Below are 138,202 nucleotides of genomic sequence, written 5' to 3' on the forward strand. Positions count from 1 at the left end.
AGGCTCTTAAAACTTGGACATAGGCCTATAAAGTGGTCATGACTGGAACAATACACACAAGAATGCTTTGATTTTTCTTCTTTATCCTGTCTCGAGACATATTGCTTTTGGACACAGATGAATTGTTCACTCCATGCAGAATCGTAGCAGTACTAGAGTTGCTCCTTAACTGACGGCGGTCTACTGCTTGTTGCCTTGATGGATCACTGACTTGAATAGCTAATGCTTGGCATTCGGCTTCCTCCTGTAACCAGGATGAAAAGTCAAAGAGATTATAACTTTGGTTAGGATGGTTAGCACGGGCATAACGAGCATAACTAGTAACATGTTCTGAAGGGAGTTTGGAAAGCAATTGTTGTACATGTGATGCACAAGAAAGTTCAGCCTTGCCTTGATCTTGGCCTAAAGATTGAAGCATACCTACTAAAGCTCTCACACGTAAAGCAAAATTACTGAAAGCCTCAGAATCACCAGAAGGAATTTGAGGGAAAAAAAAAAGCTAACAAGGTTGTCCATATTTCTGCTGCAAGGCCAACAAGGCCCTAGAGTATGGACAAGGATCATTAGCGTAAGCTAAGGCTAAAGATTGTGCTGGTGGAAACTGCAAATGATCTAAGAGAATATGATATTTATAATGCTCTGATTCAAACTGAGGCATCAGGTTATTCAAAGCCAGTTGCAACATTGCAAATTCTTGAGGATCACCTTTACTAAAGGAGGGAAAAGAAGGACCTTCCACTCGTGCAGTGGCGTGCACAGGACTGAAGGTGGGGACATATGGATTACAATAAGGTCTAGGCTAAGGATTAAAATCAAAATTAGGAGGTTGTACAAAGTGAGGTAAAGCTGATGCTGTTGGTTGAAACTGGTTAGCATTCTGTTGGAATTCAGCATGAGCACCACTCTACCCAAATTGGATTGGACCAAGAGGCTGTTGAACTTGAGGCTGAAGAGAATGCTGGGACTGATACTGAACAGGAGGTATTTGAGGCTGAATACTAGACTGTCGGAACTGAGATTGAACAGGAGGTAGTTGGAACTGTTGAGCCTGAGAAAAAGGTTGTTGTAACTGAGAATGAGTAGCTGGCTGAGACTGGAACTTAGAAGCGGGCAGCAGAGATTTAGACTGAAGCTGTTGGGAATCAGAGCATGATAATTCAGTCATAGGTGGATGAGAATAATTTATGGATTGAACCGGGGCTGTATGGACATTAAGGTTTGCCACACTCAGGTCTTGCAATGATGCAGCAGGAACAGAAGGCACACATTGTAATGGAGGGATAACAGCACAATTCAACTGATTAGTATGATGGAATTCAGATAGTACAGGGTGAACAGAATGTGATGGATTCTCCAAACGGGACAGCTGAGCAGTATTTGAAACTGAGAAGTTATGAGTAGGAATCAAAGGACTTCATTGAATCATTGAAGGTGGAGGTAAAGATTCAAGTCGACTAGTTGGAGGGGGTATGGAGATAGGTGATCATTAACTTGGATTGCTTGATCCCGAGCTTCTTTACCTTTTACTTCATTAATACATTTACATAATTCACAAACTATAGGAATAGCTTCATCAGTATTAGAGCTGCCATATTCAGATGAACACTGACCATCGAGATCCAGCTTGGTGCTGAGACAGTTGAGACATATTGTCAAGTAATTGCATCATCATTCCTTTTAATGTTCTCATCCCTTCTTTCAGATCCACATCTGGAGAACTGATATGCTGACTTTGTTGGACATGAGTTTGAAACCATTGTTAAATGCTCTTCAGGCTGATTCACTTGAGATGGACCAGGCTGTGGAGGTCGTCTTTGATGGCGAGGACGTTCATTTCTTGATTGTGAATCCATATCCACAGTTTTTACTCATCCGGCTCGAAGAACCATGTACAGTGTATCACAAAAGTGAGTACACCCCTCACATTTCTGCAAATATTTTATTATATCTTTTCATGGGACAACACTATAGAACTAAAACTTGGATATAACTTAGAGTAGTCAGTGTACAACTTGTATAGCAGTGTAGATTTACTGTCTTCTGAAAATAACTCAACACACAGCCATTAATGTCTAAATGGCTGGCAACATAAGTGAGTACACCCCACAGTGAACATGTCCAAATTGTGCCCAAAGTGTCAATATTTTGTGTGACCACCATTATTATCCAGCACTGCCTTAACCCTCCTGGGCATGGAATTCACCAGAGCTGCACAGGTTGCTACTGGAATCCTCTTCCACTCCTCCATGATGACATCACGGAGCTGGTGGATGTTAGACATCTTGCGCTCCTCCACCTTCCACTTGAGGATGCGCCACAGGTGCTCAATTGGGTTTAGTCCATCACCTTTACCTTCAGCTTCCTCAGCAAGGCAGTTGTCATCTTGGAGGTTGTGTTTGGGGTCGTTATCCTGTTGGAAAACTGCCATGAGGCCCAGTTTTCAAAGGGAGGGGATCATGCTCTGTTTCAGAATGTCACAGTACATGTTGGAATTCATGTTTCCCTCAATGAACTGCAGCTCCCCAGTGCCAGCAACACTCATGCAGCCCAAGACCATGATGCTACCACCACCATGCTTGACTGTAGGCAAGATACAGTTGTCTTGGTACTTCTCACCAGGGCGCCGCCACACATGCTGGACACCATCTGAGCCAAACAAGTTTATCATGGTCTCGTCAGACCACAGGGCATTCCAGTAATCCATGTTCTTGGACTGCTTGTCTTCAGCAAACTGTTTGCGGGCTTTCTTGTGTGTCAGCTTCCTTCTGGGATGACGACCATGCAGACCGAGTTGATGCAGTGTGCGGCGTATGGTCTGAGCACTGACAGGCTGACCTCCCACGTCTTCAACCTCTGCAGCAATGCTGGCAGCACTCATGTGTCTATTTTTTAAAGCCAACCTCTGGATATGACGCCGAACACGTGGACTCAACTTCTTTGGTCGACCCTGGCGAAGCCTGTTCCGAGTGGAACCTGTCCTGGAAAACCGCTGTATGACCTTGGCCACCATGCTGTAGCTCAGTTTCAGGGTGTTAGCAATCTTCTTATAGCCTAGGCCATCTTTGTGGAGAGCAACAATTCTATTTCTCACATCCTCAGAGAGTTCTTTGCCATGAGGTGCCATGTTGAATATCCAGTGGCCAGTATGAGAGAATTGTACCCAAAACACCAAATTTAACAGCCCTGCTCCCCATTTACACCTGGGACCTTGACACATGACACCAGGGAGGGACAACGACACATTTGGGCACAATTTGGACATGTTCACTGTGGGGTGTACTCACTTATGTTGCCAGCAATTTAGACATTAATGGCTGTGTGTTGAGTTATTTTCAGAAGACAGTAAATCTACACTGCTATACAAGCTGTACACTGACTACTCTAAGTTATATCCAAGTTTCATGTCTATAGTGTTGTCCCATGAAAAGATATAATGAAATATTTGCAGAAATGTGAGGGGTGTACTCACTTTTGTGATACACTGTAATAGCTCAGGAGGATATTTAATGTGAGGTGAAGTAAACACTGTGGGGTGTTTGATAAAAACACAGGACACAGAAGAATTTGCAAAGGTTCCTTCTTTTACTAAGGATTGCAGCCTGTACTTGAAATGGTTCAATGTCCACAAAGCTTGATTACATAGACAGTTCACACATCGTAGTCACAAATCTCATAATGTGGATTACATGCAATCACTCATCCACACAGATATCATGCTGCCATGCTGCTAAACAGAACAAAGAGCTCTTGCATGGGCTTACATAAGGACAAAATCAAGGGAATGGGTGGGACCAGGTGATAACAATTAAGCAAGTGAACAGAAAAATCTGTTCAGTGAAAAGGTAAACCATTAAATAACTTGGGAGTTCTTTACACATTGCCTGTCCCAGCTTCTGCAATACTTCTTTATAATATGTAGTCCATCATAGAAGACATTTTGCATAATCACAGTTGCAATAGAAAATATTCAACCACTTTAAAAGGTATTATGGTGATGTGTATAGAAAGAAATGGAAACATGTAACAAGAAGTATCAGTAAACAGAAAGTAATTTGATAACATAAGATGATATGTTTTAATTTAAATAAAAAATGTAGATCTCTTGAAATGTAGATCTCTTAAAATGTAGATCTCTTGATAAATGTCAATGTGCATCATTCAACCACCAGCCTCAGTACTTGGTGAAACATCATTTTGCTTTAATAACCTCTAATAAGTGATTTCAATAAGTGCTAACATGTCTTTTGTAAAAATCTTCGACCATTCTTCTTGTGCAAAAGCCTTCCAGCTGCTTTCTTTAAAACCCAGTAAAGATTTTAAGAAGAAGAAGAATGCCTTTATTTGTCATATATATACATGTACAGTATACAAAATGCTTTCTTCGCATATCCCAGCTTGTTTGGGGTCAGCCATTATACGGTGCCCCTGGAGCAGAGAGGGTTAACAGTGGCTGCATGGTGGAGCTGGAATTTGAACTCTCAACTTTTCAGTTGATACCCTAAAGCGCTGTCCCTAATAGTGGGATATAAATGTATAGGGATTTAAATCTGGAGACTGAGAAGGTAACTCCTTTGTGTGATTTGAAAGTGTGCTTTGGATTATCGTCTTGCTGGAAAGTCCAATTTTCACCAACTTAGTTTTACCATGGAGGCATAACATTTCTGCTTAAAATTCTTTAATACTTGGCATCAATAATGTCAGTCACATGTCAACATTGCCACTTTCTGCAGCAGAAAAACATCTCCACATCACAGACACACCTTTATGCTTGAACGTGTTGACAGAATTCTTCTGATCATAAGCCATTTTTCTTTCCAGACAAACTACTGACTCATATGGCCAAATAGTTCCAGTTTTAATTTGTCCCTCCAAAGAACCGTATCAAAACTTTAGGTTTACAAAAAGTTGGCCTTTTTCTCCATTTGCTGTTGGCTTTTTCTTCATTTGCTAATAACAGTGGGTGGTCTTTTCTGTTTCTATAGCAAGCTTAAACATAAACTTATCTGATCACAGCAGATATTTCCACTGTCACTGTCATTTTTACTGTCCTTTGGCACATATTTCCACTGTCCTTTGACACATATTTCCACTGTCTTTTTGGCTCTGAGATGACCTTGGGCCCAAATAACGCCGCAATTTCTGCATAAAATTGATGTATTGCTTTTTTGGAGTATGAATAATTTCTGAATCCTCTGTAAATAAAACAAAAAGTAAAATCTTATGAATTAAAAAATAAGAAACGTTTAAATAAAGAAAATAAAAAACTATTAAAAACTTGCAAATAGTAAAAGCATGGATAGCTTTTCTTTTAGGTTACAAAGTTAGATCCCACAATTATATGATTTTTTGTGTATACAATTAGCAGATTAAGTGTACAGTGGGGCCAAAAAGTATTTAGTCAGCCACTGATTGTGCAAGTTCTGCTACTTAGAAAGATGAGAGAGGTCTTTTCATCATAGGTACACTTCAACTATGAGAGACAAAATGAGAAAAAAAATCCAGGAAATCACATTGTAGGATTTTTAAATAATTTATTTGTAAATTATGGTGGAAAATAAGTATTTGGTCAATAACAAAAGTTCAACTCAATACTTTGTAACATAACCTTTGTTGGCAATGACAGAGGTCAAACGTTTCCTGTAAGTCTTCACCAGGTTTGCACACACTGTAGCTGGTATTTTGGCCCATTCCTCCATGCAGATCTCCTCTAGAGCAGTGATGTTTTGGGGCTGTCGCTGGGCATCACGGACTTTCAACTCCCTCCACAAATTTTCTATGGGGTTGAGGTCTGGAGACTGGCTAGGCCACTCCAGGACCTTGAAATGCTTTGTACGGAGCCACTCCTTCGTTGCCCGAGCGGTGTGTTTGGGATCATTGTCATCCTGGAAGACCTATCCACGTTCCATCTTCAATGCTCTCACTGATGGAAGGAGGTTTTGGCTTAAAATCTCACGATACATGGCCCCGTTCATTCTTCCCTTAACACAGATCAGTCGTCCTGTCCCCTTTGCAGAAAAACAGCCCCAAAGCATGATGTTTCCACCCCCATGCTTCACAGTAGGTATGGTGTTCTCTGGATGCAACTCAGCATTCTTCTTCCTCCAAACACGACGAGTTGAGTTTTTACCAAAAAGTTCCATTTTGGTTTCATCTGACCACATGATATTTTCCCAATCCTTTTCTGGATCATCCATATGCTCTTTGGCAAACTTCAGACAGGCCTGGACATGTACTGGCTTAAGCAGGGGGACACGCCTGGCACTGCAGGATTTGAGCCTTTGCTACTTTGGTCCCAGCTCTCTGCAGGTCATTCATCAGGTCCCTTCGTGTAGTTCTGGGATTTTTGCTCACCGTTCTCATGATCATTTTGACCCCACGGGATGAGATCTTGCGTGGGGCCCCAGATCAAGGGAGATTATCAATGGTCTTATATGTCTTCCATTTTCTTACAATTGCTCCCACAGTTGATTTATTCACACAAACCTGCTTCCCTATTGTAGATTCACTCTTCCCAGCCTGGTGCAGGTCTACAATTTTCTTCCTGGTGTCCTTCGACAGCTCTTTGGTCTTGGCCATGGTTGAGTTTGGAGTCTGACTGTTTGAGGCTGTGGACAGGTGTCTTTTATACAGATAACGAGGTCAAACAGGTGTCATTAATACAGGTAACGAGTGGAGGACAGAAGAGCTTCTTAAAGAGGAAGTTACAGGTCTGTGAGAGTGTGAAATCTTGCTTGTTTGTGGGTGACCAAATACTTATTTTCCACCATAATTTACAAATAAATTATTTAAAAATCCTACAATGTGATTTCCTGTATTTTTTTTTCTCATTTTGTCTCTCATAGTTGAAGTGTACCTATGATGAAAATTACAGACCTCTCTCATCTTTCTAAGTAGGAGAACTTGCACAATCAGTGGCTGACTAAATACTTTTTGGCCCCACTGTATATCGGTCTGTGATATGAAATGCGATGTCATCTGCTTTATGAGCCAAATCCTGAAATGCTAACTAATCCTACTATGAAAGGTTACGTGAAGATTTATTCATTCACAATCTGTACTGGTTATTCCAAAGAATACAGGACTGAGGTCGAAGTAAATTGTAGGACTTTCAAAATGTAAAAACTATCTGCAATTTGCTGCTTTTACCGCTGCATGTCAGTATTGTATCGTACTCAGCTTTTAGGGTAGGGTTTGGTTTGGTTATCTGATTTCGGTAACTAGGATTTTATTTACTTATAACTTGTTATAACTTGTACGTGTAATGTTAATCAAAAAAAGTTATTCTTTTTTAAGAATTCAATTTTATAAATTGCTGAATTATTTAGGCTAATTTAGTGATTTTTTTAATAGTTAATGTAAAAAAGGACTAAATGTAAATGAGTAAGCTTTTTGTTTCTACTCGTATTGATCAATAAAGCTACTGTGACAGTTTATCTCCCCGTTTAAAGGAAATATTTCACTGACCGAGTATTTTGGTTTTATACACAAATTTTTTAATTTGATTCCACAAACTCAATATAGTTGCGACAGAGACATGTTTACCATGTTAAACACGTCTCTGTTACATGTGTAAATGTTTCTAACATTTTTTGATCATTTGGGAACTGAAGATTTTTTTTCCTTTTTTTGTTTGCTTGATACAAGACTTCAGCTGCTTCATGATGCGCCATACACTTTTAATAGGACGCTTGGGAGTCAAACACAACCACTCTACTAATCCAGGCTGTTGAATAAACTCTTCTGCAGCTGATAACGGTCAGGATTGTTCTTCGTCTTTGGAAAGCTCAACATCGTTTTTTCCAAAAACTAGCTGAAATGTTGACTTGTATGACCACGTGTCACCACTGTTTTTAGTTCATCTAAGATGTGCTTGGGCCCAGAGAACTCAGCAGCATAAAAACTGATGCATGGCCTTCTTTTTGCATAAAGACAGTGGCAATAATAAAGACAAACAACAATGGGCAGTGGTAAGCCAGTGGTTAAATAAATTGGAAAATAACATATTTTAAAATGCTGCTTTTCAGGGTTGATTTAAGTGTTGAGTTGGTGACATTGCATACTTACTACATTAAAATGTATGACACAAAAAATTATCAGAAGCAACTTAGAATTGTGACTGAATACAACACATGCAATTGAGGGCTAATGGCCTTAATAAGGGTGGTAACTTGGCAGTAGGGTTTGAACCAGCAACACTAATCCAGAGCCTTAACCACTGAGCTACCACTTCCTAACCAAATATGCCTCATCTTGAAATATATGATAAAGATCTGTCTCTTTTGAGTGTTTCTAAACTACTTATACTGGTGTTCACACAAAATTGCTAAAATGAAATAAATTTTATAGAAAAGTGGGCATTACTCAGCCATGGATGATAAATAATGAACAAATTAATACTAAAGACATTTTTTTAATCACAGTGCTGTGAAAAGGTATTTGTTTCTTTCCTATTTCTTTTATTTTTGCAAATTTCTTACATTTATTTATTTAAAATCATCAAACTAATGTTACTAATATTACAGACAAAGACCCAAGTAAGCAAAAAATGCTTTTTAATGATTTTATTTGTTGAAAAAAGAAAAATGCTGTTACTTATTTTGTTTTTGAGGCCATTTTGCTGAGCTGATTTTTAGACCTGCCCAATTATTTTGCTGTCAATCATTTTCTGTTTCTGAGAACAGTATTTTTTTTTATTTTGCTGTCATGAAGAAACCTCTCTGAATGTGAGAATGTGATCCCTTTTATGTGGCTGTGAGAAAAGGTCCAGCCTGGACACAGGTGGCATCCAGGTGTTTTTCATTTTTAGCTCCTGCTAAAAAATTCCCTATATTTGTTCTTTTTGTATTTCCTATGACACAGGTGATGGGCTTCACCTGGCACCTCAGTGGCGAGGGGCTCCCTACCCTGTTACACCTATTGGGAATATGGAGGATAATACAATTGACACACACCCTGATGTTAATCTCATGATAGACTTACCCCTTTAAAGAAAAGTGTATTCCTGTGTACATACAGACCTACTGTGTGTGTGTGTGTGTGTGCTGTACCGTAGGTTGTATTTAAAGGTTTAATGGTGTACCTGATCAAAAACGTTTATCAGAAAACTGATGGTTTTATTGGCCTGCAATGGTGTATTGTTGTTGAAGGGTGTATTTGTATGCAAATATGTGTGTGAATCTGGGTGTGCTATACTGTAGGTTGTATTTAAAGGTTTGATGTGGTACCTTATTAAAAAAGTTTAACATAAATGTAATGGCCTTATTGGCCTGCAATGGTGTAGTTGTTGAAAGGTGTATATGTATGCAAATGTGAGTGTGTGTGTTTGTTAGATTAAAGCATGTATTTAGTAATTTATTTCTTTTCACAGTTGTTTTAAAACAGTGAAATGTCAATATTTATTTATATGCCCTGTTCCCGTCATCCAAGGCCTGTGACTTAAAGTCATCTGGAGCCTGACGTGTGATTGTGACAGTGTTGTGCCAGTTCACAGCTTTTCTGAACTAGTTCAAGTTCAGTTCATACATGCTCAAAGTGAACAGTTCACGTTCAAAGTTCACAATTTTAATTCTGAACTAGTTCAAAGTTCAGTTCATTTTACTTTTTTCGTGAGATATTCAAATAAATACTTTTTTTCACACTACAAGCTAGAAATCACTATACGTTCTTTGAAACTGCTCATTGTAGACATTTGCTCATGACACTGCAATTGTGGGTTTCTTACCAGGTGATGAAACTTGCAGCAGTACAGACAAGGTAGACCAGTTCTATACTTAGTGCAATGAAATCTACCAGCATTTAATTAAAAAAAGAATATATAATATGAAATATGTATATATTATTTGATATATATGATATTATATATACATATGTGTGCGTATGAAATGAAACTCTTGAATGAAGGTAATGAAGGCAAAACTCAAAGGCACAAAAAACTTTATTTTTAAGGAAACTGCGATGCATTGCGCACACAATGTCAAAACCATTTCTGTCTGGTGATACATGATTTAAGCGGCACCAGCGAGAATACAGGAGGGAGGAACTTTCTCTCGTTGCGTTTCAAAAGAGAAAACAGATGTCACTCAGTTTTCAATGGAAAACAAATTCCAACGTTCATTTACAGTGATGTCTGCCGTTCATGACACATAATGTGAACTAATTCACGTTCAAGTTCTTTATTAAAAATGTGTTGCGTTCAGTTCAACGTTCACGAAAAAATGAGCGTGTTCAATGAACGCGTTCTTTTGAACTCGTTCACGCACAACACTGGATTGTGACTCACTTCCTCTGTCATGTGAGTTTTGGAGAGAGAGTATATGGGTCAAGATGGGGCCACTTGCCATGAGTAAATAAATGATGCACGCTAGAGTAAAGGGCATTAAAGTGCATAATGGGTCTTACTATAATTACATTTTATTACATTTTATACTACCTGCTAGCAATATGTGTGGCTAAAACACCTACTGTACATTTAAAACTTAGGAGAAGCACTTGCATAGTTTTGGCAATAAAATTTATGCTGACGAACACAGGTAATTTTGTACACATTCTCATAAAAGTATGTATACAGTTAACTCTAATTAATAACAAACTAAAGTATTTTGTATACTCTCTGGGTTAAACTTTTAGTATAATGGAATAAAAACACCTGAAATCTTGATGTCACATAAAATGTTCTGGAATCCTCATACAAAATTCAATATAAACAAGGAAAAGGACACCACAAAACACGTTTTAAAATAATCAGTATATAAAACACCTACAGTAAGAAAAGTATTTCCCTCTAAACTTAACGAAACTAAATATCTAACTAAATATCTTTATAATACTGCGGAGGAGTTTAGGCCACATTTTTTTTGCTCTAATGTAACCACATTTATGCATGAACTACTGATTAAGGTCCCACCACAACATGTAAGGCCAGCTTAAATCATCAATTTAGGTTATTTTTAATTACTAATTACTATAAAAAATTGTATCATCATACCAACATCTTGTTTCACTGTTGGTATAATGCTCTTATTGTACAATGCTGTGATAGCTTTGAAACCTTCAACTCTCCAAGACTGTATTGATGAATAATATTTGGCATTTTATAAAAAATATTTTAATATAAATAAGCTCATTTATTTTTTAGGTCACTCATCAACACTGTTCTGTTCTATTAGTTTTGAGATAGATTTTCTTGCTAACTTGAAAGGTTCTGGGTTCGATCCCCAGGTTGGGCGGTCCTGGTCCTTTCTGTGTGGCGTTTGCATGTTTCCCCCGTGTCCCTGTGTGTTGCAGGGTTTCCTCTGGGAGCTCCGGTTTCCTCCCACAGTCCAAAAACATGCAAGTGAGGTGAATTGGAGATACTAATTTGTCCATGACTGTGTTTGACATTAAACTTGTGAACTGATGAATCTTGTGTAACGAGTAACTACCGTTTCTGTCATGAATGTAACCAAAGTGTGTAAAACATGATGTTAAAATCCTAATAAATAAACAAACATTTTGCTAACTTGTCTGCACAAATGCTATTTTTCGCTTATTCTTCCCTGCAGATCAAATTGTGTGATGTGGCACACAGCATTTACAGTCTTGTCAAGTTAAGTTGTCTTAGAGAAAAAAAAAACAATTATTATCCACATTATGATACCTAATCATGAATTTAAATTAGATTATTGTGGTATGAGCTGTCATTTTCTAAATGGTTTACAATCATAAGAGATGTCTTATGATAGATGCAGCCCTAAAAACCCTCATCAATCATCAATTGGAACCGCTGGATTATTGGACTACTATTAATTTTGATGAGATCTTATTCTGGTGGTGGACCATTCTTAGCACTGCAACCTCCCTTGCATGATAAGTGGGAGTTGTGTACAAGTGTATTAGGTATAGCAGCATAGCATGAAGTTAAAGCATTTTTACACTTTATTAAATAGTCACTTTATTAACAAGGAAAGCTAAGACTATCATGTGCCCCCACTAATACGTGCATTCACCTGCCTCATCTTTTTACCTGCCAGTGCCAGAGTCTCACAGCAATCCAAACCACACATGAAGAGTCATGCTATAAACTTTGCACCACTAGTGCAGGTGCATCGGCCAAAAAGCAGAGTTTGCATTTGCACAACAGCTCTAAAACCCGTTTAATCTAATAGTTAGTCATTACGACTTACTATCTTCGGTGACTTTCTGTGACTATAAAAATAAAATTCAAACTGTAACCCTTTGCTCAGAGAAAGCAATTCAAGAACCACAATACAGGTATACCATTACTTAGATTCAGCTAGAAAAACAATCCTCTACTCCAAAATCCTCACCTTAAAGCTGACTGAAGTTTGTTTGTTTGTTTTATTTGGATTTTAACGTCATGTTTTACACTCTTTTGGTTCCATTCATGACAGACACGGTAGTTACTCGTTATACAAGATCCATCAATTCACAAGGTTATATTGGACACAGTCATGGACAATGACTAAAATTTGTTGCTGATTACATAAACAAACAAAAATCTGAGGGACTTCCTTTTTGCTGTGCATGAATTTAATGGAAATGTAAAGCTTTTTTGACTGTGGACTGTGTCACCCATATTAAATCTGTTTATAACATAATGTTTTTTTTTTTTTTATTAATAGGATGTGTGCTTTTTAATGGATGCTGTTAAACTATCCCTATATACAAACCCCAATTTCTAAAGTCAGGACAATTTTAATTAAAAACAAGAATCTGTTATTTGTTAATGATCTTGAACATTTATTTGGTCATTTCTTGCTTGAAACAAGACTCCGCCTCAAAAATCTGTGGTTGTTTCTGTCTGTTTCTCTACTTTTTCTTGTGCCATGCATTTTCATCTGAAGACAGATCTGGAGCCAGATGAGCATAAATACTCTGTTGTCTACAAAGCCAAACTGTTGTGGCTTGTGTAGAATAAGGCCTGGCATTGTCTTTCTGAGATAACTATGGACTTCTCAGAAAAAGACCTTGCCTCAGGGGCAGCATGTGTCTCTAAAATCCCAATATATGCCTTAATGTCAATGGTACCTTGACACATATGCAAGTCACACATGTCGTGCATCCTCATACCATGCCAGAGGTTGGCTCTTGTACCTTTCTGTGATATCAGTCTGAATGATGATTTTTGTCTTTGGCACAGAGAACTTGACTTCCATTTATACTAAAAAGAAGCGTGGACTCATCTGACCACAGCTCGTTTCCATTGTCTTTTGTTCCATCTGAAAAAAGCAGTGCATCCATATTTTAGTTGATTACAGTTTATAGCATAATTGGGGGTTTTGAAATCACTGTGATCAGAAGGTTCTGTGAGTTTTAAATAGGTGCAGTTAACTATTCCTTCTCAGGTTCAGAGAGTGTACAATTGATGTTTGGTGTTCTTCTAGCACAACAGAGTTACTGCCTCCCTCATTTCACAAAACTGTGTATAGCAGTTGACAAAAGATCTAAATTATTTGCGATATTTTCTTTTTAAACTGACTGACAAGTCTCTCACAAAGTTTGGCACAAAGTGGTGAGCCGCACCACTTCACTTTGGTGAACCTTCCTTTAATACCCAATTATGATACCTCGTTTATACCCAATTTTGATATCCTTACCTCTTAAAACTGCTTATTGTGTAATGGTTGAAAATGGTTCCTTTATACTCTTATTTTGCCCCGTACCAACAATTTTGAGTGTGTTGCAAGCATCAAATTTAAAATGTTTCTGTTGGCAAAATACAATCAAGTTGATCAGCCCTAACATTAAAACTCATTTCCTTTACAAAAAACCAAGAAGTATCTGTTCCAGTCATTTCATAAAGAAAAATTCATAATAATATTAATAATAATAATGCTTATTTTACTATACTGCCAGTTTGTATGACCTAAAGTTAGTTTACATAATGAATAAACCTCAATAACAACTCTTTGCCTCAGCTGTGATTTGTAAACACCACTCAGAGATGTAGTTAAGGTGTGTTGCAACCATGGTAAAAACTAAAGACTCTGGACCTGTCCAAACTTAAGACACATTATCAAACCTGGCTGTGGGTGAAAGCCCAAAATTTCATCCAGAACCTTAGCAATCTTATCAGAATGGAAACTCCTGTGTTATTGCAAAAGACTTAGAGGATGACCTGCTGAAGACTGAAACAAATGTGTCAGTGTCAACCATAAGAACATTACATAACAACTAAGTATTTCATGGTGGGACTCTGTGACACACAAGACATCTGACCAAGAACCACAGAAAGTCTTGAAAAGAATATGCCAAAATAAATTTGGATAGGCCTGCAGAGTTCTGAGACACTGTTTTATGAAGTGACAAATTAAAACTTAAACTGTCTGGCCATATGAATCAGCGGTTTGTCTGGCACCTATGCTTAAGACCAGAAAAATACTATTCCCACTGTCAAGTATGGAGGTGCAGGAAGTGGCAATTCTGACCATGGGACAGGCATCATGGATTCACAAAAATGCCACAGCATTTTGAAGATGATTGTTACTTCTTTGGTAAAGTTGAACTTTGGAAATTTTGGATTTGCTAACAAGACAATGATCCCAAGCACATTTCCAAGCCAAGCAAAGCTTGTTTAAGGAATCAGTCCTGGAATATCCTGGAGTGGCCTTCTTGGTGTTCAGGTTTAAATTCTATTGCAAAAAGCACTTGTTATAGGTAGGGCCCTAAATTCATGGGGAAATGTGCTTATTTCATGGACCTCGTTTTTTAGATTTCACAGAGCATTGTAAATAAATTCTCATTGATGTTCCATTTGTATAAAGGTGTATGAGTGTAATTTATTTGCAAATTCGGGCTTGTCAGTTTAATTATTAGGGCAATTTAACTATTTTCGATACACGAAGGGAGATGTTAGCTTGCATGCTAGTGGGTTATGCTGCCTAGACCATTGGTTTAAACCACTGTTTTAGCTTAGTAAGCGAAAACTTTTCTGTGGCACACTACACCACAGAGAAGTCTGTTACACTTAATTATGATGCAGTATGATACGCTACGCAAATTTTATGCTACCACTAATTTCTGATATCTGTGGAAAGACAGAGAAGTAGAAGTCTTTAATTTAAAATGGTCAAATTTTGTAATCAAAATTGCTTGTATCAATATTATTGTGTTTACTGGGACTTGTATATTTTCATTCAATTCTGTACAAATCAACATAATACCTTATTTGTATAATGAAATACATGCCTTTGTAAGCAGCTGGGCTTCACTCATTTCTTCATCTAAAACTGCACGCAGATCAGGTGCTATGAAAGCAGTCATAACCTTTACTGTTCATTTTACATTACATTGTCATATGCTTACATGTTTACATTTGCAGCTGAATCGACTTAATCAGCTAAACATGAAGATGTAGTTTAACTTCAGCAGTAACGGCAGTTGGAGAGAGCGAGAGCTTGTGGTGCTTCAGGATTTCCCCGTTGCAACCCACGGAGTTTACAGAGCGGAAATGTTGTATCGCCTGCCTCACCGCCGTTTCCTCCTGTTTCCAGCAGTTAGGGGTTTTCTCAAACACTGCGTCTCTATAGAGCGACCTCATACAGATGGGAAAAAATAACAAGAGCATATTTGTTGTTTAATCAGCGCGTCCTCATCAGGTTATTCCAAACACGAGTTAAAACATTGTGCTGCTGAATGACGCGGGTCCTTTATTATCATTACAACTCACCGCTCGCACAGAAAGGCGGGAATTTCCACTAGCGCGCGTGCGCAGGGCCAGAAATGATATGCAAATGAGCGCGCGGCCCGCTTTAAATAGGCAGAACGAACCCGAATCAGTAGGGTAGGCGGCATAGTGCACGCCTTTTCTATGATTTTCATCAAGCGCACATATGATTCAGCACCCTGAGCCACGCTGTTACCGAAATGACTCACCGGAGCGCTTCTAAGGGGAAAAAAGCAAAATAAAAGGTAAGCTTGTGAGGAGAGAAATAAATGACGTTTAAAATGTTAGGTGTCTGGCTGCTCATCTTTAGTAAAGCCCCTGCACCTGTTTGCGTTAAGAACAGTGTGTTCGATACACCAGCGTGTGTTTGACTGTGGTCTTACAATACTAAACACACAAGCTATTGCATTTTTTCCCAATTTATTGTATCCTACCTACTTTTATTATTTCCATATGATTTATTATTATAAAGAGGGTTTATTTCTGTTTATATATCTACAAATGGGGGCAAAAATGGGAGCCGAAAGGAGACTTCTAGTGAAAACGCTACTATTTTTAATTACTATTTTAATATAGGATTTAATTTTATTAAAATCATATAATCAGCATAATTTAAATAAGAATTTCTTAGTATTGTATAACCACATTATAATTATATAGTTGTATTTAATTCAATAATATATATATATATATATATATATATATATATATATATATATATATATATATATATATATATATATATATATAACTGTGTTTACTAGTAATCTCAGACTTCTGGGCTTTATCAACCTAGGTTTGATCATCACCTTCAGTACTGTCCCAGTTCTCAATCCATGATTGCTTGGGTTTTTCTTCCAGCTGTGAAAAATATGTAGACGGTAAAACTGGCCATAGGTCTGGCTCAAGGATTGTGTGACTTTGTGTTTTTGCCTTGATTTATTTATATCATGCACCTAGAGTTTACAGGTGGCATATGACTCTGACCAGGATTATGCAGTTATTAAATATTACATTAGTTCCTAAATTTAACCCCAGTTATTGTTAAGAAGACTTTGACATAGTTGACTTCTGTGATCCATTTTCCCTTTTTTTTTTATCAAAGGCCCAAACCTGACCTGGGTTTTTTGTATCTGTTGGTCCTGGATTTTGTAAAGTTGCTTTGAGACAATGTCTATTGTAAAAAGCGCTATATAAATAAAGTTGACTTGACTTGACTTGAATGTGAATTTAAAGTTTTTAAATATTGTTGTTTTTAATTAATATGATTAAACAGTCCACCTTATTTGGGGTGTGTTTGGCCTCTTGTCAATTGAATATGTCTCTACAACATACGTTTTATAGCATGCATAACAGTATATATGCCAACATTAATTTTAGCAAATGATTAATAATGTAAGCTACATTATTACCTATTACATATACATAATTCTAGCATTTACCTGCAATAGACTAGCATTAGGGTGTTTTTTTCTTTCATACATGTTAAAGTATAAATATATTTCCACAATACATCAGCGTTTAACAATACATTTTTTAAATAAATGTTTTTTCTGTCACTATTGCTAAGACAAAATCAGCTTTATATTTTTTACATTTATTTATGTGTTTACAATGTACAATGTATCACTACTTATTCTTTTACATTTTTTTAGTAAGTATTTTCTCCGGCTTAGACTGTTTGGAAAAAGGGCATACCTGATTATGGTGCTCATTTTCTCAGCATATGATTACAGCAAAAAAAAAAAAAACTTATTTCATTCAGTTTATATTCCTTAATGTTTAAATGTTTTTGCCTTTTTAGCATGAGAAAATGAGTTGTTAGAATTATAATCACATCGGCTTTTTTTCTCATGTGCCTACTGTATTGTGAATTGTTATTAAATCTTTATATTCTTAAATGCCTCTGATTAAAGTGTTAGCTTTTTACATGCAGCATTTGTGAATACAATGATTTTGACATAAATTTAATTTTGCTCCCTAGAACTGTTTTCAAAAGGCTGTTGTTGTTACTTATTGAAGAATGTTTTGACATGCAGGAAGTGTAAGGTAAATGAGGAACAAGGAAATAAAAATAAATTTCCAAACATTGTTCACCACAAAACATTTCTTACTCGACACGTAATGTCAATAAATGACACATACAATACAAATTCAATTCATATTATTTATTTCTATAATTACATTTTTCATTTTAGGATGAAGGTATGTCTTACACTGACTTAACTGAGGTCTTGGCTTTGAGAACTGAATTCCAAGGGTCTTCGATTTGCATTCAGCCTAAGGAGTTCAGTTCTTAAGCTTGGATCTTCTAACATCCGCCTTTTATCTGCAACAAGTGGAGAACTACCCCGAAATCACCAGTATACTAGAACTAATAAACACACAAGTGTTGTTTTTAGTGATTTAAAGACTGTTATTCATGGATGTGTGACCTTGGCTTGTGTATATACCAAATAAGAAGCAGTCACCTTTCAACAAAATGTTGCTGTATTAAATCCAGACTGATTTCTGGGTTGAATGTATTCACTGATGCAGTATCATATTGTTACATACAAATCTGTATGTTTTAGTAGTTTTTTTTTTTTTTCAATTCATAGCACTTAAAAATTTCCAACATTGAATCTGATCCTGAGTTTTTAGTATTTGTCAATACCAAAACGAGTTCAGTAACATGATTTTTACAATAAATGTAATGTAAAGTAATGTAAAATTTCAAAGATGTAATAGGGATAAGCTTAAACTCAGTGCCAAAGCTAAATATTTGTGTTATAATAAAGGTGTATTATAACATTGTATTTATATGCAGAAAAAATACCTTCCTTAAATGTTACTTTAGAACTTTTTAAAAATAGTTCCAGATATGTTTACACAAATTTAAGTCAATTGTATTAGTCCATTTAAGATTAACTATAATTATTTCTGTCCATCTGAGATGAGTTTTCATCTTTCAACTTATAATTATATAAGTATTTTGCTTTAGATTCTGTAAAAGCCTAACAAATGTTTTCTTTTGCACAGTTACTTATGTGCTTGTATACAATACCAAATACTATATCCTGTGAATGATGTGATGGTGGCACAGAAGGAGAAACAGCGGGATGCTGATCCTCACTCAGATGCCCTTTACTTTACTTTAATCATAATTACATAAGTTACTTATTACTGAACAAAAAAGAAAACCCAACCAGCTTCACCTTGTTAAGCCAAATCTCTGATAAACCCAAATGAGACTTACATGTGAAGGCTTTCTGCAAGATTTACTGCAGCTATGGGTTGTGGGTTGTTCGAGAGGGCACTACCTTTAAGCAATGGCTATAGGTCTCCTACATTATATTCTTTAGAGAGAGGAAATAAGATAGACTTGAATTGCTGTACTTAATTAATGACCTCATTAGACTCTTGCATGCTAATATCAATGTTGTTTGGCAAACAAATAGTCCTGGTTGCTTTATAAATAAAGTATGCAGGAATTGCCTACATCTTTTATAATAAACAGTGCTGTATAGTTGAAATGGATTTTTCAAGGGTTTAAAAGGTTTTAACATCTGGATATACCATGTACAAATGGCATTGATCTTTTTGAATCGTATCCTTTTTAAGGGCAGCACATGCATTTAGATTAATAAATAAATTATTGTAAATATAAATAAATTATATATAAATATAATATTTATGGTTCCTGTTTGAACATCTTTTGCAGCTGACAAAGACCAAAAGTCTGTCATTTATTGGAGATGTAGTTAAGCCTAACATGGTGGCGCATGCTGTGCCACTGAGGTGGGAGGTATAACCTTATAAAGAACCACACACAAAAATGGAACTACAAAATAAAGCATTGCAAAAATAAACGAAATGTGTGACGTCACATTTTCAGAAAAGAATTTAAGAAAAGGGAACTCAGTGTAGATTTATCAATGGGGCTCTGCTTAAAAGGGTGCTGTTATGACAGCTCGCCCGACTGGTCAGCACCACAATACCAACTGGCATATTAGTTGGCGAAAACAAAAGATACAGGCCTTGCAGAGCATGCAGGTATCATTGAGGGACAGAGACCCTAAAATGCAAATCCAATGAGCTAGCAAGCACAAGCCCAACAAATACAGTATTTTAAAGGGCTTTCCCAGTTGCCGCACAGTACTGCTAATTAGATGCAGAAATTGATTGAGAGTCTTTTCAGAAAGGTGAGAGCTGTTTCCAACAAGCTTTTGGTCAGATGTACACATACTTTTGACCATATAATTTATTTTTTGTTTTAGCAATGTTCAGTTTCCAGTTACTGTCTAACTGCAGTGTGATATCAAATTTCAGAAATTGTTTAGGTGTAATCATGGGTGATATGGCTGCCTGTTATTATGCATGCTGACTAATAGGCCTATATGCTAAAAGTATCACAGTGACATAACCATACATATCCTATGTACTATTATTAACAGCCAGGCTCCTTGACCAAGATGACCATGGCTTGGGTCATGGTAGATAAATAGAGGAAGGTAAAATGAATTGTTTTACAATATGGCCAATATACAACCCCAAATCAGAAAAAGTTGGGACAGTATGGGAAATGCAAATAAAAGAAAAATGCAGTGTTCCTTACATTTACTTTGACTTTAGTTGGAACCCCAGATATTTCATGTTTTGTCTGCTCAGCTTCATTTAATTTATTAATAAACCTTCATTCCTGCATTTCAGGCCTGCAACACATTTCAAAAAAAGTTGGGATGGGGGCAATTTAGGGCTAGTAATGAGGTGAAAAAACTAAATAATGATGTGATTACAAACAGGTGATGTCAACAGGTGATTGTAATCATGGTTTGGTACAAAAGCAGCATCCAGAAAAGAGTCTTTGATGAGCAAAGATGGCCAGAGGATCTCCAGTTTGTCAACAGATGTGTGAGAAAATTATTGAAATGTTTAAAAACAATGTACCTCAAAGAAAGATTGGAAGGGATTTGCATATTTTTCCCTCTACAGTGCATAATATCATTAAACGTTAACCATGTCCAGAAGTGGCGTTGACTTCTCTGGGCCCTAAGGCATCTGCATTAATGCAGAAAAGTACATTGGGATCTTAGCGCAACATATGCTGTCATCTTTTCCAGGGATGTCCATGCATTTTTCAACAAGACAAGTGAAAAACCAAATGCTGCACACATTACAAAGGCATGGCTGCGGAAGAAGAGGGTACATGTACTGGACTGGCCTGCCTGCAGTCCTGCCCTGTCCCCAATAGAGAATTTTGAAATGAAAAATGCGACAACGACGACCCCGTACTGTTGCACATCTTAAGACATGTTTGCAGGAAGAATGGGACAAAATAAAACCTGAAACACTAAATCACTTGGTATCCTCGGTGCCAAAACGTCTTTAAGTGTGGTGAAAAGGAATGGCAACATTACTAAGTCGTAAATGCTTTACTGTCCCAACTTTTTTTGGATTGTATTGCAGGGCTGAAATGCAGGAATGAATGTGTATTAATAAATGAAATAAAGTTGAGCAGATAAAACATGAAATATCTATAATAATAATATTATTATTAGCATTTTCCATGCTGTCCCAACTTTTTTCTGATTGGGGTTGTAGTAACTATATGTTTTTGAAATTGGAGATCCAACAAACTTATGGTCAGGTGTCCAAATACATTTAGCCTTACAGTGTATGTGGATACCACAGTTGAAGTGTAAAAATTGTTGCTAAGCTGTGCACAAAGCTTGGTGTATAGGCATGCACAAAGTCTTGACATAAACCCACCTCTAATGTGACATTTAATCAGTGCAAATAAAATTGTATAATTTGAACAATTTTAATAAAAATGTATATAATGTGGTTGCACAAGTGTGCCCTCTTACAATTAGGGATGTGGCTGTGTTTAAAATAAACATTCAAACTTATGTTAAATAGTAGTCCTATACCTGTTATCATTTAAAGTGACTCTGAATAACCCCATGTAAAGTTCAGCTCTTCTAGTAGGATTTTCCATCCATTTACTAGTTGCATCTTACAGCAAATGCCATTGGTCTGCAAATAGCTTCCAAAGTATCAAAGGGATCTCATTGTTGAAGGGTATAAGTCAGGAGAATGGTACAAAGAATTTTTAGAACATTTCATATTCCATGAAACACAAAAGACTGTTATTAACAAGCTAATAAAATATGGAACAACAGTGACATTACCAAGAATTGGACATCCCTCCAAAACCGATGGACAAAAAAACTGGTCCAGGAGGCTGTCAAGAGACTTACAGCAAGATTAAAAAAGCTGCCGGAATTTTAGCAAGTACTTGCTGTGTATTACATGTGACATCAAATCTCCCTTATTTTTTTATGTCTGGGCTGTGCCAAGAAAAACATCCAAGCCCAGCTACATTTTGCTCAAATAAGTCTGCCAAAAGTATGTGGGAAAAAGTGTTATGTCTGATAAGACCAAGGTTTTTGATCACAATTCCAAAATGTATGTTTGACACAAAAACACTGCATCACCAAAGAACCATATCTTCAGTGAAGCATGGTGGTGGCAGCATATTATGCTTTGGGGCTGTTTTTCTTCAGCTGGAAATGGGGATTTAGTTAAGGTGGAGAACATTTTAACATATTAGTTAATTTTGGCACAAAACCTTCAGGCCTCTGCTAAAAAGCTAAAGACCAAGAAAAATTTCACCCTTAAGCCTGACAATGACCCAAAGCATACACCCACAAAAGAATGGCTCTAACCAGAAAATGGCCCAGCCAGAGCCCAAACCTGAATCCAATTGAAAACCTGTGGAGTGATCTGAAGAGGGCTGTGCACAAAAGATGCCCTCACATTCTAACATTTACTTTTACAAGTAAGAGAGGGCAAATATTACCAAGTCAAGATGTGCCACGCTTATAGACTCCTACCCAAAAGACAGAACCCTGTCATAATTATTAAATAGTGAATTAACAATGTATTTAATAAGTTTGTTTTGAATTAAATTGTACAAATTATAGGTCACATTAAAAGTGGAAATATTTCGGAAATGATTTATCTTGGTCTATTTTTTTACATCACAAAAACATGGCATTGTGCAAGGTGTGTAGATATCCACTGTTTATTGAATTAGCATTGAATTATGGTCAGATTTGTAACAAAGCAGTTTGGATACAAGTGCATTTTTTTTAACAGATCCTTGGCAAACAGTCCAGACACAATTTAAACACTTCTCAAAAATAGTCAAAAAACACAGGCACAGGTCAATCGATGCATAAACAGACTGTAGGAAACAAGGCAAACAAGAATTGTCATAAATACTAGGCAAAGCTCGAGATGAGAAAACAATCAGTTTCAACAAAATGCTCAGTACAGGCTACAAGTAGGCGCTGATACCTAGTACTGGTCTATGTAAACAAAGAGCCTTAAGTACTGGCACAGAACAAAACACAGGTGAAAAACATTAACATAATCATAAGCAAATTGGGTGTACATACCAAAACAGGTGGAAGAACAAAACAGGGATGAGATTAGTGCAAAGTCTTAACAGAACTAACAGTACTTATTCTTAAGTCATCCTTTGGATCTGGGTGTTTGGCATGAAACTCCAGACAAAGGAGATTCTTTTCATTCGCTTAACTGCTCTTTGCAGCTGTAGATGTGACCTTTTCGCTCCTTTTATACCAATCATCCACCAAGGGGATGTTGGTGGGAGTAGCATTCCAAGAATGCAATAGGGGCAGGAACCACAGGATGCACTAAAAGGGTGTCATTTCTGTGGCTGAGTGCCTGATGGAATTTTAAGCGTACTCTGCCCACAGAAGGAAGTTCTCCCAGTCAGCTTGACTATGGCTGTGTTCGAAATCGCATACTTACATACAGTACGTACTAAATTGGAGGCGGTGCGCACTGCTCGACCGGTAAAGCAGTTAGCTCTTTCAGTACGCAAGTGTGCAGTATGCACGCAACCTCAGACGTACTACATCCACCATCTTACCAACGTCAAGTGATGCATGACGTCTCATCTCCACAGTTATAACAATTTTAAAATCAGACAAAATTTATTTTGTTGTTTTCCTCAAAGCTACTGATAATGTTATTCAGGGTTGTACTTAATCATTACATTTTTAATGTTTGTCTTACTCCGCTTTCCGCCATCTTTCTTCTTTGCTACGAACGTCTTTGCAGCTCCAGTTAAATTATAGGATAGATTATCGGACCGCAAGTGTGCATCGTTTGCATACTTAAAAAAGGCTGCACAGGCAAGTAGGTCATCCAGGTACTTTTCGTGTACTGTTTAATGTATACTACGTATTCGGACATACTAACCGCTCTCTCGGGCTGCTTTCGCTTACTGTTCAGTATTGAAGTATGCGATTTCAGATGCAGCTTATGTTAACAGAACAGGCGGAGACATTTACCAGTCTCCCGGTTCGTCCTCTCTACCTGTTCATTGCTTTGTGGATGGTACCCTGATGTCAATCTGACTTAGATGCCTAGTTTTCTTATAAAACTGGACCCCGGTCACTTACAATGGATTCTGGTACTCCAAAAAATCTGAAAACTTAGCCTTCACCCACCAGTGCTTAAGTTCCACTCTGCTATCAGCCAGCTGGGTGCCTACACAGACACACAACTGGCTGTGTCTGTAAGGGGAGGGACAATGGCTTAAGACTCCTTGTAACTGCTGCAATTGCGACCTCTTCTGGCAGATTGATGACGTCTAAACAATGAGCTGGGAATAATGGAGATATGTTTCTTTCTGGGTGCAAAATAGATCCCCATGTGAACACACCTCATGCATGAGAAAATATGTGATCGGTACTGCACAGGTGTCAGAGGGGACATGTGATGGTTGCAATCTTCTTGTTTAAAAGTGGAGTTCAGCAACAGTAGAGGTAAATTTCAAGTCACATAATTGGATACAGTTAGATTGGGAGGAAAAAAAGAAGAATGTCTTTATTTGCCATATATACATATAAAGGTGTACAGTACAATGAAAGTCTTTCTTCGCATATCCTAGCTTGTTTGGAAGCTGGGGTCAGAGTGCAGGGTCACCCATTGTACAGCACCCCTGAAGCAGAGAGGATTAAGGGCCTTGCTCAAGGGCCCAACAGTGGTGGCATGGCAGAGCTGGGATTCGAACTCTCAACTCCCACCCACTAGGCTACCATTGTCCCCTGGAGGGAAAAGGTATAACAGAAAATACAAACAAAAAAAGATGGGACTTTAAATCAAATTTAGAAAGAAACACTCATAAACAGAAAAGACCACTAACTAAATATATTGTGTTAATTGTTTAATACTAAAAGCACTAGACGTATAACATGAGTAACAAATAAGAACAACTATTCACTAAGGATATTTTTACAACTATATTTTGTACTGTCTATTTTAAATGCTGTACCTGGTTTGTTCTGTTTTTTATGGAGATTAGAGATGACAAGTTAATAGCGTTTGAAAATATATTAAAATATTAGGCAGCACATTTACATAGCACATACTAATTCCGCTTCTTCTTTAACGTCCCAACCAGTGCATGTATATCTGCATAAATCAACCAATAGCCATTTAGCATATTCAACAACCAATCACAGCAATCCTTTAACGTGCAATCAATTCTAAACCAATTATACAATATATTTAGTGCAATTATGCATGACTATTACAGTACCAAAGTTGCTTTCAACAAGGGCAGACATCTTTATAGTTCAAAAATAACATACTGTTCTTTAACACTGTTAAATTAAACCAGCAGTCTAAGTGGTCCCAAAATGATTACAGTGGCCCACCACCACTGTGTAGAACTTTCCAGCTGCTAATCGTGAGTGAATAAGTGAGTGCGTGGTAACCCAATAATTGGTCTTGGTTCATGTCAGTCAAAAAATTGGGCGGGATAAACGCGAAAAGGACTTTTATTCACTAAGAAAATCAGTAACAAATCAACCCTTTAAAACATTACAGAAAATGATTTCCTAAGTCATTAGTAAACATTAAGAAAATGTTGTAGAATGTATACATGTAAAACAGTGTTTAAGACTACATAAAAGTATTTATAAATAAATTCTGCCTTTTCTCCTTTCTTGTTGTAAAACTTAAACTTTATTTTATTCGCTTACAATGCCTAACAACCTGTGTTAACGGTTCAGCCTGGTGATGCCTGGTACGGGGCTTCCTGTACTGTTTACAGCTTGATGTCAGTCGATGTAATTTGTGAAAAAATGCCCGTCTCTCGCCTCCCGCCCTCAGTTTGACCGTAGCTGAGCTCGCATTTCCAGCTCTCCCTCACTACCAAACATCTCCGCCAGACTTCTGCTAAAAGAGCATCTCTGTGTCCCTACCAGCAAGCGAAGGAGCAGCATGGTTCACCGCAGCACCTCGTCTCCACCCTCGGATAAGAGAGCTTGGAGCGAGCGGTTCATGTTCCCATGAGTCGAGAATAAAAAATCCTCACTTCTCTCTACAGCTGCTGGTCTGAGCCGGACTAGCTGTGCTAACGACCCAGCGCGGAGTGATGCGCGGCCAAGAGCCGATAAAAAGATGAAATGCTTTTCCCGATACCTCCCTTATATTTTTCGACCTCCGAGCAGCATCTTTTCTTCCAGCTGTCACACTGAAGGTAAGAGCTTAACAGCTGTAAAACAGAGGTAAATAAAGCAGCTGTGCTTTTTCATGTACGTAACAAGTATAAGGCAGTTGCAGAGAAACAACACAGGCTGCAGATGTTTATGGCTACCTTGCTATGTCCTGTGTTTTTGTAGAGCATAAGAAAACCATCACACTGTGGTCAGACATATAGATACAACTAGATACTTAATAGCCTAAAATGATTATATTTGAAAGCTTTACACTAGAAATGTTTTCCTTGCTTGATGTTGTTCAGTCTATTATCATGAACAGTTGAAGTCAAAAATGTACATACCCTTGTGAGGTCTATGGCTGCCTTTTTTAAAATGCCTATATATTTCTTTCAAAGCTTGGGTCAGAGTGCAGGGTCAGCCATTGTACAGTCCCCCTGGAGCAGGGAGGATTAAGGGCCCAACAGTGGCTGCATGGCAGCACCATTGCAATGTAAAGCTCATGTGACTCTGGACAGTGTTGCCCATTTTTAGTCAGAAGTTCTGACTTTAACCCCACTACATGCTGTGAAAGGACTTTAAGTTCAGTTAAGTTAAGTTCAATAAATATAAAATACAATTTTATTTATTTAAATACTTAATTATCTATCTGTCTGTCTGTCTGTCTGTCTATGTAGATATACTGTAGATATAGATATATATGCGAAGCGGGACAAAGGGGCATGTTTACCAATTCTTTACCAAATTATGGCTTGATATAACACTTTCAGGGGTCTCCATTGTCATAGATAGATTATCCTTATTAGGATATTAATACATTTTTTTGTTCATCACATGTAAATACAGTTTTACAGTACCCAGTTACCCTCTTTTGTAGAGGTCTAGTTTGGTAGCAGTTTTGCTACTTTAGCCATGGCCAAAATTTTGGCACCACTGTACTTCTTTCAGAAAATGCACCTCTCCCAGAAAATTGTTGCACACAAAACTTTTGTGTTCACATGCTTATTTCCTTTATTTGCTTTGGAACAACACACAAGCTGAGAGAGAAAGATATCTCAGATATCTGACATCTGATATCATTTTACGCAGAACTCCAGAAGTGGACTGGACAAAACTATTGGCACTTTCTCAAAGTTGTAAGGAACTGAGTTTTGTTGATCAAAAGGTTAGGGACACAAGGTGATGTACAGTGCTGTGAAATTTAAAAAAAAAATATTTGTCACCCTTAATAAATATAATTTCATGATTTGAAATATTGAATTACAAAAAGATAACTAATAAACACAAAATGTTGGCCATATGTGAAAAAGTAATTTGGTTAAATCAATCATTAAACTAAATTAAACTGACAGATTATTTTTAATTTCATTTTGGTAGGCCTTGGTGGCATCATGTGCTGCTTTTTGGTACTTTCTAGCCGGCTTTACATTGCTAGATAGGTTCTATTTAAGTTTATTTTGGCTCTTCAAAATTTCACAAATTATCATATTAAATAAGAGAGAGAGAGATAATGCTGTAAAATCTATTTGCCCTCATTGGGTGTCCTCTACTTTTGCATATTAGTCACACCAAATGGTTTTAGATAATGGTTTTAGATGGATTTTTTAAATACATTTTCTCCAGTTTTCCTCTCAGTCTAGTCGTTTCCATAAAAGTTGGGACAACTAAAAAAAATTTAATAAAAACACACAGCACTGATATACAAATTATGACCTCTAAAGAGTTTTTAAAAACTAAAGAGTTTTATTGCTTAAATTACATTTGCTTATTCTTAATTAGATTAGTCTACACAATTTTCTAAACAAATGGGACATTAGCACTGTATTACATTATATTCTCTCTGTAATGGTTTGCGAACTGAGGACACTCTTGTAGTTGTTAAAGTGGTTTATTTCATTATTTATGCTTGATTAGCACTGTCTCACTAAAACAAGCAAAAAGTCTTTAAAAAAAGATGCCTAGCATTAATGGTACCTTCACAGATGTGCAGTTACTATTATTACTAGTACTTACTAATGTTTTATATACAAATTAGTGCACCATATATATTTTTACATATTATGAACTATATGGATTGTGACAAGCTTCTGTGTATGCACACAGTTTTGGTATAGGCAGGATAAACATTATCAAAGCCAATTATGTAAATACTAGGGCTGTCAAACGATTAAAATTTTTAATCGCGATTAATCTCAGAATTTCATATAGTTAATCGCGATTAATCGCATTAAAAAAAATCTGTGTAAATGTTATAGAAAACAAGGATTTTTAAGTGAAATGTTACAATTAAAATGGTGAACACATTTTATGCTAAATGTACTGATGTTAAAAACTGCTGGGACAAGAGAAAACTGTAAGGGAGTTTTATTCACTCACATACTAGGCAGTAAATGTCAGATTGTAGGTTAGAATTTCTCCATCAGCAAACATTGTAGATCAGCGGTGCTTTAGGTGGGATAAGGCGTAGTTATTGTATCAGACTTGTCTGTGGTTGTATCGTGACGATGGTTTGATGGACGTTTCTACACGAAGTGAGTGTGTTTTGACCCTTTGGGGCTTCCATAGTTCATGAACTAACGTGCTCGACTCAGCTTTCCGGTATTCGGTACAGAAGAAGAAGTTAATTAAGTGTAATAAAGTGTTCTGCTCCCGACAACTTGTGAATATAGCGTGTATTTATTTCTTTATTATGCAAGTGCATCACTACCACGATCGGTTACATTATGTTAACAAACCGCAAATGAAAAACGGTGGCAAGTCCGACATTAAAACGTTTGTTCTACCAGTCAAGTGTCAACATGAACTAGAATTTGCGTTAATGGCACTAATTTTTTTAATCGCGTTAAATTGAGGTCGCGTTAATGCGTTATTATCGCGTTAACTTCGACAGCCCTAGTAAATACACAATGTCTGAATGGAAATATTTATCTGTTCAGTAAAAAAAGTATCATTTAACCCTTTTCATTATGGCTTACACCAAAATTGGGTATCCAAAATTTAACTAAAGTCTTTATATAAGTGCAGATTTAGTCAGGATCTTTAGACATTAATTAAATATTAATCTGTAGTTATTGGTCTTGGAGCAGCAAAATTATTTTACTTAAAGCTGTAGGAGAACAGTTGCTGGATAACTCACTGCCAGAGCTCTGGAACAGGGGCGATTTAATGCACGGGCTTACCTGGGCTTCAGCCCAGGGGCCCCGAATAATTGAGGGCCCCGGATTGGCTGTTTTATTTTTTATTTATTTTGTTAGTTATTTTGGTTAATAAGAATGGGGAAGCTTACAATACAATGATTTTGTAAATCATTTACCCGTTATTCATATTTCTGACTGTTGATTGGCCAGATAAACTCTAATGAGCTGCTGTAATTCTGATTGGTGGTTTCAGTTAAGCAACGTGAAGGTTAGCGCTAGTATGTGAGTGACATTCAGCTCAGCCAATCAGAATGCACCACCAAGCTTATACACGTGTGTTCGGACGTTCTGCAGTTAGTTTAGTTTTGTACATGAGACTCGGCTTATGGTCCCAGCATTGAAGTTCGGGTTGTGGAACTAGGTGGTCTAAAGTGCTGTAACGCTCATTAAAATCCTGACCAAACAGTTAAAGTGACTCTACCCTGTCGTGTGCCTTTATTCCCACACCTCCACCACCGCACAGCAAAAGACCCATACATCCCCACCGGACAGCGGCTAGGTGAGCCGACCCTCTGCAGTAGCAGTGGCTAATGCTAGCGGTAAAGTGCCGCGATAGCGAAAGTAAAAACACGACAATATTTTCGTTAAGTAAAATATAAAAATAACTAAAAGACAATGAAATATCAGAATACATGTAATCACAATACACAGTGAGTGCACAGCAAGGGATTTTGGGAATCTGTAACCTGCTTATATATATATATATATATATATATATATATATATATATATATATATATACTGTATATATATATATATATATATATATATATATATATATATATATATATATATATACAGTATATATATATATATATATATATATATATATATATATGAGGGCCCAAAATTATTTTTTGCACTGGGACCCATGAGCTCCTAGTTACCCATGAGCTCCTAGTTACGCCACTGAACTCTGTTGTCTTGCGTTGTGTACTGATTTTATGAAAACTATACGTGGGGGCCCACAACCAGCCGTAGCCCCTGGGCCCACAGGCAGGTTAAATCGCCTCTGCTCTGGAAATATGTTTGAGATGATTAGCTGATTACAGTTTTTGTAAACTTTGAAGCCTTATGAAACTGGAACTGTCTTATAAAGATAACTGGAACTGTACTTTGCCAGTGGTGCTTTCTTATCTTGTCTGCTAAACAAGCACAATCGATTGGCTCTTAAAAGGCAATGGTTCTGCTTGCTACTGTAACCTTATTGTCAGCCTGATGTCTGAGAGTTGTATGCTTTATGTGTTTAGACTGAGAGAGAGGGTGGACCTGGGAAGGTATTGTAGCAACTTGATAGAGATATGAAAGCAATATGACATTTGGTGTCAGACGTATCTTTACGCCTAAGATAAATAGTCAAGTCAACTTTATTTATATAGCGCTTTTTACAATAGACATTGTCTCAAAGCAACTTTACAAAATCCAGGACCAATAGATACAAAAACCCCTCTATCTTTATAGAGATAAAGATAGAGATAGATAGATAGAGAGAGAGAGAGAGAGAGAGAGAGAGAGAGAGAGATGTCATGTCAGCAGACCAGGGTTTTGATTTTATTGGGTTCAGGCAAATACGTATCTACCTTTATATTTATGCTAACACAAGCAGGCATTCCATGATAGAATGTTACGTGTAACATGTATTTTCTGTATGTTGGCTGGATTTGAATTTTTGTCGGTTAAATAAGGGTTCAAGAGAGTGAATTAAAGATCCTTATCGTAAAATATTCAAACTTCTACAGAAGTGGGGTTTGTGAAACATATCCACAGTAATATGCACAAATGAACTTTTGAGATTTTCTGGGCTTTTATTAAAGCAAAAACTATAACAAAGTTGACGTTCATGATTTAGATGTTTCAAATGCAAACCAAGGTTAACCAAGGTTTCCTGGAATAAAAATCAGTAGACTTCAGTAGACCTCAGATTGCCTTTTGTAAACCAGACAGGCTTAGTAGAATCAGAACAATGTCTGCAGGACTCCGCTTAAACCTGGCAATAAGGGACAGATATTTCATAACACATACACAACGTATTTTCAAGTGCACATAGCATACTTTGTAACAACTCTTTTTAGCTTTTAACAACCCTATGCAATGTTTAAACATAATACGTGATTAATTAAATATCCATTTACTGAATGCTTGGTTTGAATCCAGAAGTCACAAATGTTCTCCAGTTTGATTATAATTTTGTACCCAACCATAATTCATTTAACTATTAATTCTTGTTCTTTTAGAATTATCTGAATTTATTTACAGTTAATATAATTATTTGCATTACCATGCATTTACACTCAAATGTAGATTGTTGTCTATGTATTTCTGGCAAAGAATTGACTGATCAATGTATTGCTAGGGTTTTGTAAACTGTTTTGGATTTGTTTTGGAAACCCTACCAGCAATGCTGTGCCTTATACAAATAATACCTTGTCTGCATGGTGTTTTGCTGATTCTTGTTTTATTGCATTTTATCTATGCCAACACACCCTTAATATACCATTAATATTTACGGTATATTTATAGACTATGAAAACTGGGATGGACCGATTTACAATAATAGATTTACAATAATAGTCAGACTACAGCACATATTTCCAGTTTGAGTAAGACCAATATTAGATGACATTGGTTTGATGAGTATAAAAATTATGCACATTGGGCACTGCAGCAGTGGGGGAGAGATGAAACCTGGTAATTGGATACAACTAGATTGGGAGAAAAAAATATGCAGAAAAAAAATATGCAAATCAAATGCTAGTTAGCCTAGCCAGGCTGAAAATTCATAAAATCACCTGACTTGTTAGATGGCCATCAGTGCTATCATCAAAACACTAAATGAGGAAAAAACATTAATAATAACAGTAAATAACCAGTACTGTTACTCAGCTGAGACTTTTAGCTTGCTACTCTGTTTTAAAGGTCTGATTTATGGAGTGTTGCAGAGATGGTCATTGGTCCAATAGGCTTTCCCATCTATGCACACAACTTTCTGAAGCTCTTCTATTGTTACCACTGGGTTCTTTCTTACCTCCCTGTCCATGGCCCTTTTTGCCTAATTGTTCAGTTTTGCAAGACAGCTAAGGTCCAAAGACAGTAGCTTAACGTCTAACGTATAGTAACATTGTAGACAATTAAATGTAAAAAAAAAAAAAATAACTATAATAATTAACTATAGGTACTGGTGTGTAACATCTGGGTAAAATGCTACTGGTTTTAATGCATAGTGCAAGAGGTAGTGCAGCAGTAAATTGTGCTAGCCCACCTGTGGGATCCAAGGTTCGAAGGATAGGAAAGGCTGAGACCCCACGATGGATTTTGTACCTTCCTATATAAAATAAGATGCTTGTATTGTCTCAAGCAAATTATGTACTGTGTATAGTTAACCAGTAGGGGACACTGCAAGCTAAATTGTCTATAGCTGTTTTCGTGTGGATGAATCTTTGAACAGAGTTAACTGTTACTTTTGGTTAACTGGTTGACTGAGAAACTAATGGGGGGGGGGGGGTAGTTGGTGTTGGGTAACTTTATTTTATTTAATAAATGAAATGGTTATTTAAAAATGTATTGTGTTTATGTAGATTGTCTTTGCAGCATTTAGAATTATTTACATTTAAATAAAAATAAAAAGTTGATGGAATATTTGAGTGACACTGTAAGTTGGTAGGAGTTAAGGGTATCATGATTGGGTATAAAAGGAAAATCCAACAAAGGCTCATTATATGCAAGCAAAGATGAGTTGTGGCTCACCAAATGGCAGTGCATGACAAATTGTGATGCTATTGTGATAAATATTCTTTAGAAAAATATTTTTCTAAATATTATAATAATTATTATTACTATTAATATTATTAATAATAACAATAATTTTCTTAAACTTTGGAAAGTCATATCACTTAACACAACAATGCAGATTGACCAGGAAAAAAGCAGAAATGTGTGCTGTGTTTAAATTTAGCTTGCCAAAGACAAAAAGGATCTGTTATGGTATGAGGTTGCATCAGTGTCTATGGCATAGGACCTGCGTATGTGTGAAGATAGCACATGGAGGTGTATATTGAGATTTTAGAGAGACATATGGTGCCATTGAGGTGACATCTTTTTTCTGGTCCAGCAATTTTAGCAAGAATATACCAGGCCTCATTTTGTGCACCCTTTAACAACATAGCTCCATAGACATGTGCTTGACTGGCCTGCCTGTAGTCCATATCTGTGTCCTACTGAAAGTGTATGACTTTTTGAGTGTGTTACAGGCATCAAATTGATTAATAAATTCATAATATTTGATAAATGTATTAATATTTACAAAATACAATTAAGTTTGTCGGTAAAAACAGTGGAACTATTTTCTTTGTACTTCTGTCAGTTAAAAAAAGATTTTAAAAAAAATTAACAAATCATTGTAGCCAGAGGTTAAAAAATGTGATCAAATGGTCTGTCTGGTGCTCAACTCACAGGTTTATTTTTTGAGATGATGTTGTTTATACCCCTAGGTCCTGAGAAGCTGGAGTTCTCTGTCCTGAAGGAGCAGATGTTGCTTAGGTGGAGGCAGTATTAGGAAATGCATCCATATTATGAAAGTAGCATGGTGTACGCGTATAAAACCTATTTTAACCATGACTGTAGGAATTAAATTTTTAATTTCCTCTCTTCATTTTGGGTCTGGAATCTGTAAAAGATGCTTTGGGACAGTGTCTATTGCAAAAAGCGCTATACAAATAAATGTGAAATCTGATTTGAATGAAAAACAAAAATGACACATACAGTGGTACCTTGTAACTCAACGTCCTCTAAACTCAAAATCTTTGAAACTTAACGTTTCCCTCAAACTTAACATCTGCGTGACTGCCACTTTGTTCAGTGCTCGGCTTAAGCGGTGCGGTAAAGCGTCATCAAAGTGTGAATATGAGACAAATCTGCATTTGTGTGGAATAATCGTCAAATCCATTCTGATAGCTCCACATGTATCTGTGTTTATCTGGATTTTTCTCCTGTTTCACTTTTAAACTTGTGTTACAGCTCGAGGTTCTGAGAAATTGTGAGAATCAGCTTCTCCCAGAGTCTAAAACGCTTAACGTTAAAAAAAGCCTAATGTGACTTAATGTATTAAAGAACGACACAGGAACACTAAAGTCCTCTTAACTATTACTGCTCATAAGTTCTCTCCACTAATTAAGAAGCATAAGAAAACAATAAAGAAGTAAAGGTAAAGTGCAGATTTTAAAATGTTTTTTCACTGTATTTCAGTGTTTTTTTATATTATACTTGTGTTATTTTTAGTGTATAAGTGTCAAAAACAACCCCATTATTTTACATAAGCCCAAAATATATGCAGTTCCACGGGACCATGGAATGCATTAACAAGTTTCCCAAACATCCTTATGGGAAAAAATACCTTAAAACTCAACTTCTTTTAAACTCAATGCCACTCCCAGAACCAATTAACGTTGAGTTTCAAGGTACCACTGTATATTGAATTTACTGAGTGTTTAAAAACAGACAAACTACTATAAAATACATTATAATTATATAAATTTCATGTTGTAATGCATAGGGTCATACGAAGTCCTGTAAAATTTTTGTATTAAGGTAAATAATGAAAGGTGCTTTTTAGATGCCATTGCTTTTAACACAGTTCCTTTGTGTCACTTCAAAAGATATATAGATGCTGAAATTCTTTTGGATTGCTGAGATCTTTATCTGTATGACAGGTCATACTTAAGATTACATAGTTGTAAAATCAGGTCTAACCTTGATTTGGTACATAATTTTGGTGGCATTTTAAATACCTGTTTAATTGTCCAAGGGTTAACATTATTCCAGGATTTGGGTTAGGTGCAAGAATTTTTGTTTTTTATGTTTGTGCATTTAACAATTTCCTCCCAATGTAGTTATATCCAATTATCGTAATTACCTCTGCTGTTGCAGACCTCTGCTCCTAAACGAGGAGGGTCGCAACCATCACATGCCCCCTTTAACACCTGTGCAGTACCCACCACATCTTTTCACCTGCATTACCTGGATTAATATAGGGATCTGTTTTGCACACAGATTTCCATTATCCCCCTCTCATCACGCAGATGCCATCAATCAGTCAGCAGAGGCCGTAATTGCAGTATTTTTGAGGGAACTCTATTCTGCCATTGTTCTGCCCCATACAGAAACAATCAACTGTGTGGTTGTGTGATTATGTTTTTCTTTATGTCTGGTATAAGGTGTAACGGTGACAGTGGTAATGTGTTGTTTTTAAATTAAACAGGTTTGCAAGTTTCACTTTATAGTATTAATGTTAGTATGTAAACAAAGGAACTGACTCTGGAAAAGAAGCTCATGAACTTAATAATGACAAATCATTGTCCTCAGTGTGCAGAGGAGACCACACTCATGACCTCATCAGTATAAGCATGATATAAAATCAACCCTTTCTTCAAGGGTCAATGGCTCTATTCAAGCACTTTGACTATCAGACACAGACACTCAGACTTGTGTAGCAGTTGACGTGTGAGGTTCACTGATACAGTACATCAGATGGCCTAATTGTATTTGGAGCAAATAGGATTGTGGGACTTAAGAGCTGGCCAGCTGCTAAATTGTGTCATGTAAACATGCTGGATAGATGCTATTCAAATGTACATTTAGTGCACTTCAATAATATTATTTTAATACAATTTTGAAACGAGTGTGATAAAAAAAATTACCATTTTAAAAATATTTTTATGTTAGAAAACAAAAACATCTATGTATAGAAATAACGTTTACAGTCATAATTGACATTCATATATTTTTAAAAAATAAACACAAGGTGTCAAAAGTCAAGTCTAGAAATACTATTATTTTTAAACAGTGCAATTATCAATAGGGAATTACTTGAAAAATCAATATCCTTTTAGTATATAGCCAGTAAAATTGTAATCAGCAAGTCAGCCACATCATTACATTGATAGATACTAGCAAAATGGGTTGTATCAGAGTAACATACATTACATGTCAAGTTTATTTTAATTGATAATTTTTATGATATAGTTTTTGTGATTAGATTTTTGGCCTTTACTAAAGAAAAGTACCCTACTCAGTTGTGTTTTAAGTAATTAACCTAGGAAATGTCAGAAAGGTCATGTGATAAACTAAAGAAATAAAGATACGTCTGTAGTTAACGATAATATACTGAGCATTCACATCACAACACATGAACGCTCCTCTGGTAACAAAGCCACACACTTCTCAGCCACCTCTCCAAGCTTTAGATAATCTCATTAGGAATAGAGCCAATTTGTCTATTTTGGAAATGGGGAAAAGGAGGGGTGGGGGTTAGAAAAACTGTAGAGTGCCAGCTCTGAAAATGAGGAGGATGCTAGACTGGTGAAGGCTAAAGTGTAGTAAACACAATATGTTCTCTGCAGGCACAAAAAATAAAAGTAGGTCAGTGAGTAAAACACAATATACAGTAGAAAGGGAAACACTATTGTATATAATATATAAGCACAATAACCAAGTAAATAGAAAATTAATAATAAAAATATTATTGTACAGTTATGTATGTGAGTGTGGGTGAAGAATGGTGTGTGAAGCAGCTTTAGGGGAAAGGATTACATAAGCTTAATTGGTATTATAAAACTGAGCAGACTACTCCTCCGAGGTTACTCTCTTACATGTCAACTAAGCACTTACAAACGTAAATTGTGAATACAATTTACAGGGATACTGTTAGGGTGCCTGCGACGGCTGGTGAAAATACCATCAGCTCCCAGCGTCGCAGGCGTTACAGAACAACAAAGAGCTTGGCCTCAAATAGCAGGCCAGCTCGTTAGGGGCGAACGACCTGCACCTGCGATCTCCCTATTTAAGGGGGCGTCGCCAGGTTGCAGGCGACGCACCTTTATCTTTTGTTCCCACTCAATGACTGCACAAGTCGCTTCTTTTATAGGGACAGTTTCGGTACCCCGGGCGCTAAATAGGGCGGTCGGGTGTGTAAGTCGTAAGACTGAGGTATTGTAGGGTTTTGGTTCTATTTTTAGGGAAAGATTGGTGCGACTTCGTGCAGCCCTCGCGCTGCCGTTTGTTTACGGCGTTTTGCATTAAAACCCCTTCTGTGCGGTTAGCTTGTGGCTAATGGTAGCCCCGCAACCGCTTTTTCACAAGCCTTTTATAGCCTGAACTTTCAGGTGGGTTCATCACTGCCGGGTTGGCCGCGTGGACTAAGCCATAGCGTCATCCACTTTTACAGTCCCGGTTCGAATCCACGCTGCAGTTAGCGTCCTCCCTTTTTTCTAACTTTCAGATCGGTTTCTTCCCAGCGGCACGAACTTACCGCTGGTGACAATACCGGTTCGGCTGTAGTCCCAGTTCCTGATTAATTTCACTTTAGCGATCCCGGAAGATTATCCTGGGATCTGTCGCCCTCAGCGCTTCTTTTAAGCACGAGCGCTCCTTTGTTTACTCGCTGTTAAATAGCGCAGCGAGCAGCGCGAACGCCTCTCATTCAGGCGATCCAGGTTCGCGCCTCGCGCTTTTGCTTTCGTTTTCCATTATTCTTTTTTCTCTTTTTCAGTTGCCTGCGGCGCCAGCGGCTTCACTCGGGAATTCTGCCCGAGTTGTTTTCTGTGCCTGTTTTTGTGTTTTGATTATTATTTATTGTTAAATAAAAGAACACCTTTCTCCGCATCTTTGGGTCCCTAGTCTCTCTCATTATAACAGAAAGGTGCGTCCAGTAATATGGACCCAGCGGAGAACCCCCCTATTTCTGACGTTCTACGTCACCAGGGGATGGCCTTAGGGAGACACGAGCTGGCACTCAATGAGCTGGCCAACCGTTTGACCGAAATTGTCCAGCTACTACCTACACTGGGTGCCAGTCCTGACCGCCAGACCCCGCCTTCTCCCGTGTACCCTACAACTACCTCAGGTGTAGAGACCCCCATTCCGCCCCCCGAACGTTTTTCGGGGGAGGCAAAAAAATGTAGGGGATTTCTCCTGCAGTGCTCCCTCACCTTTGAGCTGCAGCCTTCCCGTTTTCCATCTGAGCGCTCAAAGGTCGCGTATATTATTTCACTGCTCACCGGCAAAGCCCTAGAGTGGGCCACTGCTCTCTGGGAGCAGGACGCCCCCGAGTGTGCCTCAGAGCTCGCCTTCAAGGAGGCGCTGAAGGACACTTTCTTCCACCCAACGGGAGGAAGAGAGGCTGGCCCGCGTTTGCTTGAGCTGTCCCAAGGAGGACGCTCCGTCGCTGAGTATGTGATTGAGTTTCGCACTCTAGCAGCCGAATGTGGTTGGGATGAGGGGGCGCTGCTTGCCATTTTCCATCGCGGCCTGGGGGAGAAAATTAAGGATGAGCTGGCCACTCGTGAGCTCCCCACCACACTTAAGGCCTTTTACACACTGGCCACTTCAATCGACACTAGACTCCGACAGCGAGCCCGGGAGCGAGGGTCTCATCCACCCTTTGTCCGGCCTCAGAGCTCGCCCCGGCCCGTGTTCCGTGACCAGGATCCCGAGCCCATGCAACTGGGATTGACCCGGGGGCCCACACCACCATCTTTCGACTCTCCCTCGAGGGGCCGGGCTCGGTTAAACGAGTAGGCCACTCTCGAGGCAGGGAGTCGAGGGTGGGCCGATCCATAATCCCTGATCATGGTCTGTCCCTTGCCACAGTGTTGCTCTGGGGTTCGGGCAACACGGAACTCCGGGTCTGTGTCGATTCAGGTGCGGTGGAGAGCTTTATTGATCGCCGCCTGGTACACAGATTGGGGATTGAGCTCCAGCCGTTACGGATACCCATAGCGGTTCACGCTGTGGATGACCGAGCGGTAGCCGGGAGTCCCATAACTCATCAGACGCGTCCTCTCACAATGCGTCTGGGAAACCATGAGGAGCGGATCACCTTTTTGGTGACCCAGGTCCCCCAGCTCCAAGTGGTCCTGGGACACTCATGGCTCAGGAAGCATAATCCCCAAATTGATTGGGTAACCGGGTCAATCTTTGCCTGGGGAACAAGGTGTCAGGACGCATGCTTGCTGCCAGCCAGTATGTCGTCGACACCGCTATCGCCTAGTGCGATAACCCCTGATCTGGCCCGGGTACCGCCTGTGTACCATGACCTACATGAGGTCTTTAGCAAGTCTCGGGCGCGGGACTTGCTCCCCCACAGACCCTTTGATTGTGCAATAAATTTGCTTCCTGGTACTTCTCCGCCTAGGGGGCGCCTTTTCTCCCTGTCGGGCCCGGAGAGGGTAGCCATGGAGGAGTACGTTAAGGAAGCACTCCAACAGGGGTTTATCCGTCCTTCGTCCTCCCCAGCTGGGGCAGGGTTCTTCTTTGTGGGGAAGAAGGACGGAACCTTACGCCCCTGTATTGACTATCGGGGTCTGAATGCCATCACGATCAAGGATCGGTATCCGCTGCCGCTGATGGCCACGGCGTTTGAAGCCCTTCAGCGGGCTTCCATTTTTACGAAGCTCGATCTACGCAGCGCGTATAACCTGATCCGGATCAGGCGGGGGGATGAATGGAAGACTGCGTTCATTACGCCCACGGGACACTACGAATATCGAGTGATGCCCTTTGGGTTAATGAATGCCCCCGCGGTCTTCCAACGCTTTATCAATGAGGCTTTGCGAGAAGCCCTTGATAGATACGTCTATGTGTACCTAGACGATATCTTAATTTTTAGTCGGTCCATCGAAGAACATGTGAGGCACGTCCGCCGGGTTCTCCAGCTTTTGCTCGACCATCATCTGTTCGTCAAGCTGGAGAAGTCCGTTTTCCATGCCCCATCTATTTCATTTTTGGGGTTCATCGTTTCTCAGGGTGCCCTCCGTATGGATCCGGCTAAAGTTAAGTCTGTGGAGGACTGGCCAACTCCTTGTTCCGTACGCCAAGTGCAAAGATTCCTGGGCTTTGCAAATTTTTTTAGGCGATTCATTCGGGACTTTAGTACGGTCGCCGCTCCTTTGACGGTCCTAACTGGTAAGAGACCGTTTAAATGGACGATGCAGGCCCAGCAAGCCTTCAATAGGCTGAAGACTCTCTTAACCACTGCTCCGGTTTTGCAGTTACCCGATCCAGAGGAACCTTTCATTGTGGAAGTGGATGCCTCTGATGTCGGGGTGGGGGCAGTGTTGTCCCAGAGAGTGGGCTCTGAAAAGAAGCTCCACCCTTGCGCCTTCTTCTCGCATCGTCTAACTCCTGCCGAGCGTAATTACCCGGTAGGAGATAAGGAGCTTTTGGCCATCAAGCTAGCGCTTGATGAGTGGCGACATTGGCTCGAAGGGGCTAAACATCCCTTCCTGATATGGACAGACCACAAAAACTTGTCGTTTATCCAGCAGGCCAAGAGGATGAACTCCCGCCAGGCTCGGTGGTCTCTTTTTTTTTGTCGCTTCCACTTCACCCTGTCTTATAGACCAGGGTCTAAGAATGGTAAACCTGATGCCTTGTCCAGGCAGTGGGAGTCGACCAGACCTGAGACCGAGCCTGAACCCATTATCCCCCCGAGCCAGATTGTTGCTCCTATAACATGGGGCATATCTAAAATTATCAGGGACGCTCAAACTGTGGAGCCCGACCCCGGTGGAGGTCCACCTGATCGGCTGTTTGTTCCATCTACAGTCCGTCATCAGGTGTTTGAATGGGCCCATGCGTCCCCATTTGCGGCTCACCCAGGAGTCTCTAAGACCCTGGAATTGTTGCGCCGAAGGTTTTGGTGGCCGGGGATGGAGAGTCAGGTCAAAGACTTTGTCCGCGCCTGCGCTGTCTGTGCTACTAATAAAAGCACTAGAGAGCGTCCACGGGGACTCCTCCATCCATTACCAGTACCTTCAAGGCCGTGGTCCCATCTGGCACTGGATTTTGTTACGGGCTTGCCCAGATCCAGGGGATTCACGGTGGTACTGGTGATTGTTGACCGGTTCACCAAGTCTTGCCTTTTCGTTCCGCTACCCAAGCTACCGTCGGCCATGGCCACCGCTCAGGCTATACTGCAACATGTGGTAAGAGCACATGGGGTCCCATCTGACATTGTGTCGGACCGGGGCCCGCAGTTTATAAGTCAGACCTGGCGGGCCTTTTGCCAACTTCTTGGGGCGACGGCTAGCTTATCCTCGGGGTATCACCCCGAGTCCAACGGGCAGTCGGAACGAGTTATCCAAGATCTAGGCAAGATGCTTCGGTGCCTTACTGCAGGCAATCCAGCCACCTGGGCGGATAAATTGTTGTGGGCTGAATTCGCCCACAATACCCTGCACCATGCCGCACTTGGAACGTCACCGTTTGAGGCACAGTTCGGGTACCCCCCTCCGTTGTTTCCGGATCAGGAACAAGAGGTTGCGGTCCCAACTGTGCAGCATCATATCCGTCGCTGCCGTGCCGCCTGGCGAAAAGCAAGACAGGCTCTTCTAACCTCGCAACGCTCCATGAAGCGTAATGCTGATCGCAGGCGACAGCCGGCTCTCACGTTCCGGCCGGGCCAACGAGTTCTCCTGTCGACGAGGGATCTCCCCGTCAAAGGTACCACTCACAAGCTGGCACCAAGGTACATTGGCCCGTTCAAGGTGGTTAGACGGATAAATCCGGTGACATATAGGTTGGAGCTGCCTCCCAGGATGAAGGCACACCCAACCTTTCATGTCTCCCAACTTCGCCCATTTGCGTGCGAGGGAGCTAGACCCCCCCCCCAACCTCCCGCCCCTCGTATCATCCAGGGTGCCCCTGCATTCACGGTTCGCCGCCTCCTGGATAGCAGGAAGGTGCAGGGTAGCACCCAATACTTGGTGGATTGGGAAGGTTACGGCCCCGAGGAGCGTTCATGGGTACCGGCTCGCCAGATCCTGGATCCTGAACTGATCCGCGAGTTCCGACGGAACCGGACCGCGGATCTTGGGACCTCGGGAGCTGTCCCTAGAGGGGGGGGTACTGTTAGGGTGCCTGCGACGGCTGGTGAAAATACCATCAGCTCCCAGCGTCGCAGGCGTTACAGAACAACAAAGAGCTTGGCCTCAAATAGCAGGCCAGCTCGTTAGGGGCGAACGACCTGCACCTGCGATCTCCCTATTTAAGGGGGCGTCGCCAGGTTGCAGGCGACGCACCTTTATCTTTTGTTCCCACTCAATGACTGCACAAGTCGCTTCTTTTATAGGGACAGTTTCGGTACCCCGGGCGCTAAATAGGGCGGTCGGGTGTGTAAGTCGTAAGACTGAGGTATTGTAGGGTTTTGGTTCTATTTTTAGGGAAAGATTGGTGCGACTTCGTGCAGCCCTCGCGCTGCCGTTTGTTTACGGCGTTTTGCATTAAAACCCCTTCTGTGCGGTTAGCTTGTGGCTAATGGTAGCCCCGCAACCGCTTTTTCACAAGCCTTTTATAGCCTGAACTTTCAGGTGGGTTCATCACTGCCGGGTTGGCCGTGTGGACTAAGCCATAGCGTCATCCACTTTTACAGTCCCGGTTCGAATCCACGCTGCAGTTAGCGTCCTCCCTTTTTTCTAACTTTCAGATCGGTTTCTTCCCAGCGGCACGAACTTACCGCTGGTGACAATACCGGTTCGGCTGTAGTCCCAGTTCCTGATTAATTTCACTTTAGCGATCCCGGAAGATTATCCTGGGATCTGTCGCCCTCAGCGCTTCTTTTAAGCACGAGGGCTCCTTTGTTTACTCGCTGTTAAATAGCGCAGCGAGCAGCGCGAACGCCTCTCATTCAGGCGATCCAGGTTCGCGCCTCGCGCTTTTGCTTTCGTTTTCCATTATTCTTTTTTCTCTTTTTCAGTTGCCTGCGGCTTCACTCGGGAATTCTGCCCGAGTTGTTTTCTGTGCCTGTTTTTGTGTTTTGATTATTATTTATTGTTAAATAAAAGAACACCTTTCTCCGCATCTTTGGGTCCCTAGTCTCTCTCATTATAACAGATACAGATTATTTATCACAGCATAAACACATCAGCTTTTTGTCATGAACAGATGTCTGTACTGAATCAGAATCCTTTATAGACATACAGACAAACTTGATCTATATATCTATAAATGCATTTTAACATGTCAAATTCTTTTTAACACCAAAGCAATTGATGGATGCAGTTATTTATACAACGTACTGATGCCTTAGTTTATAATTATAGTGTAGCGTCGCCACTGGGGGCCGGCACGGGCTTTACCCAGAAAGCCTTGCGGCAGTGGTGTCTAAGCTCACCGTAGCCGTGTATCCCGTTGTTGGGAGTGGGGTGGCTGCGGTGAGGGTTGGGTAAGTAGCTTATATGTTTGTCTGTTGTATGAATGTATGTGTGTATGAATGGGTGTCTGTCCCTAAACCATTGAGTGAACTGCCAAAGGCAGCTCACTTGCGGCTCTGACGCTATCCCTCCTACTCGCCGGCGCCACATTGGTGTCAGAAGTGGGATCGTGGTGTATGGGTGGCTCTGATGGTTTGGTGGGCCAATATGCCCGTTCTGTCCGATTGCGCTAGCCCAGGTGTTGCTGCGGGGGCATGTGTTACTGGCGGCTGAGAGGACGGTGTTCGTCTTCTTGTGCCCTGCCCACTGATCGGGTCAGTGCAGTGTTCCAGTAGGCCAGGTGCAGCAGTGGGTAGAACGGCGGCTCGGCAGTGTAATGGGGTGCGGTCCGGACATGGAGCCACCCAGTGGACGCTGGTGAGTGGGTCACCGGGACGGTTGACCATTAGGGAGGGGGCAGTGTAGCATCGCCACTGGGGGCCAGCACGGGCTTTACCCAGAAAGCCTTGCGGCAGTGGTGTGTAAGCTCACCGTAGCCGTGTATCCCGTTGTTGGCTGCGGTGAGGGTTGTAAGTAGCTTATATGTTTGTCTGTTGTATGAATGTATGTGTGTATGAATGGGTGTCTGTCCCTAAACCATTGAGTGAACTGCCAAAGGCCAAAGGCAGTTGTGGCGCCTACTCGCCGGCGCCACAATATTAAAGACCTTCCGAAGCACTATAAGCTGAGTACATGGATTTAGTCAGGAGTTAATCCCAAGTCAACAGAATTATCTGAATAAGAGTAAGTAGTTATCTGTTAGTCAAAGTTTACACTGTCTGTGAATTCCTATATCAATTCCACTGGAACTGTCCAACAATAAACAATTTGAATTAAGAAGATATAAGAGGAGCGTAAGAGGATTTCATTTCCAGCTGAGATACAGCTGGTGATATGATGGTGGTCAGAAGGAGACAGGAGCTTGCTTTATGCTTCAGTAGCTTGCATTGGGGTGGGCCAAAGATAATGCATTTGATTTATTCCATGTGCAGTACGTGGGCAGTGGAGTGATAAATAACCAGTACACAGTGTGAATGTTTCTGCATATAGAGATGGAAAATATGAGTGTCGTCTGTGGTGTGGAATTTCTGTAGTTGTGTGTGTGTGTGTGTGTGTGTGTGCGTGTGTGTGTGTGTGTGTGTGATTGTATAAATATAGAAAAAGATGGTCATGATCATGCTCAAATACACACATGATTATTTAAAACGTACACATTTCTTTTCCATTATTGTGATCAAGACATCCATAACACTGAAAAAAAATTCATTTTATTAAATTGAGCTGTTTGGTTAAAATTAATGTTAACATTTGTGTTTTTTTCTGAGAAAACCATTTCTGTATACTTTTTTCTTGAATCTTAGACCATCAGACCTAAAATCTTAAACTGTAGATATTTGGTGTCTACCATTGCAAAACAACATTACTTTATACAGCTCTGAATATACATAATACGTCCACAAAGGAGAAAAATAATAGTGTACTTGTTAAAATTTGATACAATTTTACCAAACCTGACTATAAATTTTTGTACATGTTGTTTTACTGGGCCAGACAGACTGACAAGTAAGATGTCAAAAAAGAGAAATTTACTTTTATCCTATTTTTGAATGGTTATTGCATTAACGTAGCTGGCAAAATCAGTATAATTCTTAAAGTCTGCCATAGCCAATTCACATATGCTAATTGTTAATTAGTTGCTGCTAAAAGTTCCTTGTGCCAGCTTGCCCATGCCAAAGTAAATGGTACAGAACTGACTGAGATATAGTTGTTTTTAGGGCAGAATTGCTGTTCATACTCAGGTTATTACAGTTTAGAAGTGTGTTTCAAGTCAGTGAGATTTGCATTCCTTTCTCAGAACAGGTAATACTTCTGTGGAAATTGCAAATATGCCACAAGTCATAAATACATATGCAAGACATGAATACATGATTAGAGTTTGTTGTGGATGCACTCCAGTGGCATGCACAGAGCCCTGGCAAAAACTGGCAAAAATTCCCACAGACGCACTCCAAAATTGTGTGAAAATAATATAACAGCTGTTTTAGCTGCAGAGGGGCACAGTTGAGCAGTGGGTAGAGCTGTAGCCTCATAGCCAGAAGGGCTCGGGTTCAATGCCCTGGCTGGGTGGCCAGGGCCTGTTCTCTGTGTAGTTTGCATGTTCTCCCTGTGTCCATGTAGGTTTTCTCTGGGTGCTCCAGTTTCCTTCCACAAATTCAAAAACATGTAGTCAGGCCAATTGTCGTATGTGTGTCTGACCAGCCGCGACCCTGACCGGGAAAAAGTCGTGTTTAAATAGACGATGAATGAATGTTATAGCTTAAAGGCGAGGGACAGTGGGTTAAGAAGCAACTGCATACTAATGTAAACGTAATGTAAACGTAACAATCCTAGTAAAATGGAATGTTCGACAAAGCGGAGAGAGGCGAGCGGTGGTGGGCGGAGCTAAGGACTCACTGCGCGAATCCAGTTACTGCAGCTGAGCATCCTTCACTCTCTCCGTCTCGTTCTCTCTCTGTAGCGCCTGCACATCCATTTAACTCTTATTACCACAAGAAAACATCATATTGAATTAATTTATTGTCACTCTTTAAAGTGGCCACGCATTGAAATTTGCATTTACTTCTCAACTAGGAATATGGAATTTACTGACACCGCTGCCCATCAATGTTGCGTATTGGTGTCTTTCGGTCACCACTGAAGTGGCGTATTATTTTCAGCATTGACACACCCAGAAGTTGTGACAGCGTTCATCGATAGCGGTTATCTACTTACATTTTGACAGGAATTTAGAAAGTAAACATTAGCAGCTGTCTGTCTTCGATTTTTGCCGCTACGTAAGCGGACCTCTATAATCTGAGTTGATGCGAGCGGATTATGGACGCCGGCTTCTCTTTCTGCTTCCAGCCTAAGCCTTCGTCATGGATGAGGAAGTAGATAACCGCAAAATCAACAGCAGCTTCCTCAGAGACCACAACTATGCAACCGAAGGTAGTCAAGATTTGTTTTCTAGCTTGATATTAATGAACTGCACCCGCTTTTCTCCGGTGCTGATAGCATGCTAAATGCTTGATATTGCTTAACGGGACTGGAATGGTGCTGTTATGAAATGCGGTACAGCTGTTGGGCTGGTGGTTTTCTTATGTGCGTTGTGACGTTAGTGTAGAAGTGAATGACACAAGTCTTAGACCTGACTGCTGCTGTCCCTGCTCAAATACACCCACTAAAACAGGTATTTAAAAGAGTGAATCATTTAGGCTGGCGTGATTAGATAAATTACCCAGTCCTCCAGCACCACTGCATTAAGTTGAATCAATGTATAAAAATTGTCCAAAATGTTGCCATGTGTAATTTTAGCCAGATAAAGAATCTACATAAAGAACGTTACAGGCGCACAATATAACATATTAGAAATGTACAAATTGTAAATTAGGATTTACCTCCAGTTCTGGGAAACCACTGCCCTGCAGTGTTTAAAGTTTACTCATCACACCTGATTAAGCGTGATCATGATCGCATGGTGTGAATCAGGTGTTTTTGGAACCAAAGTAAACCTGAATATTGAAAGAGGTCTAGCTAAAAGAAAAAAAAACAATTTGTGTATTTTAGTTTTGGCAGCAATTGTGTTGATAATACATGTTATGTGCAGAGTCTGACAATATTGATACAACCCTTTTATTTTTTTAATACTGCCATCACATCGGCTCTTGTACTTAAATTTACTTTACCAAATCAGTGTACCAGTTGACTTTTTAATCCCATTACTTAAAAAGTCAGTACCTTGTATATGAGCAGTGATTTAGCCAATGACTGTTTAGAAATTATTTTTTTTAGCAACAGTAGGCTGCTGATGAGTGTCACAAAGCCACCATATAATTTATAGTCTTTTAGCAGATGTATACTAAATATATCTAAGGCATCCTACAATTGTGACAGTATACATTGCAAGCAATTAAAGGTCAAGGGTCTTGCTCAGCAGCCGAACAGTGGCAACTTAGCAGAGGTGGGGCTTGAACCAGTGACCCTCTGATCACTATTCCACTAGCTTGACCACTTAGCTACCACGGTGAGTGAAAAGTTGGCTTGTGTATTTACTATTAGCTCACAGATGCCAGAGTGGTTTTGGCAATAAAATGAATAAATAATGACATGAATTTTTAAAACACTTTTAATGCACCCCTCCTTTTAACAGCTGTACTCGGGTAAAATCATTATCAGCAGCTTTGTGAAATGAAGTCAAGACTAAAACAATAAAATTAAACCAATGATTAAAAGTTTAGATAAAATATAAACATTACACAAACCACTTTCTGTACTTTAAGTGAACCTCAGTGAAAGTATAAATTAAAAAATACCTGAAATGGACTAAAATGTATCATAAAAAACATAAAATTTTATTAGTTTTTGTTTCTGCATTTATATTGTGTAATCCTTCTGTGTGTTGCATAATGCTAGCTAGATGTTTTGAGATAAAAGCTGAAATACTGAAGACCTACGTATATAAGACATGGCTAGAGAAGGTGTATACGCTTTAGTTTTAGAGTCTAAGGTGTGGATTAGTGCTAAGCATGAGGATGTAAAGTCACACACTTAAACACTCTTTCTATAATCTGATCTAAGTGAATGTCTTATCAGGCTCATTCCCTTGTTCACATATGCTTGTCTACAAATGTATTGTAGGTATAGAATGTTTTGGAGAACATTTATATTTACATTGATGTGGTGCTCAGAATACATACATACATACAAGTGTGTGACAAATATTCATATATATACAGTGTATCACAAAAGTGAGTACACCCCTCACATTTCTGCAGATATTTAAGTATATCTTTTCATGGGACAACACTGACAAAATGACACTTTGACACAATGAAAAGTAGTCTGTGTGCAGCTTATATAACAGTGTAAATTTATTCTTCCCTCAAAATAACTCAAAATACAGCCATTAATGTCTAAACCATCGGCAACAAAAGTGAGTACACCCCTAAGAGACTACACCCCTAAATGTCCAAATTGAGCACTGCTTGTCATTTTCCCTCCAAAATGTCATGTGATTTGTTAGTGTTACTAGGTCTCAGGTGTGCATAGGGAGCAGGTGTGTTCAATTTAGTAGTACAGCTCTCACACTCTCTCATACTGGTCACTGAAAGTTCCAACATGGCACCTCATGGCAAAGAACTCTCTGAGGATCTTAAAAGACGAATTGTTGCGCTACATGAAGATGGCCAAGGCTACAAGAAGATTGCCAACACCCTGAAACTGAGCTGCAGCACAGTGGCCAAGATCATCCAGCGTTTTAAAAGAGCAGGGTCCACTCAGAACAGACCTCGTGTTGGTCGTCCAAAGAAGCTGAGTGCACGTGCTCAGCGTCACATCCAGCTGCTGTCTTTGAAAGACAGGCGCAGGAGTGCTGTCAGCATTGCTGCAGAGATTGAAAAGGTGGGGGGTCAGCCTGTCAGTGCTCAGACCATACGCCGCACACTACATCAAATTGGTCTGCATGGCTGTCACCCCAGAAGGAAGCCTCTTCTGAAGTCTCTACACAAGAAAGCTCGCAAACAGTTTGCTGAAGACATGTCAACAAAGGACATGGATTACTGGAACCATGTCCTATGGTCTGATGAGACCAAGATTAATTTGTTTGGTTCAGATGGTCTCAAGCATGTGTGGCGGCAATCAGGTGAGGAGTACAAAGATAAGTGTGTCATGCCTACAGTCAAGCATGGTGGTGGGAATGCCATGGTCTGGGGCTGCATGAGTGCAGCAGGTGTTGGGGAGTTACATTTCATTGAGGGACACATGAACTCCAATATGTACTGTGAAATACTGAGAAGAGCATGATCCCCTCCCTCCGGAAACTGGGTCGCAGGGCAGTGTTCCAGCATGATAATGACCCCAAACACACCTCTAAGACGACCACTGCTTTATTGAAGAGGCTGAGGGTAAAGGTGATGGACTGGCCAAGCATGTTTCCAGACCTAAACCCAATAGAACATCTTTGGGGCATCCTCAAGCGGAAGGTGGAGGAACGCAAAGTCTCGAATATCCGCCGGCTCCGTGATGTCGTCATGGAGGAGTGGAAAAGCATTCCAGTGGCAACCTGTGAAGCTCTGGTAAACTCCATGCCCAGGAGAGTTAAGGCAGTTCTGGGAAATAATGGTGGCCACACAAAATATTGACACTTCAGGAACTTTCACTAAGGGGTGTACTCACTTTTGTTGCCGGTGGTTTAGACATTAATGGCTGTATATTGAGTTATTTTGAGAGAAGAATAAATTTACACTGTTATATAAGCTGCACACAGACTACTTTTCATTGTGTCAAAGTGTCATTTTGTCAGTGTTGTCCCATGAAAAGATATACTTAAATATCTGCAAAAATGTGAGAGGTGTACTCACTTTTGTGATACACTGTATATATATATATATATATATATATATGTACCTATTTTTTTATACCTATTACTTATAAAGCTATTTACCTAATATAGTTATCATGGTATATTTAATGATTACTTAATAGACACAAATGAGCCTATTAATTTTTTTACCCCTCTATCAGGTATTAGACTAAACACTATGTTTTTGGGCAATAGAATATCTGGAATGTACCAAAGCCAGATTCATCAGTCAAGCTGATGAACGATATAACATATTTCATTACTCTGGGAAAATGTGTCGTGTGTGCTTTATAGTTAGTTGAGTGCTGTACACTAGTCCAGTTGACTGCCATGGTCCTGTGGAACTGCATATGTTCAAGGCTAATGTAAAATTATGGGGTTGTTTTTGACACTTATACACTGAAAATACACACAAAATACACTCAAGTATGACGTTGAGTTACAAGGTACCACTATTAGAATTGGAACCCTTAGAAGCCAAAAGAAAATAAAAGACTTAAAGGCTTACCTGCTGGTAAGTCACAAGGAACTGCTATTAGTTGGGATTTTGTAGGATATACATCTTACTTTACATTATAATCCTTACTGGAGAGTTAATATAATGCACCCAACAGTATGTCTAGACAGACCGCTGGCACAGTGTTTAAACTGAGCTACTGTATTTTAATAGATACTTACCCTATCTCTTGTCTTGAGCAGGAGCTTAAAATAAGACTGAGTCTTTTGGGACAGTGGATAGGTTCAAAGGGAAGAGAATGCTTCTAAACAGACAGTGAGAGCTGATAAAGAGAATGAAGAAGAAGCTTTTTTATTAACCAGGGACATGACCTAAAACATGGTTTTCCTTTAATGCAGAAACAAACCATATCTTAGAGATAAGCTTTTTAAAAGCATAAAAACATACAAATAAAAGTGTGCCATGTCTTAGATTTTATTTATTTAATTCTAGACATTGGCACATCTTTAGAACTAAACAGTAAAATGTATATATTTGCACTGTGCCTGTACCGTACATGTGTACTTAGCCTTAGAGCATATGGATTAATAAGTGTACCTCTGTTTGTCTACACATGGGGTAAATCCCTGCAGACTTGGCCTGTGTTTACAAAAAGAAGCAAGCATGGGTTTGCATAATTATTATGATAATAGAGTCTCTTGTAGGGGCGTGTAAGTGTGCAGATTTCTCACACAGATGTCTTTGTTTTCTGTGCCTCTGCTGCATTCAGATGTTTAAATGTATTGTAGTCCTTAGGATCAGTTAGAAGACATTCTGTAAAAATGTATAGTTACTATGTTCATACAACAGGCCTTTTTAAGCAAATTCGTATTATAACTCCAAACCAGTTCATAGTTTGTGTTTTAATGTATATTTACATTAAACTAAATGTTCCAGCATTGAAATGAATTGAAATTAGTTAAACTTAAGGAAGTAATTGAAATTAACTGCTATATATTGTAATATACTGGCAAATTACCCTGCCATACAAGATATAAACAAATCATAGGCAGTGATTTTACTGTGTAAGATATGTATTAGGGTCTTCCCAAATTCATTGCCAAAAAGTTGGAAGCACATAATTTTTTAGCTATAGGTGTGTCACTATTTTTGAGCACATGGCTTTTGCTCTGAATTTCCTTTCATGTCTCTGTTAAATAAGCAGTATTAGTATCAGCTCAATCATGATGCATTGCTAGCACCATAGAGGACTGTTCTTAACACTACAGTGACATGGTTAAAAATATTAATGTTGCTTTTTATGTTGCTCAAGTTGTTTATTGCCTATATGCAATGAAAAAGGCATTTGGAATTTCACCTTTTGTGTTTCAGTAATGCTAATGATTGTGCGGTCTGTGACGGTCAAGCAGAAGAAGCTTCTTAATATTCATACATTCATTCATTGTCTGTTTAACCGCTGCTTTATCCTGGTCAGGGTCATGGTAGGTCTGATTCATTGGGCGAAAGTTCACACACAGGGCATTTTTAGTAGCTTTATTTGAGCTGACTTTGAGGTGGTTTTTGTAAAGCTAGTCACTGCATGACAGCATTTGTTCTCACCATATTACTTTAAAGACTCAAATCAAGCTTGGACTGCTTAATGACTATGATGCAGCTATAGGGACCAGCACATGGAGTAAAAGAGTTTAAGTAACTATGTACCATAAAAACAGTATTTTATTTCATTGCAGACAGTATTAACCCAAGATATTTATTGTTTTGCCTGGTCAACTTCATTTCATTTGTTAATATACTTCCATATACCTGCATTTCAGGCCTGCAACACATTCTAAAGTTGGTACTGGGCAAATTAGAAGCCTTCCATTAAAAATGATAATGATAATGGAATACTGCACAGAAGTTAAGTAAAACAGTATTTAACATTATCAGTACCACCTTGAAGCTGAAGGCTACTTTACAATGAACGGAGTAAACGAAAATTTTAGCCTTTATACTGCTTTAAATAAACTGCTTCACTTAGTTTTTTTATCTGCCTGAGTTGTAGTTTTGAGCTTTTAGTGTTTTTGTGATAAAAAGTGTGATACTGATGAACAAGTTCTGAAACATGGATGCTGTTGGGTTTACTCAAAAGCCACGAGGTGTTTCTGCCCCTTGAGCTCACATAAAGATTAAGGTCCTACCTAATTTATGGCAGTGAAAATCGCACCACGAAATAAGCCTTTTCCTGTGTAAAATGCAATTAAAATGTACGGTTTGTGTTTAGCGATTTGACATTTTTCATCTGCATAGCATTCAAGTGCCTCACGTTTACTGGTTCATTTGCAGTAGGAGGCGATCCTAGCAATCCTAACGCAATTCAATTAGCAATCGGTTAGTCAAAATGTCCAAGATGTTAAAGTCTAAAGCAGCTAAAAACACTGAGTGGTAACTGAGTGAAACTCCGAATCAATTCTGTGGAGGTTTGGGGGGGTGGGGGGTGAAAACATGGACGAGAATCTTCGTCTTTGGGACAGAAGCCCCACACAGTCGCTGGATGTTCTAGGTTTACATTCAACCGTTAAGGTAGGCTGTGCTGTGTTATTGTAGCTTCCATTTAATATATCATTTAATTTATAAGTGTAATTTAATGATTTTTTTTACAACGAGGTCAATGAAATTAGGCACATTTTCCCGTAAATTTAGTAAGGCCCTAACCATAAGTATATGGATATAAGTATAACTATTATCATCTTACGGTTCCCCCTTTTTCAGGCCAAAAAGACCTGGGCTAAATCAAAAAAATATTAAAGGATCTGGAAACAAGATTCATTACAGAATTTTGTACACAATGTAAAATGCACATATTAAAACCTTCAGCTACATTTACTATATGTAGGCACAGAAATATAAGAAAAGCAATTAATTATTCAAATAATAAAGCAATGTTTAAATCAACATAATGTGCATTGGTATTATTGTCTTGGTTTTTAACAGCAACCGCAGCTTGTCCCGCAGGCTGAGTTGGGTATGGAGGTGCCATAGACGAGCCAGTAGGTTATTTGTTAAGGCATGATGTGTGGATCCACTGTGGCTCCCGTCCTCGTCACAGCCAGTGCTGTTGTGGGTGCTCCATAGGCATCATCACCAACCTTCCTAGGATTCAAAGACTTCACAAAAACAAGCTTACCTGGCTGAAATTGGTGTGTGGGATTATCTGATTATCTGAGAGAGAAACAAAGACTTTAGCACAAACATCACTTAATTTCTCAATTAACGCTGCTGCATAGTCTAAAATTGCCATATCCAGATCACCTGAGGAATTAAATTGGTTATTACTATTCACCCACGGACAGGAAAAAAGGTTTCCCAAAAATCACCTCAAAAGGAGAGAGTTTTGTAGTTGCACTGGGAGTCATTGTTTTCCACTTAATGCTTTTCACACCCACTGTTTTACTGTTTCCATCATTGCTTTAGTAATCTTCCTGATGGTCCAATCCCATCCACGCTAGGATAACAGCCATGTTTAGCCCATTGTGAAAGGTCGGCTTGAGAGGGATGAGCTTTTAAGTACGAGATGTCTACTAAATGTAAAAGCCGAGGATGGTCCATAAAGGTAAGACTTTCAGAAGGGAAAGACAAATTGACTATCAGGCGCTGGGCTGCCTGTTTGGCTGCCATGTTAGCCAGAACGTTACCTTTGGCTATATCAGAGTCAGATGGGTCATGACCTTGGGAAGGCAAGGTGTAGGCTTGAATGAGATCAGAAACCAATTGAGAATTGGCTATGGGATTACCAGCTACAAAAAACAAAGCCTCTGATTCGAACCTGTGCCTCACACTCCCAATGACCAGGTTTGCCTCAGTAATTACACCTACCCTTCTTACCATTCTTTTTGACAGGATTCGTGATGCACACTTGTTTTTTTTCCCAATGTCAGATGTGACTAGTAGAAGAATCATTTGTTGAATCTCGTACACGAGAAAAGCAACCAGACAAGACGGTCAAAGTACTAAGTACTAACAGGCTTTTTGAAAAACACAAAAATGGTGTGTGTGATAGAGTGAGTGAAATGGCTATGCAGAGAGAAGAAAAGTTTTGATAAACAAGAACAAAAATTGTCAAAGCAGCTCTACAGTTAGCCTTGAATCAGAAAAACAAGAGTGTTTGTGCAGAACTGCATGTTCAGCTCTTAAGCAGTGCAAAGTGGGAAAATACTAGAGCAGAAGCAAAGCCTAATACCATAAGTATTTAAACATAACTGCTAAAATCTAACAGATGCCAAATGGATGTATTGAAATGGTGGCATACTCCGGTATCCTTTATGTATACTTTAAGAATAATCTGCATGTCAATGGTTTAAATCATGTATGCTTTAGCTGAAATGTGTTTGCTCTTTATAAAATCTGAACTTTACATTAGAGTAGTGCATGTATTGTACCTAAAGAAAAAGTTTCGTTTCAGTTTTACAGTAAACTAAATAGTTGTTTTTATAGTACTTTACTGTATCTAGTACTAAAATATGCAATGTTTAAAGTAGTCTGTCATCAAATATGATAGAATTTTTTTAGTTCCATACACAGTACACTATACCAAGTGCAGCTATTTTTCCCTATACATATTTTGTTATGATTTTTTAGTAGGCCCACAGCAACCAGAAAAAAAAATGTTTGCTGAAGCTGAGTAAAAGTAAATCAACCTGCCCTCTTGCCCTCCTTTTTAAATGAAACAGACTTTATCCTGCAGTTGTAACATTGTGGGTCTGGTTGTAGGCAGCTTAATTTTGTCTTCAGTGTTGGCTTGGAACCCAGGGTTGTCCATAATAGTTATGTCTGAGTAACACCTGTGTCTCATGTTCATCCCAGCACCAGTCCATGCACCCTTAATTCACTTCTAATGTAGGGATGCAATAAAAGCTCATTAGAGATGGTGAGGTTAGAAGGCAGACACAGATGTTTCTATTATAGAGATGAATAGTGCCAGTGCACAGGGAGCTGTTGAGAGGTTACAGCTGCTGGCTTGGATATTAAAAGTCCTAAAGTTACAAAAATGCTGAATTGTGTCTACCATATGTTTCATTTGGGGTCTCTTAATTTTACTTAGCAACCTGGCATATATGATTCATTTTAATTTTACTTACTGGCATCTCTTTCATGCATTTCATTACAAACAGCACAAAGAAATAAATATTATGTAAGAATTTTTACCTTATTAACTATATTGATTTTTGTAAATATATGCTAATTTTTTATTTGCTGCCTACAACACATTGCTCGTGGCTTTGGAATGATTAAAACACCTGATTTGAACCTTCAAACAGCTGTCACTTAAAAAAAAACCTTTAGGAACAACATTTGGAATTTAGGAATTTAGGCATTTCATTATGTACAGTTTGTGACTTTATTAAAAGATTTAGATCATGCATTCAGCAAAAAGCACCAGTTTATTAAAAATTGGTTACATCTGAAATGGAAAGAATAAAGATTAAAAAGCCACCCCCTTTTTTTGCCAGTGTAGATCTAATGTAGATGTAGTATTGCAATCTAATTCTTGCCTTCCTGCTCCAGCCATCATGCTGGCAGAGGAGAGCTGTAACATGCTTCCTCTCAGCGACATGCAGTCAGCTGCATTGTTTCAGCTGCCAGTGATGGTGTCTCAAGAACTGTATCACGAACCAAAAGCCACAATAAGCACAACGCAAAATGTCCATTACTAGTGCAGGCATCTCAACCAGAAAGCAGAGGGCACAATTACACCATGGCACAATTCTTAGACCTCTCTCGCTCAGGCACAGCTGCTTCCTGGTCCTTTGTGTCTACCCGCTTGTTTTGGGTACTTCGATGAGCTGCAAGTGCCTGAAGCCAGATGATGTGTTAGTTATGGCACACCTGATGTCTTACCAAAACCTGAGCTCAACACCTACTGGACAAAAACGAGAGTGGATTCAGACTTTGTGCATTTTTATGGCAGGGTGCCTGATAACATATCAATAATTAGAACTCTCTGACATCTGAAGAAGTTGTAAATAATTATGAGGAACCATTACAGGAATTCCAGTGGGGGGTTCTCCAACTGCAACTGTATTGTAATATATTTTAAGTAATGTATTGTTATTTGAACTGCAATATAAGAATACTGCATTTTATGGAAACAGTCAACAGCTGAGTAAAGTCAGTTTGATAATACAGCCTTTTTACTAATAAACTATCCAATAATACAATTATATACACACTGATCAGCCATAACATTAAAACCACCTCCTTGTTTCTACACTCACTGTCCATTTTATCAGCTCTACTTACCATATAGAAGCACTTTGTAGATCTACAACTACTGACTGTAGTCCATCTATTTCTCTGAAGAACAGCATGAAATGGGACTAACAAAGCATGCAGAGAAACAGATGAACTACAGTCAGTAATTGTAGAACTACGAAGTGCTTCTATACCGTTAAGTGAAGCCGATAAAATGAACAATGTGTGTAGGAACACACACACACACACACACACACATATATATACAGTGTATCACAAAAGTGAGTACACCCCTCACATTTCTGCAGATATTTAAGTATATCTTTTCATGGGACAACACTGACAAAATGACACTTTGACGCAATGAAAAGTAGTCTGTGTGCAGCTTATATAACAGTGTAAATTTATTCTTCCCTCAAAATAACTCAATATACAGCCATTAATGTCTAAACCACCGGCAACAAAAGTGAGTACACCCCTAAGAGACTACACCCCTAAATGTCCAAATTGAGCACTGCTTGTCATTTTCCCTCCAAAATGTCATGTGATTTGTTAGTGTTACTAGGTCTCAGGTGTGCATAGGGAGCAGGTGTGTTCAATTTAGTAGTACAGCTCTCACACTCTCTCATACTGGTCACTGAAAGTTCCAACATGGCACCTCATGGCAAAGAACTCTCTGAGGATCTTAAAAGACGAATTGTTGCGCTACATGAAGATGGCCAAGGCTACAAGAAGATTGCCAACACCCTGAAACTGAGCTGCAGCACAGTGGCCAAGATCATCCAGCGTTTTAAAAGAGCAGAGTCCACTCAGAACAGACCTCGCGTTGGTCGTCCAAAGAAGCTGAGTGCACGTGCTCAGCGTCACATCCAACTGCTGTCTTTGAAAGATAGGCGCAGGAGTGCTGTCAGCATTGCTGCAGAGATTGAAAAGGTGGGGGGTCAGCCTGTCCATACGCCGCACACTACATCAAATTGGTCTGCATGGCTGTCACCCCAGAAGGAAGCCTCTTCTGAAGTCTCTACACAAGAAAGTCCGCAAACAGTTTGCTGAAGACATGTCAACAAAGGACATGGATTACTGGAACCATGTCCTATGGTCTGATGAGACCAAGATTAATTTGTTTGGTTCAGATGGTCTCAAGCATGTGTGGCGGCAATCAGGTGAGGAGTACAAAGATAAGTGTGTCATGCCTACAGTCAAGCATGGTGGTGGGAATGCCATGGTCTGGGGCTGCATGAGTGCAGCAGGTGTTGGGGAGTTACATTTCATTGAGGGACACATGAACTCCAATATGTACTGTGAAATACTGAAGCAGAGCATGATCCCCTCCCTCCGGAAACTGGGTCGCAGGGCAGTGTTCCAGCATGATAATGACCCCAAACACACCTCTAAGACGACCACTGCTTTATTGAAGAGGCTGAGGGTAAAGGTGATGGTCTGGCCAAGCATGTCTCCAGACCTAAACCCAATAGAACATCTTTGGGGCATCCTCAAGCGGAAGGTGGAGGAGCGCAAAGTCTCGAATATCCGCCAGCTCCGTGATGTCGTCATGGAGGAGTGGAAAAGCATTCCAGTGGCAACCTGTGAAGCTCTGGTAAACTCCATGCCCAGGAGAGTTAAGGCAGTTCTGGGAAATAATGGTGGCCACACAAAATATTGACACTTCAGGAACTTTCACTAAGGGGTGTACTCACTTTTGTTGCCGGTGGTTTAGACATTAATGGCTGTATATTGAGTTATTTTGAGGGAAGAATAAATTTACACTGTTATATAAGCTGCACACAGACTACTTTTCATTGTGTCAAAGTGTCATTTTGTCAGTGTTGTCCCATGAAAAGATATACTTAAATATCTGCAGAAATGTGAAGGGTGTACTCACTTTTGTGATACACTGTATATATACAGGGTGGGCCATTTATATGGATACACCTAAATAAAATGGGAATGGTTGGTGATATTAACTTCCTGTTTGTGGCACATTAGTATATGGGAGGGGGAAAACTTTTCAAGATGGGTGGTGACCATGGCGGCCATTTTGAAGTCGACCATTTTGGATCCAACTTTAGTTTTTTCAATGGGAAGAGGGTCATGTGACACATCAAACTTATTGAGAATTTCACAAGAAAAACAATGGTGTGCTTGGTTTTAACGTAACTTTATTCTTACATGAGTTATTTACAAGCTTCTCTTTGTTTACAGCCATTGTCATGTCGCAGAGGTTAACACGTGAGGAGCGGATAGAAATTGTGTGGATGTCTGGTGAACGCAGTACCCGGGTCATTGCAGCAGATTTCAATGCAAGACACCCTACGAGACCACCCATCTCCCATGCTACAGTTAGCAAACTGCTTGCCAAGTTTCGTGAAACTGGTTCAGTGTTGTATTTGCCAAAATGTGGACGCATGAAAACTGTCACTAATGAAGAAACATCAGTGGCTGTCCTAGCTTCATTCAGCAAGAGCCCACAGCGTAGCACTCGCCGCATGTCACTGGAGAGTGGCATCAGTCGAACATCCCTTCGGCGGATATTAGCTACTCACAAATGGCACCCTTACAAACTCCAGCTGCTGCAGCATCTCAACGAGGATGACCCAGATCGGCGCACTGAATTTGCAGAATGGGCAAAACAAAAATTGGAACAGGACCCTCAGTTTACACAGAACATTTTGTTCAGTGATGAGGCAAGCTTTTATGTGAATGGTGAAGTTAACAAACAAAACCACCGCTATTGGTCTGACACTAACCCACATTGGATAGATCCCTCCAAGACTGTTGGAACACAAAAATTGATGGTATGGTGTGGTATATGGGGTACAAAGATAGTGGGGCCATTCTTCATCAATGGAAACCTCAAGGCCACTGGATATTTGAAATTGCTACATGATGATGTGTTTCCCTCTTTATGCACTGAAGCTGGCACGTTTCCTGAGTTTTTCCAGCAAGATGGTGCACCACCACATTATGGGTGTCAGGTCCGAGCATTCCTAGATGAACAGTTTCCTGGAAAGTGGATTGGTCGTCGTGGGCCAGTTGAATGGCCCCCAAGGTCTTCCGATCTGACCCCCTTAGACTTTTATCTTTGGGGTCATCTGAAGGCAATTGTCTATGCTGTGAAGATACGAGATGTGCAGCACCTGAAACTATGGATACTGGAAGCCTGTGCTAGCATTTCTTCTGCGGTGTTGCTATCAGTGTGTGAAGAGTGGGAGAAGAGGGTTGCATTGACAATCCAACACAATGGGCAGCACTTTGAACACATTTTATAAGTGGTCAGAAACTTGTAAATTACTCATGAAAGAATAAAGTTACGTTAAAACCAAGCACACCATTGTTTTTCTTGCCACAAACAGGAAGTTAATATCACCAACCATTCCCATTTTATTTAGGTGTATCCATATAAATGGCCCACCCTGTATATATATATACTGTATATATATATATATACAGTATATATATAGATATAATTTTACTTTATTTGGGTACTAGTGCAAATCAAGCTTGATCCAGCAACTCTGTTACTGACAATGCAGATGGTTAATTATTTTAAGCACTTTTTTAATACTGCAGTGAAATGTAAAGTGCAGTTACAGTTCCTGAGCTCAGCAAAACCCTTTCCTTGCACAACACAAACACAAACACACACACACACACACTTATTCAGAATCCCTTCAATGATCTAATGACAGGAAACAATCGCAGAGTTTTAATGCCACATAGAATGTGTAGCTATTTGGAGATGCACTTGTCAATACGCTCTTAATGACGGCCCCATAAAATAGCCAGATGTAAGAAGACTGAGGAAAGCTCATCTGCCACCCCCCATTCTCACCACGTTCTACAGAGGAACAATCGAGAGCATCCTGAGCGGCTGCATCACTGTCTGGTTCGGAAATTGTACTGCGTCGGACCGCAAGACTCTCCAGCGAGTAGTGAGGACAGCTGAAAAGATCATCGGGGTCGCTCTTCCATCTCTCATGGACATTTTTAACACCCGCTGCATCCGCAAAGCTCTAAGCATTGTGGACGATCCAACCCATCCATCACATGGACTTTTTACTTTGCTCCCGTCTGGGAGACGATACCGCAGCATCCGGACTAACACAACCAGACTGTGTAACAGTTTTATCCCTCAAGCAATCAGACTCCTAAACTCAGTACTGTAACAATTTCCTCCGGAAATTTTCTGCTGCCACACACTGATCTGTATTGACTATGTTACTTGCATTTTTGACTATGTTACTTGCATTTTTGCACACCTCCTGGAAATGCACAATAATTTCTGCACCTTACTTGTATTTTGCACCTTATTTACTTTTTAGGCATCTTATCTGCATTGCCAATTTTACGCTGCTAATGTACAACATGTCACTACCTCATGAACCATTGTACCATCTATTCACCATCATGTACTAACACTTGTCTTTAGTCCTGTCTTCTAATTACTTGTTTAGATTAGGGATAATTAGGAATATCTTTTGTAGTTATTTATTATAGGATTTTTTTGTATTATTGTTGTATTTGCACTGTTTTGTATTGTCTTGCACTTTTTGTACCGTGTTACACCGTGATCCTAGAGGAACGCTGTTTCGTTTCAATATGTACTTGTATGTAGCTGAAATGACAATAAAACCTCTCTGACTCTGACTCTGAATAGGATTGTTGCATCAGGTAGAGTAGGTCTGGTATGTGGATTAGATTTGCTATGGTTACAGCTACGGTATTACACAACTTTATTACATGCAACAAACAATGTGATTAATGTTGCTACTAAAGTTCTGTTATACTAATTAGTTAAATATGTATATAATATGTACATACTGTATATAAAATGTACATATGTACACACTGTAAATCATACACAGTTAGTGGGGTCCTTCGATTTGTTTTAGTCAGAGAACATAGACACTGTGGATGTTAAAAATAAAAGTTTTAGTCGCCCAGGTGGCGCAGCGGGATATTCCGCTGACGCATCAGCACCGAGTTTCTGAACTCCCGGGTTCGAGGCTCGGTGTTGCCACCGGTTGGCTGGGCACCATCTGGCGGGCATAATTGGCAGTGCCTGCAGCAGATACTAATTGGCCACCGTATCTGCAGGGTGGGGACCAGACTATATGTGGGTGGGTGGGTCATGCGCTGTGTAAGGACCCTGATTGGCAGAAGAGATGCCTGTGCAGGAAGCACGGACGAGAAGAGGAGGGCTGTACACATGTAAAGAAGGCGTGTGCAGCGGCATGCTCTCCTTGGATGCAAATCTGGAGTCTGTCAGCAGTGGAAGACAAATTGGATGTGCTAAATTGGGAGGAAAAATGGGGAGAAAATGCATAAAAATAATTAAAAAAAAAGTTTTAAGACAAAGTTAAAGATATAAGCATATATATGCATGAAATGTGTAGATATGGTTAAGGTTTTTAAGGTTTTTGGTTCTTTTAGTAAATATTTAATATGCTTGCATTTTACACTTTTGTACTCAAGAAGGAAAACTTTAGAAAACCCAAATACAGTTTGATGCAGCATCTACAAATAAAAGTTAAGACTCTGTTATGCAAAGTGAAACCATAAATTAACAATACCATGGACACTGCTAAATACTCTGCCTGAGGCTTATCTAGATGGAGAGATAAAAGATAAGAAAAATTGTGTGCTGTGGTCTGACAAATCCACCGTTCAAATAATACACATTGTGTTCTTCAGGGTAAAGAGAAAAAGGACCATCCCAATTTCTACCAATGCAAAATTCCAAAGCTAGTGTCTTTTATGGTATGTATCTGTACAGGAACAACTGTAAGGGCACAATTTATGTTCATGGGTACGTACACATTTCAGTGCAACATGTGCTGCCATCTAGACTACACCTTATGCAGATTTTTGCTTTTTACAGTAATACACGTGGCACATTATGAAGTGCATTCTATGACAGTGGAGTCATCCGGACTGTTGCGCTGCTGAATTGTTATATCAAGCATTATACAACAGTTAGTTCCGACCTTACAATCTGATTGGTTGAGAAGCGTTCTAACTGTGCTGATATTCGTGATAACAGAACACCACAATGGTATTACTCCGCTTACGCGTTGCCAGTAACGACAAGCTTCATGCACACAAACGCGCACGCAGGCGACACAGCCTTTTTTTTCCGATCGCGTTTTAAATCCGTCATCTGATATACAATCTAGCGCACTGTGTAGGGAACATAAATCAATTGTCTAATATATTGTCTAGTGCACTATGTAGTGAACATGAATGCGTTATCCGATACACAGTCTAGTGCACTATGTAGGGAACATTAATGTGTTTGTAATGCGAACAGTTAGCTTAATAGCCCAGTTAGCAGCTCCTAAGAGTTCTGTTATCACCCATATACTTTGGTGTGTGCAAAATGTTTTTTATGTTTTCTTTTTTTTCTCTTCGGAGGTTCTTGACTTTTTCTTCTTGTTGTTCTTACCTCCCTGAAATGAGTTTTTGCAACTTGGGATGTCTGCTTTGTAGTGTTAAACTTTATATTCGTTGTGGAACTACTTTTTGGCGGAAAGTATTGTCAATATTAAAGCATATTTATTATGAAATTCAGGGCTTCTTTAATTTATTTTCTTTCTTTATTTTGTAAAAACTGTTGTATAAAAGCAATAGAACACTTGAGGTCTTGTGTTATCGCGAATAACATCATGGCTGTGATGATCTACGGCACTCGCCTTCGGCCTTCGTGCCTGCGACTGAATCACAGCCGTGATGTTATTCGCGATAACACACTCCCTCTCGTGTTCTATTGCTTAAATAACAAACAAAATCCTCTTTCACAACTGCAACAATCGGTGTTCTCATTTTTTAAAATAATTACAAAATATTGGTGAAGGAAAATGTGATGTAACATCGTGATAAACTTGGTGTTGTCCTAACTTTTTTTTAAGTATGTTGCAGCCATCAAATTAAAAATGACCAAAAAACAATGATTAGTTAAAGCATTAAATCTTGTCTTTTACTGTTTTAATTACTACTATCCCAACATGTACCTGTATATGTGCAGGGATTAGTACAAAAAATGGGTACAGAAAATAATTTCAAACACTTCTATAGAGAAAGCAGTAAACCTTTTTTAAAAAAGCATTACGTTGCATTGGGTCTACAATGACTGCACAAATTACCGTAATGTAAAATTTCAATAAGCTGATACAAATGAACAAAATAGGCTGAATTAAAAAAACCAAAAACTTTTTTTGGTAGCTTTACAATTGTTTTAGGCTTGCAAACTAGAGAGGTAGTTCGGCGGGTGGAGAACTGCTTCATCCCAGCATATAATCTTTCTGCATCATTAGATAGGAAGCTAGGCCTGGTTTTTATTGACTTAGTCTTAGTAAGCAATGCTGGTAATCTTAACACCCCCTGGCATCTCAACTCCATTAGATCTATTCATAAATATGTATTTCCACTGCAGCCCCAGGAGACACATTTATTATTTCTGTTGCTGTAACATGCATAGTGAGAGAGTATGTGGTGTGGGATAAACACAAAATACTGATTGGATATTTAAATATTTTATTGTCTGTCAAAACAGATCTGGTGAAAATCCATAAAACAGATTAAAGGTACTTATTTGCATAGCACTGATTGGAAAATACCACTTTAAGAGGTCTATGGTAAGACATATTTAGATTCAGACTGACTGTTTAATTGATTATTTCATTAATCCCTCATAGAAATAGTTTTGTCACAACAGCATACAAGACACAAGTTACAAAAACAACAATGTACAATGTACAGGTCCTTCTAAAAAAATTAGCATATTGTGATAAAGTTCATTATTTTCCATAATGTAATGATAAAAATTTAACTTTCATATATTTTAGATTCATTGCACACCAACTGAAATATTTCAGGTCTTTTATTGTTTTAATACTGATGATTTTGGCATACAGCTCATGAAAACCCAAAATTCCTATCTCAAAAAATTAGCATATCATGAAAAGGTTCTCTAAACGAGCTATTAACCTAATCATCTGAATCAACGAATTAACTCTAAACACCTGCAAAAGATTCCTGAGGCTTTTAAAAACTCCCAGCCTGGTTCATTACTCAAAACTGCAATCATGGGTAAGACTGCCGACCTGACTGCTGTCCAGAAGGCCATCATTGACACCCTCAAGCAAGAGGGTAAGACACAGAAAGAAATTTCTGAACGAATAGGCTGTTCCCAGAGTGCTGTATCAAGGCACCTCAGTGGGAAGTCTGTGGGAAGGAAAAAGTGTGGCAGAAAACGCTGCACAACGAGAAAAGGTGACCGGACCCTGAGGAAGATTGTGGAGAAGGGCCGATTCCAGACCTTGGGGGACCTGCGGAAGCAGTGGACTGAGTCTGGAGTAGAAACATCCAGAGCCACCGTGCACAGGCGTGTGCAGGAAATGGGCTACAGGTGCCGCATTCCCCAGGTCAAGCCACTTTTGAACCAGAAACAGCAGCAGAAGCACCTGACCTGGGCTACAGAGAAGCAGCACTGGACTGTTGCTCAGTGGTCCAAAGTACTGTTTTCGGATGAAAGCAAATTTTGCATGTCATTCGGAAATCAAGGTGCCAGAGTCTGGAGGAAGACTGGGGAGAAGGAAATGCCAAAATGCCTGAAGTCCAGTGTCAAGTACCCACAGTCAGTGATGGTCTGGGGTGCCATGTCAGCTGCTGGTGTTGGTCCACTGTGTTTTATCAAGGGCAGGGTCAATGCAGCTAGCTATCAGGAGATTTTGGAGCACTTCATGCTTCCATCTGCTGAAAAGCTTTATGGAGATGAAGATTTCATTTTTCAGCACGACCTGGCACCTGCTCACAGTGCCAAAACCACTGGTGAATGGTTTACTGACCATGGTATTACTGTGCTCAATTGGCCTGCCAACTCTCCTGACCTGAACCCCATAGAGAATCTGTGGGATATTGTGAAGAGAAAGTTGAGAGACACAAGACCCAACACTCTGGATGAGCTTAAGGCCGCTATCGAAGCATCCTGGGCCTCCATAACACCTCAGCAGTGCCACAGGCTGATTGCCTCCATGCCACGCCGCATTGAAGCAGTCATTTCTGCAAAAGGATTCCCGACCAAGTATTGAGTGCATAACTGAACATAATTATTTGAAGGTTGACTTTTTTTGTATTAAAAACACTTTTCTTTTATTGGTCGGATGAAATATGCTAATTTTTTGAGATAGGAATTTTGGGTTTTCATGAGCTGTATGCCAAAATCATCAGTATTAAAACAATAAAAGACCTGAAATATTTCAGTTGGTGTGCAATGAATCTAAAATATATGAAAGTTTAATTTTTATCATTACATTATGGAAAATAATGAACTTTATCACAATATGCTAATTTTTTGAGAAGAACCTGTATTGTGACAAATATGAAGAAATCAAATAGGGTCTCTGGTATAAAGTGACGACTGTCCATAATAATACAATCAATTAGCTGGTGTATGAGTGTCAATGTGCATTCTGTAACTAAGAAGTAACCAGGTTCATAAAAGGGTAGATACTGTATAAAATCAATTGTTTGCCCTGGGCATGGTGTTCTGGAAATGAAAACCATTTTTCATACATAAGCAGAATTATTACTATTACTATAATAATTTTTTTTTAATCTAATTATTGTTCTGATTTGAGTAAATAAATGTGACACATTTTAGACATGCATCTCTGCACTTTTCATCATGCACTTTTTTAGCGGTTTTCCTGAAATTTGATGCTTATTTACAAGTATGTTTTGTAGTTCACAATGCACATTTGCTTTTTAATATAGCGTCAGATTGCTACTTGACTCAATCCCTCACCTTTTCCTTTGCTCAGCCAACTGTGTCATCTTTGTTTCAGTGTGCAATGGATATGAAATCAGCAATAGCCCAGGGCCTTTTTTTCAAAATAATTTCCATTTGTATTTCTGGTGCCTTTCTAGCAGGCTGAATTGAAACTATATAGCATCTTTTTTTTAATAATGAAATGACCTTTGTCCTTTCTAACTCTGTCCTTGCTGTCCATTACAACTCAATTTCATGCTGGCCTAGGATCTTCTGATGTTATTCACATCCATTCCACTGCAATCTTAGCCTTTGATCCCATGCTTATGCTGTGTATACAGATGACACAAAATCTCATTTGCAATAAGAGCTTGTAAATACCCACTGGACAAAGGGAATCTTCAATGTCTAGTGCAAACATGTAGTAACATGAGCAAGCAAGAAATAAATGTATCCCTCCTTCTCTAGTCCATTTCTGTTTGTGGGTTTCACTCTCAGATCGTATGCATTATGGCTGCCTTTTATCTTGCAATGTTTTTAAGATACATTGAATTAGTAATTTATTTTGTCACTATGACTTGGTTTGTTCATCTGTTCAAGTGTTCATAGCAAGAACAAATCATCTTGCAACAACAAAGAGATAAGTAATAATGAAGATCATTATATGTTTAAGATGTATAAGAAGATCATTTTTTCATTAGTGCCCCCAGGACTGAAGTCACACGTCCCTGAGTAAATTTGTATGTTTTAATCTGGACTTAAATATTGAGACTGTGTCTGAATCCCAAACATAGGTGGGTAGATAATTTCAAGTTATTGGGTTATGTCAGATTATGCCTTTTCCTTACTGTGATTTTTTAATTCTAAGAACTATAAGTAATCCTGCACTTTGTAAAAAGTGAATGTGCTGAGTTGTAGCGCTCAGTCAAATACTGCAGAGCCAAACCATGTAGCACCATATAGGTTAGTAAAATTATTAATTTGGTTTTTAATTGGCAGCCAGTGCAGAGATTACAAAATAGAACTAAAATTCTCAAAACATTCTAGTTCTAGTTAGCACCTGAGCTGCTGCATTTAAAATCCAGTGAAAAGGGCATTGCAAATATCTAACCTTAAAATTATAAACACATAAATCAGTTTTTCAGCATCATTAACAGAAAGTATATTTCTTACTTTTGAAATATAGTGCAGATGAAAGAAAGTAACTATGAATATTATTAATGTGTGCATCAAAGGAGAGGTCTGAATCCATTTTGTTATTTACAGCTGGTGTCACAGAGAAAGCATTAAGATTTAGCACCAGGTTAGACAACTTAGAATCAGATTTATTGGCCAAGTATGTGGATACACACAAGGAATTTGGTTCCAGCTGATGGTATCTCTCCAGTATAAATACACTGTACAAGCACTGTACAAGTTGCAGACAATGCACAAGAACATTAACACAAAAATATACAAACTATAAGACTATATAGGCAATATATAGAAAATGTATGGACATGTGCATGTATGTATGTACAGTATTCAGTGACCAATGTATGTTTGTACATATAAGCAGAGGTACACAATATATGGTAACATACCAATGGCAATATACAGTATTATACAGATAATGTAAGCTAGCAGCGTGTGGAATATTTAAAAAATAACAGTGAAGTGCACAGCATGTAGGATGAGTACTACAATATTTAGTCAATTGGCAGCAGGTGAATATTGTCACGCTCAAGTCTGTATTGTCAGTCATTTGTCAGTCATATTTAGGAGGGAGATGGCCTGTGGGAAGAAACTGCTCTTGAATCTGGAAGTTTTAGTGTGGATGGACCTATAGTGTCTTCCGTAGAGGAGGGGTTGAATGAAGTTATGGCCAGGGTGTGAGGAGTCAGTAATAATTTTTTCTGCCCGTTTCTTGGTTCTTGAGGAAGTCCAGGATGGAGGGCAGAGAAGCACCAATGATTTTCTCAGCTGACTTTACCAGTCGCTGCAGTCCTGTTCCTGTGTTGTATTGTGGCTGCTCCAAACTAGACTCTGATGGATGTGCACAGAACTGATTCGATGGCAGCAGTGTACAACTGTCTTTGCAGCTCCTGTGGCAGACCCAGCTTTCTCATTTTCCGCAGGAAGAACATTCTCTATTGGGCTTTCTTGAGAATGGAGTTGATGTTGTACTCCCACTTCAGGTCCTGGGAACTCATCCCTTTTGGCAGAGAATTTGACAATACCTGTTTTATCTGAATTAAGATAGAGAAAGTTACATAACATCCAGTTTTTTATTTTGTTTATGCAATCTTTATTCTTATAAATTGTGTGGATGTTAGATTTAACAGTGCATAACAGTGGAAATTGATGCCATGTTTATAAATATTTTTATGCATTTAAATAAAATTCTTAACAACATGTAGAATGTAAATAATAGAGGTCCCAGCACACACCCTTGTTGAACAACATACTTCTGTAGTACATACTGTAGTATTCATGTACACAAATTGATAGTGGTCAGTCAGATAAGATGTAAATTGTGGGTGACACCCATAGATTCTAAAATAAACTTAAATGCAATTATAGGTGGTTTATGCTTATTTTCATAATGAATATTAAGGTCTCCAACAATTAAAGCCTTGTCTGTTGATAGTACTAAATTGGCAGGAAAATCAGCCAGTTATTGAAGAAACTTACTTTGAAGGGACTTATAGTAATTAGTTATTAGCTTAAACATTTTATCGAATAAGGATTGATTAGCTTCAAGCATTTACACAAGTTTACCTGTGCCCATTATTATTGCTATTATTGCCAAGCACAAGCTGCCTAAATGGTACAAGATCTCCAAAGACCTTAGCTTCTTAGCTTTAACAGTTCAAAATGTTATCAAGACATTTGCTACCCATGGAACAGTGAAGACCGTTCCAGGACATGGTAAAAAAAAGAAATCCAGTGTGAGAACCCGACAAAAGGTTGTTTGAAACACAACTTTACAAATATTACAGTTGCTGTACCATGCACACTACACAGTACACTGCATATCGTTTTACAGATACAGAAGTGCTACAGAGATATGTGTTTTGTACGTGATCACAAAATAATTTACAAAGAATGAGAACAACATCAGGTCTAAGCAGTTTGCCAAATGATTACAGAAATGATCTTACTGTATGACACCAAAGAACAAAGACTAAAAGATGGCAAAATTGCAAAAAAATACACAAGGGGTTAGCATTTAACAGTTAACATTTGGACAATGAAAAGGACAAGACAGACATAGTTCATTGTGCACTGATTATACTATATCTTATTAGATTGTGTGTGTGTGTGTGTGTGTGTGTGTGTGTATATAAATGTACTTGGACATGAACATGTGTGAATGAGAGTGCCAGACTAGCCATAATCACATGACAAAGCAGCAGTACTTGTATCATATTGACTGAATTAATGAGCTCTTTCCTTTCAGTGCCTCACTTAGTAAATGTGCTGATAGTGACAAAGGAACCACATTTTAATGAGATTTAGCTGAATCTGTAAAACCTCCCTTTTACTAGAGGCAGGGGTCTGACTCCATTAACCCTCTCACCGCCTATGTCTAAGACAAACCTTGAAAATGTCTTTTGATCATTTTTACAGACAACACAGTGACGTTCATGTACTGTACACTTGAGCAGCAGCAGCATGTTTCCTTAAATGTTTGTGTGTATTTTATATACTCACAAGGATATTTAGTTCTTTTTACTCAATGTTCTCAGTTGCTGATAATAATGAAAAGTGCTCAAAGTCAAAATAAGGTTTTTCACAGGGTCTAATTAGGTCAGGGTGTTTTGTGTCTGGGAGAACGCTTTTGGAATTCAGCCCACACAAGGTTTTAGAATATGATTTTAATGTAATTATTTCTTCCCTCACTACACTCAGCTCTACACCCTGTAATGCTTAGTGTATTGTATGACATGTCAATTAATCAATTAATGTGTGTGTGTGTGTGTGTGTGTGTGTGTGTGTGTGTGTGTGTGTGTGTGAAGAAGGTACAAAGGTAAAATATCAGAGAATGCACAAAGTGGGTCACACAAAATCCTCTATTTTAAGCAGCACTACAGGCTTTGTGTTTACATATGTAAACTAACCATGTAATTGCAAAAAATCAGATTTTTGACAATCATGTATTTAATGTATTTTTATGCCATTCGGTACTATAATCATGGACAGAGTCTACATGTGTCACTTAATAATATATAACAATAATGTGTCACAATAATAATAATACAAATATTCATATTAATAATAAATAGTATTTTAGTTTTGTTTAGTTTTTGCTTGCATCAATAAAATACTTTGTTTGTCTAGTAGGACTTATGACATTGTGGTTTTATTTACTTTAGATTCACAACGTCAAATTAAGTATTTCTCTCTTTTTTTAAACAATTATGGTTAATTACTGCCTCTCTTAGTAGAGCTAATTGGACAATTTAATTTGAATGTTTTTAGGACTGTGTATCCAAAGAAAATAAGGGCTTCCTGTTTACCTGAAATTGGTGGGCTGGTGTTTGCCTAAAGTATGTAATCATTTTAAAGTGCTGTGAAAAATCTTTTGCTTCAATTTATTTTTATTTCTTGTATATTGGTCAGTCTGCTATGTTTCAGATCATCAAACTACATTTTATATTAGAAAAAGAAGGAAAAATGCTGTTTAGTACAAGCTGACTGTAAGTGAAAAAGTAATTGCCCCCTTTACTAAATCAACCAGTTTATCAAATACAATGTACATTTGAGACGGAGCACTGCCAGAGCCTTAAACATGACCTCCATCATGCTACTTGTGTGCTTGTTTTTGGCAAACTGTCAGAAACAGACTCTATGAGGGTGGCATGAGGGCCCAACGCATTCTCTAGTGGGACTTGTGCTCACTAGTGGTGGGCGAATTGATCCAAATATCGATATTATCGATACCAATGTTGGTATTGGTATCAGATTGATACTAGTGTGATGGGATCGATACTTTAGTTTAACTTATTCTCCGCTACATTCAGCATGTTTCTCCCGTTTCGTCAGAAAGTAAAGACCATGTCTGTACAGACGCCGCTCCTCTCACATCTTACACACACAACTTGCTCCTCCCCTCCTGCACTGCTGTGTTTTGTTGTGGTATCGTCCCGTTGTTATGTTGTTCAAATCCTAACAGACATCAGTACATTGGTAGGCACTGGAAGAATGTAAGTTTTTGAATACTTTGCAGATACAGAAATAGGGTCAATTTTATGGAAATAATAGTGTAAACTATACGTACGCAAGGACGCACCTTACACACTTTGCGCACCTTACGCACATAAATCGGACCATTCATAGTGAGGCTCTTATTCCGTGTTTTGGTGAATGAGAGCTCTTTTCTTTTGACTTTGTGCTTAAAAATGTAAACAGAATAGCATCTATTTTTGATTTTAAATTAACAAGGACACATATATTCGGTCACTATTAAAAATGTACAAATGTATTTACCCAGCAAACACAACTATGTGGAATGAGTTAGCCGCTTTGTGGTGATACACCATGATTGTGAGAAATTAAAGCACACAGAAACAAGAAATCTGACCGCTTTAAACAACTGAATTTATTTACAACCAATGTACAAAAAATTTATGTATTACAGTATTACACTTAAGGGTCATGAAAATTCATTCAGATTTAGCAATTTGATGATTCATCTACCTTAATTATTAAAAAGTATCGGTATTGGTATTGGTATTGGTATTGGTATCGGCAATACTGGCCCTGTGTTTATTTGGTAATTTATTTATTTTATTTGGTGGCTTAGTGGGTAGCACTGTCGCCTCACAGCAAGAAGGTCCTGGGTTCGAACCCCAAGTGGGGAGGTCCGGGTCCTTTCTGTGTGGAGTTTGCATGTTCTCCCCGTGTCTGCGTGGGTTTACTCCGGATGCTCCGGTTTCCTCAGTCCAAAGACATGCAAGTGAGGTGAATTGAAGATACTAAATTGTCCAAGACTGTGCTTGATATAAACTTGTGAACTGATAAAACTTGTGTAATGAATAACTACCGTTCCTGTCATGAATGTAACCAAAGTGTAAAAACATGACGTTAAAATCCTAATAAATAAACAAATGAACTTGGTAAATGCAAAATTTTGATACCAAATTTTGCAGTATCGCACACCACTAGTGTTCACAGCCCAGCACCACGCAGCTTAATTTGGATTTGCCTGAGAACCCCAGTTCTGGGAGGAGATCCTCTAGGACACCATCTGCTGTCTCATTAGGAGCATGCCCAGACATTGTCGGGAATACATTTAGGCAAGTGGGGACCACAAACACTACTGAGTCACATTATGAGTTGCTGTGATGAAATTTACACAAATGGGATCAGCCTGTGTTTTTAATTTTTTACTTGGATTTTTGGTGGGATTTGTTATCCAGGTCTTAATTGGTTGATAATTTAGGTCTTCATTGACCATATGCCTAAACTAATGCACAACCAATTCACTTTTTATTTCCAGCTTTTTGGTATTAATGCACTTTTTAATTATGTCTGTTAATTTTGATGATTATAATGCACATCATCCTCTTAGGTCTGTGCAAGCTTGGCTCTTTAGGAATCTTTCCTGGCTAAGCGTTTGCTGGTCCCAAAATAACTAATAAATTAGATCTACTTGTAATTTAGTGACCAAATTAAAAGACTTCATAAACATACAGCCTGATCGGAACGTTTTCATCATCAAACTTAAGAAGCATACACCTAGTTACCTTTGCCAGGTTTTGTAGAGATGATAGTAGATGTTAGCTCATCAGCAGTAGCAGTAGTAGTGTAGTCAGGTGCAGATGCTCTAAATCACGTTCTACCCGTTCACACCTCACAAACCAAATCTGCGTAAAAATTGCTTAAAGCCTTCCTTCTTTGGTCTGAAACAGGTTGTCATGGAAACCTTGTGCGTAAATTCTTTACAGAGACCATGGAAAAGCACATGGATGTCTGGCAATGGGTGAAAAAAACACAATCCAGTGCTTTCTCTTTCCCTGAATCTAGCTCTCTCTCTCTCTCTCTCTCTCTCTCTCTCTCTCTCTCGCTCTCTCTCTCTCTCTCTCTCACACACACACACACACACACACACACACACACACACACTCTGGATGGCTTTCTGTTGAACAAAGGGATTATTTTGAAGTCTGGTATTGTATGTTGTCATAATTTATGTAAATCATAGACAACAGACTTCATTTAAAGCTCCAGCCATGATCTTACATGACTGTAAGGAGAGGACAGCTTAGGTGGAAGGAGAGACAACCATTTTCAATGTCGCAACCTTTGTTAACATGGATTTAGGGGAGCATAGCTAGAGAAAACAAACTGCAAGTGTAGTACAGACAGTGTGTTTTTGTTAAGAAGCTTTATATATGAACTGTGCATTCCAAAACCAAGGTAACAGATGCATCTCATTCAAGAGGACCAGGGAAGATGGGCCAAAGGTAGGAACCAGCCCTATTCTACATATTGGAAAATATTTTTAAATAACAAACAATTATTATTGGTATATAACAACAGCCTACAGATGTTCTTTTGCTTCCACCACTAATTTTATGCAGGTCTTGTACATACATAGTGCCTCAAATTATACATGTAAATGTGTTTGATATAGTGTAAAATAATATAGTCCTATACTTTCTACATGCAGGGTATACCATTGCAGAGAGCTATTGTCCACAAACAATTAAACTCATTGTTATGTAACACAATTGTAACATAATTACTACTACATACAAAAATCCAAAAGCACAACAAAATAAAGCAGTCAGAGAAGATTTCAGGCAAGTCCATTTGCTTTAAAAGGCAACTGTGTGTAGTTCTTGACAAAAACATTTTACTGAAAATCCCATTTTAAAATGTATTGTATCCTTTTAGAGGTAATGGAACTTTTAAAGTCACTTACTATTCATTACCATTGTTTGTCAATGACAACTGCATGCGACATGCTTGATTTTATGTAACTTTTATCAATGGATATTGGTAAAATACCTAATATACCTTTGGCAATGTACTGTATATGTGTTGTGTGTCCCTGTGCCTTACCCTATGTTACATTTGTATTGCTGTGTATATTTAGCCATTGTAACTTGTAATCAGTAATAGGTGCTCGGGTGGCACTGTGGTAAATTACACTAGCTCACTACCACTGGGACCCAGGGTTTAAATCCCCAGTTGTGCTATCATCAGGTTGGGCGTCTGCATTTAAACGCAATTGTCCATCTTGTCCAGGGTGTGTTACTGCATTGTGCCTAGTGATTACAGGAAAACCAGACCCACCACAACCCTGACCAGGACAAAGCCATCGTAAATCATGAGAATAAAATGAAAACAAAAATTACATGATCTGTTCAGCTTTAATTGCCAAAGCAAATTTTTTATTTGATGTGTAAATTAAATAATTGCAATTAAGATTTAGTTTTATTAGCTTTTTACATTTTGTTATAATTCAATTTAAAATTAAAGATAAAGATGCTAACCCAGTGTGTCTTATTGTAAGAAGGAAGAACTGTATGTAAACAGTATGTATAATTAACAGACTTTGAATAATGTAGTTACACAAACCGTAGCAAAGAGGTTGCAGTTTGGGACACAACCAGAAAATCACTTATGTAACTAGGTTTACGTGTCATCCAGTGTGAGGTTTGCAATAGTTTGCAAATGACCTTAAAGATTGGATTGTAGAGGACACGTCATTTTCTCTGAAAAGTTACATTTTAAGTTTGGCCAATCACTTGATTAGCCAATAGTTAGACATAGACTTCTGCTTTGAACTGGTTCCACAACAGTTTTTTTTTCCAGCCGAACAATGCACCATTCCACACAGCCAATGTGGATGAAGGGTCGCCGGGTTAAGACCCTGTCATGGCCTTTCCAATCTTCAGACCTGGGCATCAATAAACACCTCTGATAAAATGAAGAAAGATTTACTTTTTATAAACTGCATGCTATACAGCTAATTTAACTTACCTTAGGAGATGCGCACATCCAAGATGTTACCTGGATGTCTCAGCAAAAGCAAGTGAGCTTAAAACTCCGTTCTAAAGCAAACGAGAAAGAGCTCACTCGCATGCCAGAAATGATCACCTGACGAGAAAAGAACAGTACAATAATGTAGAGGACTGATTTATGCATGAAAGTAATGTTGATGTATGTATGTGTGTTGTGCATTTAATGTTTATGTATACAGTGACTATAGAATAGGATTACCCTTAAGAATGAAATGGCTTAACCCAGAATCAGATGGCGCGAATAAAAGCACATTTAAGCAGGGCATCAGCCAGTAAAATGTGGGATTTGCTTATTCTGAACCAGAGAGAGAAAAGGAAATCCCAGTAGTCATAGCAGAGGATATTAAGGATGGCTAATGCCATAAATTATCTGGTATAATTAAACCCAGTGTATTTTGAGTTTAGTAAATATTGTACAGTTGTTATTTGTATTTAGTTTGAAAGAGATTTGTGCACTATTAATTGCTGAAAAAACACATATCTGGTTGTAGTGACAATTTGCTGTGGTTTTCCTCGCTCCCTCCTTGACCTCTACAACCACACAGTTAACATCATCACAAAGCTGAATTTCTATTATTGCTAAGCTGATTGTACCATATTCTTATTAAATATAGCATTAACACCTTCATGTTATACTGGCAGATATTTTTAACAATATTTGTATTTTATTTGTCTAACAAAATATTTATTCACAAATATTTAGACCTGGTCCTATCTACATTCTTCTAGTGAACCCATGCTGGTGTTTGTATACAAACATGGTGCCTTTGTTCTGGAAGAGCTGTTGAAAATAGAGACATTAATCTGTGCACCAACATGTTGTCACATACACATCTAATTTCAAAAACATTTACAGATAATGCAATTTTTGGTCCAGTGCTATCTGCTATTTGTTATAAAGGCAGGATGTTAAATGCTAGTAATAGGTAATGCCTGCTGCAAAGATTTTTATTTTCAAAGTAACCTGTGTCAGTCTATAAGTAAAGCAAGTTTGTCTTTAAACTGATAGTTTGGTAAAAGGCAGTTGGTCAGAAATTGGATAATGGCAAACAACTTTAGAAGTGAAAAATTATAAGGAATATCTGATCAAAACAATTTGTTTGCTCACCAGGAGCTATCATGTTTATACAGTTTGCTGAATTCATAGACTGACAATGATTAATTTAGTGGTTTAAGCTAGTCCTTGAATTTGCTCTCACTGTACTCAGAACTAAACTGTTTGAAACCCAGGCAGCTCTGACTGCATATGGCTACATGTGGAGAAGATCTTAAATCCTTGTTTTCCTTCAGGATTATTGACTGGAAACTGTAAAAACTATATTTATATCCCTAATGCATCATCTTTTTTTTTAGCTGACATCATATCCACAGTTGAATTCAACTCCACTGGGGAGCTACTGGCCACAGGGGACAAAGGGGGTCGAGTGGTGGTGTTTCAAAGGGAGCAAGAGGTATGTGCATTTTTTCAGTGCTAGCTAAATCCCACTAATAATATTCTTGAACACATGACTGCATTGCAGGTAGCCGGCTGTTTTACTGAGCTTTGAAAATCCAGTTTTACTTACTGTGTACCTGTAACCTGAAAACCATCTTGCAATCTTGCTTGCCAAATATAATAGCAATAAAAAAGTATTTAATTATCTTTCATATCTGCTTTATTTGGGCAGGAATCATTGTGAATTCCTAAAGCCTATTCCAGAAACATTGGGCACAAGGCAGGAATAAACTTTACACAGGTTGCCAAAAGTATGACAAATATGCAAAAAAAAATTGGGATGAGGCAAATAATTCTCACAGCACTGTACATACTGGTGGTAATTAAGACATATAATGCATTCATCAATAAACATAATTAGCCTAAAGTATTTAATTCACACAAGTAAAAGAAATACATCTTAAATCAACATGTAATTGTTATGCAAAATTGAAATCTTAAATGCTTTGTTTACATGAAAAACAGTAACACTTTATTGGTTCTAAATATACAGTATGTACACAATAACATTTCTCCTGTGACTGTCTATCTCTTGTCATTGTCTCCAAAGCTGTATCAGTGTAGTTGATCTCTGAGAGCTGGGAGGTTCTCTTTCCCTTACATCCTTTGAAAGCTACCAAGGTGTCTTCCCATTAAGGTGTCTGTCTCTGTTCAGCTCTTCTGATTCCTTCCTATTGATTCAGATGCTTTTTGTGGCAAAAGCTGACCTACAGCTTTTATACAGCCTTATCGATATTGAAATATCCACAGACGCAGGCTCCGGTTTCCTCCTTTAAGGAACAAAAATGATTATCTGCACATTCTAAATTGCATAAGAAATAAGTATAGCATCCTAAATAAAGCAGTAAGTGAGTAATTGCTACCCAGATGCAAACACAATTCAACTCAACACAAATTTAACCATTATTTAACTCACTAATGAGTAATGCACTACTATTGCATTTAATTGAATTGGTCTAGAGCTTCTATGCACAATGAAAGTGTCTTTTAATGCTAAATAAAGTTCTGCTTCAAGTGTGATAACCTGTTTTTGTGGACTATACTGTTTTTAATTATGAATGTAATGGACTAAATTGGTTATTACTCTTTACACATTTAAGCTGTCATGCATTTGGTTACATCCCGGTTTTTTTCTTTGCAGACTAAAAACCAGCCACATCGGCGGGGGGAGTACAATGTTTACAGCACCTTTCAGAGCCACGAGCCTGAGTTTGACTACCTGAAAAGCTTGGAAATTGAAGAGAAGATTAACAAGATTCGATGGCTGCCTCAACAGAATGCTGCCTATTTCCTCCTCTCTACTAATGGCATGCAAATTTTATTCCTAAATCATAACTGGTGTCTGGGCTTTTCAGAACTGTTTTAGGTCCTTATTTAATAAAACATTTAAATAAGAACTCCTTATTTAATAAAACATTTAAATAAGAACTTCTTATTTAAACTCCTTTATACAGAAGCACTCCTGCATCTATCATATGATGGCAGTTAGAGAACCAAAGAAAAATGCTTAGTTCTGTTGGTCCAGGTAAACTGGCACAAATAATTGTATGTAGCTGCCCCTAAGTTGCATTCTTTCATATACATCAGCTTGCTGATCTATGCCAAGCTATAGTTGGCATGCACTTGCTTTTCAGAATAATTAGTCTGGGAAATGCACCTAGAAGACAGCATGAAAACACTGGCATTTGGTTACTTCACAGCAGAAAATAGGAGGGTTGATTCAGGTTAATTAAAATTATAATTTACGTCTAGGGCTGTCATGGTGGCTCAGTGGGCAGCACTGTCACCTCACAGCAAGAAGCTCCTGGATTCGATTTGCAAGTGGAGCAGTCTGGGTCTTTTCTGTGTGGTTTGCATGTTCTCCCAAGTTTTCTCTGGAAGCTCTGGTTTCCTCCCCCAAGTACAAAAACATGCAGTCAGGTTAACTAAAGCTTCTAGAATTGCCCTTGAATGTGTTTGAGTGTGTGTGTGTGTTTGCCCTGTGATGGACGGGCTACCTCTCTGGGGAGTTTCCTACTGTTTGATTAGTTAATCATCCACTGCAACACTGAAAAGGAGAAAGTGGTGGTAAAGAGAAAGCGGTGGTAATACAGACAGTAAATAAATGAATGAATTATTTACTTATTGATTTATTTTATCTATATTTGTCATTGTTCACTAGTGTCATTGTAATTTTTTTTCAATGTCCTGTCAGTATATGTATTTGACCCCACCTTCTTTCTATGGTTCTTTCAGATAAAACTGTCAAATTATGGAAAATCAGTGAGAGGGACAAGCGACCAGAGGGTTATAATCTGAAGGATGAGGATGGCAGGATCCGGGACCCCACCACTATCAAGGCTCTGAGGGTATTACAGATATTACAGTTTCTGTGGTGGCAGAAGGATCAGTGATAAAGCTTAATACATTGTCACTGATATGATACAGTTCAAAAGAAAAATATTATAAAGGCAGAGTGTTTTATAGTTTGCCTTTTATTAAGCAATGGGAATCAGGGTTTTATCATTTGGAGAAAGATTGTTCTGGTCCCATAGGGGATTTGGCAAAGAGACTCTATGACCCTTGCTGACTGAAGCATTAAGAGGTCCATCTGTCAGTGCATACCCAGAGGAGGAGGGCCAAAGCCAAGTTGTGTATAATTGCCAAAATATATCCCCCTTGCTCCCACATGAACACTGGGAATGCTGAGAATATTGATTTAGGCGGCAGAGTGGTTCAGTGGGTAGCATTGTCACCTCACAGCAAGAAGGTGTGTGTGTGTGTGTGTGTGTGTTTGCTCTGTGATGGACTGGCGACCTGTCCGGGGTGTTTCCTACCTTTCGCCCAGTAAATTAGACCCACAGCTACTCTGAATAAAGTGGTAGTAAACTGAATGAATGAATGAATGAATGAATATTAATTTATTCCAGGACTGACTAGATATGAGTGTAGCCTTTAAATGTTATATGTAACGTTTGTTCATTCATTCATTTATTTTTACAAAATTTTTTATCCTGGTCAGGTGCCACCCAGACACCTTAGGCATTTGATGGGAATACACCCTGGACAAGGTGCCAGTTCAGTACAGGGAAACACACACCGATTCACTTACCTACACTTAGGAGCATTTAAGGTGGAAGATAATCTACCCACACATGGAGTGAATATGCTAAACTCAAAGGGCCAAGGATTAAACATGTTACTCAAACTCAAAAACAGAATGCTTGCTGAATTAACTTCGTGGGAAAAGATATTGCCCTGATTGCAGCAAATGTCTTTCTAAAATCCCAGTATACGCCTTTGCGTCAGTGGTACCTTCACACATTGGCATGGCTGCACCCCCATAATCATGACAGATGTTGGCTTTTGCACCTTTCACTTATAACAGTCTGGATATTCCTTTTCATATTTGGCACAGAAAACTCGACTTCTGTTTACCCAAAAAACAAGCTTTACCTTGAACTCATCTGACCAGAGCACATGTTTCCACTGTCTTTCTGACCATCAACACTGTCTGAGAGCTCAAAGTTCATGCACATTTGGCAGTGGTTCCTGGCTTTGCCATACTGAGATCAGATAAATATGGCAATTCCCCCTGAAATCATTGCTTGTAAAGACTGATATTTTGTGGATTATTCAGATTGGCTGTCTTGAGCATGTAGTAGGTCTTTAGGGGACAGAGTCCTTCTCTTATTTTAGTGACTACTGGTAGTCTTTTCCCCACTGTTTCTTCTGTTGGCAGCGGAGTTCCTCAAGGATCAATACTTGGCCCAGTGTTTTTTTTTACTATATAAACTACCTTTGGGCATGATCAATCAAATGCTCCACAGAGGCCTACAGATTTGTCCTCTCTCAAATGTCTCAATGATTGTCTTAGAGACAATCATCTGTTTGCTGTTTTATTCTCATCTGAAACTCAAGGCTGATTGTGCCTTTGCAGTAATGGCACTAAAACTGTGGAACAACATTCCTTTTAATATTTGGACGACTGCAAATGTCTAAGTCTTTAAACAATGCTAAAATCTTACTTTTATCTGTTGATTTTCAACCATTTTTATTAATCATATGTATTTTGTAATATTATTGTTTGTGTCTTTTATTTGTGTGATTCATGAACAGCATATTGGACTTAATGTTGCTTTACAAATAAACTTGACTTGTGACTTATTTGATCCACCAGTGAGTGACAACCCAAGCCTTTTAAAAAAAAAAAGACAAAAAAGGAACAAAGACAGGGAGCTCAGTAACACTGGAGCTCAGAAGTGATAAAAAACACAAGCACTGCCACGCCTCTGCTTGACACAGCCTGCTTTCAAGATAGATCTCTCATGACAGCCACATAAAAATGGCAGCAAAGTACAAGCAGACTGTCACCGCCAGCTGAGTTTCCGAAAACCAGATCAAAAAAACAATGGCAAAAGGGGCCAGTGGGAGAAGCTAGACAGGTCTTTAAGCCGGACCTTAATTTTAGCATATCAGTCTAACTGAACTTTAAGAGAACCCACCAAACAAGCATGCATGAAAACAAAGCAGAAAACAAGATTACCCAGCAATAAGCTGGGTCAGGAGGCCGTTCAGGGCCAAACTGCTGAAGCGAATCACTTATAATAAGCTGCCTACGGGCATGGCAGGTGGGGCACATTACCATAATCTACACCCTCTGCCTTCCTGTATAAACACTGCAGGTGGGCATGTTACAGGGTAAAGTGCTTGATACATAAAGCCCATTAATATTTGTGCACCAGTCGTGTAAATTTTGTGATAGTTTCATTTAGCACCACATAAAGCAATTACTGGTTTTCATACAGCTTTGGGAATAAGTGTAGATAAGTGTAGCTTTGCAGTAAAATGTCAAATAAAAAATAAAGTGAACTTAAAGAGTCATTATGTGAGGTTAGAATTTTACTTTTAAGAGGCCTTTTTAGGAATTGAATGATTTGATGAACTAGATAGCTAACTAGCTAAAAGCCCATGGTTCTGCATTAAGATGTCCAGCAAAGCTCATGGTCTGGTGTCTACATACATTTGGCCATATCAGATGGTGTTTTTGCTAAAATAGTAGAGTGTGTATTTTTAAATGTTAAAATCATAACACTTTGACTAACCTGTATATTAACAGACATAAATAGCTGTTTCCAGTATGCTGATGATTGTCTTGTTTTGCACTTAATGAATTGTTACGGTGCTTTTCCATTAAATATATTTGAAATTAATTAGAGAGCTTGGTGATACATTTTAGTCTTTAAGGATGCTGTTTTACTAAACATGATGAATACAGTGGCCTTTTGTTTTCCACTTGAATAGGACAGAATCAGCCCCCCAAACCCCCATGTGATAATGACCTGTCACCGCATGAACATTCCCTCCTCCCATAAGTCTAAAGAACAAGACTCATTTGCAGTGCATTACAAACTTTCGCCATAAAGTGTTAATGGAGTGGGGAGCAGAAGCAGCCCCCTGCAGTAATGTGGAAGCTGCGTTTTTTTAGATTAGTCATCATTAAAGAATCATTTTACCACAAAAGATTAATCATTTTTATTAGACCTAACTGTAGGAGCTTCTAGAATTTTTCAATTCAAAGAGCTTCATTAGCACGAATGTTACAGTAGTTACACTATTACCAAATCATTGAAGTGACAAGAAAAGAAAATATGTTTTAAGAAAATAGAAATAGAAAAGAAAAAAATAGAATAAAGAGGTAGTGCATCTGTATGTGTTTGTGTGTGTATAAAATTGTATTAAGGGCTTCAGCAGTGGTTACCACTTCACCTGCTAATGGAGAATTTTGTAATAAAATTGATGTAACTGTAATATTCTATAATTGTTCCCAACTTTTTGTGTGCATTATTTACATTTCAGAATAAAAAAGTTATTATTTTGCATTAATGAAATTGTGTTCAATGGAATATTGATTGAATAACAAGCTCACACCCCAAATGTTTAGCAGAGAGTTATTTAATTTTTCCCTCTCAGACTATCGTATCTTTTTTTTTAAATTCTGTTAGGTGCCAGTGTTAAGGCCTATGGACCTTATGGTAGAGGCGACACCCCGGCGAGTATTCTCCAATGCTCACACCTACCACATCAACTCCATCTCAGTAAATAGCGACTGTGAGACCTACATGTCCACAGATGACCTGAGGATCAACCTGTGGAATCTGGAGATCACCAACAAAAGCTTCAGTATCCTTTAGCAATTGTGGTTAGCTATGTCTGTGTTATAGTTAATATGTAAAGCCACAATAAAATAGAATTCAGTTTTTTAAAATAAATATTTTAAAGAGTTAAACAATGTAATCTTAGGATATTCCAAACCCAGTGCTGAAGGACATCTGACATGCTACTATTGATCAGCAGTCTAAAGGTTTGAAGATAAGAAAAGACCACCCAGAACCTTCTAATTACCCCTGCCCCACTAGCAATATCGGTCAGAAGACAGGCAGTGATCTTTTGATCCCAAGCCATACCATGATGGATCACCAGTCACTGCTAAAGATAAACTGGCTTTTCTCCCTAAAGCTTATAGTGGATGGATACCACATAGCCTCTTGGGAACATTTCAAATAGAATAGGTTATTTCGATAGATTTAAGGTCAGCATATAGCTTTTTATGCAGGCTTTTGGAAATAAAGATTAAATTACAGATGTATTTCTGAAATCTGTTTAACTACAGCTACAATGTACATGGGCTGGAATAATATAAACTATTTAATTATTAATAAACAAGATAAAAAACACTAACAGTATATTCATATCTAAAAACTACTAAGTCTTTTATGAGTTATGGTTAGATGTTAAAGCATTTGTCAAGAACATCTTGCATTTCACAGCGTTGTGGCACAGCTGGTTAAACTGATTTCTGCTCAATAACATGGGAACTTGGGTTTCTTCTGGATATTCTCTGTGTCCATGTAGGTTTCTTTCCATTTCCTCAAAAGATGCAGACAGTGGATTGGCAACTACAATTTTTTTTTCTGGTTGTGAGAATTAGAAAATGTTTGATTGTGAGAGGTCCTGTGAAAGACCATCCAATGTGTATTCCTGCTTTGCACCTAGTGCTTAATAATGTCCCAGGAGTCAAAATTAATAAAATTAATATTTCAGTTCAGTTTTTGATCAGTGATGTGGATATCTAGTTTACGTTATGCATTCAAGAACTTCTTATGAGTTCTTATTTTCAGTGATGGGTAAATGTAGTGATTAGGGAAGCCATGGAGGACAATGGATGACATTTCAGTGTCATCAAAGCAGTCTTAATTTGTGGATTCATTAGTATCCTAAAACATAGTAAACCTGTTTGCACCATAGGGTGCATATGGTCCTGTAAAATTTCCTCTTTTGTTGTCTGTTCTACAACAATGCAAAGCAAATACTGGAATGATTTATTTTAGTGCTCAGAAGTCCATCTGTGGGTCTTGCTACGTTGCTGAGTTTTGCATTTTTATGCATCAATTTCTACATATAAAGATTTCAAAACAGTGGTTGGTTATGCTTTATGAAGTTTACAACAAAAAAACTGTTCCAAACTGTCCCACAAATATGGAACTACGTCAATTATTTTATATAATTGATTTTATACACAGGCACAGGCATTTTATTTCTCTAGTCTACCACCTCTAAGACTTGGGTTTGAATGCCAGCAGTGCCATCAGCTGGCCGGATGTCTACACAGACATGATTGGCTGTGTCTGAAAGAGGGATGATTGCCAAAGCCCTTTTATGGGCTGGTGCCCTGTTCAGGGTATTTCTGCCTTGTGCCCAGTTTCCCAGTGAAAATAGGCTATCCATGACACTGATCAAGACAAATTGGGTTAATGTAAATGAATATATATATACAGTAGTGTTCAAAAAAATAGCAGTGATTTTAAAAAAGCGAATAAAACACAAAATCATTATAATAACTTTTATTTCCATAAATCCAAATGCACTGATACTACACCTTCAATTCAAAATCAAAACATTAACAAAATTTAGCCAGTTTGTGTTCATCCTTTACAGAAAGTTAAGAAAAATGAATATTAGGCTGTTCCAAAAAATAGCAGTGCCAGAAATGGATGTATAAACTGAAAAAAAATGTTTGAGGTTTCACTTTACTTTAAATTACTGAACTAATATTTAGTGGCATAACAATTGTTTCCAAGATCTATGTTGTATGGAGTCGATCAACTTCTGGCACCTCTGAACAGGTATTCCAGTCCAGGATGATTAGACTACATTCCACAGTTCTTCTGCAATTTTGGGTTTTGCCTCAAACAAACGCATTTCAGATGTCAGACCACAAGTTCTCTATGGGATTGAAGTCAGGGGATTGGGCTGGCCACTCTATTACCTCAATCTTGTTTGTCTGTAACCAAGATGTTTTGGGTCATTGTCATGTTGAAACACCCATTTTAAGGACATTTCTTCTTCAACATAGGGCGACATGATCTGCTCAAGTATTCTGATATATTTAAACTGATCCATGATCCCTCGTATGCCATAAATAGGCGTAACACCATGGTATGAAAAACATCCCCATATCATCATTTTGTACCACCGCGCTTTACTGTCTTCACAGTAAAGTACTTAGGCTTGAATTCAGTGTTCGAGGGTCATCTGACATACTGTCTACGGCCACTAGACCCAAAAAGAACAATTTTGCTTTCACCAGTGCACAAAATGTTGAGCCATTTCTCTTTGGACCAGTCAATGTGTTCCTTGGCAAATTTGAACCCATTCAGGACACGTCTTTTTCTTAACAACGGGACTTTGCAGGGAGTTCTTGCTGGTAAATTGGCTTCACTTAATCATCTTCTGTACTCACTGGTAACTTCAGATGTTCCTTGATCTTTCTGGAGGTGATCATTGGCCGAGTATTTGCCATTTTGGCTATTCTTCAATCCATTCGAACATTAGTTCCACGCTTCCTTCTGTGTCTTTCAGGTTTTGGTTTTCACTTCAAGGCATTTGAGATCATTTTAGCTGAGCAGCCTATAATTTGCTGCACTTCTCTGTATGTTTTTTCCATCTACAATCAACTTTTTAATCAAAGTACGCTGTTCATCAGAACAATGTCTGGAACAACCCATTTTACCCAGTATTTCAGAAGGAAATGCGCTATGACCAACCTGTGCAACATTTGCCACCCTCCTACCTTAAATAAGGGCCAAAATTGACACCCGTTCTTCTGCAGAATGAATGACTTCACCAATTGAACTCCTCACTGCTATTATTTTGAACAACCCCCTTTCAATCAATGCTTCGATTACTCAGAATGAGTGGGATGCATGTCCTAATTGTTGGGTTTGTTTTGTTTTCATTACTCTACTACACTTTCAAGTAAATTATTTGCTATGTAGAAATATCACTTCTACTAAAAACAGTGATTCATCAGGTTAATGGTGTTGGACTGCTATTTTTTTGAACACCACTGTATATATAGTATATATACAAGATGGGTATGGCTGGCAAATGATCTCAATAATTATGAAAAAATTTAGTGTGTTTTAAAACTTGAAACTGCATAGTATGCCATTATCCAAGATTATTATGAACAGTTACTGTATATGGCAAACAATACCAATAAAAGTCTTTTTTTAAATAGTCAGTTATCAAGACTAATGTGTTAGTCATTTTAATATTAAATATGTCACAGTTATGTCACTGGTGATTCAGTTTGATAAGTTCAAATTCCTCCCACCTCATGAATGAAAAACATTTTTTAGCTCTTTGCACAGAGTTGTGGTTCCTATACTCCAACCTTCCAGACATTGTAGACATTAAACCAAACAACATGGAAGAGCTAACTGAAGTGATCACGGCAGCTGAGTTTCATCCCAACCAGTGTAACACCTTCGTGTACAGCAGTAGCAAGGGCTCCATACGACTGTGCGACATGAGGGCAGCTGCACTGTGTGACAGCCACTCCAAATGTAAATGTATTTACCATTTTGCAGTAGAAAATGTTAATGTTATTCACACATTACTCCACACTGACATTTATTATGGTTTGTTTATCACCTCAGTCTTTGAAGAGCCAGAGGACCCCAGTAATCGCTCCTTCTTCTCTGAAATTATCTCCTCCATATCCGATGTCAAGTTCAGCCACAGTGGTCATTATCTCATGACCCGTGACTACCTGACCGTTAAAGTGTGGGATCTCAATATGGAGAACAAACCTTTGGAGACCTATCAGGTACAGTGCTGTTTAACAAAACAGGTGACCTTTTTGAGCACTGAAGATAAAACTTAAATTAAAAAATATTTTTGAATACTTTGCCATTGTTTTGTTTTATGTAAAGATGTAAAAAAAAACTGCACCTCAACACCAAAACCTAAATTCACCTGTGAAGCAAGGAGACAGGAAGCATCAGGGTTTGAAGATACTTTGCTGCCTAATGGTATGGATAGTTTTAATGACACAGGAAACAATAAATTCCAAACTTTACAAGGCAATTATATAATATTACATATACAAATATATATACAAATTTATTATATAATTTTGGATGATGCAACAAAATATTGACCCATAGCTTATTAAATCAATCGAGACCCACTTGTAATCTCACTGTTGGACTACTGCAACTTCCTCCTGGCAGGTGCTCCTATGTCCACAATTAAACTCATCAAAAATGCAGCTGCTCGGCTGGTTTTTAACCAACCTAAACATTGGCACATCACCCCACTGCTGCATTCTCTTTACTGGTTTCCTGTAGCTGCACGCATGCAGTTTAAAACACTGCTTCTCGCCTACAAAGCCAAAAATGGATCCTCTACCCAGAACTTGAGGAAGACATGCATCAATTTATTTCTTGTTAAAAAAACTTTTGTTCTAACAGTGTTTTCTGCAGATTTGTATTCTTGGACTGTTGTCTACTTAAACTAGAGTAAGGTAATGTTCACTATGAAAGCACTTTTGTAAGTTGCTCTGAATAAGAGCGTCTGCTAAATGCCAAAAATGTAAATGAGACCTGAAGAGCATTTTTTCATTCGATAAATGAAATAATAATTAAGAAAAGCGTTGTTTTAATATTAGACAAAGATAACCCAAATAAACAAAGTAGTTTAATGATCTGAAGCATTTAAGTGTGACAAATATGCAAAAATAGAAGAAACTGGGATAAATACTATAAACTAGTTTGCAGAAGCTTTAACAATGATAACTCCTTTAAGTCATAACAGAATTTTCTGAAAGAATTTGAAAAATGCTTTGTTTAAAAGAGGACAGTCATTTTTATCACTGTTGTACATTATCAGAATCGATTAAGAGGAGGTAACCATTGTATGGTAACAGGTTACACTTTTGAGTTCAGTATGTGGGGGGATCTGATGAGTAATTTGCTGTATGTCTTCCTGTTGCAGGTCCATGACTACCTGAGAAGTAAGCTGTGCTCCCTCTATGAAAATGACTGTATTTTTGACAAGTTTGAATGTGTGTGGAATGGAACAGACAGGTACGTTCACACGTTGTGTTTAGTGCAATATTGTTGGGTATTGTTATTGTATTGTTTAGATTAAGGTAAATGTGAAGCATGCATGGCTGGATTTAATACAAATATCACTTAAGTGCAACTTTGGACTTTGGACATTTGGTTTCTAAGCTTAAAAATAACAACTGAAATTAATAATTAATAGCTCTTAACAACATGAACAGGTCATAGTAAAAGTGGCTAAACCCAGCAAAAATTTAAAAATTTTCAATTCAGCCTAACATTACAATAACAACATGCAAACACTAGTGCTTCCACATCTGTTTGGATCTGACAATATATCAAACTGATATGCTGTCCAAGACCTTGATCATTTCTAGAGACACCATTGGGAGTATTGGGAATTTTGTCCAGAGGCATAAACAATCTCATCTGTACAATGAACCCTTTGCTACTTCAACATTTTATCACACAGGCAGATATTTTCACTTATTAAGCATTAATTTACCCCAAGAACATGCTTGTAGACCTATTAGCTGCTGGGATGTTGGGAGCTATCATCCTTTGTGAGACAGGGCCCATGTTAAGTAAGGTGTGGTTATCATAAAAATAAAAAGTGTAAATATAAAAACTATTTTTTCACTTTTATAAAATATTTATTTTTCATACAACAACAGTCACATGACCTCAAGCTCTTATTTACACTTATTTAGAACAAACACGTGATCAAATATGATATATGAGATGCTTAAAATAAAGGGACATCAAGATAATGTAGTATGTTATCAGATAGAGACAATAAGAATTAAATTTGAAATGTGTTTGAAAAAAGCAGTTTTGTTGCTTAAAAAGCAGGTATGTTTAATTCTCTTTGATGGATCTCTTTATTTCTTTTACTTTTAGTGTCCTGATGACGGGATCCTACAATAACTTTTTTCGCATGTTTGACCGCAACACAAAGCGTGACGTCACACTCGAGGCCTCCAGGGAAAACAGTAAACCTCGAGCCATTCTCAAGCCACGCAAGGTGTGTGTGGGCGGTAAACGTCGTAAAGATGAGATAAGTGTGGACAGTCTGGACTTCAGTAAGAAAATTCTTCACACAGCCTGGCACCCTTCAGAAAATATCATTGCCGTGGCCGCCACCAACAACCTCTACATATTCCAGGACAAGATTAACTAGCATGTTGCAAGTTCTTATCCATCAGAGACTGGTGCTAATCCTCAACGAAATCTGTGGATTTGGGGAGGTCAGACTTACTGCCTTTGACTCTGCTTTAAAATAAAATAAACATCTGGTTAATTTCTTGAGCCTCGTACAGCAAGATGTAAGCACTGCACTGAGTATGTACTGCATATGTCAGGTTACAACAAAACATAAAGAATGCAATGATTGCTGCTGTCAGGTAGTTTTAGCATTTCCATCCACTGTTTGTTGTAGATTTTGTTTGTTATGAACAGCAATAGAATCAAGATTTTATTTTGTTCAGATTCAGTTCAGAATGTATTTACACTGTGAGTCAAAAAGACACCTTTGGGCGCCCAGGTGGCGCAGCGGGATATTCCGCTTGCACACCAGCACCGAGTTTCTGAACTCCCCGGTTCGAAACTCTGTGTTGCCACCGGTCGGCTGGGCGCCATCTAGCGGGCATAATTGGCAGTGCCTACAGCAGATACTAATTGGCTACCGTATCTGCAGGGTGGGTGGGTGGGTCTTCATACGCTGAGTAAGGACACTGATTGGCGTCTACGCCTGTGCAGAATGCATGGGCGAGAAGAGGAGGGCTGTGCACGTGTTTAAAGAGGCGTGTACAGCGATGTGCTCTCCTCGGATGCAATCTGGCATCTATCAGGAGCGGAAGACAAAAATTGAGTGCGCTAAATTGGGAGGAAAATGGGGAGAAAATGCATAAAAAAAAAAAAAAGAAAGAAAAAAAAGGGACCTTTGTACCTTTGCTCATAAACTTAATTCCTGTACATAAACATTGTAACTTGTAATTGCAAAAACAGAAAGATTATGTTCAATTTTGTCATAAATTGACATTTATTGTTCACAGGTAAATTTGTCATGTATAATTAATATGAAAAAAATGATTGTGAAAGTTGTCAGCTTAAGGTATTACAGGTATGACAGTGTATACAACTTGACTTTTATGCACCGATGGTTATGTTGTGAATTTAAATGAATGGATATAACTGCAGTGTTTATCTGTCAGTCTTACACTGAATCACTCATAATGATGAAGTGAAAACGTTTTTTAATCAGTTAAAACCTCTTTTTCACAGAAGTTCAGTTTTGATTGCTGTAGAAGTTGGAACACCTTGTAAAATACAATAACAACAAGAATCTGTGATTTGTTAATTTTCCTGTGCCTGTATTTAACTGACAATAAAGAAAAAGATTACCAATTTTTTTACTGACCAACTTAATTGTATTTTGAAAATGTAAAGATTTTTTACTATGAGTTTGAGTATGATGTATACTTAAAAAATATCACATTTCTTATTAATTACACATTTTAATTGTTTGGGAACTGAGAACACTAATTGTTGCAGTTTTGCAAGTCATTATAACCTCACCTGTTACCAGTTCACTTGCTTGTTTAGAATGTTTTAAAATGGTATAATTTGGTAGTCTTTATACCTTTCACTCCTATTGCTGGTGTTCCAAATTTTTTGAGTGTGTTCAGGCATCAAATTTAAAATATGTTTATATTTACAAAATGCAGTTAAGTTGGTCAGCAAAAACAGTAAATGTTTCTTTGTGCTTTTGTCAGTTGAATTAAGGTTAAAAGATTAAATATTTACAAAAAATTTCACAACTTGTCTTAAAATTAGTTTGTATTTAGACTCTGTGCCATGGCAATTCAACTTGTCAGGTGCACTCTTTAAGATGAGAATAGAACACAGTCTACAATTAATACTTTGTTGTCAGGACAGTGAGTAAAACACACAAACTCAGACTGGGACATGACAATGGTCCAAAGCATACAGCCAAACCAACATTGCAGTGACTTCAGGGCAAGAATTTTGAATGTCCTTGATTTGCCTATAGCCAAAGCCCGAGTTTACAAACATCTGTGGAAAGATGTAAGAATTTTGAACTGCCTTGATTTGCCTATAGCCAAAGCCTGAGTTTACAAACATCTGTGGAGGGACCTAAAGATGTCAGTTTACAGTTACTTGCCACCCAGTCTGACAAGAAGTTTGACAGACCCTCTGAAGAAGTGTTGCCCAAATCCAGGTGTTCAGAGCTTGCAGATACGTATCCAACAAGGCTTGCAGCTTTAATTGCTGCCAAAGGGACTTCTTCTTTATTCTATTGAATGAAAATGTTAGTGAATAAGAGATTTTTGTTTTTTATTTTTAATTCATTTTTGAAAAAACATTTGTTTTGTGTCATTATGGGTAATTAAGTGTACATTTATGGGTACATATGACAATTATATCCATTCAAAATCAAATACACAACAAAACGTGCAAAAAGTCACTGAATACTTTTTAAATACATTCATTGGTTGGACTAAGGGTCCAGCTTAAATACCTTTATGTTGTCAGGATGCAATCATTGTTTAATCCCCTTTTCCAAGTTTATTTATTCTGTCTATAATAAAAGTGCATGCATCATTTTGCACCTGATTAAGGGGTTGGATGGTGCCACCGAATTTAAGGTGGAGGAAAAACAATGTAGCAACCATACTGCTTCTGTTCTATTTTTTAAGTAAACTCCAAAAACCATAATAAAATTTAAAAAAAGGCAGTTAACTTTTTTTTGAAGTCATGCCACCTGACTGGTGTACAGAACTACTCATACATGCCATTTAAGTTAAAAGATAAAAAGTTAAGATCCCATTTCCAGTGAACCACTTAAAGAAACTGAAAACATATCTGAATGGTACATGATTACTGAAAATGAATCCTTTACTGGTTTTGTCTTAGCAGACAATCACTTTACATATTGAGGGGCTGTAAGAGTAGTCTGCCATCAACCACTGCAACATCTACAAATTAAAATGTCTGTTTTTGCCTCATTGCCAAAAATTTGATTGACATAAAGCTCTGTGCCAGTACCCTGTCGGTCAGCAGGCAGTAGGGGTACACTAAAAATAACCACAGATATTGATTCTGGCAAATCCGTTGCCATCGCTGTACATTTTTAAATGTTTATTTCTCAGAGGTCTGGTCTTTCTCAGCATTTCTTGTTTATGAGTTGATGCTGTGGGGGAGGTGAGGATCTTCTATGAAGCTTTCACAATTACTTAGAGACATATTTAAGCAACAGATAGCAAATTTAATTTTATCTTCTGGATCAGCTTTGTAGATCTATAGAAAAATAATGCAAAATCAAGTGCAACAGAAAATAGGTTTTGTGGTTGACATTTCAATATGATTATCTAGTGAAATAAACCAAAATGAAGTGATTTATTTAAACATACACAGGCAGGTGTGAAGCGAAATCTAATACCTGGTCAAAATCTAATACCTGGTCAAAATCTAATACCTGGCCAAAATCTAATTGTGAGCTCCCAATCAAAAATCATAAATACAGTTGCCGTCTCCCTCTTTCCCAGCTGTAACCACTCCACAACAACCACTGTTATGGGAAGTTTTCCACAATATTATAAAGTGTCTGTCCATTCAAACGAGCATTTATGAGACACTTTTGAACTTTACACAAATGTTGCTTTACCTTCTGTACCTGGAGCGTTTACAAGTGAATGCAGAGAAATGCTATATATGAAAGGAACATGTATCTAAACTGCTAGCAAAACCTGTTTTAACTGATTGTTTAATGGATATTTCCCACAAAGTCTATAGCCTTACACCTATTATTAATTTCAAGTTATTACTCAGACACCCTTGTATATTAATTTTTTAAAGTGTGTTTATGAGTTAAAAAATACCGGCGGTCCTAAAACATCAAAGCTAATATAAATTAATACAAAGCCCAATAAATTACAACAGCACCCCCTTGTGGAGGAGCCGCCGTTTGGCCCGACCGCTCCCGTAAAAGCGATTATTCTGGTCTGACTCTGCATGCCTAAACTGGTACAGTTTTTACGCCGAGTGCCCTTCCTGACGCAACCATTCTTATTTTATCAGGGCTTGGAACCGACACTGACAGCGACACTGACAGAGAGCACCGACAAACTCTCAATGGCTGATATATTGATTTAATGTGTTACAGATTGAGGAGAATCTACAAATACAATTCTGTATCATTTTACCATTTAGGAGAAATGAACACAGTGACTGGATCACTGGAGCTGTGCAGCACCAATACCACCCGCTACACCACCATGATGTTCCACTACATAATGTATTTAAAATATTTGAGAACTTTAAAGGCTGCATTTACCTTTTACATTGATCAGCCTCAACATTCAAAACAGGTGAAGTGAAAGAATATATATTGGGCAACAAGTTAATGGTCATCTCTTGTGTTGAATGTTAAGGATCTGATTAAGATCAAAAAAGGGCAAACTGGTAATGGTTAGACAACTGGTCAGACCATCTCCAAAGCGACAGGTCTTGTGGGGTGTTTCCAGTATGCAGTGATTAACCAGTGAATTGGCTAGTGATTGTGCCCATGTTTACCCCTGTCCACCACCAAAAGCACTTGTTGTACAGTAGACATGAGTATCAGAGCTGGACCATGGACCAACAGAAAGATGGCCTAATCTGATTTCTCTTTACATTACATAATGGCCGAGCATGTGCATCAGTAATCTGGAGTTAAAGATGGCACCAGGATGCACCAGGAGAACAAGCTGACAGGCAATGTGATGCTCTGGGCAAATGTTCTGCTGGAACACCTTTGGTCTGGCAATGGTAATACTTACTGGCAAAAACTTTAAGGTGTTGACTTGAGCGTCTGTGGGATGTATTGAACAAAAAAGTCCAGTCCACAGAGGCCCCAACTTGCAATTTACAGGACTTAAAGGGTTTGTTTTTGAGGTCTTGGTGCTGGATACTACGGGAAAGGTCTAGAGGCCTTGAAAGGTCTAAAGGAAACCATGCCTTGACTGATCTGACCTGTTTTGTCAACACAATGGGGACCCAATCAATATTAGGCAAGTGGTTTGAATGTATTACTCTTGTTTCTGTAGGCAATCATGAATTCAGAATACTGGGGTTAAGGCTTTTATCTCAATGGCCTTGCAAGGGGTCCCAACCTGTATAGTGAATATAAATTTTTTTCCCAAAATGTGTGGGGCTGCATTTATAATATATGGCCAAAAGTATTTGGAGCTTGTCAGACATCCATTTTAAAAACAATTGGTTGTGTTATGAAAACTGGGTGACCTTTATGTGATCTTTTCAACTATATCAACAGCCACTATTCTGAGCAGGCTTGTCACAAGACTTGAAGTATACACCGATTGGGCATAACAATATGACCATCTCCTTGTTTTTACACTCACTGTCCATTTTATCAACTCCACTTACCATATAGAAGCACTTTGTAGTTATACAATTACTGACTGTAGTCCATCTATTTATCTACATACTTTTTTAGCCTGCTTTCACCCTGTTCTTCAATGGTCATGACCCCCACAGGACCACTACAGAGTAGGTATTATTTAGGTGGTGGATCATTCTTAGCACTGCAGTGACACTGACATGGTGCTGGTAGGTGTGGATCAGACACAGCAATGCTGATGGAGTTTTTAAATACCTCACTGTCACTGCTGGACTGAGAATAGTCCACCAACCAAAAATTTACAGCCAACGGCGCATCGTGGGCAGCGTCCTGTGACCACTGATGAAGGTCTAGAAGATGACCAACTCAAACAGCAGCAATAGATGGGTGATCATCTCTGACTTTGCATCTAGAAGGTGGACCAACTAGGTAGGAGTGTCTAATAGAATAACCCCACAACACACACTAACACACCACCACCATGTCATTGTCACTGCAGTGCTGAGAGTCATCCACCACCTAAATAATACCTGTTCTGTGGTGGTCCTGGGAGAGTCCTGACCATTGAAGAACAGGGTGAAAGCAGGCTAAAAAGTTATGTAGAGAAACAGATGGACTACAGTGAGTAATTGAAGAACAGGGTGAAAGCAGGCTAAAAAAAAGTATGTAGAGAAATAGATGGTCTACAGTGAGTAATTGTAGAACTACAAAGTGCTGATAAAATAGACAGTGTGTGTAGAAACAAGGAGGTGGTTTTAATGTTATGGCTGATCTGTGGACATTTTCACTCATTCACTGAAATGAGCATTTGTATGGCTGGGCACTGATTTTGGTAAACACTTGAGTGGGGCTGAGGTCAGGAATTTCTTTAAACCAAGCTTTTCTTCATGACTTTATAGAATTTGCTTTGTGTACAGGGGCACAGTAATCCTGGAACAAAACAGGGCCTTCCCCAAACGGTTGCTGCTGCAGTTTAAAGCATATTACACCTGTTAGCAAATGTATTGGGACACCCCTTCAATTTTTTTTAAATTCATGTTACAACCACAGTAACATGTAACATGAATTAAAAAAAAATTGAAGGAGTGTCCCAATACATTTGTCCAAATAATTTATAACCAGACTTGTTTTAAAGACAGGGTGATTGCTAAATATATAGACTGAAATGTGCATTTTCCCCCCCCACTCATGAATAGCACACATTCACTGAAATCACTTGTATTCTGGTCTCTATAAGCACAAAACCGAGATTCCAGGGTAGTTTCTACTTTTGCTGTGGTATCGAATTGGTACCTGAAAACGACAGTTTGCTGGTATTTAGGTATCTTAGCTATGATAGTGTATAGTATTATGTTTTAGCACATATGCTTTATACCTGGGCAGATGTTTTGGTGCAAGAGCATTGACCCACTTCCTGAAAAAAAATTCCCAGTGCAACACCACCACCCTTGTTGTAAGGCAGAATACGGTAAACGCAAACCTTAACATGGGCCATGGCATCATTCACTTAATTTACAGGTTTATGATTACCTGAAAAGTGCGTTTCCCTGTTTCAGAGCCTGTTTCAACAACAGGAAACTTTCTATGACAATTCTTATGATGCCATAATCTAGGATGATAAATAAATGTAATAATATATATATTAGGTTCGATGTACACCGAGATGAAGTTATATGGAATATATCCCCAAACAGCAGCTTACCACTAACCCCACAAAAAAAATTTTTCTTTATAAATTATGGTGTAAAAATTCATAACTTGTATTATAGCATTTTAGTAATTAGTTTCCATTTGCTTTTTACCAAAAATAGTGACCACCACTTGTTACAACCAAAGCTGAGGTCAGACACATCTGTAAGTACTTTGTTAGTAATTGTTTCTAAGATTTTTAAATGACTCGTCTCCGAGACACTCAGAACCGTTGACTGTACTACACTGTTCCTGTAAAAACTGCTCAAGTTGACTTTTTGAATAAACTAAGTCAAGAGTTTGGTTAAAGCCCTTTGTCTGTAGATGATAGTCTGAGTCAAGTGAAATAAAGCAGTAAAAACTACCAGACTGTAAATGTAGTCATGGTATACTCGTACGCTCTAACAGTGAGTGATCTAAACATACTAACCACCACCACCAAAAATTTCAAGCTCTGTTTAGAATCCGTATAACAGTTTCAGTTTCATGGCTACTGCAGGGGTAGGATAAGGGTTCATGAGCATGAAGGAATTGCAAATAACTAGATGGTAGAAATAAATTGTCCATCATGGGATTCACGTCACCTTATCTGTGCATTTGAGACAACTTTCATGCATGCCATTTAGAAAAAATTAAAAAGCCTGAGCATTTATTTCCAGTCAGTGTGTACAGAAACAGCAACAAGTCAAACAAACCACTTAAAGAAATATGAAACATCTCCAGCATTTACCAAATGGTACATGATTACTGAAAATGAACACTTGCTTACAATTTTCTCTGCTGTCAAAGCGCAAACTAAAAATACATATTTAGGTTCAAAAACTGGAGGCAACCAAGTCACTTTGGCTTACCTCACAGCCAGAAATCACAGATTGACATTAACATGTAGTCTTGTACCAGCTCGTAGCCTGTGGGTGAGCAGGCAACAGTTGTACATTGTTGGAATAAATACAGATATTCTGAAGAATTAGTCATCATCATCACTCTGCTCTGCTTTTCTTCTGAGTGTTTAGTCCTCAGAGGTCTGGCTGTTTTTACTTGGTGGAGCGTCTCTTAGGCTCTGACGCTGTTGGGGGAGGTGGGGGTCCTCTGCGGTCCAGATCCTCTAGATAGAACATGATGAGCTTTCGTCGTTCCTCTGGCACACAATCGAGCACCAAATAGCGTTTGTCGTTTTGCAGGATCTGCTCAATGTCTTTCAAGTGTTGGTCTGACTCCTGGATCAGCTTTCGGGATCTAAACAAAGAAAAAAGGAAAAAGAACAAAAAGAAAGCACAATCGTTTATGCTGTGGGTTATCTTTTATCTATAGTCACATTCATTTATGCTAACAGGTTTTGCCAGGATGAAATTTCACTTGGACAAATTTAAACTTGTATAAGCTAGACTGAAGTTTGAATTTCAGCTGTGTTATCAACCTGGTGCTTGGGGATGAAGGTCAAACTGGTTTCCCCAGTTCAGACACCTGCACGAGAGATGGATGATTCACTAACAGCAGTGCACGACTCTGTATACAATACAGCTCTCTGTGAGACCATCAACCAATCAACCAAAAATAAAAAACTGTAATCTCTTATTCACAAAAGTGTTCCATATACAGCAACTCTAGGTTGTGGTCAAAACAAAACAAAAATAATAAAGAAAAAGAAACTTGTCTGTTGATCTTTGCAATTAAATTGTGGCAAGGCATAAATCAGGACAAGACTGTACAACAATATCTTAAGTGCAACTGTCAAGGGGCCCGAATACTAAAACCACCATATCTAAACCTGTTTTGGGGTAGGACATAAAACTTTTAGCCAGCCTTTATTATTGACCTTTAAAAAACTGTGCAAAACTGACCTTTCTAAAGGTGAAACTGTAAAACAAAACTTAGGTACTAATAATTTATCACTATTAATTTTATCACTATTATTCAATGTCTATGATCCTCCATTTAAAATAGAAAGGGTTTGGTTCAAATATTTACTAAGTAATAATGTAAACAGAAGAGAGAAGTTGTGCCAGCAAGGTCACGTTAAACGTTAGGTTAGCACAAGTGTAACATCAATCTGAATATAACAGTGACAACGTTTCTGTATTGTAGTACATTAAGAAAATTACTGCAAAAATGTCTAAAAGTTTAATAATGCTTATAATTACACATTTGGGTCTCAAGTCATCAATTATAAAGCAGGCCTAAAATTTCTGGCATTTAAGCTAATACGAAGTGTTTAGCTTGCAGCTTTATTACCTGTAAGTGATAAACTTGGTCTCTTTTAGAAGATTTCTGAATTCAGCTTTGGCTGTAATGTACTTGTCCTTTATGTAGTCCTCAAATTCCCTTTGTTTTTTCTATAAGGAAAAGAAAGATGTAAGATTTTATAATTGCATGACATCTTTTACAGTATGTAGAGAATCAAACTAACTTACTCGATCACTACTAGAAAACTTGATGCACCGAGGGTCGTCTTTAATAACCTTCTTCACCTCCTTCCATGTGGTGGTCAATGTGATCTGCAACACAGTATCGGTTTCACCTATATTATTCATTTACAATTCAGACTTCAAGCACTATCTAGAGGAAAATTACATAACAGTCTATAGAAAAAGGCTCAAAAAGGTCAAAATCAACAGAATCAATAAAAAAACTAAACCAAATTTTTAAACTAAACCAAGATTAGTAGTCTTCCTATAAACTTTATGTATTAAACAAATATTCCTTTGAATTACATTTAAGCCATGGCTGCATGCTCTTACCATAGTGGTCTCATCCAGCAGTTGTCTAAACTGCTCTTTTTTTCTTTTACTGAGTGCTTCCACATGCTCATCAAACAATTTCTCCTTCTCATGGCGTTCCAGCAAGGCAGCTGATTCCCAGCGGTGATCTTTACGTAAAATACGCTTCGTATCTGACCAGGACACATCAGTTGACTTCACCTATATACAACAAAATAAATAGTAAATAAAAAATATAAAAGAGAACATACAAATAGAGTAACATGACTATATTAAACATGCCAAAACTGAACCAAAGTCTCAAGTTGACCATTTAGGTTTAAATTAAAAACATCTTTATATTAATTTACTTTGACATGTCTGAATACCTTTAAATAAATTACATCAATTAATTTGATCACAGATATTAGAATTTACACTTTACGAAGCTGCACTGACCATATCAGACATGAGAGCTTTAAAATGCTGGATAGCCTCCTCACGCTTGTGCTGCTCTCTCTCTCTGTCAATCTCTTTGGTTTGCTCTGATCGAGCTTTCTGCACTTCTCGCTCTCTTTCACGCAAGCTAGCCTCGATACGGGCCTGCCGCTCCAACTCCCTTTCCTTTTCAGCATCCATGCTCTGAAGAAACACCAGTCACAAATTACCAACGGTAGGGCTGTGCAAGATGCCAAAAATATCATATCATTTCACCCTACTTGACATTTACAAGACAAATCAAGTATAAGTATAAATAATTCAGCTACAAAATGTCAGCAAATTAAAAGTAGCATGCTTAACACAGGCTACAAAACAACTAATTTAACTGTATTCAGCACCTTCAAAAAAAAACCTAAAAACTACTAATAAAGAGAGAATACATTTTGTAACTAATATTTATATCCAGTAAGCTACTGGTAGCTGTAACTTAATGTTCTGGACCAAGATAATAGAGAAATATATATTATAGATAGGTTTATCATACAAAATAACCAATATCATACTGATACTGACAGCTTTACATATTTTTTTTCTTCTTAAATTACTTGTCACTGATTCTATTTACAATGAAAAGAATATTCAAGAATTCTACATTTTCTTTTGCATAAACTCGTGTTCAAATAAAAAATTTGTCTGTTTTGTTGTCTTTAAATTTTACTAGGAACTTTTACCTTTGCCTGCTTTTCCACATACTGTTTATAAAGCTCCTCTCGAGCTGCAGAGCTCTCCACTGCTTTGTAGCGCTGGTCTGTCTCAAGCTTGTCCTTGACTTTGCTCCAGCGTTGCTGAATGTCCACATGGTGGTCTGACAACAGTTCAAAGAAATCCTGCTTTACCTACAACACAAACAAAGAGTGTTAACAGAAATAGGATACAAGCATTAAGCCAGAGCTTAATGTTCTGTGTATCTGTGTCTAAAAGAATGAAATTGTGTTAAAAATGGTCTAACTTTACTTAAAATCTTAATCTCAACTGGGGCTGGTTACCACCCAGTTTATTTTACTAAATGGATCACGGGTGTGTTTTACTTGGGCCTGATCCAAAGCATACAAAACACTTTGCTACTGATATTTGTAGCCAACAAAAATAGGACAGTATATTTAAATAACATTAAGCTCAAGAAACATGCAAAACAGGTTATCCAAATTCAGTCAAAAGAGGATTTATAAGAGGAGGCACAAATGTCTACAATCAACATCACAAATAATCCCAAAATTGCTAAATGTGATTAAGGTCTCAACTCTGTGCAGACCACTGAAGTTCCTCCACACAAGTCAAGCTAGGATTTACCTTGTCGCCTTTGTTTTTTGAGTTTTCTTTCTCCTTCTTTCTGTAAGCTGTCATGAACTCTGTGAATAAGGCCTCTCTGTCTTTCATCTTCTCAATGGCTTTGAAACGAAGATCCTTCGCATGTTTAGAAGCAAACTCACTAAATGTGGTCCTAGAGAATACAATCAGAAAAAAAGTACTATTCATTCAAAATGTTTATGGAGTATGCAATTATGGGCTGGCATAATTAGGCCTGTTATAAAAGTGTTTTTTGTTTTAAGATATCACCACAAACATATATTGTATTTAATTTTAAATTTAAACTGTTTGACAATTTACTGTATATTATCTGGATCCAGGTATGTTACAGCTGTATTTGTACATGTGATGGAGTGAAACACTGGCACAGATTCTTTTAAAGACTAAAGTTGAACTTGAACGCAAAGTGAGAATCAGCAACAAACCTAACGTTAAGTTTGGCATCATCCATCATCTTCCTAAAGTCATCTTTAGCTTGCATCAGCTTGTTTTTCTTCTCTTTCCTTTCCTCTTCAGCACGAGTCTTTACATACTGATCAAACACCTTCATGTACAGAAAGACTTTTATTTAGACAAACCAGCTATATTTTACTAGAACAAAATTTGGCCAAATTTATACAATGTGATACCAGAAAAACTGGTACCTGCTTTCTTTCTTTGGGATTGAGCAGCAAGTATCGTGGATCAAACACAATTTTATGCAGTTCTTTGTCCCATGTTGAAAAGGCAGAAACCTGCAGGTAGAGTATGATTATAGGTTACTCACTTGAAAGAATATAAATGATGAATATTCTCTCTTAAAATCACTTATTTTTAAACTGTTAGAAAAAGTCTGTAGTTTCACTGCTATTACAGTGTTCAACTATATGATTTACTGTATAGCAAAAGTTCATAAAAGTTTTTAACAACTAATAGTTAACTATACATGCCCCGAATTATTAAAATTTCAAATTAAGAAATAACAGTAAGTGATTAACCAGGGAAAAAGAAACCCAAAAATCAAGAGGAATTTCTGTAAGTAATCTAAAACAGCTAAGATGTATTAAAATATTTCAGTCTTAGCACTACAAAAATAATAATGTCACCAATAGTTCCATAAGCTTATAACTTGCTACAAAACTTCACACAGAATTAACACTAGGGTTGGGCAAGACTTAATTATTATGCTGGTGTTTCTGTAACAAGTAAATTGGATTTTTCTGCAATTCTTTTTTTATATACTACTTTATATACACTACTAACGATTTTAACAAGATTTTGACCTATTCTATTTAGTATTTATTCTTTTTATATTGAACAGTCTGATCCATGGTGTGATTGCCAGGAAGAAACAGGCAGCAGTTTACAAGTTATGGCTAATATTTTTCATATAAATTCTAGTTTAGCCTGCTTTGTATGCATATAAATGTTTCAAAATTTGTTTAGAACAACAAATCATGTGCTACATATCTACACAAATGTTGGTACACCTGTAAATAGTAAAACAAATAAATAGTAAAAGACTATTAAGACCACTCCTCTCCAGCTTCTTGACTGACCATGCTACATCTTTTTGTAGTTTATAGTCTACTTGACTATTATTGCATAACATTATGCACAAAACAAAATACAAAAGAATGCTATGTTTTCAACACCTCTTGGCATACTGGATTTGTTTTGCAATGTAAACAGCCTCTTCGTAGTATGCTGCCAGCAATGTATGACAGTTTAACATCTTCATTCATCTTGTTTCTGTCTGTTTACTATTGATCAGTGCTCGTATTTAACAAATTATGCAATGTTAAACATACATGTTTTTCACTGCATTTATTTTAATATGGTAAACATAAATGTTGATTCATCCCTAGCCCAACTCCAAATGTTACTAAAACAAGACCAATTTAAAGTAAACTCTAATAGATTATAGGGAGGCAAAAACATTATAGACACACGAACAAGAGAAACGTAAGTAAAGAGGACAGGAAGAAGAACAAAGTGAAGATTGTACCTTGGTGAGCCTCCATTCAGATTTATGTCTAACATTACAGAGCTGGTTAGATTATTGCGTTGAAGTGTTTTACCCCTCTCTCCAGCAGCATGTCCTTGAACTGTATAAGGCGAGCCTCCAGGGGTACGACGGCCCGATCCCGGGCTGCCTTCAGCTCGGCCTCCACGGCCGCATCTTTGTCGGCGTCACTTTCAGTCCCTTCCTCCTTCCTGTGGAGAAAAACAGCAATACAGTGAGTCAGCAGGAGAAGACAGTGTTTTTTTTAAATAACTAAGATAATCTATCATTGTTGAGGAAAGAAAACATTACAATAAATTTATAACATAAATGCCTGATAAGAGCATCATTTTTAATTAACTCTTTAAACTAGCCAGCACAAATAAAGGTTTCTTGCTCTTACAGTTACATTTCTGTTACTCAGACCAAACAAGTAAAAAAAATCAGGGCTCAACTGAGAGTGGTTTGATTGCTTCAGTGGGGTTTTCCTAATGCAGGCTAGAGAAAGGTCAAACAAGGTGGATTACCTTGGAGGCCCATGTTGGCATCGCCAGAGCTTAGAAGTGTTCCCTGAAAAATAGTCCCCAGTGCAACACGACCACTTTTGGGGTCAGGGAGAAGCAGCCTTGAAGGGCACTGATGGGAAACAGTGACTGATTTGACTTGGTAAATCTGGACAATATGGTGTTACCATTTATCACAGACCTAACTAAAGATCATAACAGCTGAGACAGACTAGAACTGGGTGCATACGTTATCAAGATCATTACAGATGTATTTTATACATTTTAAAATCTGTTCAGATGAGAGTGTATACCATGTTCATTTTTATGCTATAACATCTGTTCAACATACACCACATGGACCAAAGTATTGGGACACTTCTCATTTTTTGAATTCACGTGTTTCAGCCACAACAACAGCTAAAAGGTGTAATCAATTATTTAAAGGAAATTCTATGCTTCCAATTTTGTATCAACAGTCAGGGGAAGACCCTTTTAAGATCCAGGATGACTGTGCCCCTGTACACAAAGCAAGCGCTATAAAGACATGAAGAAAGTTTAAAGAAAAGCCAGTGGCCTTGCCTTTACTGTCCAACATCAATGCCCAGCCATACAAATGCATATAAATACATTTGACTCCCACATACATATGTCAAAGTCTTGTAAGAAACCTTCTCAGAAGAGTGGCTGTTAAAGCTGAAAATATCAAACAGAGGCCAGTCTATTTTAATACTATTTGTTTTTGAAATAGGTCCAACAAGTTCATGTTCAGGTGTCCAAATACTTTTGGCCATATAGTGTAGCAGAAGCTTGGTGTTCCACAGTATTAAGTAAACTGTCTTTTTGCTGCTTAAATTAAAAAGGTACTTACTTCCTTTTCTTGGCTGCAGAGGGCTCATCAAGTGTTTCTTCTATGGCTGCTTCAAGCTGCTCTTTGTTGATACCTGTGACTGAACAAAAATAAAACTTTTAAATTTACAACCCTGGTTCGAATTCTCCTTTTCTCACCCACAAACACAATCTATACAGCTATTTGTTAATTTTTTTTGTTTACCAAATTTCTTGCCATCATCCAGACCTTTCTTGTGTGGAGGTTCCTGGATGTATTTATCTACATCCACCCGACCCACCAATTCATCGGGCCGATCCCACATGGAGAGTCGTGTAGTGGGATTATAGAAAAACACACGGTCATCACCGGTCCACACCACACACCTAGATGAATAAAGTAAGATAAAGCAGTTATCCACAACACAATATTTTTTTGTAAATCCACTGTAATTTAAAAGAGCAGAAAGCTCACCAGGGAGTTCCAGGTATGGGGTTGGTGGCAACTGGTTTAGCCTTTTGAGCTGCTTTTTCTTCTTCAGTCATTTCTACCTCCTTAGGCATCTATAAGAAAGAAAAGATACCTCAAAGTCTGATTCGTCATTACAAGCACAGTAATCAGAATGCAAGGTCTGCTTTTACCTCTTTCGCCAAAATAGAGGCTTCAGCTTTTAGTTCCACATCACCAATATCCATAGCCTCAAAGTCATTAGTAGACTGACCAACTTTAGTCCGGTCTCCATCTTTATCTGATGTGAGAGCAAAAGTTATTTATGAAAATCAAAAGATATAAAATTAACAAACTAAATGACAAAGCAATTTACTAAATCAAGATCTACTAGGCTACTATTAGCAGGTATTTAACCAGCTAGTTCAGAAGAAAGACGATTCATTACCAGGTAAGATGACAACTGTAAAGTGATCTAAGACATACCAAAAGTGTGGCGAGAACAGGATTCATAGGATTCAAAATTAACTATTTTGATAAATCACTTTTCTGTACATGCAGTGTCAAATTCAACCACTTTAATTTTATATCTATTTCTCCATTATTGTTACACTTGAAAGCCAACACCCTTACCAGTTATTTAAAAAAAAAAAATTCTTTAGACTATACATATCTCTGAGAATTTACTGCCAGCACTGGTGAATCTAAACATTAACTGAACAGAACCTTTTCAGCAATGTGAAGCAGGCTAAATAGTGACCATTCTTACAATCAAAATAAGAGAAATTGATAGTTACTGAGGAAAAAGAAAATAACTGAAACTTAACCAAGCATGTCACATTACCTTTCTCCTTTAGCTCAGCAGGCTGTTCCCAGGTAGATTCTTGAGTGCGACTATTGTAGTAGTACGTTTTGCCATCCACCGTTTTGTACTCTGACCATTGCGGGAGAGAGATAGCTCCTGTCAGAGCAGCAGGCACTGCTGTAATGGTTAGCTGTGGGTGCATCATGGGCACTAAAGGAGGACCCATGCTTGGCAACATGCCTAAAAAAAATCATAATACATAATTGTTTTATGCAAATACATTACATCAGTGCATTTAGAAATATTAAATTGACACAAAGATGTGAAACATTACATTTTTTCCAGTCAAAATTTTAGCAGGATAATTTAGTCAATACAAAAGAGAAATAAACACTGTAAAACACTGTGCTCTAGTGCTGCTGTAAGTCTATACAATGTTCATTAAGACTCAGCTATTAAGTCAGAACGGCCACAAAGCTGTAGGCCATACGCCATTAAAGAACAATGCCACACGCTTGAATAATGCTTAAATGTGCTTTGACGTAACTACCAAATTAATCTGAGGTATGCAAGAAACAAAAGAATAAATATTTTAAATTAAAATCAATAAAAATTTAACAAAAAATTTGGAACAGCAGTTTTTATTCATACAATTGGTACATCACTTTGTATTTTCCTATACCTGGCAGAGGAATGTGCATGCCAGGTAGAGGCACTCTAAAGGGTGGCACCATGACTGGGGGGAATGCTGGGATTGCAGCAGGCATCTGAGCCACTGCATGAGAAAGACCTGGTGGAAGACCTCGTGGAAGTAATGGTACTGTCTGCCCTGCAGTAACTGTCGGAACACTGACAACAGCAACTGGAGTCACACTAACACTTGCAGGTGGTGTAGAAGCCACGGGAGCAGTTTCAGATACAGCAGGTACTAGAATAAAAAAAAAAAAAATTAGCCAGTTTCTACATTACCAAACATACAAATGCTGTATAATACGTTAACTGTTAATTTTATACTTACCTAATTAACATTTTTAGATCTTACTTATAATTAGATTTTAAAAAGCTCAGTACTCACCCGCTAAAGGCTGTGAGGCCATGGGGGCAGGGCTAGTGCTGCGGTCAGGGCTGGCTGCAAGTGTATGAGTGGGTGAGGAGGGCTGGATGGAGTTAGAATTCACTGTAACTGCAGTACTAGCTGCTGTAGTAGCCGGGCTGCTGGAGCCAGATACTGCTACTCCGGCTTGACCAGTTATCATAGGGGTGAGTTCCGACTGCTGAATGACTTTTACTCTTTCTGGTTTGGTCCAGGCCGACTCACGAGTTCTGGCATTGTAGTAATAGACCTGGAGAAATAAGCAAGCTAAGGTGTTAGTGACCTTAACAGAGTGAAGGGATCAATTGAGCTTAAGATTTCTGGTAACAATATCCCAAACCCATTACATTTATAGCACTTAGCAGAAGCTTTTATTTAAAGCGAATTACAACAATTACAGTATACATGCCAAGCAACTGAGGGTTAAGTCATGCTCAAGGGCCCAACAGTGGCAAAGTAGCAGTGGGGTTTTTTAAACCTTCCAATGACTAAAACAGTACCTTAACCGCTGAGCTACCACTGCCCAACTTATTTTTACAGAATAAACATGGAGCAAAAGTGAAATATTGCTACAGACAGCAGGCTAAAGGGTGTTTTAAAGCAAAATACCTTATTATACGTCCATTCCCACACCCTCAGTTATGCTTATTAGTAATGTGTTTAATTAGTTATGTCTAGTGAGGGGCCAATTGCTAATCAGCTGTAATGGGTGAATGTTCCTTTCACCTTTATATCAGTCATTTCTGTTGTACTTGACTTTATCAAACCACTTTTTGACATCACTGGACTGCTCCTTCAATCAGTCTGCTATTTCAAAAATAAAAAAAATGAAATAAAATTTGCAAACAAAGTTCAAACTGTGCCAATTTGTGAAAGTTCAAGTCTTATCACTGTATTAGTGGCTGTTTTTCTTTTTATTCCTGTCAAACACCTCTCCATTCTGTACATCTAGACCAGGGGTTTACACACTTTCATGGATGAGATCTACTGTTTCAGTCTACAGGTCATCACCATCTACTGTTTAAGGTTGGCCTCATCATTTTTCAAAAAAAGCTTTGAAGCTTTTTTTAAATGCACTTCAGTTCCTGTATTGATATTCAGCTTTACAGGGCAAGTGACTGAATAATCACACTGACCTTATTCTGATGATTTGCTCTAAATGGTATCAGTCAGGTTTATCTGGACAGGAGCTGCTGATGCTCAAGCAGTTTTTCAGGTATTCATCAGTAAGGATGGGCCCATATTTACACTTCATTATTTGCATGTGAGAAAAGGCTGATTCACACAAGTAGGTTGATCCGAAAAAGCTGTCAAATATGTGGAAGTTCCAAATTGTCCAGCAGAGGCCCTCGACTTCACATGAATGTCAGATTGTTGGATTAAAATTTCTCCATCATAAAACGTTCTAGATTAGCACTGCTTTATGCGGGATGAGGTGTAGTTATGGTAACAAACCGCAAATTAAACAAACAGTGGCCACATTTCATGTCAGTCACGCTGAGCTGTTTGAATGAGGAACGATGTACCAGTGTGTACTCTGTGTGATCGATGTATCGATCTAGACTCTCTGTCAGAATGAATCCTGACAGACCTGAAAACACGGTTTGTTTATCGTCCACCGTAAAAAAAATTCTGACGTTAAAACATTGCTTCCGCGCTTAATTTCAGTCAGATGCGCCCCACCTGTCATGCCCCACACTGCCATAACCCAATTTGTGGGGTTGCTCTGCCAGTTTGTCTGCATCTTATAGGGTCAGCATGAGGTCTGGTGAAATGTAAATTAAGAATTTTGTGACAGCTCAGGTGTATATATTTGATTATACAGGTTGCCATTGCTTGTAGCCGTGTGTCAGTCACAATATGGCAGTGGGGAGCATCACATATCATGAAGACTGCTGTCCCCCCAGCCTGTCTCATGTGGTTTGTCCCAAAAGAGCTGTTGATGATATAATCTTTTAGTTATGGGTTTTTGTCTGGTGTTTATTGTGTTTCTTGTAAAGAAACTGCAATATGGGTGAGGGTTGCCTCCAGGCGTTGGAGCATATGCAAGATTAACTCCTAGTCCACTGCAGTTCAATTAAATTAAAGGGATAATTTCGGTTTCGGTGGGGGTATTCGAGACTTGCTTATCCCATAGGGAGGGCTTTGATTGATTGTGAGATTTATTGAGGGAAAATTGTTCATGATTTGCTGTGCTTTGTTGGCAGTTTAGGTTTTGGTGGGAATGTTACTAATTGGCTAATTTAAGAAACATTTAGGTGAAGTCTGTATGACAACCCTTCTCTTGTCATCACCACTGTCACAAATGTTTTCTCAAATTTGAGGATAAGGGGCATCAACAAATTTCCACATTTCTGGGTAGCTGATTCTATGGGAGCTCTTTTTTAAAAACAAGTCTTAGTTCACTCTATGATAGCAATTACATTTAGGCTGGAGGTAATAGTTTGCCAAAAGTAATGATATAGATGTTTGGATGATTTGCATTCCTTCTAATTGTGACATGCTTTTGTGACATGCTTTACGTTGGTAATGTCCTGTACTGTACTTTGTTCTTTCTGTACTTTGGCACTTTTTACCAGGAGTTGTCCTGACCTTAGCTTCTGGGCATCCTTGACGGCATATTAAAAACAAATGATTCCATAACAATGACCCTCAGCCTGTTGACACCAGTTCATTGTCCATATTGTAGTCTATGAGATTCCATTCTGGATTAACTTTAGTATGCATACTGAGGGCATTTAATCACCTACTTCTACTTCCCACCCAATAAGGGGGTGCACAGAGGCACTAAACTGTCTACTAAACTGTACATTATGCTTTTACTGGTCAACCACCTAAACAACTTAATTACTTGCCAAGTGTTCATTTTATTTTACCTTTCCTTCTGGAGTGGTGTTTTCTACCCAGATCTCTTCAGCAGTTGTGCCACCTGCACCACTAGCTGCTGGCACTAGGGGCATTCCAGGAGGGAACATTATGCCAGGAGGAGGAGGCATGTTGGCCAAAGGTGGTGGCATAAATGGCAGTCTCTTGAAATAATAATAATAAAAAAATTGTTATTTTACAAGATCTTACACAAAATACCACCAGTAACTTGTGTCTAGTAAGATAATATAAAGTAAAACAAAACTGAGATTTTAAAAATGTTTGGATTTTTTAAAAAATGTTTCTATTTCCAAAAGTATGTTAAGCAAACATACCTGCAAATGGGGAGGTGCCATTGGCGGGGGCATTGTGCCAGGTGGAGGAATCGTTGTCATAGTGGGATCAAAAGATGGACGTCCAAAAGGAGGTCTGGCAGGTGGCGGGGGTCCCCTCATCATGCCAAACGGAGGGGGTGGAGGTCGGAAGAGTGGAGGAGGACCTCGAATTACTGTGCTGGGTGGAGGTGCAGAGCTCTGAAAACTTAGGGCTGGCTGCAGCTCCATTCTGAAAGCATTGTTAGCACTTAATTTAGATCCATAGACTACAGAAACTTTGTTAAGCCTAAAAAGACAAACTATGACCCAGCCTGGTTCCTAAACAACTGAGCCTTTGTTAATAATCATGACAATATCTAATTTACGACATAATTCTTCCAATATTTCTTTGTTAATTGAACAATTAATTCAGGGACACGGAGCTCACATCGGTCTAGAAACATTTGTGGTGCTTCTTCCTAAGAAAACGTAAAACTGCAGCAGAAAAAAAATTGTTGTTAATATGCAATTGTGTAAAAACCACCATTTGTCTTCTGAGAATTCAATTTCCTAGTAAAATTAACTGCATAAAAACTCACTACACTGCAAAGTCCAGTGGCACTAAAATTTTACAATGTAATAATTATGCAATCAATTACAATTAGGTCACTGCCTTAATGTTGCCTGAAAAAAGAATTTCAATTTAATTTTAAGCTAACAGTTAAACTCAACAGAAGGCATAGCCAACTCATTAAAATCTGACTCCCTATCAAGGCGTAACTTCTGGTCTATGTTGATTCATTTTTGTTGATGTAATTGGGTTGAGCGTGCGGCACACTGGTTTAAACCCTGCTTTTGGTCACTGTAGGTGAGGAGTTTCAAATTATCTTTCTTTGTATGCAAGGGTTTACTCTAGACACTCCAGTTTTTTCATACAGTAAGACTGGGCACTTTAAATTGCTCCTTGAGTCAGTAAACAGGTGTGTGGCGCACTCACAGATTCCTTGCAAGAAATGATTGTTGGACAGTTAAGTTTATCAAACTATTAAACTTCTTGGCCATACAGCTATCGCTCAACTATGTATGTTACGGACATGTGGCTAAGATTAGCTATTCAACATTATTCAAAACTACGCTGTAAAAGCAACATTAAAAATCGTACATCTCCGCAGCTATCGTCAATTAACCAAGTATGATCTAAATTGGCGTTATAGTAGAGAATAACACAATGCAATAAATATAAGTCACTATGTGAGCTAATGTTGCTCTGATAATAATAGCTGTATTTATTTTTGACCGCCTCCCAGCATGCTGAAGTAACAAGTTGTGATTTCGGGTATAAATATCGTTTATAACACTTGAATACGCCATTAATAATATTTATATACATTAACGTTTTATGTCGGCAACTATTATTTACAATAAATTCGATATTAAATTAACATCGCACTACAATGACTTCTTTGTGCAGCTACGAGTGACTTGTTACAATTTATCAGTCTACTTGTAAAGTCACGTAAATGCAAATAACTACTCATGCCCCATTTGTCCAATCTATTTACATTTAACACTATATAAATTAACCAAATTTAAAAGGCAAACGCTTTCTTTAAAATACGAAAACATATTATACCACGCAAAATTTGATTCTTCGCGTTCCTTGCAACAACAGCTGCTAACGGTCGTTAGCCTGGTCGCTAGAAAAGGCCGTTGTTTATTTAACCAGCATTTTTAGCTCGCATTTTCTGGCGCAGCGCTACACGGCCAAATCGACGTAATATAATGTCGTGTTTTTAACAGCTCATAATTGTTCGTTCAAATAGAATATGGCATTACCTGCTGTCGCTGACTGCAGTGCTGTCTCCATCTACTTGCTCCGCCATTACTCAAAACACCAAACTTCCTGTCGACAAACCCCGCTTTGAGAGTTTGCTCGTATACCATTGGCTATGCTTAATGTCCATCATCCTGGGTTAAGCGAGCTCAGATAGCTGATTGGTCCAGAGAGCCGTCATTTGCACAATACTGTCCCAGAGCCGTAGATAGAGAGAGTTGCGACACTCCTTGATCTCGCCGCTACGCGGTCACGTGGTTCATGTAACCCTCCAATAGTTCCAAACAAACCCGGCGCTGTCATGTTCTCATATGGGACAGGCAGCAGTAAATGAAATATTAAACAGTAAATAATAAACATTTGTACAATTTCTGGGTATCTTCACCTGCCTTTACATTTACTGCATCTGCTTTAATGTCAATTTGGTATATGAAGTGGAAGATTGATGTTTATAATGACTTAATAGGTCGTTCTTGTTAACACACAGTACATTATATTAGCATACATTACATCATGCGATATCATTAAGTAGTAGAGACAATATACAGTACAGAGATTAAAGTTTTTTATGTTTTGTTTTTTACATAAACTAATCTCCCTTCACTTTCCTGAGGATTCCTGAGGAAAGTAAAATTAGCATGATTTATTATGGCTCTGATGTTTTATTATCATTTCTGTAACAAGACTCTTGATTAATCAACTTTTAATTAATCAATTTTAGGTGAAAAGACTCTAGTGTCAGTAATTAAGCTTAACTGACTAAGCTAAATTCAGTTATACCTATTAATTAAGATAAACATGTAACATTTAGTGCTGAGCAAATGCTAAACAATAACAGTATTAAGTATATTAATGACATTAAATTCATTATTTTTTTAAAACAAAGCAACAAACAGCTAAAAATGTTTGATAAGTAGTAAAAATGAATGGGGCTCTATGGGACATTTGGAACTATACAGAGCTCCACAACCCGGAAGCTGCACAGAAAATATGTCCCGCCCCCTTTCCAACGGTTCCCTATGGGAGTGTCGCCACTCTGTTCTCTCTACCGCTCTGTACTGTCCTAGCTCAGATCGACGACGACTTGTGGTACTGCGTTGTTTCAGTGCGTTAGGTTCTAAACCAAGTTTAGTTCTCCTTCTGCACTTGAAATCCAAAGCATTGTTGGCTCAGAGGTTAAGGTACTGGACGATTGATGAGAAGATTACTGACTCAAGTCACCGCCAACTTGCCACTGTTGGTCCCCTGAGCAAGGTTCTTAATCCCCAATTGCTTGCACTGGATTAAAGTGTCTGCGTAATGCCATGAATGTAAACTTAGTAAATACAATCTAGCAACAATTTTACTTCAACAATTTTATTTCAACATTTTGGGTTTTGGTAACGAATTATGCCTACATTAAAGTACTTTTCAAACATTCTTTAGCATTCCAGGAATGTCGACCTAATAAAGGAACTTCTGTATTACTAATATAGCCTGAAAAAAGCAGCCTCCTCCTTTTGCACAGAGACATCATTGAGCCCAGATAGATCAGCCATGTAAGGTGTGTAGTTTAAAGAATGGAAGGTCCTGTTAACAGATTTACAACATTTTAAATAGTACTGCTGTTCAATACATTAATATTATGAAAATTGAGTTGTCATTGGGCATTTTATCACTTACCTTGGTTGGAGAAAATAAGGATCAGGCATCCAGACCAGTGGGTAAAGATAAGAAGTTGGGGCTGAAATGATGCCACAGGGATGCAGTGTAGTTATTGGCCATAGTTGAGAAATCCCAAGTAATTGGCCTCTAGATCCTGACATCAGACCACTAGGTGATTTTTCTTTTATTTCGTCCACGACTGTGTTTGGGTTTGGCTGTGGGGCAGGTCTATTCTGTGTGGTTATTGTCAGCAAGTCACCTACATTGTGGAAGAAAAAAAACATATATCAACATAAGAAGAGGTTGATTTGTCCATGGTTCATTTAAATGTTTGTGTCTAAAACAAGGCAAGACTGCATTTTTGGGTATTATGTATAGACAAATGCAACAGATAATTGGCTGTGGACCTTAATTTTGTGGACCTGCTCCTGTGCTTCAGATTTTTGTTGCATAACCCAACTGCACTTAAGCTTCACATCAGTGACTGATAATAGACATTTTCCTTTAGAAGTTTCTGGTATAGAGCAGGGATTATATGGGGGTTAGTATCTTTTACAAAATATGTTGTAATTTCTCTGTAAGTTCCCTTTAGGCAATATCATGTTCTGTTAAATAATTTTTTTTGTAAAAGAAATTTGCAATTATAACAAATAAAGCAATTTATTTTTCATATCATGTATTTGTGTAGTAGATATAAGCATAAAAGTGTACCAGATAATTTGGGATTGGTTTGAAAGTCCTCGTTTGTAAAAAATGTCTCGGGGTTGTGATGAAGGGCAGGACTTTGAGGCTGTGCCAGAGCTGAGGTGGCTGGGGCCTGGAAGGTCATTCCTGAAGTTGAAACTGGGCTTCTAATCTTCCTCCCTGGCTTGTAGACCCAACCTCGATTGACAGTAAAAAATAAACTGTAAACAATTTTCTTACTAGTAGTAATAAAGTTATGTCTTTTGTTTAACCAGTCTGTTTGGTATTTGTAAATAATAAAAAAAATTTCCTGCTAACCAGGAAATTCCTGTCTGTGTTTCTTTTCAAGTGTGCGAGCCTCCTCGTAGTATGGCATTTTCTGTTCTTCAGTCAGCTTACTCCACTGGATCCCGAGCTGAACGCTGACGTCAACATTGCTCATTGTTGGGTTGAGCTTGGTCAGAGCAGGCCGTTGAATCCTGGCCCAAATCATGAAGGCATTCATAGGCCTCTTGATGTAACCATTTTTATTATTGTTCTTTGCTGTGTCAATATATTGAGTAAGGCAAAAAAAGAATAATTATTAATGTTTAAATACTAATTATTTAATTAAATAAATCTGTTACCTAAATCATACCCATTAGATCATAGATGACCGCACAGAAAAAGAATAATATTATTAAACTTTTTTTCCCAACTGCCTTGGGAACTGCAAGCAAGACAAATTCGATAAAGCCCATTTTTATGTTTTACCACTGGTTTACCTAATCGGGTGGGTCTGGTTTCCCTTAATCACTGGGCACAATGCATTAACACACTCCGGAGAAGACACCAATTAATCGCAACATCTCAGCTCAAAAAGGAGAAGAAGATTTATAACAGTAAACTTCTAAAATGTATAACTCTAAACTTTTCCTGCAGGGCTAGAATTTGCTGTCTAAAAAAATATTATTAGTTAAGCAATAAAACAGATAAAAGAAGTAGTATTTTAAAGTAACAGGTTATTTTGTTAATACTGAAACAATTAATGTGACAATTATTCAAGCAATACATAATATTGCTGGTCTCAAAACCTACTGCAAATGGATGTTTTACCAAGTACTGAGGCTGGTGGTTAAATAATATTGCACTAGATAACTAGATGTTTTTCATTTAAAATTAAAACATTAAAAAACTTATGTTGTCAAAACTGCTTGTATGTATCAATAAATATTCTACTGAGACTTCTTTCTTCTAAATTTTTATTCAACTCTACAAAAAGGGGCTTACATAAAATGTAGTATAAAGGATCTGAATGCTTTTGTGAATAAGAGATTTCATTTTTGACTTTGAATTTATTTTTAAAAACATTTTTTATTTTGGGTGATACCCCATTTCCATATAAACATTTTATAAAATAAAATAAATAGAAATTTGTGACTTGTTAGTTATCTAGAACCTTTATTTAACTGGCAAATGTACAAAAAAGTTTTTCAATGTTTTCACCAGGTTAATTTTATTTTGTAAATATAACATTTTGAATTTGATGCCTGTAACACATCGATAAAGGCATGTTTACCAATGATACATCACCTTTCCTATTTAATACACTTAAAACCTTTTGGGGACTAAGAATACTATTTGCTGCAGTTCTGCGACTGAAACTTCCTTCCCATTCTTGCTGCAGCAGTGTATGCATCGTATGGAGCATTGTCTACCTGTAATAAGTATGGACTTCACGAACCAACACTTCAGTAGAGGAATATCTCTCTGTAAAATCCTAAAATATATGTGTCACATACTATGACAGATGTTGGCTTTGCCCCTTTTTGCTGATAACAGCATGGATAGACATTTTCCTCTTTAGAAAAGGGAACATGCTGGACAATGAATAATACAAACTTTTTTACTCATTTGCCTGTCTTAACTTTAGCAGGCATCAAATTCTAAATTTGCTTACATTCACAAAATACAAGCATGCTGGTCAGCCACAACATAAAGTAATTCCTTTGTACTATGTCAGTTAAATAAAGGTTTATGAGAATTAACAAATTACAAATTCCATTTTACAAACTGTTCTTCTTTCCAGAAATCAGGGCTGTAAATGAATCGAAGTACACTTCTAGATCCAGTGTGTTGCTAAAATTAGCTTTATAAAATCTCAAATTTAACAACTTGTTGACCTCTTTTTAATAGAACATTTATTGGTACGACTGTGGTATTTAATCCAGCAACATTTATTTTGAAACATGTATTTATGATAGGAAACTTATTGCTGTTGGCCAAGTTTGACTGATTTCCACAGTTTTGCAACTGCACATAACTTGTTTGTTGAGTTCAACCAGTCAAAAATAAAAGACACTATCCACAGAAATTATTAATAACCATCCATGCAGTCCATACAGTGTCAGTTAAAATATCAGATACAGTTACCTTTTTGCAATTGCTCCCATTCTGCTGCTGTACTGCTAATAGAAGCTTCCACTGTATTAACTCACATTACACAAGCACATGAGAATATACTTAGAGACACAATTTACAGCATCTATTCACTGATCCGCACATAATAAACATACACTCAACGATGAACCGTATGTAATGCTTTAATGCATGTTGTAGTCTCAAATAACTGTTTTAAATGATCCTATAAGTACTGGTTATTAGTTACTGTGGGTACCTATAGAGAACCGTTGCTTACCTGCTTCTGAGGTAGAAGAGGTGAGGTTTAGGCCCTCACTGCTCACTTTGACAATCGGCTGCTTTTTACCCTCGACTTTATTGGACTTACATTTACTGTATTTATGGTCTTCTTTTTTGTTACCAGCTTTACTCTGTTCACCTTTCCGTAGTGCCATTTTAGCTCTTCGTTTGGGATGGCGGTCCATTTTTTCTAATCTCTCGTTATTCTCATGCCGTTAACCGTTGTGAAAAGGTTCAGCAGCTCGAGCGCATTGTGTGCTTTTAAATGTCGCGGGATCGTAAAAACGAAAACAAACAGTGTTCAAACTGCAGTATCATAAATTATAACAGAATAATCCTCCTGTACGGTACAAACCCATTTAAACATGTCAAGTTAGCGCTAGTTAAGCAAATACAAACAGAAAAAAGTATTTATTTAACATTTTAGAACAACACAACCCTTTTTAATTTGCAATAAATGTTGGTTGTAATTAATTTTAAACATTTATTTTACAATTCACTTAATATTATTGAAATACAGCATATGTCCACCAGAGAGCGCTACAATACTATTAATCTAAAGTCGCAGCTTACCGTGTAAGGGTCACAAATCTCACTGTAATATCATAAACCATCATCAAATTCACCAATTCATCAAAACGACATATATCGAAAGCCCAAGCTGTCCTGCGCCGAATGTCCTTCAGCATTAGATTGAATAAAGTTGGCATTTGCAATTACTGAATGCCAAAACTACTACATAATATGCACAAAAATACTACTTATTTAAAAAGCTAAGACTGGAAATGTTTTGACCATTTAATCATAAGATTTAGCTTGAACTCATTTATTTATTAGGATTTTAACGTCATGTTTTCATTCATGACGGAAACGGTAGTTATTTGTTACGCAAGGTTCATCAGTTCACAAGTTTAATGTCAAACACAGTCATGGACAATTTTGTAACTCCAATTCACCTCACTTGCATGTCTCTGGACTTTGGGAGGAAACTCACACAGACACTGGGTGAACATGCAAACTTCACACAGAAAGGACCCGGACCGCCCCACCTGGGGATCGAACCCAGGACCTTCTTGCTGTGAGGTGACCATGCTAGCACGTCCTGATATTGCAGAGTGAGATGTGGCCCTGGGTCAACAGGGGATGGGCTTCAATCAAAACCGTTAGACCAATCACAAACTAGCCGCTATGACATCAAAACACTTGCCGGGGCTAGCTAATCCTAGCTAAGTAATGGGTATGCAAGCTAAAAGATCCGGCAACTGTGTTAATTTCAGTATTTGAAAGAATGTTGGAAATCATTGTTCCAAGCAAAATATTAACAGTGTGCAAAGCATGAAATAAATTTCTCAGATTTACCATTAGGTTAGCCAGCTAGCTTAACTACTACCTAGCATAGCAAAAAGCTATGAGAGATTAGCCAAGCCAAGGCTAGCTACAATATGTAAAATATTATTCTGTGTAAGCAAAAAAAAACGGTACTACTACATGTTAAGCATGTATTATAACAAGGGGATTCAGTGCATGCGTGGCAACGGAGCGTTTTTCTCTGGTTGAGGTTAAAAAATGAGAAAAATAGAAAAACGAGAAAGGCCCGGCAAATGTGGTGATGTCATAGCAGCGGCTAGTTTGTGATTGGTTGAGCGGTTTTGATTGAAGCACCTCCCCTGTTGACCTAGGGCCACATCTCACTCTGCAATATCAGGTTGTGCGACAGGGCTACTCACTGAGCCACCGCTGCCGCCCTGCTAAATTCTAAATACATTGAAGGAATATATGATTAAGGTTCTTGGTCTAGGGCCCAACAGTGGCATTTGAGCCGCAATGTTCGGATCATGTTAGATCCTCCCACCTCTATATGGCTGGAGGGTTTAAGGATGCATGCTCTGAAAGCCACTTCTGCTGAACTGCTGGATATTACAATATTAGAATGCTGGAATCTGAAGTAACTGCACCCACATTTGTCATTAAAACCATACACTCACCACTAGTCTTTATTATTGACAGAATTCTGTAATTATGGCTAACTTATGCATTATAGTCATTATATTTGTTTCATATATTTAATGTATGTACAGTGGTGTTCAAAAAAATAGCAGTCCAACACGATTAACCTGATAAATCACTGTTTTTAGTAGAAAATATATTTCTACATTGCAAATAATTCACTTGAAAGTGTAGTAGAGTAATGAAAACAAAACAAACCCAACAATTAGGACATGCATGCCACTCATTCTGAGTTATTGAAGCATTGATTGATAGGGGGTTGTTCAAAATAATAGCAGTGAGGAGTTCAATTGGTGAAGTCATTCATTCTGCAGAAGAACGAGTGTCAGTTTTGGCCCTTATTTAATGTAGGAGGGTGGCAAATGTTGCACAGGTTGGTCATAGCACATTTCCTTTTGAAATACTGAGTAAAATGGGTTGTTCCACACATTGTTCTGATGAACAGCGTACTTTGATTAAAAAGTTGATTGTAGAAGGAAAAAACATACAGAGAAGTGCAGCAAATTATGCTGCTCAGCTAAAATGATCTCAAATGCCTTAAAGTGACAACCAAAACCTGAAAGACGTGGAAGGAAGCGTGGAACTACTGTTCAAATGGATTGAAGAATAGCCAAAATAGCAAAGGCTCAGCCAGTGATCACCTCCAGAAAGATCAAGGAACATCTGGAGTTACCAGTGAGTACAGAAGATGATTAAGTGAAGCCAATTTACCAGCAAGAACTCCTTGCAAAGTCCCGTTGTTAAGAAAAAGACGTGTCCTGAATGGGTTAACATTTGCCAAGGAACACATTGACTGGTCCAAGGAAAAATGGCTCAACATTTTGTGAACTGATGAAAGCAAAATTGTTCTTTTTGGGTCTAGTGGCTGTAGACAGTATGTCAGACGACCCCCGAGCACTGAATTCAAGCCAAAGTACACTGTGAAGGTAGTAAAGCACGGTGGTACAAAATGATAATATGGGGATGTTTTTCATACCATGGTGTTACGTCTATTTATCGCATACGAGGGATCATGGATCAGTTTAAATATATCAGAATACTTGAGCAGATCATGTTGCCCTATGTCGAAGAAGAAATGTCCTTAAAATGGGTGTTTCAACATGACAGTGACCCAAAACATCTTGATTACAGACAAACAAGATTAAGGTAATAGAGTGGCCAGCCCAATCCCCTGACTTCAATCCCATAGAGAACTTGTGGTCTGACATCTGAAATGCGTTTGTTTGAGGCAAAACCCAAAATTGCAGAAGAACTGTGGAATGTAGTCAAATCATCCTGGACTGGAATACCTGTTCAGAGGTGCCAGAAGTTGATCGACTCCATGCAACACAGATCTCGTAAACAGTTGTTATGCCACTAAATATTAGTTCAGTAATTTAAAGTAAAGTGAAACCTCAGTTTAATTTTTCAGTTTATAGATAATTTTTTTGAATTTTTAAAGAAAAATGCTGGCACTGCTATTATTTTGAACAGCCTAATATTCATTTTTCTTTACTTTCTGTAAAGGTTTAACACAAACTGGCTAAATGTTGTTAATGTTCTGATTTACAATTGAAAGTGTAGTATTTTCAGTGCATTTGCATTTATGGAAATAAAAGTTATTATAATGATTTTGCACTTTATTCACTTTTTTTAAATCACTGCTATTTTTTTGAACACCACTGTATTTTCAGTTTGATTGACCCAAGTAAAATTCAGACTACGAATGACCATGTTTGAGTCTTTGTCTTCTAAAGCTTTCTTTCTTAAAAGTTTTAGGTGTAAGACAATGTTGATGCTGATGTAAGACAATGTGTCGTTGTAAAAGGAACTACATATACAGTGCATTCAGAAAAGTTTTTAAATTAATTTTTTTTTGGTAATGGTTGTTTGATTTTAAATGGATATAATTGCCATTTTTAATCATCAGTCACTTACAGTGGTGTTCAAAAAATAGCAGTCCAACACCATTAACTTGATAAATCACTGTTTTTAGTAGAAATGCTATTTCTACATAGCAAATCATTTACTTTAAAGTGTAGTAGAGTAATGAAAACAAAACAAACCCAACAATTAGGACATGCATGCCGCTCATTCTGAGTAATCGAAGCATTGATTGAAAGGGGGTTGTTCAAAATAATAGCAGTGAGGAGTTCAATTGGTGAAGTCATTCATTCTGCAGAAGAAAGGGAGTCAATTTTGGCCCTTATTTAATGTAGGAGGGTGGCAAATGTTGCACAGGTTGGTCATAGCACATGACCTTTTGGAAAAAAAGGGTAAAATGAGTTGTTCCAGTCATTGTTTTGATGAACAGCGTACTTTGATTAAAAAGTTGATTGTAGATGGAAAAAACATACAGAGAAGTGCAGTGAATTATAGGCTGCTCAGCTAAAATGATCTCAAATGCCTTAAAGTGACAACCAAAACCTGAAAGACGCAGAAGGAAGCGTGGAACTACTGTTCAAAAGGATCAAAGAATAGCCAAAATGGCAAATACTCAGCCAATGATCACCTCCAGAAAGATCAAGGAACATCTGAAGTTACCAGTGAGTACAGAAGATGATTAAGTGAAGCCAATTTACCAGCAAGAACTCCTTGTAAAGTCCCGTTGTTAAGAAAAAGACGTGTCCTGCATGGGTTCAAATTTGCCATGGAACACATTGACTGGTCCAAAGAGAAATGACTCAACATTTTGTGGACTGATTAAAGCAAAATTGTTCTTTTTGGGTCTAGTGGCCGTAGACAGTATGTGAGACGACCCCCGAGCACTGAATTCAAGCCAAAGTACACTGTGAAGACAGTAAAGCATGGTGGTACAAAACTATGATATGGGGATGTTTTTCATACCATGGTGTTACGCCTATTTATCACATACGAGGGATCATGGATCAGTTTAAATATATCAGAATACTTGAGATCATCATGTGGCCCTATGTCGAAGAAGAAATGTCCTTAAAATGGGTGTTTCAACATGACAATGACCCAAAACATCTTGGTTACAGACAAACAAGATTAAGGTAATAGAGTGGCCAGCCCAATCCCATAGAGAACTTGTGGGCTGACATCTGAAGTGCGTTTTTTAAAGGCAAAACCCAAAATTGCATTATCCTGGACTAGAATACCTGTTCAGAGGTGCCAGAAGTTGGTCGACTCCATGCAACACAGATCTCGGAAACAATTGTTCTGCCACTAAATATGAGTTCAGTAATTTAAAGTAAAGTGAAACCTCAAACATTTTTTCCATGTTATAGATACATTTTTTGAGTTTTAAAGAAAAAATGCTGGCACTGCTATTTTTTTTAACAGCCTAATATTCATTTTTCTTAATTTTCTGTAAAGGATTAACACAAACTGGCTAAATTTTGTTAATGTTTTGATTTAGAATTGAAAGTGTAGTGTTTTCAGTGCATTTGCATCTATGGAAATAAAAGTTATTATAATGATTTTTTGCTTTATTCGCTTTTTTAAAATCACTGCTATTTTTTTGAACACCACTGTAATTACTAATAATGAGTGAACAGCTGATGGTTTTTAAATTAATTAATTAAAACTCAGAACAAGAAATATTGTAACCACAAAAGTATTATGTCAATTTATTCAATTCTATGTAGAAGCTAATTTGGTAGAAATAAAAGCTGCAAGTCATCTTTGATTTATCTATACAAGCTTTGCACATGTGGATTTGAGCAGTTTAAATCCTTCAGCATGGTCGATCCGCTCAAGCTTTGTCAGACCAAATGGTACATACCTGTCAAGTCTCCCGTTTTGGCCGGGAAACTACCGTATTTTACCCCTCTTTCCCGCCGTCCTCCCGTATTAGTATTTTCGATAAATTTCCCGTATTATATTATAATTTTAAAAAACATTCCTGTGCCTCTCCAAACTGAAATGTCACTAACCTCCACTGGGTGGCAGTTCTCGCGAGGTTAGTGCGGACAGCGGGAACAAACCTGGAACAGGGAGAGATGGATGGATGCAAGGAGAGAGAGGGCATTCCTGCCAAAAAAGTAAAGACTGCATGTAAATATCTAGAGAAATGGGACATCGAATTTACCTTTCTAAAGAGGAGAAGAAAATAAAATGTGTTTCACTTTAAGACAAGCAATGTGTATATATGCTGAAAATATGTAAAATAAATAAATGTGCTTCAATTCCCTTTTGTGTTTTCATTTAGGCTGTATTATAAGAATTACATATGTAGGAATGTCCACAGCATTTCAGTGTCAACAAAGGTAGGCCTATCAGATTCTGATCATCTAATTGTAGTTTGTAAGTGGTTCACAGGTGAACCTCGGTTGGGCTGGTGGGACGGCTCGAAGCGCGCGGCGGAAAATTTCCCTTATTTTTAAATCCAAAACTTGACAGGTATGAATGGTAAGTACCAATGAACACAGACACAGAGGTTTAATAAGGTTTAAGTATGGCCTTTGGCTTGCATCAAAGCCACTACAGTTAAAGTTTATATGCATTCTGAAGGTTTTCTCAAAGGATATCACCCCGTCCCTGCGAAACACCCCATAGCATGACCCTGCATCACCATGTTTTTGTTTATTAGAATTTTAAGGTCCTGGGGGGTATTCCAGAAAGCGGGTTTATCAAACTTAAAACTTAAACCTGAACTGGTGAGTTGACTTATCTCACCGTGTCATAGCCGGAGTTTTCTGTTCCAGAAAAGCGGATTGAACCCAGCAGAAGCGCGTTCACGGTTAACTATAAACAGGCATTCTCAATGGAGTGGCGATAAATGGATTCATCATGGATGTGAATAAAAGAAAAAGTAGTCCGTAATATTTTACACCAATAGAACTGTTTATTTTAATGTTTGCATGTGCAGATCATGAAAATGTTTTAAATGTAAAAGTAATACAGCATCGTCCGTAAAAAAAGATGTCGCAAATGGCAAAAAAAAGTTAGTTAAATGTGAGTTAATGCGTGAGTTTAAATTCAATAAAAAAAACTTGTTGAAACATAATTCAACATTTAGCAGAAGGATAGGGCAAAATGTTAAATATGTCAGTTTGTCACGATTTTACACGTTTTTTCCCTTTCATTTACTCAATCTAGGTGTAATCCAAGTGGAATCAGATGCACATAGCAGCAGATAAAAATAAAATACAAAAACTGTCTATGTTCAAGGCATGTTTATTACATGTAAATCATTAGTTTGTAGTGCATAAACTGTGGAATATTAAGAACTGCATTGGTACAGTCTGAACACTTTTTATTGCCATCTCTACAGTGAGTATATGTTGAACATAGAGCATGGCATTTCATTTGATCTACCATGATGATGTGTGTGACTGTCCTCTAAAAGAATGTGATGGGCAGTTCTGAATCAAATGAGGGACCATCCACCTCCAAAGCTCAGCTTAGAACAGTAAAAATGTCTTACCAAATATCTGAAATATTTAGAACACATTAAGCTATGTTTGATCATAACATGCTATTTTTGTCTCTTTCTTTCAAGTTGGGTGTAAATAAAATTGACTATACAAGGTCTATCTGGAGAAACAAACTGCAAAGTGTGATCCTCAGGTGGAGCATATGGGTGTCGGTGCTATGGGTGTATAAATATAAATGTTCTCACCAAAAAATAAGGACAAGGAAATGAACTTGTTGCATTGTTTTATTTTCAGTGATCATGCACAGAGCCTGACCATTTGGCTTCAATGTTTGTAATGTGGGTAGCATCACATAAGATCTTGATGAAAGCATCTGCATAAGATGGAGAACAGTAGGTTGCAGAACATGTATTAAATGTTACACTGTTTTATTTGACATTTATTAATTTTTTAAGATAATGGTCACTACCTGTATGTGGAGGGATATTCTGTCTGCTGTTCAAATAATAAAAGACAACATTTTAATAAAATAAAATCCACATCTGTCAGCTACCCACCCACACACAACTGTAACATATATGCATATGATAATATGTGTAAAAAATAATACTTGAACAGACCCTTAACAGGGCAGTTGCAACATTCATTGATATGTACAGTGGGGGAAATAAGTATTTGATCCTCTGCTGATTTTGTAAGTTTACCCTCTTACAAAGACTTGAACAGTCTATAATTTTTATGGAAGGTTTATTTTAACAGAGAGAGACAGAATATTATGGAGCCCCTGAGGTGACATGGTGATTTTTTTAAGTGGTGAGCACCAGATACTAAGTGGTGCGCACCAGATACTAAGTGGTGCGCACCAGATACTAAGTGGTGCGCACCAGATACTAAGTGGTGAGCACCAGATACTAAGTGGTGAGCACCAGATACTAAGTGGTGCGCACCAGATACTAAGTGGTGAGCACCAGATACTAAGTGGTGAGCACCAGATACTAAGTGGTGCGCACCAGATACTAAGTGGTGCGCACCAGATACTAAGTGGTGAGCACCAGATACTAAGTGGTGCGCACCAGATACTAAGTGGGGCGCACCAGATACTAAGTGGTGAGCACCAGATACTAAGTGGTGCGCACCAGATACTAAGTGGTGAGCACCAGATACTAAGTGGTGCGCACCAGATACTAAGTGGTGCGCACCAGATACTAAGTGGTGCGCACCAGATACTAAGTGGTGAGCACCAGATACTAAGTGGTGAGCACCAGATACTAAGTGGTGCGCACCAGATACTAAGTGGTGAGCACCAGATACTAAGTGGTGCGCACCAGATACTAAGTGGTGAGCACCAGATACTAAGTGGTGAGCACCAGATACTAAGTGGTGAGCAAGAGATACTGTCTTGCAGCGAGCACCATCTTGCAGTTATACTCTATGGATATTGACAAGTTTATTGAGCTGTATTTTTGGCTAGGTCTCACATATAAAGACATAACATTTATTCTTGCCAGTCGTCATAGATATATTATCACTGAGAGACATTTAAAACGCATTTTAAAAACAAAGGGTTTATTTCGTCGAAAGAACTACAGCAACATAGATGACATTATCATGTTTATTCAACAACAATTGCAAAGTTCAGGTCAGCTCCATGGTTACAGGTGGATGCAAACCAAATGTCAAGAAAATGGTTTGCATGTGAAGAAGGAAGACGTTCGGTTAATTCTAAAGGCCCTGGATCCAAGAGGAGTTCAGCTCAGGAAAGCACGGAGACTCCATCGCTGTAACTACTTTGCAAGAGGACCAAACTACATTTGGCATTTTGATTCTTATGATAAACTAAAGTTTTTTGGTATTTGTATCAATGGGTGCATTGATGGATTTTCTAGAAATATAATTTGGTTGAATGCATTCACTACAAACAGCAATCCAGAAATTGTAGAAGGCTACTACATAGAAGCTGTGGAGAAACTCAGAGGTTGCCCGAGAATAGCTAGAGGAGATTGTGGTACAGAAAATGTACACATCAGGGATTTTCAAAGGTTTCTCCGCCGCAACAGAGATGATGGAAACACCATAGACAGCTACTTGAATGGGGCAAGCACGGCTAATCAACGAATAGAAAGTTGGTGGGGAATCCTAAGAAGAGAGTCAATGGAATTCTTTATCTCTTTGTTCACCGATCTTAAGGACAATGGCATGTTTGATGGATGTTTTCTGGATAAAAGTGTTCTTCAGTTTTGTTTCATGGGAATTATCCAGGTAATAATTACAATTTAGATATTTATTTGTTCAATGTAAAAAGCTCATTGTTAACGAGATAAAATAATGACCTAGTAAAATGAATTGCTCCTATCCTACTGGTCATAAACAAGTACAGATTTATGATAAACATTGTAATTTAACCATGATCTATGATCAAATCTTACCAACCTTGTTGGTTAAGCACTGTCTGCTACCAAAATGATTTCATATTATAATTAGCATTTAGTTTCACATTTCCCCCCATTAGTAACACCAGTTATAAAGTTTGAGTTATAAACATTATAGATATATTTTATTGTTGTTTTATTACATGAAGCCATGTACACTTTTTGTTATAATGGCCTTTAATGGTGAGAAAGAATGCTCAACCTTTCAAATATTACTTTTTGTCTGAATTAATTATGTTGGTATGGGTATGGGTAATGTGAAAGAAAAAAAGTTATCCCAAGTCATTGTTTTAGTACATTTTAGTACACAAACCTTTAAGCTAAGGTTTAGCCAATACACGTATTGGTCTCTTCTCTTAGCATCTTTTTAATAAAAATATGATCTCTCAGTGTCCAAGAGCTTTTTGAATAGTATCTTTTTGTTATTTTGCTTTTATATCTATCTATTTATATCTATTGCAGGATGAACTCGATGAGACAATGAAAGTATGGAATTCACATGTTATCAGACCATCCAAAAACGACAACGTTCCAAGTGGGCGCCCAAATGTCATGTACTTGATGCCAGAGCTGTACAGCACTGAAAACTGTCTGTCTCCAGCAGATGAAGCTGACCTTCAGCTTTGCAAAAGTGCATGTACAGTACATTGCTCTGCAATATTACTATGGCAGAATCTCAGATGGCTTTCCCAAATGATTCCATTCAAGCACTGGATTTATACATACACTTGAGGAACGAAATAAAAGCCTCCCTGTGAGTTTGGTTTTAACATTGACACATGGACAGTGACTGCAAAACAAAACTTTTTAATATCATGTATATAAAACTGACATGAAAACATTACATAGTCATACATATTTCCAGGAATAAACTGAATCTGTTTTTGAATTAAATGAAATGTTTAAAACATAAAACAAAAAGCCACACTAAAAACAGTATGTGTTTATTCTTGAATATATAATTAAATAAAATGCAGTTGGCCTAACAAAAATAATTTGACTTGACATCCATCACTACATAAAATACATTCAAAACCTTGTGTAGAAATTGCAAGCATGCAAACCCATTACAAAAAGTTGGGACAGTATGGAAAACAAATCCATTTCAGAAATGGATGTATATTAACAAATAAAATTAAGTTGACCAGACAAAAGAAAAAAATATATCTTGGGTTCACACTGTCTGAAAAGCACAGCATTTTCCATATAGGCCCAACTTTTTGTAATTTGGGGTTGTTCTTGCAATTGAACAATTAACTTTATCTTAAACTTTAGGCTTAGGAATATGAATTGCCTCTAAAACATTACGTTTAGCAATACTCAACATATAGTTGAGGTTATTTTTCCAAGTAAACAAACAGAAAGTGCTAAACAGTAATTTTTTTCTTATGAATACAAAGCATGAACACTGATCAGCCATAACATTAAAACCACCTCCTTGTTTCTACACTCACTGTTCATTTTATCAGCTCCACTTACCATATAGAAGCACTTTGTAGTTCTACAATTACTGACTGTAGTCCGTCTGTTTCTCTACATTTTTAACCTGCTTTCACCCTGTTCTTTAATGGTCAGGACCCCCACAGAGCAGGTATTATTTAGGTGGTGGATGACTCTCAGCACTGCAGTGACAATGACATGGTGGTGGTGTGTTAGTGTGTGTTGTGCTGGTATGAGTGGATCAGACACAGCAGCGCTGCTGGAGTTTTTAAACACCGTGTCCACTCACTGTCCACTCTATTAGACACTCCTACCTAGTTGGTCCACCTTGTAGATGTAAAGTAAGAGACGATCGCTCATCTATTGCTGCTGTTTGAGTCGGTCATCTTCTAGACCTTCATCAGTGGGCACAGGACGCTGCCCACGGGGCGCTGTTGGCTGGATATTTTTGGTTGGTGTACGATTCTCAGTCCAGCAGTGACAGTGAGGTGTTTAAAAACTCCAGCAGCACTGCTGTGTCTTATCCACTCATACCAGCACAACACACACTAACACACCACCACCATGTCAGTGTCACTGCAGTGCTGAGAATGATCCACCACCTAAATAATACCTGCTCTGTGGAGGTCCTGTGGGGGTCCTGAGCATTGAAGAACAGGGTGAAAGGGGGCTAACAAAGCATGCAGAGTAACAGATGGACTACAGTCAGTACATGTAGAACTACAAAATGCTTCTATATGGTAAGTGGAGCTGATAACATGGACAATGTATATAGAAACAAGGTGGTTTTTATGTTATTGCTGATTGGTGTATAACCAAGCAGAAAGAAGCATTTAGCATTTTGTATGAACATTTTTAAACTTTACTTGGACGAGAGTATCAAAACTATTAAAATATGCTTAAAATATGACCAATTAAAACAACTGCTTGCACATCTTTATAGGGAGGGTGGATTAAGTTATAGGATATAATGTAAAAAATTCAACTACTGATTTGCAGTATAAACAATATCATATAAATAAACAACAAAATACTTCAAATGGTCAAATTAGCTATTTTAGTGAGAAATTTAACAAACCTATGCTTTTTCAATTCAAGGCCTACAACCGGTCCAAAATTACCAAGTAATTTTCCATATTACTAGGTGTCCTGTAGCACTTCAATCCACCAAACTCCCTTCCAGTCATTACCTGCAAGAATTGTGTGCCATGTGTATATCTACAATATATCCATTGCAAAGCAATTAGCTGAGAGAATGTTGTCAAATTCCACACGGAATTCAGGACATGAATTATATGTGCATGGTACCTCAAGAACAGCACCACATGTATGTGCTACAGGCCTGCGACTAAGACCTGACAAATTGTTGAAAGTTACTTCAATTTTGTCTTTGCACATTACATTGGAGCCTGTGCAAAATCGCAGAAAGGTTTCAAGTCTCCGCTGGTCTACACTTCTCACATAGCGCAGCAAGTGATTTAGGACCAATTGCTCATGCTGGTTCAGAAACTCTTTGGATGGTTTTAGAATCTGTGCTACTTTCCTGTTTGTGGCCTGCTTTGTCTCATACAGTTTCAGTATGCTTTCTTTATTTGTCAGATCACAATGCATGGCTCTCATAACACTGCTGAAGCAATCAATTACAAATTTGGGCTCTTGTAATAAAACTTTGTGTGCCATTGTCAGAATGGCAATTTGCAAGTTGTCCTCTGGAGGTAGGATATGAGATCCCATTCTTGTGAAGAGGTCTAGTAAGTCCTCTTTTTCAGTTTCATCTATTTGGCCCTGTAATGCCTTCTCAACACATGCTCGCTCTGCAGATGTGAAGTATTTCACAAATGATGACATCAAAAGGGCTTCATCCACTGAGTCAATTCCCTGAGTACATGCTAGGACAAACACTGGTGACAGTCTGACTGGAATAATGCCATGGTCCACATAACCTTTAGCCCATAGTCTACCAACAGCTTGCCATTCTTTCTCTGAATAGTCTGGTCGGAGTCTGGGCACTCGTTCCTCCTCTCCTTCACACTGTTCCAGAAACTCCTCCCAAAACGCTGTGTATGCCTCCCTTGACACACCGTCATCATCTAATGCCCTCTCACAGACAAACTCAAATCGTAGGGTTACATCTAAAACCTTAGCATTACTAAAAATATTTAACATATCCTGAATTATATTTACTCGTCTTATCTTAACTTTCTGGACCTCTCTCACATGTGCATATTCGTATGTGGCTGCCACTGGATGTGCTGACGATGCTACAGCAAGAGGTTGGTGATTCTGGACTGCCTCCTGCAAGACAAATGGTATATTAGACTTAATGTAAAATTACAAAAAATGTCAGTGCATATACAGTACCAGTCAAAAGTTTGGACACACTTTCTCATTCTTGTGGTTTGTCTTGATTTTTTTTTTTAATTTTCTACATTGTAAATTAATACTGAAGACTATAAAGAAACACATATGGAATTATGCAGTAAACAAAAAAGTGTTAAACAAACCAGAATATGTTTTATATTTTAGATTCTTTAAAGTAGCCATATTTTGCTCTGATGACAGCTTTGCACACTCTTTGGCATTTTTTCAATCAGCTTCATGAGGTAGTTACCTGGAATGGTTTTCAATTAACATGTGTGCCTTGTCAAGAGCTAATTTCTGGAATTTATTGCTTTTTTAATGTGTTTGAGAACATCAGTTGTGCTGTGCAGAGGTAGAGTTGGTAAAATATAAAACATATTCTGGTTTATTTAACATTTTTTTGTTCACTACATAATTCCATACGTGTTCCTTTATAGTTTGGATGTCTTCAGTATTAATCTACAATGTAGAAAATAAAAATAATCAAGAAAAACCATTGAAGGGAAGGTGTGTCCAAACTTTTGACTGGTACTGTATGTGGCAAAACAAAACCAGTTTGCCCATGCAAATTTTGCAAACTGTTCTCCAACCATTTGTTATTCTTATTTACTCTTAATATTTTGCAAAGACCACTATGTCAATGGTGAAAGACAGAGACATCTTTTAGGATGTAAGTAAATTATCTTCTATTGTCATAATATGTTCATCCGTATAATGTTGATTTTGAATTTAAGATCTAAACATCAAGGTGGACCTTCTTTTTGAGCATGTGCATGTTACGATAATACTGGTATTGGAATAGGCAGTGTCACTGTGCAAAGTGTGCATTACAACAGGTGTGTCAGTTTGTCAATTGTAAATCCATGGCATAACTCACAAATGACTAAAATATTTTGGAAGCTTATGTTTAGTACCAAATAAAGTACCTAATAAACTGGCATTAAGGAAAATAAATCAAAATTCAAACACATACTGCTTTAATACCAACATTATAAATTAAAACACTTCACAGAATTTGTCTGAGATGCAAGATGACAAGATACATACCTCATTTTGTGAATACCATAAGATTGTAGAAAGATCACTTCTGTTGTCTTCACATACAACTGCATCAAATGATGTGTGAAGATCCAGAGTTACTGTGCCAGTATTCCCAACAGGTGAGCTAGTTAAAAACTGCACAGATAAATAGGGAAAAAAGGAAAGGAAAAAAAACTTTGATTATGCAAATCTTAAGTCTAAAATGACATTAAACTATCCTCAGTAGGCAAAGTACTGAGGGACAAAATAACTGTAAAAGAAAGTATAATACTGCAATGACCCTGGGCTGCAGTCATAGCAAATGCTGCTACTGCACATGCTACTGTAAACACTAAACAAAACAGCTAAGTGGGTAGCAAGAAGCTCACAGCAACAAGGTCCTGGGTTTGATCCCCAGGTGGGGCGGTCCGGGTCCTTTCTGTTTGGAGTTTGCATGTTCTCCCCATGTCCACGTGGGTTTACTCCGAGGTAAATTGGAGACACTAAATTGTCTGTGACTGTGTTCGATAAAACCTTGCGTGAACTGATGAACCTTGTGTAATGAGTGACTGCCTGTCCTGTCATGAATGTGAGCAAGGTGTAGAACATGATGTTAAAATCCTAATAAACAAACAAAAAGAGGTTAAATAAAGGTAAAAAAAAAAAAAAAAATTAAAAATACACATAGAAGTATAACTCCATAACATCCAAACTTGAGTAAAGGTAATAATAAAAAAAAAAAAGGTTTTGCTATCTACTACACAACTCTGCCTGCTAGAAATTGTACTGCAGTTACTACAGTTAATTAGCAGATAGTAAGGTCATTCAGTTCACATCTTACCATACTCATCTCTTCAGGTGCAAATTCACCAGTCACAAGATCTGAAGACATACTTCCAGTATTGCTGTCATCATCGTTTTCTTGCGTTGTCTTATCTGTCTTCTTTTTCCTTCTTGATTTTCGCTGTGCTGTAGAAAGCTATTTAAGAATGCAAATGACTAAGCCTCTAAATAAATTGTATTCCATAACTTATAGTAACCAAGCAAATGCTTAAACACCAAACACCTTATGTCCAAAAATAGTGAATAGTCAGTGAATTCTACTACTTTAAGATGAACACTTTGCTGACATACAAACAGCTTGGATAGTTTACACACACACACACACAAAGGGCAGTGTTTCTTACATTTACTTTTATTTGATTGCAGACAGTATATTTTAAGTTTTGTCTGGTCACCTTTTCATTTATCCACAAAAAGCTGAGTCCTTGAGGAGCAAATATGAACAGAGGATCTTCAGTTTGTCAACAAATGTGTGAAAAAAATAATGAAATGTTTAAAAACAATGAACCTCAAAGAAAGCTTGGAAGGCATTTGCATATCTCTCCCTCTACAGTGCATCATATCATTAAATGCATCAAGGAATCTGGGGGAGTTTCAGAGCATAAGCATCAAGAATCGCCACTCAACAATAGCTGATATAACCACATGGGTGAGGGATTACTTTGTCAAACCTTTGTCAAGCACTACAATACAGAGTTACATGTACAAATGATATTTAAAACTTTACTGTGCAAAAAAGAAGCCTTATGTTAACCATGTCCAGAAGCGGCTATGAGTTGTCTGAGCTCTGAGGCATCTAGGATGGACCATCACACAGTGGAAACATGTATTGTGGTCAGACAAACCAGTATTCCAGATATTTTTTTAAAAATGTAGTGAGCTTCAGACCGAAGTTAAAAAGACCATTCAAACTGTTATCATCAAAAAGTCCAAGTCTATCATGGTATGGGGTCGTGTCAGTGCAACTGGCTATAATAATTTACACATTTACATTTAATTTTGTGTGTTGGCAGCATTGATGCTGTTGTGAGAAGGGATGGCAACATTTTTGGGATGTGTTGCAGGTCTGAAATGCTGGATATTAATATTTATATAAATATATAGTATATTAAATAAAATACAGTTGAAAAAACAAAACATGAAATACCTTGATTTCATACTGTCTGCAATGAAATAAAACTCAAAGTACACTGCAGGTTTTTTTTCATTTTTTTTTCATATTGTTACAACTTGATCTGGGGTTGTACCAATACAACAGGGTGCTGTGGAGCAGCAACATATGAGTCTAAGGGCACCATGTCTAATGCCAAGCATGGCCTGGAGGGGTATAAAGCCCCCCAGCACTGGGTTGTGGAACTGTGGAACAGCATTCTCTGGAGTGATACACCTTTGGGATGAGTTGGAGTGACCCATAACTGCTCATCCAACATCAGTACCTAAACCCACTAATGCTCACACTAATGCTCAATCAAATCCTCATAGCAATGTTCCAACATCTAACGTAAAGCCTTCCCAGAAAAGTAGAGGGTGTTACTGCAGCAAATAGGGGACAAACTCTCAATGAATAACCCTTGAATTAAGAAGAAACACTGGATAAGCTGGTAAATAAAACTTTTGAACATACAGTGTAAAATAATAAAACATATACTATTCTATATCCATGGTAAAATAGAGTTATGTAAACATTAAGATATAATTAAACAATGCAGTGCTTACCTCATTCTGTTTTTTAAGTTGCGATTCATCTACTTCAGGATCTGAAGATAAGCCTTCATGACCATCAAGCTTTTCATTTTCTTGAACACAAGGCTCCCTCTCTGGTTTAGATTTTCTTTTGATTGGACAGGCCTTTTTAAAAAATACATCAATTTTAAGTCTTTAGCAGTTTCAACCCAGTCTTTTAAAATGTGTACTATATTATTTCTCATTATTTTCCACAAAAGATTTAAAAATAATTTCTGCCCTGATATTGTACCAAAAGGGCCACCTGCATACCTTTCTTTTCTTCTTCTCTGTAGATTCATCAGGTTGAAAGTCAGAATCTGTATCTGAAGAAATGACAAGGGATGACCTCTCTTCTGCATCTACTTCTTTTGAACAAAGGTATAGGCGTACCATTCGTAGTTTGCTATCTTCATATATCTGACACAATGCGGTTTCTGGTGGTATAATACCTTGACTGAAATCACGAATTTCAAAAACAAATTTTTTTGCAGGGCCTTTTGATGAGATACCTTTGGGGAAAAACAAGTTTTTGCCAACACCAAGTAATTCTTCAACCGAAATGTTTTTCTGACAGTTTAGGTGTCTTGTTCCTCCACCGTTTTTTGTCCGCACCTGCCGATACTGTTCATCCTGGAAATGCAGCCACCCCATTTCCAAACGCCTGTTATCCTTAGATGCATATTTGTTCCCACGGGCAGATGATCTGTCCGATACACACTGGTCATACCCTTTTCCACCTTTCATGAGCGTTGCTTTCAATTTTTGCAGAATTGAAGACTTTGCACTTGATTCTCTCCCCATGAAACTGCAAGCAGCCATTTTTTGGCGACAAAAAGCTTTCACTGCAATACGATCTCCATATCCAGGGAAGTATTCTACAAGCTCTTCATCCGTCATGACAGAAATCACATTCATGTCAATCTGCAGTAAATAATATTGAGACATTTAAAAACAATTTATGTTCAACAGAATGTGTGCAACAGACAAATTACAGTACTTAAATAACACAAGGAAAAAAGGCAAAACCTAAAAGCTAAATTTCCATGACTAGATATATTGTTATGCGTTTTCTTGAATGCAAAAAATATTATTTTAAACAGCAATCCAAAAGAACAATAAGTACTATACTGCACTGTATTATCAGTGTGGCAAAAGTAAATGCTAAGCAAATCAATGTATTTCTTATATTTCTTCATAGCTGAGTTATACCTCTATAACGTCCTAGAACAGGGGTCACCAACCTTTTCAAGACCGAGAGCTACTTTAAGGGTACTGAATAATACGAAGGGCTACTTGTTTGATGCAACCTTCCAGAATAACATAACAGATCTGGTAGCTAAATATCCTTAACTTAAACGGTAAAATACGCCGTAACGTAAACAAAGGTTTAATTTAGCGACTTACTGTAACTTATCTCGCTGAGTAGCTACTTACATTCCCGTTTACAGTAGAGTTTTATAACTAATGTTAGCTATCAGAGCAACATAGCAACGCAAGCCATCTAATTTAGTTAGCTAACGATATCAAGAAAAGGCAGCCCTCATTTATATGACTGAAACAAATTGGTAAATTATAAAAGTATGTATAGCTGACAAACTTACCTTGTCATCTTTAAGTCGCTTCATTTGTTCCTTTGACACCTGTCGCGACTCTAAAAAGTCATATATATCTTCTTCCATTATGGGAAAAATTGAGGATACCGATTACAGCCAGAAGCACAGCAAAATAGCGGTCAGTGTCACCTGATGCTATCAGATGCGCAGGTGATAGTATGTCGTAGTATCTGGTGCGCACCACTTAGTATCTGGTGCTCACCACTTAGTATCTGGTGCGCACCACTTAGCATCTGGTGCGCACCACTTAGTATCTGGTGCTCACCACTTTTTTTACTTAATTTGTTTTTTTTTTTTACTTAAAAAAAAATAAATCACCATGTCACCTCAGGGGCTCCGTAGAATATCAACAAAAAATCCAGAAAAAAAACATTAAATAAAAGTTATAAATTAATTTGTATTTAATTAAGGGAAATAAGTATTTGATCCCCTACCAACCAGCAAGAATTCTGACCCCCACAGACCGGTTATGTGCCCATGAGGCACACAAATTAGTCCTGTCCCTGTATAAAAGACTCCTGTCACAGAATCAATTTCTTCCGTTCAAATCTCTCGACCACCATGGGCAAGACCAAAGAGCTATCAAAGGACGTCAGGGACAAGATTGTAGACCTGCACAAGGCTGGAATGGGCTACAAGACCATCAGCAAGAAGCTTGGTGAGAAAGAGACCACTGTTGGCACGATAATTCGAAAATGGAAGAAATACAAGATCACAGTCAATTGCCCTCGCTCTGGAGCTCCATGCAAGATCTCACCTCGTGGGGTAAGAATGATTCTGAGAAAGGTGAGGTCAGCCCAGAATTACACGGGAGGAGCTTGTCAATGATCTCAAGGGAGCTGGGAACAGAGAAATGCTGGCTATGACCCCAAGAACACCATCCCCACCGGGCATTTCTTTGCCTCCAAACACGGCGAGTGGAGTTGATGCCAAAGAGCTCAATTTTGGTCTCATCTGACCATATCACATTCTCCCAAGCTTTCTCTGAATCATTCAGGTGTTCATTGGCAAACTTCAGACGGGCCTGTACATGAGCCTTCTTGAGCAAAAGGACTTTGCGGGCACTGCAGGATCTCAATCCATTACGGCGAAGTGTGTTACTAATGGTTTTCTTGGTGACTGTGCTTCCAGCTCCCTTGAGATCATTGACAAGCTCCTCCCGTGTAATTCTGGGCTGACCTCACCTTTCTCAGAATCATTCTTACCCCACGAGGTGAGATCTTGCATGGAGCTCCAGAGCAAGGGCGATTGACTTTGATCTTGTAATTCTTCCATTTTCGAATTATCGCACCAACAGTGGTCTCTTTCTCACCAAGCTTCTTGCTGATGGTCTTGTAGCCCATTCCAGCCTTGTGCAGGTCTACAATCTTGTCCCTGACGTCCTTTGATAGCTCTTTGGTCTTGCCCATGGTGGTCGAGAGATTTGAACGAAAGAAACTGATTCTGTGACAGGAGTCTTTTATACAGGGACAGGACTAATTTGTGTGCCTTTTGTGCACATAACCGGTCTGTGGGGGTCAGAATTCTTGCTGGTTGGTAGTGGATCAAATACTTATTTCCCTTAATTAAATACAAATTAATTTATAACCTTTATTTAATGTTTTTTTTCTGGATTTTTTGTTGATATTCTGTCTCTATCTGTTAAAATAAACCTTCCATAAAAATTATAGACTGTTCAAGTCTTTGTAAGGGGGTAAACTTACAAAATTAGCAGGGGATCAAATACTTATTTCCCCCACTGTAGTAAAATCATTCTTTAACATAATTTTGCAAAGACACACACGCACGCACGCACACGCACTTTTTTTTAAGTAACAACCATGTTTGGGGTTAATTACTACAATCAATTTAAACCACTAATGATTTTAGCTTACTAAACTGTGTGTGTTTAAGGTATTCTATATTAATCCATAACATTCCATCCATAATGTTATACGTAATTAATGTTGTAACAAGCCTTTTTACTAATATTGTGATTAATAATGTTGCAGCTGCCCCTTGTGGCAACCGTCCCCACTCTCCCCGAATTGACTGACTGTGATAAAAACGGAAAGGTTTGCGAATAAATCCATCTGGAAATGACTAAACTAAGTTTAATGACTCGTTCCCGACTAAGATCTGTTCAAATGCTTAGCGCGTCGGTATCCACTGGATCCTGGAGTAAAGGACACGCCGGGTTTGCATGAGGAAAGTGGGTGTAACCCCGGGTTAGGTTTAAGTTAACCTGCCAGCGAGCAGGTTAGCTTCAGAGCGTAAGTTGCTACAGTAACTGACACAGGCTCTCTTTAATCTCGGTTTCTGGAACGGAAAACCCCGAGTTTTCCTTAATTCTGAGTTAACTTACCCGGTTTCTGGAATACCCCCCAGTTCTCGCACTTTGGTTACAAATATGACAGCATAAGTAGTTACAGGTTACACACGATTCATTGGTTCAAGTTCTGTGTCAAACACAATTTTGTAATATATTTGTCATTTATAAGCCATGTCAAACAATCCAAATTGCAACAGGTGGACTTTAATTGGATTTTAGACACATCTCAAAATTAAAGCAAACCGGATGCACCTGACCACAATATAGATTGCTATAGCAAAGGGTCTAAATATGTTTGTGAATGAGTGATTTCAGTTTTTGTTTAATTTTTTTTTTTTTTAACTCAAAAATCATTATGGGTGATTAAGTGTAGAGTGACAGGTAGAAATCTATTCAAACTGAAACCCACAACACAGAACGCAAATAAGTCAAAAGGTACAAATA

The 138,202-nt window shown here is 38.1% G+C and overlaps 3 protein-coding genes across 6 annotated transcripts; 1 reads left to right on the plus strand and 2 right to left on the minus strand.

Annotated features, from left to right (window-relative positions):
* Positions 1–15,869: 15,869 nt before the first annotated feature.
* Positions 15,870–89,798, plus strand: LOC134330972 (serine/threonine-protein phosphatase 2A 55 kDa regulatory subunit B beta isoform). 3 transcript variants are annotated; one of them, XM_063012294.1, is made up of 10 exons: positions 15,870–15,909; positions 26,079–26,231; positions 76,858–76,955; positions 78,141–78,306; positions 79,235–79,347; positions 82,984–83,161; positions 86,725–86,889; positions 86,983–87,152; positions 88,322–88,413; positions 89,293–89,798. In XM_063012294.1, the coding sequence occupies exons 2-10, from the start codon at positions 26,153–26,155 to the stop codon at positions 89,570–89,572; spliced, it is 1,341 nt and encodes a 446-aa protein (XP_062868364.1). In that variant the 5' UTR covers positions 15,870–15,909; positions 26,079–26,152; the 3' UTR covers positions 89,573–89,798. The 3 variants fall into 3 exon arrangements, with proteins under 3 accessions (XP_062868364.1, XP_062868363.1, XP_062868365.1); XM_063012293.1 differs by lacking the exon at positions 15,870–15,909 and having other exon boundaries at positions 25,973–26,231; XM_063012295.1 differs by lacking the exons at positions 15,870–15,909; positions 26,079–26,231 and adding an exon at positions 46,549–46,618.
* Positions 89,799–97,123: 7,325 nt separating this feature from the next.
* Positions 97,124–111,740, minus strand: tcerg1b (transcription elongation regulator 1b (CA150)). 2 transcript variants are annotated; one of them, XM_063011222.1, is made up of 20 exons: positions 111,684–111,740; positions 109,869–110,097; positions 109,545–109,697; positions 106,651–106,918; positions 106,258–106,503; positions 105,615–105,815; positions 104,965–105,071; positions 104,798–104,886; positions 104,573–104,709; positions 104,366–104,444; positions 103,068–103,203; positions 101,652–101,741; positions 101,433–101,551; positions 100,990–101,140; positions 100,371–100,535; positions 99,658–99,840; positions 99,241–99,420; positions 98,914–98,997; positions 98,735–98,835; positions 97,124–97,738 (listed from the first exon to the last, which is right to left on the minus strand). In XM_063011222.1, exons 1-20 carry the CDS (start codon positions 111,728–111,730, stop codon positions 97,537–97,539), a joined length of 2,967 nt encoding a protein of 988 aa, XP_062867292.1. In that variant the 5' UTR covers positions 111,731–111,740; the 3' UTR covers positions 97,124–97,536. The 2 variants fall into 2 exon arrangements, with proteins under 2 accessions (XP_062867292.1, XP_062867291.1); XM_063011221.1 differs by having other exon boundaries at positions 104,549–104,709.
* A 1,281-nt stretch (positions 111,741–113,021) lies between these two features.
* Positions 113,022–116,960, minus strand: LOC134330495 (transcription factor Sox-19a-like). The gene is made up of 6 exons (XM_063011654.1): positions 116,687–116,960; positions 116,422–116,481; positions 114,328–114,552; positions 114,037–114,207; positions 113,344–113,584; positions 113,022–113,250 (listed from the first exon to the last, which is right to left on the minus strand). The coding sequence occupies exons 1-6, from the start codon at positions 116,871–116,873 to the stop codon at positions 113,148–113,150; spliced, it is 987 nt and encodes a 328-aa protein (XP_062867724.1). The 5' UTR covers positions 116,874–116,960; the 3' UTR covers positions 113,022–113,147.
* Between the last annotated feature and the right edge of the window lie 21,242 nt (positions 116,961–138,202).

The sequence above is a fragment of the Trichomycterus rosablanca genome, chromosome 16 (genome assembly GCF_030014385.1).
Source record: "Trichomycterus rosablanca isolate fTriRos1 chromosome 16, fTriRos1.hap1, whole genome shotgun sequence".
Classification (NCBI taxonomy): Eukaryota; Metazoa; Chordata; class Actinopteri; order Siluriformes; family Trichomycteridae; genus Trichomycterus; species Trichomycterus rosablanca.

What these genes read in the sequence shown, in the direction of transcription:
- LOC134330972 (XM_063012294.1), top strand. Translation starts at nt 26,153, where the DNA reads ATGAAATGCTTTTCCCGATACCTCCCTTATATTTTTCGACCTCCGAGC. An exon ending in GTGTGACAGCCACTCCAAAT is followed by an intron (nt 86,890 to 86,982) that starts GTAAATGTATTT and finishes TTATCACCTCAG; the next exon opens with TCTTTGAAGAGCCAGAGGAC. An exon ending in AACCTTTGGAGACCTATCAG is followed by an intron (nt 87,153 to 88,321) that starts GTACAGTGCTGT and finishes TTCCTGTTGCAG; the next exon opens with GTCCATGACTACCTGAGAAG.
- tcerg1b (XM_063011221.1), bottom strand. Translation starts at nt 111,730, where the DNA reads ATGGCGGAGCAAGTAGATGGAGACAGCACTGCAGTCAGCGACAGCAG. An exon ending in TGCTGAGCTAAAGGAGAAAG is followed by an intron (nt 105,072 to 105,614) that starts GTAATGTGACAT and finishes CTCTCACATCAG; the next exon opens with ATAAAGATGGAGACCGGACT. An exon ending in CCTCTATTTTGGCGAAAGAG is followed by an intron (nt 104,887 to 104,964) that starts GTAAAAGCAGAC and finishes TCTTTCTTATAG; the next exon opens with ATGCCTAAGGAGGTAGAAAT.
- LOC134330495 (XM_063011654.1), bottom strand. Translation starts at nt 116,873, where the DNA reads ATGGACCGCCATCCCAAACGAAGAGCTAAAATGGCACTACGGAAAGGT. An exon ending in ATGGGAGCAATTGCAAAAAG is followed by an intron (nt 114,553 to 116,421) that starts GTAACTGTATCT and finishes ATATTGACACAG; the next exon opens with CAAAGAACAATAATAAAAAT. An exon ending in CCTTATTTTCTCCAACCAAG is followed by an intron (nt 113,251 to 113,343) that starts GTAAGTGATAAA and finishes ATCTGTTAACAG; the next exon opens with GACCTTCCATTCTTTAAACT.